General features: G+C 40.1%; 1 protein-coding gene and 1 long non-coding RNA gene across 2 annotated transcripts; both read left to right on the top strand.

Moving 5' to 3' along the window:
* Positions 1 to 258: 258 nt before the first annotated feature.
* LOC134201009 (uncharacterized) lies at positions 259 to 2165 on the top strand. Its single transcript, XR_009976159.1, has 2 exons — positions 259 to 300; positions 2041 to 2165. It is a non-coding gene; the product is annotated as an uncharacterized LOC134201009 (long non-coding RNA).
* An 11889-nt stretch (positions 2166 to 14054) lies between these two features.
* Positions 14055 to 85517, top strand: NGR-A30 (neuropeptide receptor A30). The gene is given in 11 exon segments (NM_001134274.2): positions 14055 to 14314; positions 48040 to 48180; positions 52171 to 52306; positions 52965 to 53068; positions 60812 to 60905; positions 62866 to 62961; positions 64917 to 65099; positions 71629 to 71724; positions 79064 to 79244; positions 84211 to 84343; positions 85225 to 85517. Coding segments are annotated over 10 exon segments (1287 nt in total). The 5' UTR covers positions 14055 to 14314; positions 48040 to 48069; the 3' UTR covers positions 85378 to 85517.
* The last annotated feature ends 36379 nt before the right edge of the window (positions 85518 to 121896 follow it).

Genomic DNA, 121896 nt, shown 5'->3' with positions numbered 1-121896 from the left:
AAAAGTTGTACTTATTACAGCTTTCATTGTCTCAGAATTTGACACTACAATATTCTAAGTCTAATTGTAACTAGAGGTCCCGCAGTAGTCGAAATTCGACTATAATTAATTGGAATTGTAAGTTTGTACACTATTATGATTGTATTTTATACTTCTATAATCACAAATTTCGTCAAACTAGTCTATAAAAAAATATTAATAAAGACAATCAATATTTAATCTATTCTCAATTTGACCACAGACGTCAAGAACAAAAGTTTGACAATAAAAGTATGCATGCGTGTGTTCTTCAAATAAATGGTATGTAGTGTGTGTAATGTTTTCTTTATTGATTTAATGTATCTTTTATGCATTATTTAAAAAAAATATTAGCATTGTGCACTTCTTCTCTATATTCTCTATAAGTGTGGAAAATTTCATACTCCTCCGTCGGCGCAATTTTCGTAAAAAGGGATACAAAGTTTTTGCTTAACATATAGATAATAGTTTCTAAACGTTTTTAACTTTTTCGTGATTAAGTAAGACACCAAAATCCACCTCAATTCTTTGTGGGCGTTGATGAGTTTGTAACTTTTATATGAGATTCGAACATGTTTTACAACCGACAAGATTCGCCGACTACCAACTAATAGACAGTAAACAGCCAAGTTTTAAGACTCATAAAACTGGGGATGTCGCCGAAAAACTGAAGCTTATAGCGACCGATGCCAACAAGTGCGTTGACTGTAAATGTGATGTTTGACGTGTTTTGTGTTAGCCAAGGTATTTTGAATCATAAGGCTTGAATTTTTTTTTGTTGAACAAGTTTTTTTTAGAAAACACGATCAATTGGATCAGCCCGATCTGATTTGTCCTGATCTTCAGTTGTTACTATTGCCCACCCTGATTAAGTTAGGTAATTTACTTGAAGGCAGAAAGAGGTACAATGGTAGTATTACTTATCCTAATCAAGCTAGAAAGGCTTTCGAATAAACCGTTAGTCTCCAAAAATGGTGTTTTTAATCCCAGTGGCCTCAGAATGTGTGTGGAATAGACAATAGGAAAATAGCCTGCAGATAATACTGCTAAGGATATCACAGAAGTAGTACCATCTTGGATTTGTGATTCATAGTTACACAAACGGTTTTGGGTTTAATCAACCAAAAAATTTCAAATTAAAAAGGACCCATTTTTTTATTGCTTATATGAGTGGACGAGCTCACAGCCCACCTGGTGTTAAGTGGTTACTGGAGCCCATAGACATCTACAACGTAAATGCGCCACCCACCTTGAGATATAAGTTCTAAGGTCTCAATTATAGTTACAACGGCTGCCCCACCCTTCAAACCGAAACGCATTACTGCTTCACGGCAGAAATAGGCAGGGTGGTGGTACCTACCCGTGCGGACTCACAAGAGGTCCTACCACCAGTAATTACGCAAATTATAATTTTGCGGGTTTCATTTTTATTACACGATATTATTCCTTCACCGTGGAAATCAATCGTGAACATTTGTTGAGTAGGTATTTCATTAGAAAAATTGGTACCCGCCTGCGGGATTCGTACACCGGTGCATCGCTCAACACGAATGCACCGGACGTCTTATCCGTTAGGCCACGACGACTTCAAAACCTACTGGAGGAATCAATAAAGCGCAGTTTCAAATCAAGTGGTATCAAAAATATAAGGAGGAAGCTTCTCACGTTATTACTGAACCATTGAACATATAATAATATATTATGTGAACATGCTGCAGTTATATTTAGGTGATAATAAAATTCAACCGTGATAACTGCAAAGTTAAGATTTAAATTCGCTGTTATTTTATGTTTGATTTTCAAAACAAAAATGGACACAGGAAAGTCCGTTAATGCTTTACGACTTTTTTATTGCATTACGTAGACAAACTTGGAGTGCTGGTGTTTTGTGGTGATATCTCATAGACCTTGAGTCATGAGGTCGAAGTGCCAACTTTATTGTATAACATCTAGCCCACCCTTCGAACCGGAATCAATGATTTCCTCGTAGTCTGTGGACTAATTCGGTTTGTTTACTTTCAGAATCGGACCCGACGACAGAGTGACGTTTGTGAAGATAGATGAAGGTGCCCCCGTTATACATTTATCGGTAACCCACTTATCGTGTTTTTGGTGAAATATAATACAGTTTTTCGGTTTTCATGTAAGCTTGATTGCCTTGACTAGATAAAACGACTATGAGGTAATTATTAATGTAGACCTTAACAGACCTTTCCCATTGCTATTTACTGCAGATTTGGAATGTTTTTTGATCACTAAGGTTAATTTCGATTTGGATTGGTCACACTTTGAGAAAGCCCGATACCCACCTATCAAAGAGAGCACTGACCTGGAAAGTGTCTGGCAAAAGGAAGAGAGGCCGCCCCAGAACAACTTGGCGTCGCTCGGTGGAGCAGGAGCTAGGGGTCTTGGGCATGACGTGGGAGGAGCTAGAACAGACTGCCCAAGACCGATATAAATGGAAAAATTTGATTCGAGCCCTACACCCCAGCAGAGGGTAATAGGAGAGAATAATAATAAAAAAAGGTTAATTTCTGTTTAACATGTAACTGATTAGACATACAAGATTAGGGTCTGCATTATTGACACGAGATGACTGAGCAGTAAAGTTTTTCTTTTAAATGAACCCGTGACCACACTCTTCCTTTATGTACACTATAAAAAACACCCTTTTGTTAAATCTACTTTGACGTCACTTATCATTTCTTGATTGTACTATGTTTAAAAAATTGATCGGTACTACAAGTAATCGTGGTCTAAAGACGCGGTGTACTCAAATTGTAGAAGGACGTACGCATACGTCACTGGTGGTAGGACCTCTTGGGAGTTCACACGGGTAGGTACCACCACCCCGCCTATTTTCGCCGTGAAGCAGTAATGCGTTTCGGTTGAAGGGTGGGTTAGCCGTTGTAACTATACTGAGGCCTTAGAACTTATATCTCGAGGTGGGTGGCGCATTTACGTTGTAGATGTTTATGGGCTCCAGTAACCACTTAACATCAGGTGGGCTGCGAGCTCGTCCATTCATCTAAGCAATAATAAAAAAAAGCGTTGTAAACGCACTTTGGATGAACGCAGTTGCTCCAGGTAGTATGGATACACTCTACTCTGGTGGCGAGGGGGTGCGATGGTAAAAATGAGATGATGGAATCATCTTAAACAACTCCTCAGAGCACTCCCCATGAAACATACGGTACAAAATACAGAAAGAACTGAAGTCTCTCCGCAAAGTCAGAGGTTCCAAACGATCTACCCAATATCAGTGCCTACCAAAATGCCCTTGAAAGTACGAAAAAGCTTTCGCGAGCACATTTTATTTCTCATTAATTAATTACTGTACATAGCAACTGGCTTTATTAGTAAATAAAATACGCGCTTTATGTCACAAGTACGAACTAATTTACACAAATGCGTGCTCAAACTTAGATGTACTAAACAGATTACATCATATATCGGAAATAGATATTCCATTAAGTAGAGAGTAAGGTTTAAAGGGCGGGGCAGCTATTGTAACTATAATTGAGACCTTAGAACTTATATCTCGAGGTGGGTGGCGCATATACATTGTAGATATCTATGGGCTCCAGTAACTACTTAAGACCAGGTGGGCTATAAGCTCGTTCACCCATCTAAGCAATAAAAAAAAGAGAATGTTGCGGATCCGCACAGGTAGATGTCACCTATAGACCTATATACCTTAAAGCTATATCGCCAAGCAGTCATGCATGGGGATTTGAAAGTTGGAAAATATGCTCGAAGGAATTGCTAGAGATTATACTTTCATCTCCCCTACATATCGCACCGGCCGCCACCAGAGCAGAGCTCATCCATACTATATAGTACTACTGTGTTCATCCGCTGTGCGTTTCTAGAGATCTTTTCCCACGTCCTTACGAATCCATCAGATCAAATAACTCTTGCATTAGACGCCTTCAGCTTTAACACTAGGAGTAGGCTTAGGGACCCCGGCAACCCTACTCGTCGAACTCGGCAAAGAGTTCGAAGTGCAACCTAACCCATGCATCAGCCCGCTGAATTTCTCGCCGGATCTTCTTAGCGGGTCCTGATTCTGATCCGGTAGTAGATTCAATCGTGAAGCAGTAGCTCTTGAGTTGTCACGTCTCTTTTGGAGGCGCTCGGGCAATTGTTGGCAAATCCCACCCCTCTTGACTGAGCCTTTGTTCGCCCACCTGATCTGGTGAAACTAAAAAGACCTCTGGACCACCAGTAATCTCTAATTCATAAAAAAAAGATCTTTTCTGCCACATACTATCTACTTTGGAATGAAAAGTTGTCCGTGGTATTTCCCGAGTGCTAAAAAGCTTTCACTTGACACAGCCTTCTTCGTACTAAGCCTCAGTTGAGGACAGTCCTCAACAGTAGGTACAGTATGGACTGGGCTAGCATTGCTAATGTCTATGAGCGACGGCTGTCGATGACTGGCATTCCACCTGTGAGGTTCCGAAAGCTGAAAGACATCCCAATGGCGTCACCCACCTTGAGGTATGACATTGAAATCTCACTAGTGGGAAATGCGGGTTTCATTTCCTAGAGACCAGAGCACACACGTACGTTGAGCAGTAGAAGCCTTGACATGAGTTCGAATTCTCAATTGCATTTTATAACAGCTATCATGTTTTTTTTTTTTATTGCCTTTCGAGCATACGGCCCACCTGATGGTGAGTGGTTACCGTCGCCCATGGACTTCAGCAATGCCAAGGGCAGAGCCAAGCCGCTGCCTACCGCTTAATACTCAAACCAAAAAGCATGACTGTTTCACGGCGTAAATAGGCAGAGTGGTGCCAACTACACATGCAGGCTTGCAATACGTCAGCCTACACGTCATACATATATCTACTTATATACTAATATAATTATGAATCTACAGTGGTTTTTACGGATGTTCCGTTATCACTACTGAACCATGCATCCGATTGACTTGAAACTTGGTATCCATGTAGAAAAAACATGTACTTCATTAAGCCTATCCATTGATAGGCTAATATTTATATGAGTGGTTTAGAGTTTATTTTTACTGGTGGTAGGACCTCTTGTGAGTCCGCGCGGGTGGGTACCACCACCCTGCCTATTTCTGCCGTGAAGCAGTAATGCGTTTCGGTTTGAAGGGTGGGGCAGCCGTTGTAACTATACTTGAGACCTTAGAACTTGTATCTCAAGGTGGGTGGCGCATTTACGTTGTGGATGTCTATGGGCTCCAGTAACCACCTAACACCAGGTGGGCTGTGAGCTCGTCCACCCAACTAAGCAATTAAAAAAAAAGAAAAAAGAGTAGATTAAGTTAGTTGGACTCCCTAAAAATAATGACAATAAATAATAATGTTAGTTTTAAACATGCAGCGAAGCGGGCGAGTACGGCTAGTACAATATATACCTAGGCATACCATGCTCAGGTATATTTATAACGGTTAATTAAATTTTACTTCAATAAAGATATATATGCTTTAATCTCTATTTTAATCTCCGTCTACTGCGGATAATTTTGTTAATGAAAACGCAAAACTCAAAAGAACTTGTAGGACGTAGGCGTTACTTTTAATATTATGTTAATATTATTTTTCTTATTAAAATGTGGATGTTGGATGATGTTGTTCTTTATTAATTTTATTTTTAATCTATCCATTTTATAAATCTTTATTACCTTCGTATTTGTGGTCATATTTGCACAGCAACCGAACTAATCTGAACTTAATTAGTAGTACTAGCAGTAGTCGGAGTCTGGGCTCGGTGGCTTATATTAGGATAGGGTTTTACCCAGCAAATGACCGCTGAGAACTATAAATGATGATGATGTTAGTATTGCTTACACCCGGATACGCATGGACTACAAATGAAAAGACAAACAACAATATAAAATTATCCTTCTGTGTTAGAGAATGAGAGTTAATAAAATTATCGCTGAAGTTCTTACTGGTGGTAGGACCTCTTGTGAGTCCGCGCGGGTAGGTACCACCACCCTGCCTATTTCTGCCGTGAAGCAGTAATGCGTTTCGGTTTGAAGGGTAGGGTAGCCGTTGTAACTATACTGAGACCTTAGAACTTATATCTCAAGGTGGGTGGCGCGTTTACATTGTAGATGTCTATGGGCTTCAGTAACCACTTAACACCAGGTGGGCTATGAGCTCGTCCACCCATCTGAGCAATAAAAAATAAATAAATAAAAGTAGAAAGAAGTAAGTGTAAAACCATTTAAATCGTTGAATAAAATAAATTACTCCGCAAAGTAGTCTCACATGTTCGCGATAAACTCCGTCGTCAAGTAGTGAAAAGTACAGCCACTCACAGCAACTGAAGTCCACGTCTACGAGAAAAAGCTGAACAAGTTAGTGCGTAAAGAAATGATGTATATACATTCCATACATTAATTATTAACGCACACACTCCACTTAAACCGAACGTCGGAGCGTCAATTCGTGCAGCCAAAAAGGTTAAAAATTTTAATATGAACCTAATGATGACCGAGCTTTGCTCGGTTTTTTTTTTCGATAACGCCATCTTGTTGTGTCTTTAAAGCGGTTAGTTGCCCTCAATTAAGAAAAATAGTATTATTATTCGCCAATAGATGTCAGGAAGAGTGGATTATTGACAACATTTTCTGAAAATAAATCGGAGCTAGATCGATTTATCGCCCCCGAAATCCCCTATATACTAAATTTTATGAAAATCGTTGGAGCCGTTATAAGATAAGATAAGATAACAGAACAATGGGGTTTTGGTGTGCTCGATGCCGATGTGTGAATGAGTTCCCGTTCAGTGTGGTCAATAGATATCACAAAGTGAATGAAAATGAGCACTCCGCTCGCTCTATACTTGGTAGTGATTGATGCTCATGTACATAATATGATGCAATGCTAAGATCTTTGCCAAGCTAACAAACACACTTTCCAAATGTCGTTTCAAGTACTAAATATAGTTCAAAAACAATGCGAGAAGTATTTCATTCTAAAACCTATTGACTTTTAGAAGAAGATATGTGCTTTAAATGCACTGTTAATAAAACAAGAGGTCCTACCACCAGTAATTACGCAAATTATAATTCTGCGGGTTTGACTTTATTACACGATGTTATTCCTTCACCGTGGAAGTCAATCGTGAACATTTGTTAAGTACGTATTTCAATAGAAAAATTGGTACCCGCCGGCGGGATTCGAACACCGTTGCATCGTTACATACGATTGCACCGGACGTCTTATCCTTTAGGCCACGACGACATATATTATGCATGGTATGTAGTGTGTGTAATGTTTTCTTTATTGATTTAAAGTATCTTATTATTTTAAAAAAATATTAGCATTGTACACTCCTTCTCTATATTGTCTATGAGTGTGAGAAAATTTCATACTCCTCCGTCCGCGCAATTTTCGTAAAAAGGGGTACAAAGTTTTTGCTTTACGTATTATTATAATAAAATGATAAGATGATATTATTTATTTATATAAACTTACTAACAGATAAACGTTGCGTTATTACATATTGTTAATAGGCATAAATAAACGCATTGCTCTTAGTTCGTTCATTAAATTGGGTCACGTATAGAATTCGGGTCGGAATCTCGATGTGCCTTTCGACACGACGCAAAATTGAATATTATGTGAAAATTGATTGATACTTGTTTGTAGCAATGTATTCGGACGTTTTTATGCAGAACCGATTCATCAAAATTGTATCTAAGTTATCTATATACATAAAAATGAATTGCTGTTCGTTAGTCTGGCTAAAACTCGAGAACGGTTCGACCGATTTAGCTAATTTTGGTCTTCAATTATTTGTGGAAGTCTAAAGAAGGTTCAAAAGGCAGATAACATGAAAATGCTCGGAATTAAATAAAAATAACAATTTTGTTTTTCTTTTCAGGACGGATTTCTTTTGTTTGTTTAAAGTTTATTTTATGTAAAAGTTTAGGTCTTTTATTTATCGATTCAGCCACTACGAAGTCTGCCGGGTCAGCTAGTTTTAGATAAGATATAAAAAACTTACCGAGACTAATAAGCATAATGTGGTTACTGTTTTTATTAATAAATGCAAAATTTCAACAATAGAGATAGAAAGTCGAATGGTCAAATTATAATAGGTTTTAATGCAGTAAAAAAATTGAGGCAAAATTGTTTTTATTTAATTGTTCCTTCAAAATAAAATTGATCCCTGAATTTTAAAAAAGGATACTTGGAAGCGTCTTGACGGAGCTTCGAAATAAATTTTATGTCATTTAACATCAAGTGGGTCGAGAGCTTGTCTCCTCATCTTTTTCTTACTAATCAGTAACAAACTCAAAACAAGTCGGTACCACTCTGTCAAGTGAAATGTTATGCTAATTAAATTACAGAACTATTTTAAACATCTTATCTCCCCATCTAGTGCTATAAAAATCAAAAAAGATGTGTGGTGTCGTGGGACACCGGATAGGAACGAAGTTCCTCATGATAAAAATATTAATTTTAAGTTCTATTCGAGGTATAAAGAAAATAATTATTCGGGTATACATTTTTTATTATGATTTTTTTATTGATAAAAATACATAAAAACTACTTTACAAAGTTATCAACTTTATTTTATTCACAATGATTTATAAAAAATATATAATAATAATATACAAAGAAACAGCTATTTATAATAAATCATAATAATAACCGTCATCACGTAGACTATAAATTAGACACTGTATAGCCATCATACTAAAACTATACATAAATAATAAAAATCTTACGTTACGGACGTTTTTTCCCGGTTAGGGTACCCCTCCGCATCTTCCCATAAGGAACTTCGTTCTAACAATGAAAATAAAAACTAGTTATGCTAATATGCAGTATATGTAGGTCTAAAGTCTAAATTGAGATCCGTGAGATTGAGTGTACGAACGTAGCTATTACTACAGTCAGAAAATCGAACGTAATCCAACGATTGCATTTCTTTGAAATTTGTGTAAAAATGCGGCTAGATCTGGCACAACGCGATCACATTCTGAATCGAATATCCATGCGCTACCGAGAAAGCCATTAATGCAAAACAGCCAAAATCAAAGACCAGCGAGCTCTGGGCAAAAGTCCAATTCATTCCACTTCAGAATGAACCGATTACCTGAATATCGATGAGTCTGCTGACATTTCTGAATTATATCTCCATTTTGAATATTTTACAATACGATCACATAGAATTATTACGGATATATTTTGAAAATCTTTTGTATTTAATTGAACTGCATAGTCTCCTTAGAGTCGAAATAGTAAGCCAGCCGATTCTACTATTATGCTCCCCGAATCCTGATCACGCAAGAGCCAGTCACCGTCGACGCCCTAGCCATCCAATAACCCTTGCATTAGACGACTTCAGCTAAGCTAAGCTAAGCTAACTCTAGGAGCAAACTTAGGGACCCCGGTAACCGTACTCGTCGAACTCAGCAAAGAGTTCGACGTGCAAACTGACCTAAGCATCAGCCCATAGACTTTCTCGCCGGATTTTCTCAGCGGGTCGCGATTCGGATCCGGTAGTAGATTCATTCGCGAAGCAGTTGTGTTTGAGTGATTAGGCCTACTTTGGAGGCGCTCGGGCAGCTACTAACAAATCCCACCTCTCCAGGTTGAGCTTTTGCTCGCCCACCTATCCTAGTGAAACTGGAGAGGCCACCGGGCCCCCAGTAATCCCTTATTCTTAAAAAAACAATACAATTATGCTGCTATAGTTTTTGCCACAGGTTTTAGTTAAGGGAAGGCTTTAGAGCAACTGCCCACTATATTCGTGCACCAAAGGCTAGACACATTTCTTTGGACTAATCTGTGACATAGATATTTAAACGATTATGCCAGACTAGTCTGTGGCATATGGCTCAAGAATATTAGAATATTTATAGATCCATGCCAACGTTAACAACAATATAATTAATTATCAATCTAAACTGTATATTAATAGTAATTGTTATCTCGTTGCCAAGAGAAATTAATATTGATTGAATGCAGTTTATTGAAAATGTAATTGCTATGCCAAGATAAAGGGTCCTTCATAGTAAGCCCGCAAAATTGTGTCATTTATGGATCAACTCATCACATTCAGAGACTCGCCTGATGAGCAACAGCTCTTTAGCTCCTAATTTTAAGAATATAATTATTTTGAGAATCGTCTTTATCAATGAATATTATTTGTAATGTTAATGTAATGAAACTTACTAGCGGTAGGACCTCTTTTGAGTCCGCACGGGTAGGTACCACCAACCTGCCCATTTATGCCGTGAAGCAGTAATGCGTTTCGGTTTGAAGGGTGGAGTAGCCGTTGTATACTGAGACCTTATAACTTATATCTCAAGGCGGGTGGCGCATTTACGTTGTAGATGTCTATGGGCTCCCGTAATCACTTAACACCGGATGGGCTGTGAGCTCGTCCACCCATTTAAGCAATAAAAAAAAAATAAGAAAAATAACGTCAGATTTTTTTATTTATTAATAAAATAAATACTTTTTGATTGAAATAATTATATCCGATAAATCCGATACTGTTATACTGTAAAGTTCAATCCTAAATAAACCACAGTAATAATGAAGAACCACCAAACATCAAAGGGCCGCTTTAGTTCTCGCGTAACTTTTTCGGTTCCTTAATGAGTCGATTCGTTGACCATCGCTGGAACTGTCAGGTCAGTTTTAATCTATGATTACGGTTCAAAGCCGGCTTGAGGGTTAAGTCCCCACCAGCCTAAAGTTAATTACATTTCGACGGAACCCTTTGCGAAAGCGTACACTCGTGCAATGATTAGAATCGATATGTTGTATATATCTTAAGATCTAATAAGATTGTGAAAGTCGACCTAATATAGTACAATTTCGCTATAGAGTTATTATTTCTGTTAAGAAGTACTTGATAGCGAGTTATTAACGAAAAAATATATTGTAGATCGTTTGTTTGTATTTATGCCTGAGTTACTAACAATAAGATTAATGAAGCGATCAATTAATTGTTCCATTATAACTAATAGGGGATTTTTATTATTTACTTCATAATGGAAAGACGTTTTTTTTTAAAATACAGACCATTATTTAGTATTTTCTAGAATATGTTTGGATTGGTACCATTAAACCTTCCCAGTCCTACCGCGATGCAGTAATGCGTTCCGGCTTAAAAGTTGGGAGAGTCGTTATATTATTATACATTATACTATTGAAACATAGACTACATATAGACATCATATCTCAACGTAGGTGGTACGTGTCTATGATACTCACTTAACACCAGATGGGCACTTACGGCCTGGCCACGGGGATCGGCGGTGCGAACAGCGAAGCGGTGGGCGAGGCGACCATTCGCGCAGCACCGTTTGCAGGCCACGGGTACTCACGTTCGCCGCCGCGACTAGTAAGGAAGTCCGACAGCGAAATGTCTATATCGAAATTATCTCGATATTGCTTACAAATTAATAGTTTTTTGGTTCAGGACCTATTATTTGGAAAAGATTGTGAAGTACATGATTTGAATAAGAATCGGAGTATACCTATAGATGGAGAATTCCACAAGAAGTACGAGAAATACTTTGGGTGGCTAGACTTCCAAATAGCTGGTCTAGCTAGTATTTCAGCTATTTTATTTTTTTATTGCTTAGATGGGTGGACGAGCTCACAGCTCACCTTGTGTTAAGTGGTTACTGGAGCCCATAGACATCCACAACGTAAATGCGCCACCCACCTTGAGATATAAGTTCTAAGGTCTCAAGTATAGTTATAATGGCTGCCTCACCCTTCAAACCGAAACGCATTACTACTTCACGGCAGAAATAGGCAGGGTGGTAGTACCCACCCGTGTAGACTCACAAGAGGTCCTACCACCAGTAATTACGCAAATTATTATTTTGAAGATTTCATTTTTATCACACGATGTTATTCCTTCACCGTGGAAATCAATCGTGAACGTTGAGTGTTGTTGAGTACGTATTTCATTACAAAAATTGGTACCCGCCTGATATTCGAACACCGGTGCATCGCTCAACACGATTGCACCGGACGTCCGTTAGGCCACGACGACTTTAAAAATATAAAATAAAAAATAAATAAAAAATATAAAAATTTCGGCGTTAATTTTTCGCGGCGAAAACAACTAAACTCATTTAATCACTGCACTATTCGCCGCGACTACCGCTCGACTCCGTGGCTCGCGCCGTCCGTATTCATGCATTTGTTTTGCTCGCCCGCCGCATCGCGCGATTCGCTCGGTACATTTCGCCGGTCGCTTCGCCGGTCGCCGGTGCGCGTGGCTTGTTAGGTACATTTCTATGCGCTTGTTTTAGTCGCTAGACGCTTCGCCGTTCGCACCGCGCGAATATTCGCATCGGCGAATGTCCCGTGGCCAGGCTGTTAGGCACTATCATGCGCTTATTATAAAAAAAGGATAGTTGGGAGAGCCGTTATATTATACATTATATTATTGAAACATAGACTTCATATAGACATCATATCTCAACGTAGGTGGTACGTGTCTATGATACTCACTTAACACCAGATGGGCACGTACGGCCTGGCCACGGGGATCGGCGGTGCGAACAGCGAAGCGGTGGGCGAGGCGACCATTCGCGCAGCACCGTTTGCAGGCCACGGGTACTCACGTTCGCCGCCGCGACTAGTAAGGAAGTCCGACAGCGAAATGTCTATATCGAAATTATCTCGATATTGCTTACAAATTAATAGTTTTTTGGTTCAGGACCTATTATTTGGAAAAGATTGTGAAGTACATGATTTGAATAAGAATCGGAGTATACCTATAGATGGAGAATTCCACAAGAAGTACGAGAAATACTTTGGGTGGCTAGACTTCCAAATAGCTGGTCTAGCTAGTATTTCAGCTATTTTATTTTTTTATTGCTTAGATGGGTGGACGAGCTCACAGCCCACCTTGTGTTAAGTGGTTACTGGAGCCCATAGACATCCACAACGTAAATGCGCCACCCACCTTGAGATATAAGTTCTAAGGTCTCAAGTATAGTTATAATGGCTGCCTCACCCTTCAAACCGAAACGCATTACTACTTCACGGCAGAAATAGGCAGGGTGGTAGTACCCACCCGTGTAGACTCACAAGAGGTCCTACCACCAGTAATTACGCAAATTATTATTTTGAAGATTTCATTTTTATCACACGATGTTATTCCTTCACCGTGGAAATCAATCGTGAACGTTGAGTGTTGTTGAGTACGTATTTCATTACAAAAATTGGTACCCGCCTGATATTCGAACACCGGTGCATCGCTCAACACGATTGCACCGGACGTCCGTTAGGCCACGACGACTTTAAAAATATAAAATAAAAAATAAATAAAAAATATAAAAATTTCGGCGTTAATTTTTCGCGGCGAAAACAACTAAACTCATTTAATCACTGCACTATTCGCCGCGACTACCGCTCGACTCCGTGGCTCGCGCCGTCCGTATTCATGCATTTGTTTTGCTCGCCCGCCGCATCGCGCGATTCGCTCGGTACATTTCGCCGGTCGCTTCGCCGGTCGCCGGTGCGCGTGGCTTGTTAGGTACATTTCTATGCGCTTGTTTTAGTCGCTAGACGCTTCGCCGTTCGCACCGCGCGAATATTCGCATCGGCGAATGTCCCGTGGCCAGGCTGTTAGGCACTATCATGCGCTTATTATAAAAAAAGGAAAATATTTGAAATACATTTTTTAATAATAACTACGAGTATACTGTGAGACTAACTATACTGAGTGTTTAGAACTCATTTCTCAAGGTAGGTGGCGGCATTTACGTTGTAGATGTCTATGGGCTCCTGTAACCACTTAACATCAGACGGCCGTGAGCTCGTCCACACACCTCGGCAATTAAAAAAAAAGTTGTTTTCGTTAATTTATTTAATAGCATAATTCGATTATTATTAATCATTATTTCACAAAAACTCCATCATTTTTCTCAAATCACCCTAAATAAATATTTTGTATTCAAAACTGAATTGTCTTGCACGACCAATGCTTGAGAGAGAATTTCATGAAATGTAAGCGTCCGAAGCTTGCGTGATATTTCATTCAGTAGTCAGTTGCCGAGCGATTCAATGCGAGGCTTTCGCGGGCGTCGGACGCTTTCGTCGGGAAAGCTTGTCTCGAAAAAGCTCGTGTTACACGCGTAATCGTGACCACTCAATTTTCGTGCTTAACTAAATATTCAACAATGAGCATTATGCTCCTGCATAAATAAATTAACTTAATAATTAATTGTAGCAATATTAAGTGTTTATTGTGACGGACAATGAGAAAAGTTTTTGGGCGATAAAGAAAACTCGAGAAAAGTCGCAGAGCTGTTAATATTGTAAGTTAGAGCGTTAACTTGATTTTGAAAGTACTTCGCAGGAAAGTCGTAGGCTTTAAAAGCTGTAAAAGCTTTTATAACTTTAAGGATATAAATCATAACTACGGCTTGTTGTTAAAAGGGAATATTTATGTTGTAGTGTTTATTTATCGCCGTCGATGGTAGAACAGCAATTGGCTCACTTGGTGGTAAGCGGTTAACGTGATCCATAGACACTGGCAATCACAGGGACACTACCAGGTTTAATTAATAAAGAACACGCTTTTTACTATCGTAAAATAAAATTAAGACTTAAAAAAATAAACTTAAAATGCTTAAAATAATCTAAACTTATTGTTGTTAAAATGTATATAATATTATTCTCATTCTAAACGCAATACATGATGGTACCTACTTAAAGTTTACTTTTTCATGAAAACTATAAATATTCTAATCTTAAGAAACTAATATTCATAAAACTTTAACGATTTTTTTTTTTTATTGCTTAGATGTGTGGACGAGCTCACAGCCCACCTGGTGTTCAGTGGTTACTGGAGCCCATAGACATCTACAACGTATATGCGCCACACACCTTCAGATATAAGTTCTAAGGTCTCAGGTATAGTCACAACGGCTGCCCCACCCTCCAAACCGAAACGCATTACTGCTTCACGGCAGAAATAGGCAGGGCGGTGGTACCTACCTGTGCGGACTAATAAGAGGTCCTACCACCAGTAATTACGCAAATTATAATTTTGCGGGTTTGATTTTTATTACACGATGTTATTCCTTCACCGTGGAAATCAATCGTGAGCATTTGTTAAGTACGTATTTCATTAGAAAAATTGGTGCCCGCCTGCGGGATTTGAACACCGGTGCATCGCTACATACGAATGCAACGGACGTCTTATCATATAGGCCACGACGACTTCACAAAAAAATATATTTTGAAATTAATTAGTATAACCATATTTTGTTATCTATTTATGTACATGTCTGCAAATTGATATTTGAGTCGTCTATTATCAAAGGCGGCAATCTGTACATTTGGACAAAAAAAATTTATTGATATGTCAATACAGATTTATTTGAATATAATCGTCTCCTTCAAAGAATACGGTTCAAAACCTGCATTAAATAAAGGTTAATAGTTAACCTGTTATTTATCTAAGATGTCGTTCCGAAGAGTTTTGTGACTGCCAATGGAATACAAAGTCAATAATTCGTTTTTCTGATTTACCAATCATTGTCCAAAAGTCAGATTGCCGCCTTTGATAATAGTCGACTCATTTACCATTCATTTATCAAATATCAGATTGGAAGGTTAAAGTAATTCAGAAGATAGTACCGATTCAGTTTTCTATATTTCGGCTACGTAGTATCAATACATGGGTCACTCGATGGTAAATGGTTACGGAGGCCACAGATATCACAACGTTAATACCTACCTACACAGAGGCGTGAGGTCGAATTGTCAATTGTCGCAAATTGACCGGATGATGGTATCCTCACAATAGCTCAGAAAGTAAATGCTTAGAAATGATATCCTTCTATGATATCCACGGGATGAGACGGGGTGGTCCCATATTAAGCCGCACAGCCAAATCTTCTTTCCATTTCACTGGTTTTTAAAACTGTCCCTTAAAATTATTTGCCAGTTTTTTTTTTATTGCTTAGATGAGTGGATGAGCTCACAGCCCACCTGGTGTTAGGTCTTTACTGGAGCCCATAGACATCTACAACGTAAATGTGCCACGCATCTTGAGATATAAGTTCTAAGGTCTTTATATAGTTACAACGGCTGTCCCACGCTCCAAACCGAAACGCATTACTGCTTCACGGCAGAAATAGGCAGGGAGGTGGTACATACCCGTGCGGACTCACAAGAGGTCCTACCACCAGTAGATAAAATAGATTTAATAAAAAAAAATTAAAATCTATAAATCACAATCAGTTTTATTTTAAATATTCGAATATGGGTATAGTAATTAGCATCCTTGTCGTTCGAAAGTTTTCAAGGAGCATCTTTCTTCAAAATTCTACCGTCGCATACACCTATGTATATTTTTTTTCCTCAACCGATTGTATCCGCTGTCTATGAGTGAATAAGACTTTAACTTTATTATATTTGTTAGTAATTGATGTTACAGACGCTAAAAATTTGTTACAGCTTCTTCCTTATTGTATGAACGCTTACAAAATATAGGAGAATAATTTTTAGGTCTGGGAAACTTTACGTATTCAATGCTGCCATCGATATAACAAATTTAGCTGTTTACAGGCAAACGGCGTCGATCGCTCGACAAATCGAATTGGATTATTCCTAAGAAGTAAAATTCATTTATTCTAGGAGTCTACAAAAAATGTCGACCACAACATAAGGTCTTATTAAGAATGAATACACATCCTATTCAAGTCGAACATTTTAATTTCATAAAAAATTATATTAAAACGTCATTCGTGACTTTAATCTATATATTAATACGTGAAGCAAAAACTTTGTATCCCTTTTTACGAAAATTGCGCGGACGGAGGAGTATGAAATTTTCCACACTTATAGAGAATATAGAGAAGAAGTGCACAATGCTAATATTTTTTTAAAATAATGCATAAAAGATACATTAAATCAATAAAGAAAACATTACACACACCACATACCATGTATTTGACGCACACACGCATGCATATTTAATAATTGTCAAACTTTTGTTCTTGACGTCTGTTGTCAAATTGAGATTAAATATTGTTTGTCTTTGTTAATATTTTTTTATAGTGTAGCCTTGGCGAAATTTGTGATAATATTAGTATGTGTACAAACTTACAATTCCAATTAATTATAGTCGAATTTCGACTACTGTGGGACCTCTAGTCAAATTAAATCACTGATTTGGTTTTATACGTTAAACTTTATCGTTATTGATTCTAGATTATATATGTCTTAGTTCTTCTGAAAATAACTTAACGTCAAATTTATTGACTAGTGTTTAAGATTAACATCTCCTAAATGTTGAACAGTAAATATACTAAGGTGTAATCTTTCCCAAAAATAAGGTCTAACATTGAAGATGAAAGAAGATGAAGTCATGAAACTATTGCAATACATATAATACACGATTGTAAATAAATTAAAATGGGTTTTCAGCCATGTCGTAAGAGATCATGATATCCACGTCTTTAACGTCTACGCTAAAAAAAATAACTAAAACAAGTTCCGCGGTAATCAGAATTCTAATATTCGGAACGTAATCTCTGACCGTCAGCGTTCAATGGAAACTGGCTTCAGGCCAATTTTCCATAATTTGGCCATAAAAGATCTACACTGTCACATTAGCATGACTATTTGTGAATTAACTGGACTATTCTCTAGTCCAAATGGCCATTGGCGAACGGCCTTTCATATTGTTATCATAAAAAGATATGAATTTTAAGTGTTTTTTTTTGCGTGTCTTAAGTTAAGCAGGAGTTTACCGTTCGTCTTATTTTGAACGACAAATAATAATGCATTCCAATGAGAAGACTAAATCAATCTAATTGATATTGTGATTTAATTACTTTTTTTTTATTGCTTAAATGGGTGGATGAGCTCGCAGCCCACCTGGTGTTAAGTGGTTACTGGAGCCCATAGATATCTACAACGTAAATACGCCACCCACCTTGAGATATAAGTTCTAAGGTCTCAGTATAGTTACAACGGCTGCCCCGTCCTTCAAACCGAAACGCATTACTGCTTCACGGCAGAAATAGGCAGGGCGGTGGTACCTACCCGCGCGGACTCACAACAGGTCCTACCACCAGTAATTACTCAAGGTTCTTCTAATTATTTTTAATTTTTTTTTATCGTTTTAATAAAACTAATTATTGTATCCATGTGCTCCAGTAGCTAGAACTCCGGAAGCGTCAAAAGTACCAACGAAGTACAAAATAATTTGTAAAGAGTCGCCAGTGAAACTTTTACTAAATAAATATAGCTTCGAAGCCATTATTCGGTTTTATGTTGACAGGAAGGCATGATTTGTTTGATAGCCGTCAACCTTTATCACACAGAGCACTCATGCCCATTGCGTGTAGTATTCGACAATATTTAATAACCATTAACAATTTTTCTATTATCTACAAATTTCTTCCAAATCGTTTAAGTGTTACTAATGTATCGAAAATCGAATTAATCAAATAACGTATTAGGAGCTAAAGTTCACAGTAGAATTACATTATGAATTAAATTAGGGCATTATTAGGCTAATAACACGGTTATTGGTTTTTTAATGTTATGTGGATTTAGGTTGGACTAAAGCTAAATTCAATTAGATTAGGTTTGTAAATGTCAAATGCCATTGAGACTGGGCAACAGGATATTTTGACAGCTTAAAATTTTTTATTGCCCTTGTAGGCAGACGAGCATACGGCCCACCTGATGGGGAGTGGTCGCCCATGGACTTCAGCAATGCCAGGGGCAGAGCCAAGCCGCTGCCTACCGCATTATTTTGACGTACGGTACGCATAGAATAAAATACACCTCAGTTCATATAAACTGGACATTTAAGTTTACTTATGCTGCACGGATTCACATTGCACAATGCAAGGTGTCTCTACTGCTTTATCTATTTTTTTTCTCAAGCAAACTTTCAAGTCATGTTTTAAATTAAACTAGAGGTCCCGCAGTAGTCGAAATTCGACTATAATTAATGGGAATTGTAAGTTTGTACACTATTATGATTGTATTTTATATAATCACAAATTTCGCCAAGACAACGCTATAAAAAGTATTAACAAAGACAAACAATATTTAATCAATTCTCAATTTGACAACAGACGCCAAGAACAAAATAAATAGTATGCATGCGTGTGTGCGTCAAATACGTGGTATGTAGTGTGTGTAATGTTTTCTTTATTGATTTAATGTATCTTTTATGCATTATTTTAAAAAAAACATTAGCATTGTGCACTTCTTCTCTATATTCTCTATAAGTGTGGAAAATTTCATACTCCTCCGTTCGCGCAATTTTCGTAAAAAGGGATACAAAGTTTTTGCTTCACGTATTAATATATAGATATATCATACGGCCACTATATGACACATTATCGCACACGTTATTAACAATTGAATATTCTATACTAATTTAAAACCTGAATGCTTAGTTAGTTTGTACCAGAAATAAGCAATATGATTTCAGCTGTAACTAGGTCAAGTATTAACTCCAGTTTCAAGAACTACGGAATCATACTCATAAAACTGTAATCCTTTTATAATAACATAATAAAGACAGAATCTGTACGAAGATTTGAAAATAAGCCAACCTTCATAATACTAAATTCATAATATAATAATATCATATTCGTTAATGCCGTGTCCGTACTTTTGCAGGATCCCTTTTTGCGCACGCCACTTGTCCCTTCACACGCTTTTGCATGCTTTTCCGATGACAGTGGACTTTTCCGCTAATTTCGTTTGCCCTAAAATGATAAATGAATTCGCCTGACGGAAACCGGTATTTCGAAATCACTTTACGATTTATACGGTTCGGCATCAATAGAAAAATGAATTGCAATAATTTTTGTTTACCAATAAATAGTAGGGATGTGAGGTCCACATGGGCTGTATCCTCCAACCTCAAGTAAGAACCAGAAAAAGTACTAAATGATTATTTTATGCTACGCCTTGTGGGAACAGTATTAGATACTGCTGGTAGTATGTATAGTGCTAACTACTATCCAACCGCAAAATAATTATATCTTTCATTCAGAGACTAAGATTTTTCAAAGATGGTATCTACAGACTCTGGTAACTACTTAAAATCAGGTAGACAGTTAGCTTATCTAAAAATATAAAAAAGCTTGGTCTACCCTTAAACGAATTATTAGGTTTCTAGGTTTTCTGAAATCCTTATCGTAATCTCTTGTGACGTTGATTGAAGAGACTTACCCTTTTAAATGACATCTTACCACGATAAGTAGTTTAGGAGCTTTGTTGAGATTTAAACGACACACGCGTCTAAAATGATAAAACTATCTGACTGTCTGTGTGTCTTAGCTGTTTTAAAGTTACTTATGTGTTCCCTTTCTTTACAAAAAAAACTAAAAATAACTGGCAGTCGAGCATTGCAAAATCAATAGCGTGCCTTGTGAGTTTCATTCAAAATTCCAATTTTGTTATCAGCAATATACCGTTTCCTTCATTGTATTTAGGTAAATTTACTGATATTATAGAAATAAATAACTCGAATTGGATTTATTTGATGATTCATGAATGGGGAACTCGACAAGGTGTAGTATTAAATCAAATAGAGGGAGGGGACCGAAATAAATTCTAACCAATTGCCATGATAATATTATAGGTGGGGCAGATAAAATAATATGGGGCTGTATGAGGTATGAAAACAAATATACTTTTCTTCGCGATTTGTTATTTCTAACAGGTCCCCACCATGATTCAATAAAAGTTAAAGTGTCTAGTTTTTTTTTTATTGACCTTGTAGGCTGACGTGTATACGGCCCACCGGATGGTGAGTGGTTACCGTCGCCCATGGACTTCAGCAATGCCAGGTGCAGAGCCAAGCCGATGCCTACCAACCAAGTTTCACTGGCGACTCTTTAGAAATTATTTTGTACTTCGTTGGTACTTATGACGCTTCCGGAGAACGTTGGAGTGATAACGTCTTTATACGTCGATGAACACCGGCTGCATGTACGAAAAAGTGTCACGTTCCGTCTGAGCCTGAGTATGCAAGCAAGAGCGCGGAACAAGCAATAGAGAGGCATGATCGATACAAGCGTTGGCTTGTGACTTTTATTTCTCTTCTCACGTGATGTCAGAGCTAGCAGTTCGAATGGTTTTCTTACTGACGTTATCACGTAAAACTATCTTCCGTAAGCCGACTTAATAGGCAACAATGCCATGGTTCATATGAAGCCTATAATAGAAGCTTATAATAGAAACAATTAGAACCACATTTCCCATTGTGACATTGTCTTGAGTTACGAATTTAAGGTCACATTTGTATTCCGCTAGTATGGTCGGGTTCAATAGGTGCTGGCTGCGATCAACCTTTTTTTATTGCCTACAATACAAACGTATCAGCCAACATGCAAATTTCATGCATGTGATGTGTTAAAAGTAACGACTAACGCGTTACCATCTCTTCCTGCAGGGTTTCGTAAAAGGCAGATAAAGGATTCACTGAGAAATACGTGCGGCAGGATTTTCTGTGTACTAAACCAGGGTACTGCCGTCGCCAATTGACCTTTAGCGGTGATATTATGTATTGTAAGCCCGCATGCGTAGGTACCACTATTCATGCTATTTTTACCCCGTAATTTTCGTTCTAGTGTGAAGGGAAGGCAATAATTATTCAATACAATATTGACTTCATAACTTTACCAGACATTCATGTTGTCATGTCTATGCGCTTGGATAGCCATGATGTGGACTGTGAACCTGTTTTAGTTGTGCCACGAGCAACGGTACTGTCAGCAATACCATGGTTACAACCAAACTGGTTCATAGCTCTGAATGATCGAAAATAATCGAAAAATCCTTTCAAACTTTGAAGAATTGTTGTACTCTAGCAATGTTGTATACATGTTAAAATTGATCAAATACTCATCTAATTAGAGCCTTTCATCCGTATTATACTCCATGGAGGGGGGGCTGGTTTCAATGGCGTACAATAAATAACTGTTTTCTAAGTCTCAGAAATATATTTTATTGATTGATTCCTACATGGGGAGTGCTCTGACGAATTGTTTGAGATGATCCCCTCATCTCCTTTTTATCATCGCACCTTCCGCTATCGGAGCAGAGTTCATCCATATTATCTGGATCCGCTGCGTTCATCGACAGTGCGTTTCCAGAGGTCTTTCTTGCCACGTACCATCCGGCCATGGAATGAGCTCCCTTCCACGGTGTTTCCCGAGCGCTATGACATGTCCTTCTTCAAATGAAGCTTGTGGAGAGTATGAAGGGGTAGGCAGCGGCTTGGCTCTGCCCCTGATATTGCTGAAGTCCATGGGCGACGGTAACCACTCACCATCAGGTGGCCCGTATGCTCGTCTGCTTACAAGGGCAATAAAAAAACCTTAGGTTAATACAGTTTCTTTGAATTATCCAAAAATATCAAATGGCCTGATTCAATGAAATCTGTCAGCCAGAACATAATTTTCACGAATTACTTACGAAAGCTGCTCCAGGACGACCACGAGGTTGGGTTGACTATAATTTTTTTGCGAGCCAGTCACCCGTTATGGTTTCGGCGCCATATCTGTTTTGTCCACGTCCGCGATCACACGCCCCAGTTTGTTTTCGGAGTGCGAAAGCCTACATTTGTATATGGAAAGTTTACCGAGTCATCCTTTGAAAATATTCAAGGGTGAACTGTTTCATTTTATTAGTAAAATCCGACCGGGTTTTGCTATGACTGTATCATTTATATGAAATTCAGAAATTATTGGATAGTTCTTCTTCTTAGTCGCATACTTCATTGCTGAAAGTCGTGTCCCTGAAAGCTCTTCGTGGCTCTTTGTACCATCAACTTCCATTTTTTCGTTTTCTAGTTACTTGGATCCTATTAGTATCGGTAAAAATTTGATATACACTAGCTGACAGATCATGTAATTGAGCTGACACTAAGATGTAGGATTTACGAATTAATCAGAAATAAAAAATTTCTAGTAAACATTTTTTTTTATTGTTCATTGTACACAGAAAAACATTTATATTGAAGAGTATGAACTGCGAACTTCATTCATTAATGACTTTTCTGCCACCAAGCCAAAGAAAGACATATTTTAAAGATAAGTAAATTATAAGACAATAGATACATAAAATAATGAAATATAGTCGAATACGTTTTATAGCATTAATATTAATAAATACGAAATAAATTATTAATTGACTAAAATGTTATACAGACTTTCCTACAAAAGCTTTCGGTATCACTCTATAGCTATCAGAAGCTTTTAAATAGGCATTTATCTGCTCAGTGACTAGATACAAGACCTAAATAAATAAAATTTGAATACTGAATTCTGGTTGTATTTATCTTGACTGAAAATTCAAAATTAGAACAAGTGAAAAGTTAGGCGCCAAATTCGCTTAGGGTAGCTGGATTGTTGAAACTATTTGAATGTCTGTGGGTACAAGATTACTACTATTCCCAGTTTTCAGTAAAATTCAAACCACACTAACAAGGAAATCTTAATTCAACTGATGACACGTAATTATAAATTGTATACCCTCTAATTAGTAAATTTTGCTGCGATTAACTTCAATAATCGAAAAAAAAAACCAAATTCATTAACTGCCGCATCAGCCATTATCGACTATTATATCAGCCCCAATATATTTAGATATTTGTAGTTTTAGCGGAAATTGTGACTTCATTCGTCAGCAATAAAGGTTAGAAAGCCCATATTTATTTTATAAGCAATATGGACGCGACGTGAAGTGTATTTAGGTGTGTTCACGGTCAAGTCTGTCAGCATTGAATCGACATCATCATTGACATGGGTAATGATGGTACTTAACTTCAATAGCTTTTTCATATGTCAGGTTGAGACTCAAACCTTTATCATTATTCATGTCACGAGATCCGAACTCTTGTTAAGCGAGTACTAACCAATTTCTACATATGATAAAAATAATCAAGTACATACTGATTAGGTGGTTACTCCATTAAAAATCACAAACTAGAATAGAATATAAAATAATACTGTTTTGTGAACACATTATATTAGGTGACGTAATTTTGAAATTTACTTAATTTAGATGGTGAGCTTAAACATTTCATTCTACAAATGGATAAGATGATTCAGCGGTTAATACTTGTTTAGGGTTATATTTTAAAAGGCAAGATACATGGTGATTGTATTTCGCTAGGCTTCGCTCTAGTTACCCATATCTCTTGATCAGATGTAAAGGCAACTATAATTAGACAATAATAATTTAATATTAAAACAATAATAAAACAAGACCACGCTATATTTATAAACATTAACAAAAGCAAAACATTAACTGTCCCCCCTTCACACTCATAAGCTAGACCGTGCGAGAGACAGTTGGGCAGCCTTTTCATGATGCTTATGTAGTGCGACGTCACGCCGCGCGTTTATTCACAAACACTACACAAACGCAACGTGTGAATGTGTTGAATGCGAGCTACATGGTAGGTAGAGTAGGGGGTGTTAGGTTTAATTTTCGTTATGGAATTTCCTGATACGGTCACCGCGCTCAAAGCCCGCACTAAAAGCTATCCAATAGCTTAACAAAAGATCGCAAAGCAAATAATTACGAGTACATCATCACTGATTAAATTAAAACAAAAATTATTTTTGTGAAACGTGTTAATTTCGTTCCAAATAAATTTCAAATTAAACTGTGCTTAGGGCTGTTTAATTAATTGAATATTATGAAGGTATAATAATTAAATTATTAAGTGCTTTCATCGAGCCTTATTAGCTGCGAGGGTAGGACAGCTGTTGTACAATCAATTACATATATTTTTCGTATCTAATCATCGGTAAAGCACTCTTGCTCGGGCTAGTGTTAGCAACGCCTCCAGCTTTGAGCCCCGAGAGCTCACCTACATGTTGTAAACTATAAGCAAGCAAAACTATAAGCTTAGGTAGGAATAGGAAAATCATCTGTAGCCTCGAGGAAATAATCCGGATCGTCTAAACAGGTAGGCAAGCGCACGGAGCCCGGCCTTTGAGAATTAGCTAACATATTAGCTACTGGTGGTGGGACGTCTTGTGAGTCCGCACGAGTAGGTACCACCACCCTGCCTATTTCTGCCGTGAAGCAGTAATGCGTTACGGTTTGAAGGCCGGGGCTGCTGTTGTACTGCTTAATATGAGAGCTTACAATTCATGTCTCAAAGATGGGTGGCGGCATTAACGTTGTAGATGTCTGTGAGCTCCAGTAACCAAGATGGGTTGTGAGCTCGTCCACCCAGCTCAATAATTAAAAAATTAAAAAAAAACATCTGCACTAGCAAGAGTGGTGCTTTGCTGAATCTACCACCGGATCGGAATCGCGACCCACTGAGTAGATCCGGCAAGAAACTCAGTGGGTCGCGAGGCGTTGACAATTATTACAATATATTTGGAGCTCTGGTAGCTACATCACACACAGATGGACCTTGAAACCGTTACACCCTAAACGACCTTTAAAAAAAAACCCTAGTAACCCGAACACAATGAGATAGGGATGAGAAAGAAACCCAATTTCGTAACTTTCCTTCGGCTTAATTATCCTTATACTTTTTTGTGTCGCAAACGAAATATATTCGGATTGAATTTTCATAACTTTCATCGAACTTTTTTTGTGTTTTCGAACAAAAAACTATAGTTGGATTATCTAAGTTTTTCGCATTATATACGTTAACGGTGATAGGTCGTATGGCGAGATCGCACAGGTAATAGTATGTTTTTTTGTTAATATTTTTTATTGCTTAGATGGGAGCTCACAGCCCACCTGGTGTTAAGTGGTTACTGGAGTCCATAAACATCTACAACGTAAATGCGCCACCCACCTTAAGATATAAGTTCTAAGGTCTCAGTATAGTTACAACCGCTGCCCCATCCTTCAAACCGAAACGCATTACTATTTCACGGTAGAAATAGGCAGGGTGGTGGTACCTACCCACGCGAACTCACAAAAGGTCCTACCACCAATAACTACGCAAATTATAATTTTGCGGGTTTGATTTTTATTACACGATGTTGTTCTTTCACCGTGGAAGTCAATCGTGAACATTTGTTGAGTACGTATTTCATAAGAAAAATTGGTACCCGCCTGCGGGATTCGAACACTGGTGCATCGCTCAACACGAATGCACCGGACGTCTTATTAATTAGGCCACGACGACTTCCGTACGTACTGCATACCTACCCATTTCTTCGGCGAAGCTGTCAAAATAGGTAGCGATATTGACGTTGTGATACCTCTGGACTCAGGTACCTGCTTAATACCAGGTGGATCGTGAGCGCATTCACCCAGCTACGGCAAAAAATTTAATAGCATTAAGAAGAAGAAAACCTAATATATAATATGAATCTAAATATTCAGCTATCAGTGAATATAGAGAATTTAGAACATTAGCGTGAACGTTACTATTTATTTATAAGGATAAAGGTCGTATTATTATTATTTTTTTTTTATTGCTTTGATGTTTGGACGAGCTCACAGCCCACCTGGTGTTAAGTGGTTACTGGAGCCCATAGACATCTACAGCGTAAATGCGCCACACACCTTGAGATATAAGTTCTAAGATCTCAGTATAGTTACAACGGCTGCCCCACCCTTCAAACCGAAACGCATTATTGCTTCACGGCAGAAATAGGTGGGGCGGTGGTACCTACCTGTGCGAACTCACAAGAGGTCCTACCACCAGTGAAGGTTTTTATTTTACATACATAATATATCAGTATGTGTAGATCTTGCACAATGCAATGTTTCCGCTGGTCGGCGAAGACAATTCGCTACAATTGAAAAAGACAATTTATCTTTGTTAGAAGCGACATGGCAGAAAATCTTACGAAGCATTCAAGTTAGAATTCCGCTTGAGAAATTTTTCATAAAACTTACGTGAGGATTTAAACTTTTAAATTACGTGAATCAAAATTCGATCACTCACTAAAGCTGCTTTCAGACTACGCTATAATATAGTGTCATATAGTATAGCAACCTATACTTAGCCAATAATATATAGGACAGTACAGTGTGTACGTGTCCATAACAATGTATGGTGCGCGATATTGTTGTGCTATGAGCTATATACTATAAGTATATGCTATTATATTATAGCGTAGTCTGAAAGTGGCTTAAAATGAAAGTCAATCTTCAGATAGTGATATGTGGCAGCTGGTAACGGACCAATAATGCCAAAAAATATTTTTATTTCGATTGAATACATCGCGATAGTCACAGCGAAGTGTGATTTTGTTTTAGTTTAAACAAACCCGTAGCGTGTCTAAATCAAAACTCTATTTTAAAATCATTTAGGTAAAGTGCCGTGTATAGAATGTGGAAGGACGATTCTTAATAAGAAATAAATATACTTTAATTATTAGTTGGTTATCGTATTTGCAATATATTAACAGTATAACTAAATAAGAACAAACATCAGCTTCACTTATTATACCGGTCACCGTCCTCGTCGAACCCGTCGCTTGCGACGAAGGGCTCGACGAGCGAACTAACCCATAGACAAGCCCACTGAGTTTCTCGCCGGATCTTCTCAGTGGGTCGCGTTTCCGATCCGGTGGTAGATTCTGCGAAGCACTGCTCTTGCTAGGGTCAGTGTTAGCAACTCTCCGGTTGAGCCCCGCGAGCTCACCTACAAACGTTAGGGCGAAGCTGAAATAGCCTCTCAAGGCTATAAGCATAGGTAGGAAAAAAAAACTCATTATAAGTCAGAGATAATGCAAAAAACCACTATTATTTTACAGTATTTACTTTACTTACTTTTAAGTAATATAATATGTAATATTATTAAATATGTATAAATATTTACAAATTTACATATTTATTGTTTGTTTAATTATTTCGTTTAACGATATTCAATACTCGTTTTCTTCTACATCTTTAAATAAAATGTATGTTTATTTGTAAGATTCTCTTCTTTTTTCTGAAACATTCACCAGACTGAGTTGAAACTGTGTACTGTTGTTTGCGCTTCGAGGAAAACTTTTTATCATAGTACTACCTATTAACGCACGATATTTTCAACAAATTATTTCATATATTTATTGATAGTTACAGCGGAGCGAGAAACATTTGTACTGGCTAAGCATAAAAAAAGCCTCTTTAAAGATTGTATTGTATTTTTTGGGATTTGCAGGAAAAGCAGACATCTACTTATACTTATTACTATTACTACTTATACTATTACTACATATACTTAAGTATATATTAATACGTGAAGCAAAAACTTTGTACACTTTTTTACCAAAAATTGCGCGGACGGAGGAGTATGACATTTCCCACACTTATAGAGAATATAGAGAAGGAGTGCAGAATGTTAATCTTTTTTAAATTAAGCATAAAAAATACGTGAAATCAATAAAACACATTACACACACTACCATGTATTTGACACACACACGCATGCATACTATTAATTGTTTACTGTCAACCTTTTCTTATTGCTTAGAGAGTCTGTGGTCAAATTGAGAATAAATTAAATATTGTTTGTTTTTATTAATATTGTCTAAAGTGTAATCTTGGCGAAATCTGTGATTAAAGAAGTAATAGTCTTTGACAATAGAATCATAATTATGTACAAACTTATAATCTCAAATAATTATAGTCGAATTTCGACTACCACTAGGTATAACAGACACATCTACGGTTTGATGTCATAATACGCATCTTCATTTTAAACGGCCCTCGCATGTTTTTGACAGCTGTGTCGATCTGTTTAATATTCTATACATAAAACGTAATCGGGCTTTTTGTTTGTGCTTCTGTGCGCGCCAATCTATACAATGGAATCATTATTTTAAATGTTGTATTTATTCTTCGATGTTTGGAGTTAGCTGTACTTTTTTTTTAAGTTCTAAGGTCTCAGTATAGTTACAACGGCTGCCTCGCTCTGCAGACTGAAACGCATTACTGCTTCACGGCAGAAATAGGCAAGGCGGTGGTACCTATCCGCGCGGACTCACAAGAGGTCCTACCACCAGTAAGAAGGTGTCCTGCAAGGATGTTATTTTGAGGATGATGTTTTTACGATAGACAGCGGCCTGGCTCTACTTCTGGCGTTGCTGAAGTCCATAGCCGACGGTCACAGCTCATCATCGGGTGAGCCGTATGCTCGTCTGCCTACAAGGACAACAAAGAAAAGGTCAATTCAATTTTATGCCCACAGTCAATTCGTATAAAAAAATTTTGATTTTGATTTGATTTGTATGCGTTCTTTTTTTTTGTTTTTTTTTTTTTGATAATTCTGTGGCGTGTAGCTATCATACAACCCAAGATTATTGATAGATGCCTGAATATCTACTACTCGGTCTACTGAGCAACATCACCCGCTCGGTGGAAGATCTTCCCTTTGTCGTATACTACAATTTCAATTAGGATATGACCGATTGTTATTTAGTACAAAGTGGAAACCGGTTTTTTACGGACACCCATTTCAATTTTTGTCCTATATGAGTCGACTATTATCAAATTTGGCAATCTGACTTTTGGACAATGATTGGTAAATCAGAAAAACGAATTATTGACTTTGTATTCCTTTGGCAGTCACAAAACTCTTCGGAACGACATCTTAGATAAATAACAGGTTAACTCGTCGTCGAAGTCGTCGTGGCCTAAAGGATAAGACGTCCGGTGCATTCGTGTTGAAGCGATGCAACGGTGTTCGAATCCCGCAGGCGGGTACCAATTTTTCTAATGAAATACGTACTCAACAAATGTTCACGATTGACTTCCACGGTGAAGGAATAACATCGTGCAGTAAAAATCAAACCCGCAAAATTATAATTTGCGTAATTACTGGTGGTAGGACCTCTTGTGAGTCCGCATGGGTAGGTACCACCGCCCCGCCTATTTCTGCCGTGAAGCAGCAATGCGTTTCGGTTTGAAGGGTGGGGCAGCCGTTGTGACTATACTGAGACCTTAGAACTATATCTCAAGGTGTGTGGCGCATTTACGTTGTAGATGTCTATGGGCTCCAGTAACCACTTAACACCAGGTGGGCTGTGAGCTCGTCCACACACATAAGCAATAAAAAAAAATAAAAAAAAAAAAAAAAAAAACTATTAACCTTTATTTAATGCAGGTTTTGAACCGTATTCTTTGAAGGAGACGATTATATTCAAATCAATCTGTATTGACATATCAATAATTTTTTTTTGTCCAAATGCACAGATTGCCACCTTTGATAATAGACGACTCATATATAGCTTGAGGAAGTCGAATCTATGTTTATTCTATACGTAGTTTTCAGCTTGAATTATCGCGTGTCGTAGATAGAAGTAAAACTACTTTTAAATTTTAATATTGTCGTAATATTAATTTCTCTCTTTATTTTCTCCTTTAGCTGTCTTTATAGACAAGAAAAGCGACGTAATTTTTTTTTACGAATAGCACCTGATCCGTCCGTGATTAAAAAACTTTGAGGTATTCGTAACATCAGTAATCATATAATGACAATAATAAACGGAAGATATGAAGCCTATAAAGTTGTTTTAATTATTTCAGCAGTAATCTGTACTCTAGTCGGATTCTTAAAAAAATATGGGAATTCACCAAAAATAAAAACATAAATATTCGACATAGCTCGCTTAGAATTTCACGAGACGTGACTGCCACGTTTCAAATGTCCAATTTCAGTGGTCCCCAGCGGTATGAGACGTTCGAACTCCACAGATTACAGCTGCTGACTTCGTTATCCAATTCGCGTTAGCAAAAATCTGATAGAGAGTGAGGTTTTAATTTATGTGACGTCATCCATGGATTTAAATAATCGAATATAAAAAGAACATTAAAACTTGTCTGTTTGTTCAGGCTCTATACGTCCATGAGGTCGTATGTGCAATCGAGCTTAACGTTAAGCATCTGTTTCTGGTTTTTCAGAGGTCGTTTCTGGTGTGGTCCACGGACAGGATATCAACCAACGACTTTATTTCATGTAGTCGATCTTATGAAAAGCTTCTACTGCTTTTTGAATAGTTTCAACAGCTACAGAACATTTGTAGCACCGACAAATAATTTATTAAAAAAACACTTGTGGCACTCGGGGACTGCCGCGGTAAAGCTATTGCATAGCATTTTTTATCAACTTATACAATTATAATTAGACAATAATAATTTAATATTAAAACAGTAATAAAATAAGACCACGCTATATTTGTAAACATTAACAAAAGCAAAACATTAACTTTCCCCTTCACACTCATAAGCTGGACCGCGCGAGAGATAGATGGGCAAACTTTTCATGATGCGCATGCAGTGTGACGTCACGCCGCGCGTTTATTCACAAACACTACACAAGCGCAACGTGTGAATGTGTTGAACGCGAGCTACATGGTAGGCGGAGTGGGGGTGTTAGGTATTATATTCAATTTTAGGTTTTATTTAAAACAAAAATTCGAGTCGTCGTGCTTGTAATATCGTGTTTGTAATATCGCGATACACTTGACAGCGCTCGCGACGGACAAATGTATCGGTACACGGTGCTTAAGAGCCACTGTACTCCCAAAATTAATCCCGCTAATTGTAAGCAAAAACTCTGCCAACAATTAGCGGGATTAATTTCTCCAATAATTTCCTCAGACGTATTTTTTTTTTATTGCTTAGATGGTTGGACGAGCTCACAGCCCACCTGGTGTTAAGTGGTTACTGGAGCCCATAGACATCTACAACGTAAATACACCACCCACCTTGAGATATAAGTTCTAAGGGTCTCAGTATAGTTACAACGGCTGCGCCACCCTTAAAAACGAAACGCATTACTGCTTCACGGCCGAAATAGGCAGGATGGTGGTACCTACCCACGCGGACTCACAAGAGGTCCTACCACCAGTAAAAAGTATTTCAGTTCACCCTGTATTTGTCGTAAGTATACAATCGAATGTTTTCCGTATAAAACGTAACCCGTATTTAATTTCCCAAACAACGAATCGATAAACACGAGACGTTCACGAGCCGTTTTAATTAAAGTCGATTTAACTTCTCAAGTAAACAACGCCAATATACAAGCTGACTGATTAACTTGAGGAATTCAGACATTCTTCAACTATTCAATTAGTTTGCGAGCTTACATCAAAATACCTTCCTTAAAACTTTGCACATCTCATTTTTCAAAGCGTGTCTGTCTCCTTATAAAATCACTCAACGATTCTTTCTTTGAAAACGGAGAAGGAGCAGATAAATTAAAGTTACATGACACGTTCTATTTTATATTTTTCATGATTAACTCGCTTTATAGGTATTAAGTTTGACTAGAGGTCCCGCAGTAGCCGAAATTCGACTATAATTAATTGGAATTGTAAGTTTGTACACTATTATGATTGTATTTTATACTTCTATAATCACAAATTTCGCCAAAACTACACTATAAAAAATATTAACAAAGACAAACAATATTTAATCTATTCTCAATTTGACAACAGACGTCAAGAACAAAAGTTTGACAATATATAGTATGCATGCGTGTGTGCGTCAAATACATGGTATGTAGTGTGTGTAATGTTTTCTTTATTGATTTAATGTATCTTTTATGCATTATTTAAAAAAAAATATTAGCATTGTGCACTTCTTCTCTATATTCTCTATAAGTGTGAAAAAATTCTTAACCTCCGTCCGCGCAATTTTCGTAAAAAGGGATACAAAGTTTGTGCTTCACGTATTAATATATAGATTACGTCTTTCCCAACAACAAGTCACTCGTAATGGTGATCTAGAACTGAATGAGTGTATACATCTTCTCTTTCTCAATTTTTATCGTTTACAAAAAGGACGAGAGAGATATGAAATTTAAATCTAAGTTGACAAGATACAATTTTAAGACACGTAGAGCCGTAAAGACAGGCTCTTGATGTTTTTTTTTTCTGAATTAAATAAAATTCAAATAGTATTCCTGTCAGTTTCAACAAATAGTCACCGTCTAAGTGAAACGCAGAAAGCATTTTCACGTTAACTTTCAATCTGACTTTGATGCAAATTGAGTTATCGGGACACGGAAATGTAAAGAAACATTTCCCTTAAATATTTAATGTTAACACGTATTTTCGCTTACCCCATTTTAAAAAGAGAACGCAGGTTAAATGCATTTTTTACTATGCTATTATCAATGGGGCGGCTGACTTCTCGAATTTTTATTACTATAATATGTATATATAGAGTATAAAATAGTAATCTTAAATTATTTTTAAGTCACTGCTTGCCCTTTTTCCCCTAATCTATATCTATATAATCTATCTAGTCGCTGGTAGCGTAAGGAGCTATCCCGACTTCGCGTGAACCGGTAGGTGAGCTCACGGGCTCAACCTGAGAGAATTGCTAACACTAGCCCCAGCAAGAGCAGTTCTTCGCTGAATCTACTACCGGATTGGAATCACGTCCCACTGAAAAAATCCGGCGAGAAACTCAGTGGGTTGTGTTTGGCTCGCTTGCCATCGTCAATTTGTCTATAGACAAAATAGTGCTGTTGCTTTTATTTTATTGCTTACATAGGTGGACGAGTTTACAGCCCACCTGGTGTTAAGTGGTTACTGGAGCCCATAGACATCAACAACGTAAATGCGCCACCCACCTTGAGATATAAGTTTTAAGGTCTCAAGTATAGTTACAACGGCTGCCCAACCCTTCAAACCGAAACGCATTAGTGCTTCACAGCGGAAATGGGTGGTGTGGTGGTACCTACCCGTGCGGACTCACAAGCGGTCCTACTACCAGTAACAACGATTATGCTATATATATTATTACAGCTAAATAACGGTAATGTTTTTTAAGAGAATTTCTCATAGATGATGACTATAATGAAAATATTGGACGCTCGAATTCTTCAATTAGCCATGACATATCTCTGGAAAAGGCACGCAAATACTACGCTTGAATTTCGAGAACGTTCTATTCAAAAATACAAGAATTTTAATTGTGAAACGAAAATTCTTAGCAGCTAACAGTAACATTCGGTAACGATATCTTAGATAGTCTGATCTATAACTATAAACAGTGATTTTGAATATTAGTGCTGTGAACATTAAATTTGTTTTTCATTAGCTGATAAAACCCATAACAAAAGTTGCTGGCTGCGGGATATAATATGTATTTTTAACGCGCACGGACCGGCGCCTTAACGCTGGTTCTTTCCGTAGTAAAGCATTTAATTTTGGAGGTCGAACAAAAAATAGCACTATCGCACTGTATGATTACCGGTATACATTGAGCCGCGTTTAGGGACACTTAAATAACTAATCGCATGGCCATGCGAACAAACGAGTCCATTCTAAGGCAGCTAGACATCCGAAAAGGCTCTCTTCCATCTGCCTGGAACGTGTTATAAGCTTCTTCGGACACATCATGCGGTCTCCCAGACATGAATTAGAGAAGCTCAAAATTACGGGTCGAATAGAAGGCAAGCGCGCCGTGAGCAGCCAGATGGTCAGATCTAGCAAGAGAAGCACTCGGTGGTAGTCTGTACCATGCAGTCCATGCCACCCATGATCGAGCACATTGGAAGTACGTCGCATGTGGCCACGATCCTCAGTAGTGAGGGAACGATATAGAAGAGAGAGAAGAGGGAAATAACTTATCTGTTTTGACTCTGTATGTGTTGAGTACATATCTACGTTAGTCAATAAAGAAAGATATGTGGTGTCGTGGGACACCGGATAGGAACGAAGTTCCTTATTATAAAAATATTAATTTTAATTTCTATTCGAGGTATAAAGAAAATAATTATCCGGGTATACATTTTTTATTATGATTTTTTTATTTGATAAAAAAAAAACTACTTTACAAAGTAAAGTTATCAACTTTATTTTATTCACAATGATTTATAAAAAAAATATAATAATAATATACAAAGAAACAGCTATTTATATGAACTTGAGGTCCCGCAGTAGTCGAAATTCGACTATAACTAATTGGAATTGTAAGTTTGTACACTATTATGATTGTATTTTATACTTCTATAATCACAAATTTCGCCAAGACTACACTATAAAAAATATTAACAAAGACAAACAATATTTAATCTAATCTCAATTTGACAACATACGTCAAGAACAAAAGTTTGACAATAAATAGTATGCATGCGTGTGTGCGTCAAATACATGGTATGTAGTGTGTGTAATGTTTTCTTTATTGATTTAATGTATCTTTTATGCATTATTTAAAAAAAATATTAGCATTGCGCACTTCTTCTCTATATTCTCTACAAGTGTGGAAAATTTCATACTCCTCCGTCCGCGCAATTTTCGTAAAAAGGGATACCACATTTTTGCTTCACGTATTAATATATAGATTGTAATAATAACTGTCATCACGTAGACTATACATTAGACACTATATAGCCATCATACTAAGACTATTGTATAAGGACGATTTCGATTTTTTCGTACATTAATATGATTTATTGTGAACTGAACACTTCTTGTTCTTTCGGTAACAAACAGCACGAATTAATTTACATTCTGCCAGAATTCAAACGCTTGTAATCACATCAAGTATACGTAATAAAGTCTTTGAATTAAAACGGGAATGAGGCGGGAAAGTACGTAATACCAACATTCAGGGAAGACCTCATTAAATTTTGCTCAACTCAACAGGGTTTCGAGATACAAAAACTTAATCAAAACCCGCTCGAATTACTTTTGATGTATTGAAGCGTTTTGTATTTAATAATGATGATTGAAAATACATAATCTCAAATTAAAAACATTTAGCGTGATACTGCAGATCCGGGTACAGCTTACGTTATTGGGTAAGTATCACATAACATATTCAAAAATATACTTTTAAGACAATTATGCCTTTGAATTTCATGGGGCTACGTACAATTATACGGTAGGCAGCGGCTTGGCTCTGCCCCTGGCATTGCTGAAGTCCATGAGCGACGGTAACCACTCACCATCAGGTGGGCCGTATGGTCGTCTGCCTACAAGGGCAATAAAAAAAGGCTAGGAACATTTTAGAATATGCAGTACAAACACATTTTAGCCCCCTCAGTTTTTGTGCTGTAAATTCTTCTTCATCGTTCCCTCACTGCTGAGGATTGCGACCACATGTGACTTTCCCCCACAGTGTTCGATCATGAGTGGTATGGACCGCATGGTATAAACGACCACCAATCGCTTTTTTAACCAGATCTGACCATCTAGCTGGTATTCTGCCCACGGCGCGCTTGCCTTCTATAAATAAATAATTCTTCTTGCTGTAAATAGATACAAATTAAACTGTTAAGGACATTTTAGCGCAAAATTCTTCCCTATAAATATCCAGCTACAATTGTAGCGGTAATTCTAGAAGAAAATTCTCACTAATCCCCGTTGGGAACGAGAAACGTTAAGACCGGTAATTTAGTGTAGTTTTCTCAACGTAATCTCTGTGTCCGTTTGTTGAATCGGACTTTGGGTCATTTGAAATTAAGAGCGCGCGGCTAAAAGCTTGATTTAGGTATTGGTGGATAAACCGTATAGTTTAAATGAAATGTTTATTCTGATTAGTTTTTTCTAGTTATATATATCTTGAAGGGTCCGACATGACGACGATTAGTTACTGAGTAGTTACTGAGTAAATACGGCGAAACAGCAACAGCCTTTTTGAGGTTAACTACATTATCTCTTACCGTTGAAGCTGCCTTCTTGCTTCCTTCGCTTTTGTTACTGGTTCTTAATCAGAGCACAGGTACACTCAGAACGCATCCTTACCGATTTTTTCAATTATACTTGCTGATAAGCAATCCCGTGTCGATCTATTTTATTTATGGGTTTCATGTATTTTTAAGCTTGTAACCTAGTAGCCTTTCCAGTTTCGTCAAAATCGATTGGCGAGATGGGGTTTAGCCTTGGTATCTAGTACCGGATTGAAATCGGGACCGATTGAGGAAATCCAGCAAAAAACTAGCAGGTTGATGGTATCGGCTATGAATTACACTGAAATCTTCGACAAGCACGTTGACCTGTGCTATTTCTGGTGCAAGCGTTAGAACTGAAAGCTTCTTATAGCACTGAGGAGTAATTATTTAAAATGCTATTGAGTCTGTTTGTTTTTTACTTTTTATTTGCTAAAAGTCTAGCAAATTGTTTTCTATCTTCAAAATTAATAAAGCAACACTAATAATTAATTGCCAGTTAATTAATCAAGATGCTTGAGAGCTTCGTAACAAAGTTTTGTTGCTCCAACTATAAGTAGCTTCTATAAAGTTACCACATTTTCAAGGCTAAATTAACATGATAAATTTTAGTACAAAATTAATAATTGTTGTGAATGTGTCTCGTTTATTATTAATTCATCTACATTAATAATTGTTACTCAAAATCTTTTTAGCATGATCACAGAAATAAGGAGCGCGATTCTTTAACTTTAAGCCTATTGTATCATTTAAAAAAATTAACAAAATAGTAATTGTTTATCTCTGATTTTCATGGTCATTAACCATGCTATTCTGGCGATACAGCTGGGGCTTGTGATTCCAACATTTATTACGGCTCTGGTTATGAAGCATAGGATTGCGTACAACGCGATAAGAACAAGGCGAATTCAGTAATATTTTTCAGGATTTACTTAAAGATGAAGTCGTCTAGAGGATAAGACGTCCGGTGCATTCGTATGTAGCGAAGCAACGGTGTTCGAATCCCGCAGGCGGGTACCAATTTTTCTAATGAAATACGTACTTAACAATTGTTCACGATTGACTTTCACGGTGAAGGAATAGCATAGTGTAATAAAAATCAAACCCGCAAAATTATAATTTGCGTAATTACTGGTGGTAGGACCTCTGTGAGTCCGCACGGGTAGGTACCACCGCCCCGCCTATTTCTGCCGTGAAGCAGTAATGCGTTTCGGTTTGAAAGGTGGGGCAGCCGTTGTAACTGTACTGAAACCTTAGAACTTATATTTCAAGGTGTGTGGCGTATTTACGTTGTAGATGTCTATGGGTTCCAGTAACCACTTAAAAACAAGTGGGCTGTGAGCTCGTCCACACATCTAGGCAATAAAAAAAATCTTTCTATCGTACAATATCGTATAATCTTGAAATATATTCGCTATTGCCTGCAGTGGTAAAATCCTCAATTTTAAAATCCCATCTAAACTCTCTTCCCCTTATTTTTAATTCTGATCGTATTCACGTTTTGTCTATGTTTCTCCTGCAAAACAAGCATGCATTTTCCTTTCAAGACTACGAACGCTGTATGATATCGAACAATTGACAACATGACTAGTGGACACGCGCAAAACAAACTCTCCCTTAAAATCAGACACAATTTTTCGTCTCAAGTAATTCTCTTCATTCAGATTGCAGACTCTCTCCGACACTTAATTCGATTTGCCTAAGCTTTTTACGTCTTGGTCGAGTGTCCCGGGATTTCGGTGGTCACGGGATGTGGCGGTTTATTTCGCTTTTTTTTTGGCACCGCGATAAGTTGATTAAAGTACCTAGGTCGACTGTACTGAAGCTTTTTTGCAATGTCGAGGCATACGGAGTAATGATCTATAACTAAATACTGTATGCTGGTGAAAAGTTAGTGGCTGGTGTTTTAATCAAAAGCTTACCGTACAATCATTTATTCGTTTTATGATTGTTTCATATTCGTAAAGGAAAATATAAAAAAAAAATACGTTATAAAAATTTACATAATTTTTTTTTTATGTCAATTTCAATTTTTATTTATTTATTTATTTTATTTATTTATTTATGTACACACAGAAAACAAGACATAGTACAGAGTAATAGGAAAATTATGTACAAAGGCACTGCTTATTTCTTTAAGAAATCTCTTCCAGCAGACCTGCGAGAGGATAATGAGAATAATAATAAAAAGTGATGAGTGTGTGTAGAACAAATAACACATAGCTAAAATAACAAATACAACATGAGAATTATAGTAATGCACATACACATAGCAAATATTATAAGTAACACAGTAACACTCGTATATACGAATGTCAATTCAATGTTTAATTTCGTGATTATTATTTAACAGTAAAATAGTAAATCCAGTCGAACCTAATTTAACTTATTTATTATTTTTTTAGTTGGGTGTTCAACCTTCCGATCCGCGCGGTGGTGGTGGTGGTGATTAAGTGGTTACCGAAGGTTGGAGGCCCAGAGGTATTTCCAGTTTTACTATACTAGGACAAGTGGGCGAGCAAAGGGTCAGCCAGGAGGAATGGGGTTTGCTAACAGCTGTCCGGATAATAACAATCATCGAAAAGAAAAAAAATATTATACCTAACAAAATTTATACTTAGCAAATCATCGTCTACCAGATATGATAAAATTATTCGCTCTTTTAGAATTCAGTGTTCATTTAATTTACATGATTATACGTACGCCGGCTAATCAGAACAAGAACTAGTCATTCGCACAGGCTCTTTTGAGTGGGAGCTGTAATTTATCAAAAATATTAGACTGTGAACTGGTGAAACTCGAATATGGTGTCGTTACGAATGTATGGAAACACAGGTGGTGGGATATTATTTTTACTTTTTTATTGCATAATTTGGTGGACGAACTCACAGACCACCTGGTGCTAAATGGTTATGGAGCCCATAGACATTTACAATGTAAATGCTGTCACCCACCTTGAGATATGAGTTCTAAGGTCTCAGTATAGTAACAACGGCTACCCATCCTACAAACCGAAACACATTACTGCTTTACGGCAGAAATAGACAGGGTGGTGGTACCTATTCGTGCGGACTAAAAAGACGTCCTACCGCCAGTTATTACGCAGATTATAATTTTGCGGGTTTGATTTTTAATACACGATGCTATTCCTTCACCGTGGAAGTCAGTCGTAAACATTTGCTAAGTACGTATTTCATTAGAAAAATTGGCACCCGCCTAAGATTCGAACAGTTCCCGTGGGCACTCCCCATGAAACACGACTACAAAACACAGCGAGAGAGAGACGTTCACAAAGTTAATCAACATAATAAATAAAACTGCATCAATATCCACAGCAGGAACTCGTTAAACTCCAACACAATTTTGACGACAGAAATTGACAATTGGACCATACGTAAGAACCGCACCTTGCCAAGAATGATGGCAGAATAACAAGTTTATTCCTACGCGTCCGAACAATACAACTAACTATACGCACTACTTTTTTATTTATTGCTTAGATGGGTGGACGAGCTCCAGCCCATTTGGTGTTAATTGGTTACTGGAGCCCATTGACATCTACAGCGTAGATGCGCCACCCACCTTGAGATATAAGTTCTAAGGTCTCAATTATAGTTACAGCGGCTGCCCCACCCTTCAAACCGAAACGCATCACTACTTCACGGCAGAAATAGGCAGGGTGGTGGTACCTACCCGCGCGGACTCACAAGAGGTCCACCACCAGTAAAAATTCCTATTCCTATTTCTATTGTAATACTTCTAATATTAAACATTATGTAAGGTCGATATGTCATGGGTGTGATGGCTTTAATTAAACATTTAACCGCTGCGCGAATTTACACATTGACATGCCTTGTTAAAAAAATGTGAAATATGGATTTGTAATAAACATAATAATATATTAATATGAAATTTATGTTGTTTGTTGAGTTGTGTTATGTTTAACCCCTACAAATGTTATAAAAAAAATTTTTTTCGGGTCTCCGCTTTCACGGCTCTCAATCTTTTTTTACAATAAAATCATTTTTTCTTACACTATTTTTAATTAAAATTTATAAAAAATTATTTTCTATAAAAGTGCATTTTGTTAGTTTTTTTAAACTATTGTTTTTTAAACCTTAGTTGTGTACTTCGCTTCTAGGTTCCTTTATGTATTGTACAAAAAAAACGCTAATTCCATTTACTAACTTAGATCTTATTTAAAAAATAGGAACTCTTAAAGTCCAAGTTACGAGTTGATTAAGTGTCCAAAAGTTTCATCATTTCAACGACTCGGGTCCCGGGAGCGTAGTTTTCCCAAACGTTTTCATTTAGGCCAAACAAAATTGTATTTTCATTGCGTTAAGTCTCAATTTCAATTATCAAATTGGCACGTAGCTTTTTAGATATTTTTAAAGTGTATTTAATAATTCTGTTCATCAAGTTTTTTTTATTTACGGAGCAGTCAATGTAGACGGATTAAGATCAAAATTTAAGATTTATTTTTTATTTCTTAGGTCGGAGAACGAGCTTAGAGCCCACCTTTTTTTTATTGCTTATACGTGTGGACGTGCTCAAGGCTCGCCTGGTGTTAAGTGGTTACTGGAGCCCATAGACATCTACTACGTAAATGCGCCACCCACCTTGAGATATAAGTTCTAAGGTCTCAGTATTGTCACAACGGCTGCCCCACCCTTCAAACCGAAACGCATTACTGCTTCACGGCAGAAATAAGCGGGGCGGTGGTACCTACCCGTGCGGACTCACAAGAGGTCCTACCACCAGTAATTACGCAAATTATAATTTTGCGGGTTCGATTTTTATTACACGATGTTATTCCTACACCGTGGAAGTCAATCGTAAACATTTGTTAAGTACGTACATTAGAAAAATTGGTACCCGCCTGCGGGATTCGATCACCGGTGCATCGCACGATACGAATGCACCGGACGTCTTATCCTTTAGGCCACGACGACTAAATGTAGATGTAGATGTAAATATACGCAATGTGAAGTTTGTTTTTGAGTTAGCATTTGGTCTTAAACATTAGCAAGTTGTTAGCAATGTATTGTTGCTGTCAGTTCTGACAGCAATGAACAATGCTTGACAATTGCTTATCTGCGATAAATTGGCAATTTAAAATCAAACTATACAAATTGATTGCAATGAACCACTAGATGCTCTAACTGCAATTTGATTGTCAATTTATTTCGAAACTCAACTGTATCTAAAAGCATTACACCTGCTACTTCTAAAATTTCAATTAAATTAAGATTTAATATAATTTGATAAATTGCAGCATCTTAAGCATCCATTGAATCATTGCCGTCCAATTGATTGATTACCTTCAACCGAACTTTGAAGGTCGAAAAGAAAATGAGCCTTCTGTTCGCAAATTTAAAGGTTGTTTTTGCAGCTGTCAAATTCGAGGTGCGAAGTTATTTGATGAATGATTTTCTCTTGAAGGTTCCAAGTTATTTTCGAGAAGTTCACTTAGATGGTTTTGGGTTATTTGGGTTATCTTACTTAACTTTTAAGCGGGTTCTTGTAGCCTGGTTATACTTACAGGACTTACACCACTTATTATGACTGATACTCAGAGCATTCGGTAATTATTACACATACTTTCTGGAATGCATTTAATTGATGTATATAGTTTTACTACATTAATAAAAAGAGTTTTTTCGATCTTTGTTTTTTTGTTTTTGTTTATCATGAACCCTTTTGCCCTAAAATTGGATCTTCGCTTCATTTATCTTCAGGCACTTTCTTCTATTCTCGTAAGTAGCGCTCAAAATTAATTTGGTAATCGATCGCATGACTAACTGATTTTAAGTCTACAAATAACTAAGTAAATGCCACCACCCACCTTGAGACATGAGTTCTAATTTTCAATTTTACAGTACAAAACGCATTCTACTTCACGGCAGAAATCGTAGGGTGATGGTACATATCCTCGTGGGCTCACAATACGCCTTAGCACAGTAATTACACAAATTATAATTTTTGCAGGTTTGATTTTTTTTTAATACTGTTACGCGTTGTGGTTCGGGATAAATAAAATTCTACCGAAGTACAAATTAACAACTTTATTAGCACTTAAAACACTTAAAACACTCAACACTAACAAACACTTTAAAACTCTCAATTCGCTTCTTCCGCTTCGCTTCAGGAGTTCCGTTCGCTGTTTCGCTTCGAGTAGTTCCGATTACTGACTGACTAACTGCGTGCCATCTCTGCAACGCTTTTCTAGCCAATCTAGCCAATACCACATCCCTAGAATTATCGAGAATATTCCACACATTTCGAGTATGTTGTTTCCGCGATCTGACAATAGATTGTGTTGTACTTCTCGAGCGTTCTAGATGCTACTAGACCCTTCGATATTCGTTCGACTATTCGGCGATAGATGGCGTTCGTTACTCTGACCGGCCTACCAATACGTTGTTATTTCTTGACCGTGGAAAATTTGTTAATTACGTATTTCACTGGAGAAATGGGTACCTACGTGTTTCTAACACCGACACTGTCGCAACGCTCGATACGATTGCGGTCTACGGAAATCTTATCCTCTACGCCATGGCCACGACGACTTATTCATTGAAATTTGAATATTTTTCTAATTCAAAAAAATGTCTGTTAATTGTCATTACTTGTCTTTATCGCTCATAGAGAATGTTCACAAACTTAACTTGTTAACTTAAGATGTTAGAGCAACCGATACACAAATTTTCAGTCTGTCAACATGCTCTGGACCCTAAGATTAGACAAAATCGAAACACTGACTTATGAAAACAAGCTAATTCCATCTATGTCACGAGATACCATTGAAATAAGATAGGCTAATTCAACAGAGAAGACAGTTGGCATCACCCTTGGGATTATCGTAGCGTGAAGATGAAACCCCCAAGTCAAACAAACTGCCAAAACTGCCAGACCTTAAGATATTATTAGTTCTTTCTGTGTGCAAAGAAACGTAAATGTCAATAATTGCTTTATAGAAAAATTGGACGCCAGCTCTCCCAATATTTAACCATTAATCGTTCGTGACCACGAAAACTAAATGGATCGAAATATTAAAAATAATAAAATTTAAATAGCCAACGTAACATTAGACTCTATAAGTACTTTTGATGATATCTTAATATTATTTTTTTATTACTACTTCAGCTATTTCATGAGTGCGATATCAGTAACTGTGTATAACATATCTTTTCTTTTTGAATGTCTGACGCAAAAAAAATCAACTAAAGCCGTTTTCTTCTCAAGTCGCGACCTTGCGTTCAAATCGAATCTAAAAGTATCTTTAATATCACAAAACCTACCTTTTCTATTCTATATTAAAAACATACTTACTTTAATATCGACTTAACAGCAAATGGCTCGCTTGTTACATTAAAAATCCTTAAAAATTATTACGAACTAGCTGACCCGGCAGACTTTGTAGTGCCTCAATCAATAAATAAAAGACCTAAACTTCTATAAATAAAATAAACTTAAAACAAACAAAAGGAATCCGTCCGACGGGGACACATCAAAGGAGAAACAAAGTTGTTATTTTTATTTAATTCCATTTCATATTTACCTTTTAAACCATCTCTGGACTTCCACAAATAATTCAAGACCAAAATTAGCCAAATCGGTCCAGCCGTTCTCGAGTTTTAGCGAGACTAAAGAACAGCAATTCATTTTTATATATATAGATAGTAAAGGTTTCTCAGTAACACAAAAGTTAACAAACAAGTTTTTACAAATACCATTTCACAAACATACAAGAAGATAATGAAGAGTAAATGTTTCTCCTGTTTATTGGCAGTCAAATATCAATCTATCTCCTTAATGAAAAAACTTTCAGCTAAGTTTTCTTATGGGAGAAAAACAAAAATGGATTTTTGCGACAACATCTGCGTCTAACCTTTAATAATCCATTTCAAATGCTATTTTAATGACAGTTAGATAATATTTGAATTCTCATACTGCTCCCACGTAATGATTTCCACTGAAATGAGTTTTAATTACTTACCTGTATACTATCTGATAACTTACGTAATTCATAACAAAAGGACACGTCATATTATACAGCATCATAAAGGTACCTGATATTCTATCAGATGTCCATTGCTTTACTGGTGGTAAGACCTCTTGTGAGTCCGCATGGGTAGGTACCACCACCCTGCCTATTTCTGCCGTGAAGCAGTAATGCGTTTCGGTTTGAAGGGTGGGGCAGCCGTTGTAAGTATACTGAGACCTTACAACTTATATCTAAGGTGGGCGGCGCATTTACGTTGTAGATGTCCGTGGGCCCCAGTAACCACTTAGCACCAGGTGGGCTGTGAGCTCGTCCACAGATAAAAGCAATAAAAAAAGACATAGGTCTCCCCCAACTTCGCCACAACGATCGGTCCTGCGCTACCTGCATCCAGCGGATCCCCGCGAACCTCAATAGATTGTTAGTCAATCTTGTGGGAGGCTTGCCTATCCACACTACGTCTTCCGGTACGCGGTCGCCACTCAAGAACTTTCTGGACCCAACGCCCATCCGCTCTATGAGCAATGTGCCCTGCCCACTGCCACTTCAACGTCGGTACTTTTTGGTTAATTAACACTGGCACACTAATTTTATTTTAAAATAAGAAAATATAAATGACAGTCATCAAATTGACATAAAGATGTTACGAATAGTTTTTTTTTTTTCTGAAAAAAGAAAGGTGTTAAATTAAATATCCACTAGATTTCGAAATACCATCCCACATCTTTATATTAAATATTATATTCATCATATAATATAATATTATATTAATACTGATTCTATTTAATATCAATATTACCTGATATTAAATAAGAGTACATACATGTAAACATAATCCACTTTGAATACTGGTATTTATTCAAGGCACAAACACAAGACAAAAGTTTTATAACGAATTCTATTTACTTGGATATTCACTCAGTCTAAACAATGTTTCATTTATTCTCGATACATGATCACTCCTAAAGCCTCTTGGAGTGACAAATTATTCTCAAAACTTTCTCATCTCTTATATCTTATTTTTCTTAATTCTCCATACACATGAATGGAATAAGACGAAAAAGTTACGTACCATATTCTCTGTTTTTCAATCGTTTTTATTTTTTTCTTTGTTGTTTAGTAGTTCTTGACGAACTTTAGTGCTATAATACTTTTATTCGTTTGTTTTTTCAAGATGTCAATGTTAAAACAAAAGAGAAAATGTTATATGTATAATAAATCTAAACCTTAAGGTAAAACCGTCGACGTCGCCCAAAGCACGTCATTACGGATCCTCCTGATCCATTAACGGTGCTTTTAGGCACCACAAGCACCGGTCACCGTCCTCGTCGAACCCGTCGCTTGCGACGAAGGGCTCGACGAGTGAACTAACCCATAGACACAGCCCACTGAGTTTCTCGCCGGATCTTCTCAGTGGGTCGCGTTTCCGATCCGGTGGTAGATTCTGCGAAGCACTGCTCTTGCTAGGGTCAGTGTTAGCAACTCTCCGGTTGAGCCCCGCGAGCTCACCTACAAACGTTAGGGCGAAGCTGAAATAGCCTCCCAAGGCTATCAGCATAGGTAGGGAAAAAAAAAGGATAAAAAAAAACTTAAGGTAACAGTGATTAAGGACTAATTTCGATCATTGGGCGACCAATTAAATCAAACAGTTGAGTCTACATATCCTAACGACAAATCGGTTCTCGGTAATTAGAGGCTGAAACGCCATCCCCAGGTCTCCAAGGGATAATTACTGTGTGATTACTTAAGAGTCGAAACTCAGTTCTTGGGTAGTGGCTTCTTAACAAACATTATATGGGAAGTTCCACACGCAAACTCCAATCTGTTGGTAAATAGCTGTTTGGTTGTGGTTTTCTTGTACATATTTGCATTACGTCGACGCTGGTAGATAATTGGCTTATGTCAAAAGGAACTGTTAATATATCTATACTAATATTATAAAGAGGAAAGATTTGTTTGTTTGTTTGTTTCGAATAGGCTCCGAAACTACTGGACCGATTTGAAAAATTATTTTTCCATTAGAAGCCGACATTGTCCCTGTTGAACATAGGCTACTTTTTTAAAAAAAAAACAATATTTTTTTTTTGGTTTCATGTGTGTTTTAATGTTTCCGAAGCGAAGCGAGGGCGGGTCGCTAGTTCACTGATAAACAGCTAACTAAATAATGTTATAGATTAATAATTCAGGAAATTGGATCGTGTGCTTTTTAATGCCGTTAGGCAAACGAGCATACAGCTCGTCTGATGATAATAATAATAATTTATATATTATAATATAAAAAAGTTTCCTCGCATTTTTTAAGAAAATTCACAACATTTTTTAATATAGTTTATTTACATTTAACTAAAGTATATAGGTACCATTTTGTTGGATAACTTTTTGCCATCTTGTAGGTAGGGACATGATTCCATTGCTATAGAAATGTTGGGGCTTTTTCCGGCAGTTTCCGGATTGAAAACGCTTAAACAAAATTTGTGCTACTCTCACAGACACTGCACTAGGTCCATAAACATCACAAATTTTTTTCGCGGCTTGCGTTGCATTTTTGCCTTTTTATATAATACATACTATAACTTTTTCTCTAATCTATTATAAAACTTCAAGTCATATAACAACAAAACAAGAATAAGAATAGATGATCATCTTATAACTTTTACTTAAACTAATATGGGTAACAATATTATTATATTATAACTAGCTGTACCAGTCCGGTTCGCTGGGCTTTTAAAATTAACATTATTATTTCTCCCCCCCCACAAAAATTCTCATCATTAACGCCCCCGCAACTGGTGTAGGGAGTTCAACACTCATATAAATATTAGCCTATCCATTAACTACATGTATACCATGTACATGGATACCAAGTTTCAAGTCGATCGGATGCATGGTTCAGTAGTTATAACGGAACATCCGTAAAAACCACTGTAGATTTATTTATTAATAAAAAATCAAATGTGCCCTGTGATTTTACTTTAAATTTAAATTTGTGATTCAGAGGGCATGAAATACGAAGGTATTTTCCCTGCTTGTGTCACTTCCGGGTCCATAATCTATTAGTCGATTTATAAATCTGTTGGCACGCACACGAACCAGTGAACACACGGTCGTATTAATTATAGTAGATATCATTATATCCGACGTGGTCCGGATCACGTTATTTATAATGTCAGCATAAGAAGTATTTGATCCAAGTTATAAACTAGCTTTGTTCGACATTTTAACTAAGCCTTTTCAGCATGCTTTTTGTATCGCGTTACAAACTTTTTCATAATAACGAACATTAGCATCTTTTAAAAATGTATATAATTTTTAAAAATCTGAAATATGACTCTGATCAAATCTTAAAATACTTTACATATTAAACTTCAGTAATATGTTATACGTGTTGTTAAAGTTTTGTCAACCCTAGATTTATGTCTTGTCCTGATTGTTCGCAGATATTTACAGACAAAATGTAAAGATTAATCATGGAGGAGCCATGCCTGAACTGCAGCTTCTTCGCAGCCTTCAACGACACACAGAACGAGGGGAACTACACTGGAAATGTCACATTTATAAACAAGTTCTATTTTTATCAAGTACGTATTCTATATTGTGCTGTGAAATATGTAACTTCATCTATGTATATATAAAAATGAATTGCTGTTCGTTAGTCTCGCTAAAACTCGAGAACGGCTGGACTGATTTGGCTAATTTTGGTCTTGAATTATTTGTCGAAGTCCAGAGAAGGTTTAAAAGGTATATAAATATGCAAATGCTCGGAATTAAATAGAAATAACAATTTGGTTTTTCCTTTGATGTGTCCCCCGTCGGACGGATTCCTTTTGTTTGTTTTAAGTTTATTTTATACAAAAGTTTAGGTCTCTTATTTATCGATTGAGGCACTACGAAGTCTGCCGGGTCAGCTAGTTTAGAATTAAAAAAAAATTGAATTGTTTTTTACTTAGAATTATTTTTTGTGATTTTGGTTAAACTACTTTTACTAGTGCGAATACAATTTTTTAGTTTTCTTTATCAGGAATGGCGAATTCTGTATAGTATTCGAAAACTCAAAAATAATTAAAATGACAGTAATAAACGTTAGATTAATCCCGAAAACTAATTTCATTTGGAATGTAGGTTTTAATGACGTGGTACCCGTTATTTGGGTCTCATTGAAATTGACCTCGGAAGCTATTCATCACCTTTCGTCCTTGCCTTACGCATATTTAATATTTTACTAAAAAGTTATAGCGATATGTACCTTCATTTTTAAATAATTTCAATTCACAATTCGACTTAAAAAAAGTCAAGCTTTCATGGTTCTCATCGGAAGCTCTTACGAAGAACGAATAATAATAAAGTGCGAAATAAAACGCACAAAGCGGCGTAATGGGGGTCGCGACATCACATCCGTATATACATTATTATGCAGAATTTAAAATATCTGCGGACCGCTAATGGATTTTTGTCACATGTCAAAAGAGTCAAGCGTTTTTAGTTACTGTATTTTTTTATCTATATATTAATACGTGAAGCAAAAATTTTGTATCCCTTTTTACGAAAATTGCGCGGACGGAGGAGTATGAAATTGTCCACACTTATAGAGAATATAGAGAAGAAGTGCTGATATTTTTTTTACATAATGCATAAAAGATAAATTTAATCAATAAAGAAAACATTACACACACTACATACCATGTATTTGACGCACACACGCATGCATACTATTTATTGTTAAACTTTTGTTCTTGACGTTTGTGGTCAAATTGAGAATAGATTAAATATTGTTTGTCTTTATTAATATATTTTTATTCAATTATAATTATTATATTAAGACTATAATTATATTTATTTAATTATAATTATAGTCGAATTTCGACTACTGCGGGACCTCTAGTTTGTAATAAATAGATCTGTTTGTCGGAGAAGCCACAATCATTAACACCATCGTCAGACATCGTAGGGGCGAATAGAGTGATCGAGCTAAGAGAAATATTGAGTACAACAATCACGTTTGTTGTCTTAGAACAATTGGTGGTATGACCTCTTATGAGTCCGCACGCACCACCCTGCCTATTTTCTGCCGTGAAACAGTAATGCGTTTCGGTTTAAAGGGTGGGGCAGCCTTGTAACTATACTGATACCTTAAAACTTATATCTCTGGGTGGCGCATTTACATTGTAGATGTCTTTGAGCTCTAGTAACCACTTAACACCAGGTGGGCTGTGAGCTCGTCCACCTCTCTAAGCAATAAAAATATATATTTAGAAATCTTCTCTTGACGTTAGCAAACGAAAACGAATGACAGTTCCCAGGACGGAGTCACCGCTCCTCATGAAGGCTGGTTGTGTGATGACGTCTACGCGCCGTAATACAATTATTATTATTTCGACACTTTACATTGCTTACAGCTCTCATGTACTCAGTCAATAGTTAAACAATATAAAGTTTTACACAAGCATTATTACGGACTCTGTATGTAATCAACACTTCGCTTTAAGCTTACAGATTGAACCATACTCAAATTTAGATTAGAATACAGTGTCTAGACCCATTCTTCAGAATTCACTCGCGCAATTAACTCTGACCCTACAGATTCGAACGAAGATAATCATAATGTTTCATTTTTATCACAGACTTAAGGATGGTGTTTGTTATATTAAATACGGGTGTTTGTATTACGTAGGTGCCTTATCAGTTATAATTGTGTGGGGGTAGCCATCATACAATACAAGATATTTGACAGATGGCTGAATCTCGCTTACGACATTTTCAAGATAAGCTTGCATAATATACAAGCTCCGAACAACAACATTCGGACCGTCGGTCTACCGAGCAATATCACCCGCTCGGTGGAAGATCTTCCCTTTGTCATATACCTCCACAATTGGATTGAAGGCTTCTTGTATTTCTTCGAAGACAAATGATTTTAAGGATAGCTGATGATGAATATAAATAACCACGTGGAGTCGTTTAGACCAAGCTATTAAATTCGAAGAAAAAAAATCCTCAACTTCACAACCCTCGTCCAATAAATCCAATTTGCAAATTTTATTAAAACATTGTAATCGAATAATTTTCAAAAATCATATATGTACTTGGAAAATTTAATTTTCAGCATAACATGTGAAGAATAAATTACGTGCTTAAAGCCAACCGTTTCAATTTTCTGCCACTCAATTTTAATTTAATAAAGTACTGAGCGGTTGTTATTAGTTTTAAACATTCGATAACAGTTATATTATATTACAAGTGGCCCGCTCCGGCTCCGACCGGGTTTTTAACAAAAATTTCAACGATATTTGACGTTGTTTTCTTTTTCTAAATAAAAGAACACTTATTACTGCATAACTACAATATGCTGCTGCGATGCTTTTTGTAAATAATAATGTGTTCTACAAAGTCGTAGTACATTATTTTATTCTATCATCAATAGTTTTCGCAGGGCACGTGATGTAAAGAATATTTTAGGTATTTTTTTAAAACCTTGTGTTACATTATTGGAGTTTTAGTAAGGAACATTAATTTTTTTTAAAAAAAAATTATAACCTATGTCACTCAGGAGTAGTGTAGCTTCCAAACAGTGAAAAAATTTTTCAAATCGGTTCAGTAGTTTCGGAGCCTATTCAATACAAACAAACAAACAAATCTTTACTCTTTATAATATTAGTATAGATTTAGTAAGGAATCCTAAATTTTTTTCAAAAAAAATTATAGCCTATGTCTCTCAGGAATAGTGTAGCTTCCAAACAGTGAAAGAATTTTTCAAATCGGTTCAGTAGTTTCGGAGCCTATTCAATAAAAACAAACAAACAAATCTTTCCTCTTTATAATATTAGTATAGAGTATAGATAGAGATATGCGACTTCTTTCGATCACGTATTTAATTTAATCACGACTAAAAAAGCGATATACTGTAGATGCAGTAAGTATAAAGTACTTTATGCAAAAATTGCTTTTAAATTAAAAAATTGCATTCTTGTGTAGTTGTTTGATATTGCTGGGGCTCCAAACCTATAGATTATTTCAATTATCTGAAGAATTCTTATTCTACGAGTAATAATGGTCGCTTAAGATATCCACAAATATTAGTTGGTGCAGCAGCTAGCTAAGGAATTTTCTGGTTGAATAACGCTTTGAGAAGTTTGGGATATTAAAATCCAAATAGCAATTGTTTCAAATTCAACCTTATTATTAATTTAATTCGAATAGTATAAAAATAAATAGTATAAATTTTTGAATTATAATAATAAATAGGAAGGGAATAGGATAATATAGAGGAAGAGGTAGACCTAAGAAGAAATGGATGGATTGTGTGAAGGACGATATGGGTAAGAGAGGAGTGAGCGAAGAAATGGTATATGATAGAAGAGTATGGAAGAAGAAAACATGTTGCGTCGACCCCAGGTGACTGGAAGAAGGGCAGGATAATGATGAATAATAAATATCCGACTTTTCGTCTCTAATGGTGGAAAATATTATCAACGTCACAACTGAATCAACTTATACATTTTAAGACATCGCGATGTCCGCTATGTGGACAATACGAACAGCTATGTTTCACAAAACGTTATTCTTGTTCCCAGTCGGCACAACTGGCGATACTATGGATTCTGCTGGTGACAATAGTGGCAGGCAACGCGACGGTAGTCCTTGCGTTGCTACTCACAAAGTCCAGAAAAAGCAGAATGAACTTCTTTATTATGCAGCTTGCGATTGCTGGTGAGTACTTAGGTATTTGATGTATCATTTTCACTTAGTTTGGTTGGAAACCTTATACCAATGTAGTCCATCCCTGAGGAAGCTATGCGTTAAGGAAACTTTCATGGTGCTTTAAGTGGGAATTATGCTGGTGTTTAACAGGGGACTTTCTAATGGTGAAGGGCACATTGTAAGCCCCCACATGTAGGTAGTACTATTTCTGGTGCGACGCAGTCATACTTCAGGACTCCAAGACTCCAAACCTCTAGGAGAATGGCAAATATGACGTTGTTATGTCTATATACTTCGAAAACGTCCAAACAAATTAACTACTATTGAAATGTAATCTAATTTTACAAAAACAATTTTTTTTTTCTTAGATGGGTGGACGAGCTCACAGCCCACCTTGTGTTAAGTGGTTACTGGAGCCCATAGACATCTACAACGTAAATGCACCACCCACCTTGCGATATAAGTTGTAATATCTCAGTATAGTTACAACGGCTGCCCCAGCCTTCAAACCGAAACACATTACTGCTTCACGGCAGAAATAGGCAGGGTGGTGGTGCCTACCCCGGCAACGACTCACAAGAGGTCTTACCACCACTAATAGACTTACTTGCTACCCGTTTGAAGGACGAACCCAAATATCCACAGAAGCTGCTTCTCCTTGTTACAGATTTATTGGTAGGATTAATCAGTGTTCTCCCAGACCTCATACAACGAGTTACCATAACGTGGCTGGCCGGATCTATAACATGTAAAATGATGAAATATCTGCAGGTGAGTATCATATTGCCACTTTCTGGACAGTTTTTTTGCCATCTTCATTAATACTCAATACCCATCAATACCCATCATCGTTACGCAAGTTTTATAATCTATATTGCCGGTAAAACCCATCAATACCCATCCTCGTTACGTAGGTTTTATAACCTATATTACCGGTGGTAGGGCGTATCGTAACCCGATATAACAAATAGGCATTACCATCCTTCCTTCTTCTGCTGCATAACACGCTCTGCTTTGGTAGATGGTATAACCAGTATAAAATTCTATTGAGGCTGTCATATCACGGTCATTTCTAAAAGTATTTGGTATTAACTTAGCGCCAAATCAGCCTTAAGCTCGTTCATCTATCTAAGCAATTGGAAATGAATAAAGAAAATATATATTTCGAGATCAAGGAATTTGTATGGCGACTTATTTTAAATTTTAGTACATTACGTTGGGATTTCTTCTCCAACTTCTTCACCAGCACATAATATGTCTCCGTTTGCACGAGCAGTTCCCTTATGCGCGTTATATTGTATTCGAACAACTCAAATATATATTAGCATCCGACCTGCTAGCTACCGAATTTACATTACTCCATAATTAACATATTCATCACTCCAAACAAATGTGTTGTACACAGACAACGTATGCCTTTAAGAATAAGGTCTAATTTATGGAATTTCTCATAAAAAAAAGATTTCGAGCACGAAATTAGTAAATTGTTCTCTGACGAGACACACGAGCGGAAATCGAATAAGTTTTTCGAGGCTTTTGAACTTAAACCTCTGTATTTGAGCAAGCGATCACAAAGATCACGATCACAATCATCAATTACAAGAACATGTAAGGCCCTCGGAACTTGTGTCTTTTTTTATTCTACCTATGCCTTGAGAGACTATTTCAGATTTACCCTAACATGTAGGTGAGCTCTCGTGGCTCAAACCGGGAGTGTCGTTAACACTGGCCTTCTACCTATGCTGATAGCCATGAGAGGCTGTTTCATAATTACCTACCCTAACGCGTAGGGGAGCTCTCGGGGCTCAAACCGGAAGTGTAGTTAACACTGACCCTAGCAAGAGCAGTGCTTCGCTGAATCTACCACCGGATCGGAAACACGACCCACTGATAAGATCCGGCGGGAAACTCACTGGGTTGCGTCTATGGGGGAACTTGTGTCGAAAATAGAACCATTCTATATAATTTCAAAATTTTGTTGTGTCTGCATTGTATGCATTTATGCCATAAGCTGTCATGCGTTCTAGTTTAAAACCGAAATTATCAAATAGTGCAGAGTTCGATCTCAAATCTCAAGATAAATCAGTCTATACTTTGTTGCATTTATGGATCCTGGCGACTATGTAACTACAGTAGGGTCCTCCTAACTTCAGCAATAAAATACGGATCACTGCGTAAAGTAATCACATAAGTAATAATGATTTTAGACTAGAAGACTTTTTTAGGAATTGATTTCTAAAGTAATCTTTTTTTTTTTTTTTTTTTTTTTATGATTGAAAGTTTACTGGTGGCCCGAAGGCCTTTCCAGTTTCACCAGGACAGGTGGGCGAGCAAAGGCTCAGCCAAGAGGGGTGGGATTTGCTAACAACTGCCCGAGCGCCTCCGAAGGAGACCTAACAACTCAAGAGCAATTGTTTCGCGAATGAATCTACTACCGGATCGGAATCGCGACCCGCTGAGAAGATCCGGCGAGAAACTCAGCGGGCTGATGCATGGGTTAGGTTGCACGTCGACCTCTTTGTCGAGTTCGACGAGTACGGTTACCGGGGTCCCTAAGCCTGCCCCTAGTATTAGAGCTGAAGGCATCTAATGCAAAGGTTATTGGATCTGATGGATCCGTAAGGACGTGTCTAGGGCGTCGACGGTGACTGGCTCCTGCATGATCAGGATTCGGGGAGTAGTCAGCGGCGGCAACGATAAGGCGATTATCATGACGCATAGCCTTATCGAAGTATCGTTCCGACGCTGACTTCATGTATTTCCGAATTGATTCGAGGCCCAGGTCGTCGTGTAGGTCAACGTTCCTCACGAACCACGGAGCCCCGACAGCTAACCTGCAAAAGCGGGATTGTAGGGATTGGAGGGTGTCTATGTGTTTGCGGGCCGCGTGAGCGAACACCACACTCGCGTAAGTCATGACGGGCCTTATGCAAGTTTTGTAAAGTGTCACCTTGTTCCGAAGGGACATTTTACTCCGCTTACAGATCATGGGGTAGAGTCTACCGAGAATAAACGCGGCACGGTCACGGACTGATTTCATATGCGGGCGGAATGTCATCGATGCATCCAGGGTAACGCCCAGGTACTTGACCTTCCTGGCCCAGGGTATGGTTTGTCTAAAGAGAGTAATCGGGGGTGTGAGATTCCTCCTCCTAATCCGGGAGGAAATCCGTGTGGAGCTTCCCCTCTGAAATAGCACCGCAGTACTTTTCGCTGGGTTGATGTCTATGCGCCATTTTCGGAACCACTGTCCTAGGGCTAGGGCTGCGCTCTGAAGCTTCTTCGCGATTAGGGACTTATTTCTACTAGAATAGTAAACAGTCGTGTCGTCGGCGAATAAAGCTAAATGGGTCGGCGGCGACCGGGGAATATCGTTGACGAATAAGCTAAATAGGAGGGGTGAGAGGACAGAGCCTTGCGGGACTCCAGCTGTGAGAGGTCGTGGGGAGGAGCGGGTTCCCTCGACTCGATATCGAAAAGAGCGGTTCGACAAGAAGTCCCGTATGATGAGCACGAGACTATCCGGCACGCCCATGTTGAATAGTTTGAAAATCAAACCATTGTGCCAGACTTTGTCGAACGCTTTTGCGACGTCGAAGAAGAGAGCTCCCGTGTATAACGGTTTTGGTCGATTAAGCCCCACAAGAATTTGCTCCGTGAGGCGGTGCACCTGTTGAACGCATGAGTGATTTGTACGGAATCCGAATTGTTCATCGATAAGAATGCCCTTGGATGAGACGAATTCTCTGAGGCGTTTGTAGAGCAGACGCTCATACAGTTTGCCTAGAGACATGAGGAGGCTAATCGGGCGGTAGCTCGTCGGATGATTTTTTGGTTTACCGGGTTTATGTATGCCGATAACGTCCGCTTCTTTCCACACCGCGGGAAAGATACAGTTCGCCATAGCGGCATTGAAAATAGATGCCAACATCACGATGAGTTGGACGGGTAGAAGTTTAATAACGCGGTTGGATATACCGTCGGAACCGGGAGCCTTGCGAGGACGTAGGTCTTTGATCAAGTCTTTAACTTCCATCGGGGTGACGGGTGGTAACGCATCAGAGGGTGGCAAGGAGGCTCTGCGTTCTACCTCACTGTCTACTAATTCTACATGAACAGGGTCCACGGATTGAGTGCTGGGCGTGCACTGGGTTTGCAATGTATCGGCCAGCAGCTCTGCTTTTTCGTCATCATCGAACGCCGCGAGTCGGCCTGAGGGGCCTACGAGGGGGGGCATAGTTACTACCGTATCCGATTTGAGAGTACGAGCTAAGCGGTAGTAAGACCTTTGGGAGGGCGCGAGTCCTTCTAAGAAATCAGACCATCTGGCATCTCGGACTTCGGCGATGCGAGACTTTACGTCGCGTTGTAGGGCACGCATTCGAATACGATTTTTCGCGGTAGGATACCTGTCGTAGGCGCGTATCGAGGCGTTCTTAGCTCTAAGGAGTTCCCTAATATCGTCGGACAATTTGAAGCGGTGAAGGAAGTCCTCCGCTACAACTTGTTTCGATGACCTATCTAATGTCGAGGTGATGTGTGACGTTAAGATGTCTATGGCTTCAGCGGTATCCTGAGGAGACGGGATAGAGTCCGGGTTAAACGGGAGCGATGGTGGATCAGATTCAGCCAGGCTGATGCCCAGCGTGTGCCAATCCACCACAGTCCTCGTGACGGGAACGGAATCGGGAGCGCGACCGAGCTTCATAACGACGGGACGGTGGTCTGAATCTAACTCTGAAACTACTTCGATCGAGTGTAAGCGCAGAGTTACGTTTTTTAATAACGCTATGTCGAGTATATCCGGGCGATGCGCGATATTTAGCGGGTAGTGAGTCGGGGTTAGCGGAGCGACGATATCGAAGGCGAGATCATCGACTAACGCGTCAAGCCGCCTGCCATTCGGGGTTGTGGTGTGTGAGTTCCACCTGATGTGTTTACAATTTAGGTCGCCCGCCAGAATGACAGAGCTCCCCATACCGAGCAGCGCCTCGATATCACTGCTTAGAACGATCTTATCCGGTGGAAGATAAACGGACGCGATAACGATCGGCGCGTGTCCCGTCAGTGAGATTCGGCACACTGATGCTTCGATATTAGCGAGCGCGGGAGGATCGAGCGGGACGCAATGCAGGGCTCTTCTATAGTAAATGACGGTACCACCACCACGGGCAGAGAGCCTGTCGTTCCTGACCATGTTATAGTTCGCGATTTTAGGGTCACGGCGCGCGGGCTTAAGTAGGGTCTCCTGCACTAAAAAGATATCAATTTGGTGGTCACGCAAAAAGTCAGAAACCTGATCACGTTGATTTGCGAGACCGTAAGCGTTAAAAAATCCTATCGTTACGGATAGGGGCTTTATTCTACTTATATACGCCATTGATTACCGGCGGAGTGAGGGGAGGACGTACGTATTTAATGACGCGTATACGTCGGCGTATTCCTGCACAACGGCGATAAAGTGTTGTGCAGTGGAGGCAGCGCGAATGGCGTCGCCCAAAGCGTTAACGCGCTCAAAGTTGATCGACTGAAAGAAGTCGATCGCTAAAGCGAGATTGTCGGACGCGGTCGGAGGGCAAGTCGCGGGAGAGGGACGAGTCGCGGGGGCGGGACGAATCGCGGAGGAGGGAGTTGTAGCCGTGTTCGTGTACGGCAGCGGTTTTGCCCAGGCCGAGACACTGGGCACCGCCGCCGGAACGAACGCTGGCTTAGCCTGCGACGCAGAGGGTGCCGAGGCTTTGATGTCTGGGCCGGAAGCTCGGAGGCAGTTTTGGCGGGCGACGCGGCGATTTATTTTAGGGGCTCGGGGGCAACCACGGTAATTCGCGGGGTGACCCTGTGTTCGACACAGGACGCAGCTAGGCGGTTCCGTCGCGGTTTTTTGGTCGCGAGCGCAGAGGGCCGTGGCGTGATCGCCCAAACACTTAACACATCGGGGGCGCGCGTGACAGTTACGGGAAGAGTGCCCGTACAATTGACAGTTATGGCACTGGCTAGGAGTGCCTTTTTTATGGGGGGCTTCGACAGCGATACCAGAGAGCCTACAGACGGTCTGTGTGTTAAAGATTTTCTTACCCTCGGGGGTAGGCTGGAGAGCGACTAGAACCATATTATATGGCTCCCTACCGCGACCGGTGTGCATACGGTGCACAGAATTCACTGGTAGGCCTTGTTCTAACAGGGCGGCTTTTACGAGCTCTACATCTAACTCTTTAGGGATTCCGCGTATTACAACGCGGAGTTCGCGCTCCTCCTGGAGCGTATACGTATGGAAACTTATACGCTCCTTACGGAGGTAAGAAGAGAGGGCCCTATGGTCGTCGGGTGTTTGAACCTTAATTTGAATGCCGTTCGCGAGGTTGCGGGCATTCGTGAAATTTATATTTTTGGCCTTAAGGGCCAGGCAAACTCGATCCCAAGCTGCCTTCTCCTGAAGGATAACCGGGGGAGGGGTCTGGGTTTTATTTTGTGCCACCGGACGCGGCGACGGAGTGGCACGGGCTGGGGGCGCAACGGGAGTCTGAGGGCGGGGGCGCGACGCGTTCACGGCTTTGCTAATTTTAGCGGCCGCGGGAGCTCGAGACTCCGCGGCACGCTTCTTACCCTTCTGTACCAGGGTGAATCCATCCGTCGATGAGGCGGGGGCGAGGTCGACCTCCATGTCCGAGTCAGAGTCGGAGCACGAGGAGGCGGGTGCAGGCGACCTACGAGCAAGTGTAGGTGTTTTAGAGGGCGCGACGGAGGCCGCGGATGATCGCTCAGCTGAAACGATGGTCACGGCGGACGACGCAGCAGCTTTTCTCGCCAGTATAGGCGACACGGGAGCGGCAGGCACGACAGAGGCTGCGGTGCTCAATGCAGAAGCTCTGCACGCAGGTACAGGCAACGCAGGAGCAGCGAGCGCGGCGGAGTCCTCGAGAGGGCTCGCAGTGTGATTGGCCTTGAAGGCCAAAAACTCCGAGGCGAGCTGTGGGTGGCGAAGTCGGAGGAATTCCGCGAATACAGCGTCCATGATCGCTGAGTACCCAGGTGGGGCGGCCCCGGGTCTTGAAAACACTCGCCTTGCGGCGAGGCCCCAACTTCTCGGACCTGAGCGGTTCTATTGAACACAGGTGGCAATGCGGCGCGATTACTACAGGACAAAGAAAAAGCACAACAAAACAGAAATTACGAAAAGAAACAAAACAAATAAATACTTGCAGGAAACCACTTTGTCGGCAGATGTACCACGAACACAGAAACAACAAAAGGAAACAAAACAAATAAAAACTTCCAGAAAGAGCACTTAGTCGGCAGATGTACCACAAACACAGGCCGCGCGAACAATGGCCGGGCTAACAAAAGCCGGGCGAACAAAGACCGGGCGATCGAGTGGACGATGAGCACGTCCGCACGTGACGGGTGCCTCTATCGGAATGTGTCTAAAGTAATCTAATTACATATCACTGCATACCAAATGCTTTCGATGTTCTGGTGTCATTTATTTTTCGATAAATTCAAATCTTTTTATTTACATTTTATTATTGCTTAGATGGGTGGACGAGCTCACAGCCCACCTGGTGTTAAGTGGTTACTGGAGCCCATAGACATCTACAATATAAATGCGCCACCCACCTTGAGATATAAGTTCTAAGGTCTCAGTATAGTTACAACGGCTACCCCACCCTTCAAACCGAAACGCATTGCCGCTTCACGGCAGAAATAGGCAGGGCGGTGGTACCTACCCGCGCGGACTCACAAGAGGTCCTACCACCTTAAAACGCTCCATGGACAATTGAATTATGCTCTGATGAATTTACCTTATTCACAGACAAACCAGTAAGAATTAACTTTATTAGTTCATATAATAATAGCTGAGAATAATAATAATAATAGCCATCCAGACAAAGAGCAAACAAATTTATTTATCACACGAATGTTTTTTCCCAATGTTAGAATCGAATCCACGACCATTAGCGCAACAGCTGGACCCGCTAACTACTGCACTACCGAGTCAATCGTTTTATTTCTCTAACAAATCAACAATTTCATCGCTCACTATTCTGGACATTAGTAATTGCTAAGAGTGCGTTCAAGCTTCTGTCTACTAAGGTTATCTATCATCAATCCGCTTCCGTAAGCCGCTACAACGAAATTCAATTCCATCCAGTTGAGGATACTACTGATTTGCCAACTATAAGTCCTGTAATACAAGATTCCTGATGATATGAACTGAAAAATTTGGTTTTTCGGTGTGATTGACAGTCAATCTGCGTAGCTTAAGTGGTGGTGAAAAGCTGATTGAATCAGTAACGTGAATAGGCTTCAACGGTAGCACAGCGTACAACTCAGCTTTCGATCTCATATCTCAAAGAAATGTGGCGTGTTGGATGGCGGCATTGAAGCAGCAACAGTAGGGTATACAGGCCCTGCAAATTAACACTAATCAACTGATGGACCTTCGGAACTATTTCATTTACCCTTGTTCATGAAAGGGTCTTTTTTTCTCAAGAAATATTATTAAAATTTCAACAGGGCGTGGTCACCTATTCCTCCACATACGTGCTGGTAGCGCTGAGCGTGGACCGATGTGACGCAATCACTCATCCCATGAACTTCACTGGAAGCTGTAAGTATTTTAGTTTTAGTGGTAGAAGACTAATCCCTAAGTCAAGAAATTATCTCCTATTTATTCTAACTAGAAAATCAATTTTATCTATTTTGCTTTTCCTCCAGATTCCCTTCTGCTTTATAGCGTCTATGGCTTGTGTTGCTAACATATATTGAAGTATTATTCATAGGTTGATATGTCACCAGCCAAACTGTGACTAAAAAAGCCGTTTGACTATTCTTCCATTTGGACGAAAGGGAGAATCCCATCCCAACCCATCTTCTTTGTAGCTTTTATAGCTCCTTTGGTTAATATACCTCTATTTTCGTTTTATTCAAATATATTAATAAGGCCTCAATCAAGCCGTGATTATACATTTTTACTTAAAAAATTTTTTATAAAGGATCTTATGAATGTCCTCCATGATGAATAAATAACATTATGTATAAAATTAAACTTGCAAAAATTTATAAGTTAATTTATACATTATTCTGGTAAGGTTTCTTCTACCAGAGGCTTACGACGCCTGCCTAATTCTGCCGCGAAGAATAATGCGTTATTCTTTAAAGAGTGGAACACCCATTATGCTTTAAGGCTTCGTCAAACAGAACGCGTAATGTAAACTGACGACGCGCTATGACGCCGAGCTGTATTGTACTACTATGGTATCATACCGTCAAACAAAGCCCCAGCGCTATAAGTACGCAACGCTCTGTCGCGGCGTTAGGACGCTTTGACGTCAGGCGTTGTAATTTTCTACAAATTTTATGTTAGCATCCGAGGTAATGTGTATTAAAATACTAGATAATGCCCGAAAAATTTATAGAAATTGTTAGAAAATACCCATGCTTATACAAAATGCCACGTCTGAATCACTCGACATCTTAATACTTTTAAATTTTCACACTGCTAGGCGAAAGGCACTATGATTTGACGAATGCGTTGCGTCAAGGAGCAGTGGATTCATCTAGTCAATTTGTGTGACATGAAAAGAGCGCGACGTTAAGTACGCGGCGCTAAGTACGCGTTCTGTTTGACGAAGGCTTTAAGCTTCAAGCTTCATCTGTGTCTAAGTGAGTGGCGGCATTTACTTTTGATATCCATAAGGCCTTGATCGCTGCCCCCGCTGCATTATCTAGAAATGACTCATAAAGAAAAGATAACTAACACATTTGAAGCAAATTACACAGGATTAATTTGTACTATCATCATATGATCTAGCTAAAATTTAATTCGAAAAACAAGTGCTTGTTATGATAGCCAATATAAATCGGTTCGTCAAACCCATTCAAAGTAACAAAGAGCCCTCCGCGCATCGCAGTCAAAATAATAAAACAAATTTACGATTTGTTATTTCCTTTTATTCATCGAATTTTAGCTGACTCCCCATGTTTTCGTGTTGATTTACGCCAATTTTACCGGCGACATGTGAACACCACTAGCCTAACGACGTAATGAATTAAACATATAAATTCTCATTATAACTTACGTCCTAAATGTATATATATATAATATATACTATGTATAATAGCATACAATACTATGCTATGAGCTCTTTGACTTCAACCGCTCTGAAACGTATTAATACAATGAAAAAATATGCAAAAAACATAATTTGTTTAACAACCGTTGGGGTAAACGCGTTCTTGAGTGGAGACCATGAGCTGGAAAACGCAGTGCAGGACGCCCTCAGGCTCGGTGGAGTGATGATCAGTGCAGGGTGGCGAGCAATTGGAGAGGCTTATGTCCAGCAGTGGACTGATATAGGCTGATGATGATGATGAATTTGTTTGATGCATGGTACTCTAAAATACATTATTTGATACAAATACTATGTTCGTAAATAATATATTGTAGTATTTTAGACTGCTTTAGGCTTAAGATAATTTTAAATCAGTGATTTTTGTTAAAAGATAAGCTTATCGAAACACAAGTCAATCATAATATTTTGGTTCCATCATAGTTTGTGTTTGTCCAGGGCGCCGCGCGAGAGCTCTCATACTGTGCGCGTGGCTTCTCAGCTTCTTCTTCTGCATACCGATGTTACTGCTATTCAACGAGGCTGATATAGAAGGTAAAGCTTTTTAAAAGTTCTCAATACCGTCTGTGCTCCATTGAAGCTAGGTACTCATTTACAACCAACGCATCAATCTACAAAAAGCGTACGCAAAGTAGCCAGATAATGCTACCACCCTTTTTTTTTACCACCCTGCCTACTTCTGCCACGAAGCAGTAATGCATTTCGGTTTGAAGGCAGTCGTTGTACTCTAAAAACGGAGACCTCAGAACTCATATCTCAAGGTAGGTGCCGGCATTTACCTACAACGTAAATGTCTGTGGGCTCCGGTAACCACTTTACATCAGGTGGGCCGTAAGCTCGTCTGGCTACAAGGACAATAAAAAGAAAAAGACATTGCATTGTGAATGCCACCTTGGGAATGAAGCCTAAATCACAATCGTTAGTATAACGGTAACGTCACTTTTCAAACCGGAACACATGAGTATTATAAGTATGGTTCAAACTGGTCCAAGATAACATGTACGTCCCAACACCAGTAAATCTTAACCAGATCTCAACGTTAAAGTTTAAGTTCGTTTTATTGTAAACCAATAAAGCGTCCTGTTAAATCTCCGAAGAAGTTATAAAAGGACCGTCTAGCTCGTAAAGAAGAGTTTTAGAAAACATTATAAAACACGAGCCACGACACCCACGCTGCTGTCTGGACTCAAAGAATTAATCTGAAATATGTCGTATGGATTATGTTTGGGAGATAAGGCTTCTAAATCTCGTTAATCTAAACAGGGGTGCTTTGTTAGTGACAGCAGGATGAATGATTCAATTCGCGAGTTGTGTTTTATTTATTTGGTGGGAAAATTTTATATTAATTGTTGGTAGTTTAAGAGGCTATATCAATTAAGCACGTTTTGGTAGATGAGCTTACGTGGCTCAACCTGAAAGGACTTGCCAACGCTAGCAAGAGCATGCTTCGCTGAGTCTACCACCGGATCGGAATCGCGACACACTGAGAAGATCCGGCGAGGAACTTCTTGAGTTGTGTCCATAGGATAGTTTGGACGTCGAACTCTTCGTCGTAATCTACAAATCCGACCAGGTCCTAAACGCATAGAGAGTGGATCAGGGTTTCCGATAGGCTATACACACTAAGCCGACGTTGGCTTTGCGTTGCCCCGTCCTCTGGGTCAGAGATATAATTCAAGGAGGCCATGGCAAGAGGGTTGTAAGTAGGTAATGACAGTTAAAAGACGACTGCTGTTTCGAAACATATTTTATAAAAAAAAAATTTCGTTCTTTTGACCGAACCTCCTACGAGGTATCCGCGTCTAGTGGTCACGCGGGGTATATGGGACAGATGTTTGCAGCAGACCGCGGGCCCAAGGATATTTTATTAATCATAACCTAAATAAGGTCATTAGATATTAATTTTATTGATATCGAATCCTCCTAAACATTGAGTACTTATTTTGTTAACGGCCCGAACACTTTAAGTAGCATTCGTATGATATTGTCACACTTACAATTGAGGCCGTCAGCGCAAAAGTGGCCTAAGCTTATGTGTTATGCGTAGTATGGACAAAAAAACAATACCGCAAAAATAATGTTGAGCTATCTGTTATCTATGGGTGAAACAATGGATAGGCCGGTTTTGCATCAAAATTTATTATATTTTAAATAAATTTCAATATATGTCATACTAGCGACCCGCCCTCGCTTCGCTTCGGAAACTGTAATTGATTATTGATTTCTCCACTATTCAATGGATGTTAACACATAAACCTTTCTCTTTAATCACTCTACCTATTAAAAAAAACCGCATCAAAATCCGTTGCGTAGTTTTAAAGATTTAAGCATACATAGGGACAAACAGATATAGGGACAGAGAAAGCGACTTTGTTTTATACTATGTAGTGATAAGCTTAAATATAAAAATATGTAGATTAGGCCACTTTTGCGCTGATGACTTCAATTGTCATGTTCAATGAGGAATCTAACTCTAAATTTCACAATAGGCATTCTCCAATGTTGGTCGAGTATTAGCAAGATTCAGTGGCGGATCTGGATGACGAGCGTCTTCGTCTCGTTGTTCGTGGCGCCAGCTTTGATCATATCAGCTTGCTACGGCGTCATCGTGGTGACTATACGACAGAAAAGTCACAGGGTGCTCGGCAGGCGAGCCACAACCACAAGACAGTGTAAGTACAGATGCCTTAGTCTCGTTTATAAGTTTTTAAGTCGTCATGGCCTAAAGGATAAGACGTCCGGTGCATTCGTCTTGGGCGATGCACCAGTGTTCGAATCCCAACGGGTACCAATTTTTCTAATGAAATACGTACTCAAAAAATGTTCACGATTGACTTCCACGGTGAAGGAATAATGTCGTGTAATAAAAATCAAACCCGCAAAATTATAATTTGCGTAATTACTGGTGGTTGGTCTTCTTGTAAGTCGCTTTAACGACCTTTTTAAGATAATTTCGCATAAATACAAGTCCCTGACAACAACATTCCGACCGGTCGGTTTGATTTGCCAAAAATACATGCTCGATGAAATATCTTGTTTTCTCTTATCCCCATTTTCAACTACTATATGTATAATATTTTTTTTATTACTTAGATGGGTGGACGAGCTCACAGCCCACCTGGTGTTAAGTGGTTACTGGAGCTCATAGACATCTATAACGTAAATGCGCCACCCACCTTGAGATATGAGTTCTAAGGTCTCAGTATAGTTACAACGGCTGCCTCGCCCTTCAGACCGAAACGCATTACTGCTTCACGGCTGAAATAGGCAGGGCGGTGGTACCTACCCGCGCGTACTCACAAGAGTTCTTACCACCAGTAGTTACGCAAATTATAATTTTGCGTGTTTCATTTTTATTACACGATAGCTCTAACTCTTTTTGCCTTTTTATATAGTTTAATTTGTTATTTTCAATTTATTTTGGACGAAAAATATTTATAGGAGGAATTCTAGTATAGTTTTAGCTAGTTTTATAAAGGTAGATCTACAGTATCCTATATATTATTTACTAACGCGTCTTAATCTAGCTAGATAAGAAAATTCAGTTTGACTTATGACATCCTTACACCGCGATCGCAACTCTAGTCACGTGTAACGTAATTTTTTCAGACTCTTAATAATTTCGGTTACCGCTGAATGATGTCCAAATTTTATTTGGTTCTAAAATGGGTTCTACGTTTGCTATTTTTTTTTTCTGCTAAAAAAAATGCTATGCAATAGCTTTACCGCGGCAGTTCCCGAGTGCTACACGTGCTTTTTTTCTATTTTTTTCTATTTTATTAGTGATACCCCAATTAACAGTAAATCTATCTCACTTTGTCGTAGTCTGGCAAATTGCCTTGCCACAAAATTACAGCATTACTCCAATTACTTTTTGTCGATACGCCAAAAATAAATGACTTACAAGAATTAGCTTGAAAAATATGTATAATAATGGGCATACGTCTTATCGATCAAAGCGGTTTCTTTCATGGATAACAAATGTACTGATAACAAATTACTTGGAAATTGGGATATTTGACTTCCAATATTGAAGTCAGTTACATAAAATAGCTTGCACTATATTTATCAAGTATAAAATGTATCTACGTACATTTATCAATTACTAGCTATACCCGTCCGCTTCGCTGGGCATTTAAAGTTAATATTATTATTTGTCACCCCCACGAAGATTCTCATCATTAGCGCCCCCGCAATTGGTGTAGGGAGTCCAATACTCATATAAATATTAGCCTATCCATTAAGTGCATGTATTTTCTACGTGGATACCAAGTTTCAAGTCGATCGGTTGCATGGTTCAGTAGTTATAACGGAACATCCGTAAAAACCACTGTAGACTTATATATTAGTATAGATATAGATTATACATACGTAGTATAACTGTACACAATTTAATAATAAAATATCTACAAAAATACGAAATAATTTTACATACATTGTTATGGTAAATATTCGCCAAGATAGATTTTTTTATTGCTTAGATGGGTGTACGAGCTCACAGCCCACCTGGTGTTAATTGGTTACTGGAGCCCATAGACATTTACAACGTAAATACGCCACCCACCTTGAGATATAAGTTCTAAGGTCTCAGTATAGTGACAACGGCTGCCCCACCCTTCAAACAAAAACGCATTACTGCTTCACGGCACCTACCTACCCGTGTAGACTCACAAGACGTCCTACCACCAGTAGTTTCAGTTTAGAAGTGAAAAAATTGGGTAAATGAAATTCTAGTACGGTAGCCCTATGAAATGAAAGGTAGGGTATAACGGTAGGGTTATGAAATATGAAGACGAAAGCATCGTTATGTTGCTAAATAAATTACTCCGAGACCGCTATCAACAGAATAACAATATAAACGTTCCGGGTAAATTGAATTATTATTAGAACTATGCTGGGCCCTGATGAAAGACCCTTGTATGTTATCTGTATATCAATGCGTACTGAAATAGTACGGAATTCAAAAATATCAAACAGAGCTTATTGGAATCCTTTTCGAACAGTATCGGGTCTAATGACCTGTTATCGGTACTCACAACGTCATAATAATAAACTTAGCTTATTAAACACGTACAACTAGCTGTTATCTATCGTCATTTATTATTGTCATACATATTGTCTTAATTACTATCTAATTTTCTACACGAGTGTTTATGGCATTTTAGGTTGGTTATGTGTGTAATTTGTTTCCTAAAGACATTCTTATCCACCTGATGATTGTCTGGAAGAGATCGCTCTTAGTGATAAAATCTCCCTTTATATTTTTTTAAATTAATGTTTTGAATTTTTAGTTCTTTTGTGTACAATAATGCATACTTTCTCTCTCTCTCTTGCTCTAATGTGTGTTATTTTCAGCTCATATTAAGACAGTAGTTTCGTTTTGTTGCAACTTAGAAAATAAGGTCATGGTCTGGATTAATTGTATTTCTTTAAAGTAATTTTGAAATGAGGGTCTAGCTCCACAAAGGCTTACTTCATCGGTGCCCCTGGTATTGGTGATCTCTCATGAGCGGCGAAACTGGGGAGCCTCCGGGCTACCACTAATCCCTCACTCATAAAAATGCGGCGATGACCACTCATCATCAGGAAGGCTAGAAATAATTTCCATTTGCGTTTAAAAATAATGTAATATGTAATGTAGCATGGCAAAACAAAGCCTCTTACTTAACTATGATAGGTAGCCCATGAAGCAAATGGGGTTTGGATGCGAGTTTTATGTAACATGATGTCCAGGTCATGTATCGCTGAAGTCCACTACTCCACCCATTTCGGTTTGAAGGGTGGGGCAGACGTTGTACTTTAAAACCTGAGACCTTAGAACTCGTGTCTCGAGGTGGGCGGCGCCATTTACGTCGTATATGTCTATGGGCCCCGGTTGCCACTTAACACCAAGTGGGCCGTGAGCTCGTTCAACTATCAAAGCCATAAAAAAAAAGATGTGTGGTGTCGTGGGACACCGGATAGGAACGAAGTTCCTTATTATAAAAATATTAATTTTAAGTTCTATTCGAGGTATAAAGAAAATAAAACTGGAGGCTTCGCAACAACCCGCGGTCATTCGGTAACGTGCGAACTTATTGTGGTATACTTCATTCACGGTTGTTTGCATAAGAGTTAGTGTATTGCGCAAACGAACGCTCTGAGATCGTGGTCAATGAATGATAAAAAAAATATGTTCTTTTTTGTACGTTACATATTACAAAGTTAAGTCGTACACTGTGTGCATTACTAATAAAAATCTTACGTTACGGACGTTTTTTCCAGGTTAGGGTACCCCTCCGCATCGTCCCATAAGGAGCTTCATTCCAAAAAATTGTTAATAGACTTGATAAATTCTAGTAAATACGCCTTAATCTTAACTAAAACCTACTAGCATTTACCACTGCATAATCCAAGGGTCGAATAGCAGAGGTTAATACGTATAAAATTACAATATTTCAGTAATGGCAAGCCCAGAAGTCGTTACGCTCTCTCGTTTGAATTAATGAGTGTTGCCCCATTTTAAAGGCATTTCCTAGTCCTTTAATACCCTAACAAATAATTATCTTTTCGTACAGCGTGTAAATTACGTGTTAAGTTATCTTTGCATGTTTTTTGTTAACATTATTTTCGCGAGATCGATTCAGTGGTGAAGATATTCTTAGTTGTCGTTTGATAATATGATGTGGCTTTCGTAGCTCATAAAATATTTTAATATATTATTGTAATATAAAAATTAATCATATAAGATTAAGATATTATTAGACCTAAAAAACAATCTTTCCAGAATAATCTTGCAAATACTTAGGGTTTAATCTTCGCTGGTTTTATATAACACTTCATTAGGATTTTCGAACATTTTATAGTCGCTGTGATCCTCAAAAGTACTACTAAATAAATATAGCTTAAAAACTTCACGTACATATAATAGCAAACAGAAATCTATATATATATATATATATATAAATGAATTGCCGTTCGTTAGTCTCGCTAAAACGCGAGAACGGCTGGACCGGTTTGGCTAATTTTGGTCTTGAATTATTCGTGGAAGTCCAGAAAAGGCTTAAAACAGAAATATGAAAATACTCGAAATTAAATAAAAATAACAATTTTGTTTTTCCTTTAATGGTCGGACGGATTTCTTTTTTTTGTTTTAAGTTTATTTTATACAAAAGTTTAGGTCTTTTATTTGTCGATTGAGGCACTACGAAGTCTGCCGGGTCAGCTAGTAAAAAATAAATTAATCATCTATTTATCTTGTAATCCTGGTCAAGATATTAAATAAAAGACAAATTATTGCATTGTTATAAATTTTTGTTATTCACTATATTGACCGATCAGCAATGATTATGTTAATTGTATTGTTAACGGCTTCTTCGGTCATTTCTTTTCGTGCTGCACTATCATCATTATTAACAGCATGTTGTATTTTTTTAACACGTTAACAGTCCCTATACAAGCGTTCCGAAACACGCCATATGTCCAAGTGTGATTATATATTTTTTGGTCATTATTCGATGTCCACTTATCGACTGATGCGTTAAAAGTAACAAAATATGGTCGTTGACCCCGGATATACCCGTGTACAGAGGGCGGTACACGGACTTATGAATTAAATTACCGTGTACCCTTAACGTGTACCACAGACTCATGAGTGTTGCAGTAGACGTATGTATGGTTCGTTTATTATCATGTCGAGGGTTCACTTCCGCGGCAGACTACTTTTCCGTCAATACATACCCTCGAACACATAAATATAATATGAAGATCTATAAGCTATGGTCTGCAGAAGGTTACACTTGGGGATACCAAATTTACAATGGTCAAAGTGTGCAAGTATTTGGTTTGGATACCTCCGGAAGTATAGTAGTAACATTGGCAGAAGGTTTACTTGATGAAGGTTGCTGCATGATAACTGACAGAATTTATGCTTTCTCGCAAAACAGACCTCTGTGGCACAGTCAATAAAAAGAGAAGAGGTTTACCGAAAAAGAGAAGGAGAGAAAAGCTGAGCATTGTAGGACCACATTATACTATTGTAAAAAACTTACAGCACGAACTTGCACACCAACCCCGTGAAATACGCTTTTTCAGCACGGGAAGAACACCGCAATCATATGCAATTTCATCAAGACCATTATAACCATCAGGATTACCAGGGCCATCATCAGGAAGATCGCTTTCTTTTAGTTCAAGTACGCAGCTGAGAAACACAGATTTTTTGGAGTTTTTTGGGCAAGAAAGAATCTCGATTCGTCCGAAGACGATGCGTGGGATGCTGCCAAAATCTTTTTGATGAAGGTCGACTTGCTCCATATGCACGGGCCAAAGCCAAAAGGGTATCAACGCAATGTAAAATTTGCAAAAAAGCATATTGCGTCATTTGTTTTTCTAAGCTTTTAGTTCACTAATTAAAATTTGTATCTTTTTACTAAGTTTTTTTATGTCGTGTTGCTATAGAGAAATCAAGAATTTAAAAAAAATATGACATGTTTTCGACTTTTTTCATTTATTAGATCCTTGGCCATAAGTCCACAAAGAAAACACTATCTAATTTGACAAGTCCGTGGTTCTAGGGCCTGTAGAGAAACACATCGGCTCGTGTACAAATTGTCAAATTTGTCATTAAAATTAAAATTAAAATTCAATTAATTTTAATCAAATTTCGAGTTAATCTGACGTTTTGAAGGGTGCCAAAATCATGTTCAAAGATTCCGTTACATACTAACATACATATGTCTGAAGCAAATAAAAGCGTATTAAAAAAAGAAACGTGTGGCACTCGGAAGCTGCCGCGGTAAAGCTAATGCATAGCATTTTTTATCAACTTATGCAAGTATAATTAGACAATAATAATTTAATATTAAAACAATAATAAAACAAGACCACGCTATATTAAACATTAATAAAAGCAAAACCTTAACTGTCCCCTTCACACTCATAAGCTAGACCGCGCGAGAGAGAGATGGGCAGACTTTTCATGATGCGCATGCAGTGTGACGTTACGCCACGCGCTTATTCATAAACACTACACAAGCGCAACGTGTGAATGTGTTGAACGCGAGCTACATGGTAGGCGGAGTGAGGGGTGTAAGGTTTTTTTCGTTACGGAATTTCATGATTCCGCCGCGCTCAAGGCCCGCGATAAAAGCTATGCAATAGCTTAAAAGGTTTAGTCGTGTGTTGAATTGAACAAATCTCCGACACGGTTTTTCGTTGCAGATAGCGACGATTTGGACAGCAGGCGAGCGAGTAGCCGCGGCATCATCCCGAAGGCGAAAATCAAAACTGTCAAAATGACATTTGTCATAGTCTTCGGTGAGTACGACGCTTAAGCAAGTTCTTTTTACTACAAACATAAACTAGGATGTGCTCTGGAAAACGAAAGATAAATTCATGTGGTGACGTAACGTTGGCGAAACGTATACTCAAGTATCATCAGCTCTCCGACTCGTTTTTGTTTTTGGTACATAACGATTCCGATAAACCCAATGTAAAGCCTTCGTCAAACAGAACGCGTAATTAGCGCGCGTCAGAGCGCTAAACTGACGCCGCACTATGACGCCGAGATGTGTTGTACTACTATGGTAACATACCGTCAAACAGAGCCCCAGCGCTATAAGTACGCAGCGCTCTGTCGCGGCGTTAGGACGCTTTGACGTCAGGCGTTGTAATTTTTTACAAATTTTATTTTAGCGTCGGAGTGAATGTGTGTTAAAATACTCGATAATGCCCGAAAAATTGATAGAAATAGTTAGAAAATACCTATGCTTATACAATGCCACATCTGAATCACTCGATTTCTTAATACTTTTAAATTTTCACACTGCTATCGAAAGGCACTATGATTTGGCGAATGCGTTGCGTCAAGGAGCGTTAGACTCATCTAGTCAATTGGTGTGACATGAAAAAAGCGCGACGTTAAGTACGCGACGCTAAGTACGCGTTCTGTTTGACGAAGACTTAAATAGCATTAGACTCGCTGGCTTTACGAGTAACATTCCAGATTATTTCACGTATCAATGACTTAAGATTTCCGCATATTGTATACGTATTTAATTACTGGTGGTAGGACATCTTGTGAGTCCGCACGGGTAGGTACCACCATCCCACCCATTTCTGCCGTGAATGAGTAATGCGTTTTAGTTTTAAGGATGGGGTAGCCGTTGTACTGTAAAAACGGAGACCTTAGATATCTCAAGTTGGGTGGCGATATTTACGTTGTAGATGTCTATTGGCTCCGGTAACCAGTTAAAACTAGGTGAGCTGTCAGCTCGTCCACCCAATTAGGAAATAAAATTTTTAAAAAGCATATAAATAGAATAGGTGCTATTACGACTTCATTTCTTACAGCAAATATCTTCTCGTAGTGGTGTTTGTAGAGTCTAATAACCACTTAGCAGAACTGGTAGGGCGCACCACTAGCCATCTTCCGCGGCCGATGGCTCCAATTGGCACTTAACAACAAATAGGTCGTGTAATCTATCCGACTAAGCCCTAAGCGACAAAGCCTTAGGTGAATTCACGAATATTTGCAACTTTAATTTTATTACCCGATGTCATTACTTCATGTTCCAGTAAAATATGCGGCATACCAGAAGTAACCACGAAATTCCTGATACAATTAAAACGGGTACAAATGTGATTACACCACACCAACATCGCTTTTGAACGTGCTATTAATCATGATTTCCCGGATGCCAAATCCGCTTACGTTTTCAGCAATTAAATATAAACATTATGTCGGCTTTACTGACTTATGTTTAATGCTATAATTCGACCAGCACCGAATGTAATCACAGCTATCACTGGATTCAGTAAAAAAAATTGTTGATGTTCAGATCCACGGCATAATAAAGAGCATGTTAGAGACAAGCACAGCCGAAACAGCAAATTAATGCCCACTGAGTTTCTCGCCGGATATTCTCAATGGGTCGCGACACCGATCCGGTAGTAGATTCTACTGCACATGCTAGAAGAACTAGTGTTGGCATATTATCTTATGTTGAGCCCTTGAGCTCACCTACCCGTACGCGAGAAACTGGAATAGCCCCTTAGGCTACCTGTGAATAGATAGGGAAAAAACAATGAATTGAAGTCAATACTGACCAAGCAATTCAGAAATACTCATTGTTTTATTAAAAAAGATGTGAGGTGTCATGGGACACCGGATAGGAACGAAGTTCCTTATTATAGACATATAAATTTTAAGTTCTATTAGAGGTATAAATAAAGTAAAACTGGAGGCTCCGAAACAACCCATGGTCATTCGGTAACGTGCGCAATTATTGTGGTACACTTCATTCACGGTTGTTTGCATAAGAGTTAGTGTATTGCGCAAACGTTCGCTCTGAGATCGTGGGCAATGAATGATAAAAATATTTATGTTATTTTTTGTCCGTTATTACAAAGTTAAGTCGTACATTGTGTACACTACTAATTTGTACGTTATTGTGCATTTACGTGTGCATTACTAATAAAAATCTTACGTTACGGACGTTTTTTCCCGGTCAGGGTACCCCTCCGCATCGTCCCATAAGGAGCTTTTTTCCAAGAACGTTTCTCGTAAGTTCATGTGACTTAGAGACATTTGGCGAAAGCCCCCATTCTCCTGAATCTCAGATTACGTTAATTCCATTATATCAGAAATCAGCTGATTTACTACAATACGAGTAGTTTCGGAATTCTCTCAATTTACATTAGAAGACTTCTCATTGGGAATGTACTTTGTTCACTAATACCCAAAAAATAGAGAGGTGCATTAACTACATCCACTGAAACTAGACATCAAATTAGTCAGCAAACGTCAGGAGCTTATTGCGAGACATTATTCATTCTTTATGGTCGAGAGTTTAATGCGTTAAACAAATTCACGTGGCGACCGCAACGAACATTTCAGTTCTTTGTTTACACTATTCCGTAGTGAAAATGAGGGTGGACGAATTGTTATGGCTGTCGAAATGACACGGAAATAACGACACTATGCTTTGAACAGCAGTTTGAGAACAAAGGTATATGAATATTTTCGTTCTTATAAATTAAGTTCGCAAAGGTACTACATAAAATAAATATTTTTACGACGCCCGTATACAATATGAATTCCGCCTCCAGTTTTAGACTCCAACTTAGAAACAAAAATGCACGGTAAAACGGCAGCTTTCCCTTCAAGTTGTAATGCATGTTGGAACTTTAACAGAAAAAAAAATGGTGCGCCTGCAACTTGGTGCACGTGAAAGAAGTGAAACTTCTTTTGCGATATATAGCGCTGTGGTTTTCTTCAGTTTTCATCCTTAAATAAAATTTGTCTTGTAATAGGCAATGCTGTGTTTAAGAGAAACGACCTAGCTCGATATCTCTTTTCCCTCTATCTAAGGTTAGGGAGACGCTGTGTCTATTTTCTCACTCTCGCACTTCCTAAATTGTATCTTTTCTCTCTAGCCGTAACGAATCTGTCGCGAGTTAAATTTTACTCTAAAGAAGTTTCACTTCAAAAATACAGAGTAGACAATTGTGGGCCCACAACACTGCCTATATTTATGCTCGTGGTAAATAGTCCGACTGGAATGTATTTCCAAAGTTATCCTACGCTAACCAATATCATCATGCCGTTTTTAATCGACACCTGTACACACTAAGTTTTTAGTATCATTAAAATTATATTAAAGAAGAATAGGAAGTAACTTTTTAATTCTAGTTCAATAAAATACTCTTCACCACGACAAAATATGTTATATTTGTTAGTAAATACTAATCGAGCTAACTGGTTTTAATCGGTTATCTTAATGATTAGAATACTCGAGGACAAAGCTTAAATTTTTAACATAAATAAAGGTTTAATATTTAACAGTAAAGTCTTAACCTAAGGACGGACTTAATTGGCACTGCACTTTCTACTCCCATTGAATTGTCAGATTAACCTTCGATGATAACTAAAAGACTAAAAGATTATTAATATTTTTACGCTGTAAGAGTAACGCCATCTATCTCCAAATAGTCGAACGAATATCGAAGGATCTAGTAGCATCTAGAACGCTCGACTTCTCGAGCTTACTTCTACAACGCCATCTATTGTCAGATAACGGAAACACAATACTCTAAATGTGTAGAATATTCTCGATAATTCTAGGGATGTGGTATCGTAACTAGCGTAACTAGCGTAATCGAAACTAATCGAAGCGAAATAGCGAACAGGTCACCTAAATAAAGCAAAGCGGAAGAAGCGAATTGAGAATTTTAAATGTGTAGTGAAGTGTTCTAAGTGTTAAAAACAGTTTTTAATTTGTACTTCGGTAGAATTTTATTTATCCCGAACCCCAGCGCGTAACAATATGTTTTTATTCATTTAATAAGTAACGTCCTCCGACAATAAACATCAGCGCAACCAATATTAACGAGTCTGAATAGAAATTCGAAACCCTTAAGATACAAGAAGAAAACAATGAACAGCTGAAACCGAGACGAAATATAAATCAAAATCTTTTGCTTGTAAACGCTAAAATACGACCAGAATATTTTCTCCATTTTAATACTGGGTCTCACTTCAAAAAGTATCGTCGATGATTTTAAGAGTTAATTTATTTATGGCTTATTTTATAGGCCAAATGTTCGGAGCTATAAGAACAACGATTTAGTCCAGTTAGAGATGACGGAGGGCTCGTAAAGCGAACTTTATCGCTTCAGGAGACTTTTGTGGCCTCTCATACAACGAGGACTCCTTATTCTTATGACTTTCTGAGAGATTTGACCTCGGCTGAGTACGATTTTTATATGACTCGTGTTCCAAGTAAAAAAATTTGATGGTATAGATTGATTTTTAATCAAGAAACAATGCGCTAAATAATTCTGGAAATATCAGCTATTTTTGTGGTCTTATATTCCACATGAGGCAGAAGTCCAATGCGCTGATCGAACCAAATACGCTCTACTCTCAACACCTCAGTCCACGATGCTGCGTAGCCGAGGATAGGCAGGACTGGCGAGGAACAGTCCAGGAGAAAGTTATTGAGGCCACGAGTTTCAGCATTTAGGATTATCGGCGCCAGGAGGAGGAGGGATATTCCACATAAAATGGCGATATCGATTTTGTAAGCGACCAGTCTTGATGCACTCTTGTTCCACAGCTCACTTAAGGTGAGACTTAGGACAACTAATAACAAGGATCATTAATACATTATTTTCGAAGCAAAGAGTGTGAATCGTTTTTTTAAATGACTTCAATGACCACGTGTAATACCGATTCGACGTGCAACCTAACCCATGAATCAGCCGAGTTTCTCGCCGGATCTTCTCAGCCGATCGTGATTCCGATCCGGTAGTAGATTCATTCGCGAAGCAGCTGCTCTTGAGTTGTTAGGTCTCCTTCGGAGGCGCTCGAGCAGCTGTTAGCAAATCCCACCCCTCCTGGCTGAGCCTTTGCTCGCCCACTTGTCCTGGTGAAACTGGAAAGGCCTCCGAGCCACCTCAGACCACTTGATATTGGGCGGTTAGCATGTTACATAGAAACAGGTAGGCAGCGGCTTGGCTCTGCCCCTGGCATTGCTGAAGTCCATGGGCGAAGGTAACCACTCACCATCAGGTGGGCCGTATGCTCGTCTGCCTACAAGGGCAATAAAAAAAAAACATCATTTTTGCTATGACGTGTCCTGAGGCATGAGAATAAAGTTTTTCATTGTTAATTAAACTAACAGTCTCCGTACCGTTCAATGTGTGATTGCGTTGCAATAGAAATAGAACTGAGTGGTAATTATTGCGGTACACTTCAAGAAAAAATGCCAGTTTTGTTTAATTAAATCTTTCTTTTTCTTCCGAGTCCGTCTCTTCATTGCTGAAAGTCGTGTCCAGTTTGAAATGCTGACCACTCGATGCACTGTACTTACATAATATATATTATATAATTGAATATTAACCACGAATATAGCCATATAATCCTTTTAAATTATATATAAGCTAACGTTCTAAATCGAAATTGGTAATATTTGTATAAGTTATAGCACCTTCAAAATGTACAAAAGTGTATTTACTGACAGCACATGTAGATAAATATTTATTTTCAAATGAAAACCGTCAAAGGGAAAATGATAAATTTAATTCAATACTAGCTTTCGTCTTCACTTAACAAGCCCGAGGTTATTAATGTTCATTTGAACCCCTCACGTATGAGTTGTCATGTTTTCGATTTGGCTTCCACCAAACTGTAAATTCGCGGTTGAAAATGTAATGAATACACCAGACCTTTGACAGATATAACTATAATAACTAGAGGTCCGCAGTAGTCGAAATTCGACTATAATTAATTGGAATTGAAAGTTTGTACACTATTATGATTGTATTTTATACTTCTATAATCACAAATTTCGCCAAGACTACACTTTAAAAAATATTAACAAAGGCAAACAATATTTAATCTATTCTCAATTTGACAACAGACGCCAAGAACAAAAGTTTAACAATAAATAGTATGCATGCGTGTGTGCGTCAAATACATGGTACGTAGTGTGTGTAATGTTTTCTTTATTGATTTAATGTATATTTTATGGATTATTTAAAAAAAATATTAGCATTGTGCACTTCTTCTCTATATTCTGTATAAGTGTGGAAAATTTCATACTCCTCCGTCCGCGCAATTTTCGTAAAAAGGGATACAAAGTTTTTGCTTCACGTATTAATATATAGATATAGAGTACTCTGATGCAAAATTCAATTACAAATATAATAACTATAAAGCAACATTTCTGGGAAGTTAATAGCGTTTTAATAAAGAAATAAATAAGAAGGAATGCAGACGGATGAAGGAATTCACGTTGCGCAATTTACTTCGCTGGCGATAAGTGGTCATCAGAGTTTAAGCACATTACATTGGTGGTAAGACCACTTGCGAGTCCGCGCGGGTAGGTACCACCACCCTGCCTATTTCTACCGTGAAGCAGTAATGCGTTTCGGTTTGAAGGGTGGGGTAGCCGTTGTAACTATACTGAGACCTTAGAACTTATATCTCAAGGTGGGTGGCGCATTTACGTGGTAGATGTCTATGGGCTCCAGTAACCACTTAATACCAGGTGGCTGTGAGCTCGTCCCATTACCACCTAAAAAAGCATGTATGTCGCCATCCACCTTGAAAAGTGAGGTCTAAATCTGTATCGGTATAGTGTGACGAGTTTACCACCTTTCAAACTGCAACGCATTACTGCTTCGCGGCAGAAATTGCAAGAGTGGTTGCAAGTTCACAAGATGATCTTCTTTCTTTTCTATTGCCGTATAAGCACACGAGTATACGGCCTACCTGATGGCGAGTGGTTACCGTCGCCCATGGACTTCAGCAATGCCAGGGGCAGAGCCAAGCCGCTGCCTACCGCTTAATAATCTTCACAAGCCCCATTTGAAGAAGAACATGTCATAGCGCGCGGGTAACACCGTGGAGGGGGAGTTCATTCCAAAGCCGGATGGTACGTGGCAAAAAAGATCTCTGGAAACGCACTGTGGATGAACGCAGTGGCTCCAGGTAGTATCTTTTAATACAGTATTCTAATTTTATATTAAAATTATACGAATCATAAGTACGGGAGAACATTTCACCCAATTACATTTTTCAAATAGCCGATGCTTAATAGCTGTCGTTCTATTTTGTATTTGAGATATCTAATTGTTATATTATTTGCAGTATTCGTCCTCTGCTGGTCTCCCTACATGATCTTCGATCTACTTCAAGTATATGGCTACGTTCCGGACACACAAGTGAACGTGGCCATAGCGTCTCTCATACAAAGTCTCGCCCCGCTCAACTCGGCAGCGAATCCGGTCATCTACTTTATATTCTCGAACCGGATCTTCGTGAGTCTCAAGTAAGTGTATTTTCAGATACTTCTTACTGGTGGTAGGACATCTTGTGAGTCCACACGGGTAGGTACCACCACCCCACCTATTTCCGCCGTGAAACAATAATGCGTTTCGGTTTTAAGGGTTGGGCAGCCGTTATAACTATACTGAGACCTTAGAACTTATATCTCAAGGTAGGTTTACGTTGTAGATGTCTATGGGCTCCGGTAGCCATTTAACACCAGTTAGGCCGTGAGCTCGTCTATCCACTTAAGCAAAATAATAATTAATAATTATATTAGGGTTACTCGATATGTCTAGGAGAAACGATGGCTGGATAGTATGAAAGACCAGCATAAATGAAGATGAAATTATTTCAGACTGAGCCCCGTGATTTCGAACCAATCAAAGTGAAACCAGAATAGCCCCTCAAGGCTACTAGCAGATGGGTTGGCAAAACCAAAACTATTGTGGTCTATAGTTTCAGAACAGAGAAAAAATTAATATAGAATACACAATTCGTCTCCATATCGATGAAATTAAAACAACATATATAAATTAAAAAGGAACCTTGTAAAGTTTGGATCTAACCTTTATCTCGAAACTACAAATTGGAAAAACCGTTCAAACCACTGAAAGCTTTTTAGACCGTAACTTCTAAACAAACATTCCAACTGTCCACAGCACGGACGAATTATGGATCCGGTCGGTGTAAGGTACTTATATTACAAGATGCGAACTTCTTTGATATTGATTTTTTTGTTGTCACTTCCAAAGTTTAGGATCAAAAAAAATTGAATTTTTGCATCGTCGTATAGATTTTTCTATAGCAATACTAAACTAAATTATAAATTTAAATCATGGTATATAAATAAAATATGTTAATATATTGCACTAGCTGTACCCGCCCGCTTCGCTAGGTATTTAAAATTAACATTATTATTTCTCACCCCCACAAAGATTCTCATCATTAACACCCCCGCAACTGGTGTAAGGAGTCCAATACTCATACAAATATAAGCCTATCCATTAAGTACGTGTATGTTCTACATGGATACCAAGTTTCAAGTCAATCGGATGCACGGTTCAGTAGTTATAACGGAACATCCGTAAAAACCACTGTAGCTTTATATATTAGTATAGATGTACGAGTCAAATTAAAACAATTATTGTACAAACACAAAAACTGTTTGTCAAAACAGTCAAAATAAAATAGAAATTCTAAGAAAAGCGAACTATTTCCAAAAAAAAATTTCGATACCGTAATTCATCTTTTATTCCACTGTCATCATTAAGTACAGGTGAACTCACTTTCGACTTTCGAACTTGTAACTTCAGGGTTCCTTGACAAAAAAACGTGTCTAAGAAATACGAGACGCGGTTTCTAAGAGGAATGTTTCAGAAGGATCCAACACACACGTAACGAGGTTAAATTCTAAGGACAGTCCGGTCCCTGGAGCACTCGCTTTTGTTATTATATTACGAATTACTAGAATCTAGTTAAGCCAAGAAACTAGATTCCGTTTCTCTGTTTTATTTGTTGAGTAGACTTTCTTTAGTGGTGTCGCTCACAATTTTATGATCTTGGAGATTTGTGTTATTTTCGTCGTGGTTAAGCTAAAGATAAGTTCAAGTTATGTTCATGTTGATGGTTTTTGGAACGATGTTCCTTATGTGACGATGCGGAGGGGTACCCTAACCGGGAAAAAACGTCCGTAACGTAAGATTTTTATTAGTAATGCACACAGTGTACGACTTAACTTTGTAATAACGAACAAAAAAAATTTTTTTTTTCATTCGTTGACCACGATCTCAGAGCGTTCTTTTGTGCTATACATTAACTCTTATGCAAACAACCGTGAATAAAGTGTACCACGATAAGTTCGCACGTTGTCCCACGACACCACACAACTGTTTTTATTAGTCGTAGGGCATCCTGTGAGCCCTCACGGCATGCTACCGACACCCTGTGTGTTTCTGCCGCGAAACAGCTATGCGTTCCGATTTGAAAGGCGGGGCAGGCGCTGTGATAGAAAACTGAGACTTAGAACTTATGTATCAACGAAGAAAATCAGGCAAGTCGTGTGCTAGTCCACCCGTCCAAGCAATAAAAAAAGCTGAAATCACTCACTACCCCTCTTTGATTTTGTATTGAATCAAAATCTCGGAAGCCCGTCCGCTTCGAAGAGAAGTCTCCGCATAAATATTTAACTATAAGCCGGGCCATTAGCAGCGTAAGTGGATCGATGTAAACGTTAAACGACCTCACACGTCAATAAACTGTAGTGGGTTTTTATAAGCTTTTAGTAACGTTGTAAAAACAATGGTTGCCACTTAAAGTACTTGCTCCTAGATACATAATCACAACTACCGCACAATGTACGGACAGGGTTCAATGCTACAAGTTCACATCACAACTCTTTTATGGCTCTAGTTGAAGGTCACGGTCTACCAAGTGTCGACTGGTTTCAGGAGTCTATAGATTACGATGTAAGCAAGCCTATCCTCTAAATCGGCCTTTCCCAAAGTTGTCAATAACGCCCTCGTATGGGCGCTGCAGGCCTAAAAGAGGGCGGTAAGCGACTCAGAAAAAAAATGGGGGCGTTGTGTAAGAGGCTTGGGAGGCGATTTGTAATTTCATCTAGGAGGACTCCTAGACACCGACTGAGCTCTTGCTATAGTGGTTTTTAAGTAGGTGAAAAAATGGGGGCGCTAACAAATTATTTATTCTCAAAGTAGACAAAATAAGTTTGGGAACCCCCTGCTCTAAATCGAAATCTAACGTATAGCGGCTGCTTCATCCTTCAAAACCGATAGCTACTTAACAGTAGATTTGTTTACTGTCTTTGTAGACATTCGAGGATACGGCCCACCTGATTGTGAGTGGATACCGTCGCTCAAGGACATCAGTAATGCCAGGGGCATAGCCAAGCTGCTGCCTACAACTTAGTACTCTCTGCAAGCTTCGTAATCTATGATAATAGTAATAATAATAACTCCAACCCAAATAATAAGCATCCAGTGCATGCAGCTCAAGCCAACGAATTTAAATGTATCGAAGTATAGTTTGAAACTCCTCCTTGCGTCAGTAATACTCAATACTGGTCGTGGCCTGATGAAGTTTTCTTGGGAAAATATATATGGTGGGTCTCGCGTGTTTTTTTTATTGTTTAGATAGTTAGACGAGCTCATAGCTCACCTGGTGTTGAGTGGTTACCGGAGCCCATAGATATCTACAACGTAAATGCGCCACCCACCTTAAGATATAAGTTATAAGGTCTCAAGTATAGTTACAACGGCTGCCCACCCTTCAAACCGAAACGCATTACTGCTTCACGGCAAAAATAAGCGGGGCGGTGGTACCTACCCGTGCGGGCTAACAAGACGTCCTACCACCAGTAATTACGCAAATTATAATATTGCGGGTTTGATTTTTATTACACGATGTTATTCCTTCACTGTGGAAGTCACTCGTGAGCATTGGTTAAGTACGTATTTAATTAGAACTGAGGGAGTTCTTATAGAGTCCCTTCTTTATTTCGCCGTAAAGTCGTGTTTTATGTAATTAACACCACAGTTGAAACAATATAAATTTTATTGTTGTAGCGGTATAAACAATTCTAAGTTATTAAATTATATTAGTTTAAATTTAAATTTAAGTAAATTTTCGGCGGTAAAAAGGTCCCGTGTCACAGACTATATTCTTTTTTCCACCTCTCGTGCGTTCCGGCTTACGCATCATAAAAAGGTGCGTTCTTAAACGCCACAGAACAATTGGTACACGCTTGCGGGTTTCGAACACCGTTGCATCGCTAAATACGAATTCACCGGATGTCTTATCGAAGAAAAAGAAAATATAGGTTGTAAGAACGTATTTTAAGTAAAAAGCCACCAACAATTAATGTAACATTGAACGATGTCACGTTTTTGCGGTAAACTAAAGCAGACGTGGAACGATCCAGTGATTAATTCTATAGCTAAAATGACCCTTTTCATTTTGGAAGATTGTTAATTTCATCCCGCTCGGCTGCTCGTTATCGGTCGATTCGTTGTCTGGCTCGTGTGGCTTACATTACCGAAACCGTATTATTGAAAGCCTTTGAGGGCGATATTTGTTTTCGTCGGCTTTTTAGAACCCGCTGTGATTTTCTTCGTTGGTTTATTTTGTGTTCCGATTGGTTGATTTTTAATAATGTAAAATTTGTTTTCTTTTCTTTTTTTTATTGCTTAGATGGGTAGACGAGCTCACAGCCCGCCTAGTGTTAAGTGGTTACTGGAGCCCATAGACATCTACAACATAAATGCGACACCCACCTTGAGATATAAGTTCTAAGGTCTTAGTATAGTTGCAACGGCTGCCCCACCCTTCAAACCGAAACGCATTACTGCTTCACGGTAGAAACAGGCAGGGCGGTGGTACCTACCCGTGCGGACTCACAAGAGGTCCTATCACCAGTAAGGATATGTGAAGATATGTGAAGTTGAGGTGGGTGCGGCATTTAAGCTGTAGATTTCTATGGGCTCCGGTAATCACTTAACAACAGGTCGGCTGGAAGCTCGTCTAACTACATATGCAATTAAAAATTAAAATAATATATCAGATACTCTTGAAGACACGAACCGTTTCGATTGAGTTATTATTTCAATAGAATTTAATTTAAGACTATATTATAGTTGATCTCCTACATTACTATACTATTTAGTAAGATGAGATCAGAGCACAATCAGCAACTTTATATATTTCAAAATATTTACACGAAAATAATTGGATTGATTTTGATACATGGCATTGCTGATGTCTATAAGTGATCACTCATCACCAGAAAAGCCGTATACTTCTCTACTTTTATAAGTAGTATTTATAAAAAAAATATTTTTAATAAAAATCATCTAAATTAGGTTTGACGTATTTTATAATAACAGCTTTTGGCTCTATTTTTAAACCTAAAACATCAAGTTTGTTCTCAATCAAATTATCGGTTTTGCTAACAGGAACATCCCTCCATACAAGTGGCTGACTTGTCTGATGAAGGGTAATGATAGTCCGGCTGGCAATGAATCCAGGGCCCATACGGAGCTCCTCACGTCCTCACATCGAAGAACCAGGCGCGATCTTACCATAAGGGTATGTATTGCAACAAGATGCTAAATTATAAACCTAAACTGAATTAGACTCTCAGGTGTGATGATATGGATACGCTAAGCAACATTGTTCTTGTTTGAGCGTGTAGCCATACGAGATCCAGTATTAGTGTAAGGATCGACAAAACTATACAAAATGGCCTTCCTAATATTAATATCAAACTCAAGCTATGACTTCATGATGAAAGATGAGCCACTGACGGAGAACTGGGAATAATTGTACAAGACCACGGTCACACGGTGTACGCTTTAGCTTCAGACGTATGTTAGTATGTAACGGAATCTTTGAACATGATTTTGACCCTCTTCAAAACGTCGGATCAACTCGAAATTTGGTATAGGTACTTATTAAGGATCGATGAAAATTCAATGCACAAAAAATAATTGAAAATATTGAAATTCAACTAAAAAATGAAAAATAAATAATAGTTTAAAAAAACGAACAAAATACAATTTTATAGAAAATCCAACTAAAAAATAGAAAATAAATTTTTATTAATTTGAATTAACAATAGTGTTAGAAAAACTGATTTCATTGTAAAAAAAACCGTGGGGTGCATGGTATCAGTAGATATAAATATTTTATGAACAGATATGAGTAGAAAGAAGGGTTATTTTGATAATATCCTGAAAAGTACCCCACGCTTTTTTTACAATAAAATCAGTTTTTCTTACACTATTTTTAATTCAAATTTATTTTCTATTTTTTAGTTGGATTTTCTATAAAAGCGTAGTTTGTTAGTTTTTTTAAACTACTATTTATTTTTTGTGTAAAGGCTAATCAGACGGATTAATGTCGTAATCTGGTTCATAAGCCAATATAAAAGTCGAAAACAATATTCCCTTCAACACATTTGAATTTAGGTGAAAGACGACAGCGTCAAGTTTCCGAAGCCGAGGGTTCAGCACAGAAGCAGCACTAACTCCCGCAAGGTTCGCCTCCACCTACCCGATGGGCAGCACCAGGTGAACAACAACTGTCATACAGTCCGAAGAAGAGATGATACTTTTCTTTAAACTTCCAGATGGTGTAACTTACAACGGAAAAAGTATTGTTAATTTTTGCAACGAAGTTCCTTATGGAACAATGCGGAGGGATACCCTAACCGGGAAAAAACGTCCGTAACGTAAGATTTTTATTAGTAATGCACACAGTGTACGATTTAACTTTGTAATAACGTAAAAAAATTACATATTTTTTATTATTCATTGACCACGATCTCAGAGCGTTCGTTTGCGCAATACACTAACTCTTATGCAAACAACCCTGAATGAAGTGTACTACAATAAGTTCGCACGTTACCGAGTGACCGTGGGTTGTTGCGAAACCTCCAGTTTTATTTTCTTTATACCTCGAATAGAACTTAAAATTGATATTTTTATAATAAGGAACTTCGTTCCTATCCGGTGTCCCACGACACCACACTTTTTTTTTGTCATGCACCTTTTTGAAGAGACATCCAATCCAATCAATATGTATTTTTTTGTGTGTGTATTTTTTTAAATATTTTTTACGAATAATCACAAAGGCATGCACGATTTCAACAAAAGACAACAAAAAAAACCATGGATCCGCATAATAAAGTATGCTTCTTTTGGAAACGGATTCTGAAAGTAAAATTCAGAATAAGTAAAATTCACTAAGCGATGTTGTATAATGTATCAATTTCTTAACAAGTCTTAGGAATAATAGAATAAAATTTTAGATATTAAACATAATATAATGTCTTTGTCATGAAAGATAAAAAGTATTTGAAACGTTGATAGTCAGTATATTTTTTGAAGAAGAAAACAGTTTTCATGTAATTTAATTTGCGTATAAATAACTTTGTATAATCACCATACATTAAGGTTTGTAAAATATATGTAAGATTCTTACGAATTTTCACGAAATTTTAATGAATATTTGAGTAGAATTTACATGCGAATAATTCAGGTTGTAGTTTTCTTAAATGCTAATATATATTTACTTGTATTTAATGTGTATTTAAAACAAGATTGAATTGTGAAATCTAATATAGAATAATAGCTTTGTTTTATATTTACTGTTAAAGGTTATTGTAACCAAATTTTTGTTCATGTAAATCAGACTATTAACAAGAAGATAGTGCGAGAGTCGGTCTTCGAGTTAATCTAACCGTTTATATTTTCGCTAAATGGGTGAATAGGCTCACTACACACTAATGCCTAAATTGCCTAATGGATAATACGTCCGGTGAATTCGTATCTCGATGCATCAGTGTTCGAATTCTGCAGGCGGGTCCCAATTTCTCTAATGAAATACGCACTTAACAAATTTTCACGATTGACTTCCACGGTGAAGGAATAACATCGTGTAATAAAAATCAAACCCGCAAAATTATAATTTGCGTAATTACTGGTGGTCGGAGCTCTTGCGAGTCCGCATAGTTAGGTAGGTACCAACATCCTGCCTATTTCTGCCGTGAACCATTAATGTGTTTCGGTTTGAAGAGTGGGGCAGCCGTTGTAACTATACTGGGACCTTAGGACTTGTATCTCAAGATGGGCGGCCGCATTTACGTTGTAGATGTCTATGGGCTCCAGTAGACACTTAGCACCAAGACGTCCACCCATCTATGAAAAAAAAAGTGGTTACAGCAGTCTAGAGATATGTGAATGTACCCACCCACCTGAAGATCATCGCGCTCGCGAGTCACCAGACGTCTATAATGTAGGCTCCGAAAACTACACATTACGTCATGATCCTATTACATATTATGTAACTCCCCGAGTTCCTATTTTAAGTACCAGATGTTCTAGAGCATGTTAGGGGCTTGCAAAGGTACCACGGCTCTATCTATTTCTGCCGCGTAATTACTAACCAGTCCCGTTAGAAGAGTAGGACAGCCATTTCACTGATTGAGATGGGCAGCACCGTTTTCAGTGTTGTGTCCATGGGCCTAACCTCTTTCTTCTCAGTCGGACACTCTTGTCACAGTGGTCGTGGTTGCACTGACGCTGTATGTGTAGAAGCACCTGCTAGTCGCCTATGCTCCCGAGGACCGCCCTCCAGGCAATGCCCTTCGAGGTCTGGAAACTGGTCCACTTCAACCTAACCGCATATTATTTCTCAGTCTGTTGTTTGGTTTTTTTTATTGACTAACTCGATGGTACAGTAACTAGCGCTCCAGAAAGCTGGGACTAGATCCGTTTGTTCAATTCCCATGTCGGCAAATATTCGTGTGGTGAAGGTAGGTATGATTTTTATGACTGCGTGTTTAATATCTATATGTGTTTATTTAAATGTATATCAGCCACTGGTTTCTATTATAGTAAAGGATTTTTTTCTATTAATAATAATAATAATAATAATTTCTTTATTTACTACATAAACTCTTAAATCATGACCTAGAATACTATTTACATATTTAACAAACTGAGAGATTACGCAGATGGCATCAACAATATAAAATTAACCAATGATCCTCACACTAGGCATAGCCTGTATCGTGAGGACCAAAATGCGATTTACTATATATATAATTGACCTCAAAACAACATCACTATTATTAATAATTATTACGCTCAGAAACATGCGTTACAAGATTTAACATATAAGATAATAAAAAATTATATTATAGTATAGGGAATTCTAGTAATCCTAAGCCTATTCAAATTTCAAATGAAACTATTATTTATATTACTTTGATAATAAAATGATAGGGTAATAGCCGAAAAACAACAAAACGTTTGGTAATATACATATTTTAATTAGGTTGACGAAATACATTGCTTCCGAAGCAACCATAAAGTCGGATTTTAGTTTTGCATAATTTGCACTGTACTGTATTTTTGGTATTATATATTTCTCTGTAAAATACCGTCCTAAAAATGATAGCATTTTTATTTATAAATACATTAGAACAGATTTCAATTTTCAATTTTGGATTTCTAATACATATTATTAAAAACCTTGGCTCTGGCATGAGCCTATAACGTCTCGATTTGTTCTTTCATTTTCATCTCATTTTGAAACCTTTCTGTTTATTTTATTCGTTGAAAATTTAACATATTCTTTATTAAAATAAACTCTTCTAAGATAAAGGCTATTTTGAATACTGATATAAGATAAGACAAAGACTATTTTGAATACAATATCTAGATATCGAAACCTAATCAAAATCTAATTCGGCGGCATACGAATCTACGTTCTAAGCTGTAATCCCCGCGCTTTACGACAAGGAGTATTCACTAATATATATATTAATAAGTGAAGCAAAAACTTTGTATCCCTTTTTACGAAAATTGAGCGGACGGAGGAGTATGAAATTTTCCACACTTACAGAGAATATAGAGAAGAAGTGCACAATGCTAATATTTTTTTTAAATAATGCATAAAAGATACATTAAATCGATAAAGAAAACATTACACACACTACATACCATGTATTTGACGCACACACGCATGCATACTATTTATTGTCAAACTTTTATTCTTGACGTCTGTTGTCAAATTGAGAATAGATTAAATATTGTTTGTCTTTGTTAATATTTTTTATAGTGCAATCTTGGCGAAATTTGTGATTATAGAAGTATAAAATACAATCATAATAGTGTACAAACTTACAATTCCAATTAATTACAGTCGAATTTCGACTACTGCGGGACCTCTAGTGTAAATAGTTCCGTCACGACGTTGGTCGCTTTGTTAATCTTCAACTAGATGATGACCGAGATTTTCTTTTATAACGCCATCTTGTTGTGTCTTTAAAGCGGTTAGTTGCCCTCAATTAAGAAAAATTGTATTATTATTCGCCAATAGATGTCGAGCAGAGTTGATTATTGAAAACACGAATAAAACAACATTTTCTGAAAATAAATCGTAGCTAGATCAATTTATCGCCCCCAAAATCCCCTGTATACTAAATTTTATGAAAATCATTGAAGCCGTTTCCGAGATTCAGATTATATATTATTATAATACAAGAATTGCTCGTTTAAAGGTATAAGATAGGCAGTAGGACGAGTTCAGATTGGATTCCCGATAACGGTCAGTTCCGTATCCCCTTAAAAGGATCCGGCAAACCCTTCTATTATTTAATTTAACACATTTTAAAGTTGCGGTTGCCTTGCTCGTTCTTGTCTCGTATGTGATGATATGTTTATCACAGGAGAGTATTTTAAGGCTATTACGTTTTTTAAATCTATAGATGTGTATATCGCCGACTCGATTCTAAGGGATGACTCAACTCCAAAATTACGTAAATGCTATTACACACCTTAGGGCTGTCGCTACACATCTTTTTGGATGTGAGCTGGAATTCTTTATTGGTGTCAGTGTACACTCTTGTTCCAAGTGGCAAGAAACAAGACGTGGTACCTTCTAGTCTTAAGCGAGCTGCACATAACATGCTCTAGCACTATATCTACATAGTGTTAAGTGAACTTTATTAATTAACTTAATAAGATCTTAACTTAACTTAATAAGAACTTAATAAGGTACGTCTTGATAAGAAACTCATCAAAAGAGTTTTAAAAATAAATTCGTGTAAAATTAATTAAACTATAAGTAGTTAACAGATTACAGGGACTACTTAGAAAAAAAAGTACATTTTTTAAATCAAATTTAATGAAAATAACATTCAATTTTTTAAGTAAATGATAATTTACCACGTTTTTGGTGCGACAAATAGACAAGAGAATTTAAAAATGTCCAGTCCTGTTAAATAACAAAACACGATTATGTGAATTAGTCATTATTTTTTTAATTTTCTTATATTTTTGTAAAAAGATTTAAATTTTCTACTATTAATTAATATTCATAGAATAAGAGTAAATTTTATATTAACAACTAGAGAATAGATTTGATATTTCAACCAAACAAAATTATTAAGGTATACTTATCTTAACTACTTATCGTAATAGGATTAAGCTAGAAAATAAGAAACAAAAACGAACCTAATTCTCTAATTTTCTTTGTAAGCCAAAGGGAAACAAAATAATTTGCGTAAATTTCTCGTAAAATGATAACATACAATGTTTTACGGAACAATATTGGTACAATTTACACAAAAGCATACTATCGACAATGCTTATGAGCCTGTAAACATTTCTTACTCTACTCATATTGAATCCTTTTAGCTTACAAAAAGGTTCTTGGTGCCAAATAGAGTGAAACTCTAAGCATTCTGAATAATTTGATACACAACAAACGACCAATTGTTCATTTGTCATCGAATATTAACATGTCCATAAATTGGAATTAACGCAAATGCTTATAATAAATTCAGAAACTTCTTTCATTCATTTCATTAACTACATATTTTAGGCGCTTTATTTTTCACTAGCTCTTGCCCGCGACTTTGTCCGCGTCACAAATAATGCTTTATTTTAGAATAAATTTAATTAGCATAAAAAATGTTATAGTGAGCCAACTTTAACATATAGACATATGCTGTTGTGGATTTTTTTTTAGATCTTTTAAAGGGTAACAATTCTGTCATACATTATTTTAGTGAAACTTTAACCGTTTCTGCAGCGCACGCAGCGGAAGCTCTCAAAAGGTAAAAATAACTCCGATTTTGAAACATTATTTATTGGTGCTCCGCTTTTATTGGTTTTCGCGTGATGTTATATAACCTATAGCCTTCCTCGATAAATGGGCTATCTAACACTGAAAGAATTTTTCAAATCGGACCTGTAGTTCCTGAGATTAGCGCGTTCAAACAAACAAACTCTTCAGCTTTATAATATATAATTATTATTATTGTTAAAATTTAAGCACTCGATAAGGAGAAGCAATCTTGATGTTCGTATTTTATTTGTAAAGTCGAATTTTTATCGCCACATGGTGTATTGGTTATGTATGTGAATTAAGTTTATTCAAGTGACTCTGATGGGAAATATGTATTAAATTGGTTCTTGTTGCTTGACTGTATCTAATCCACTTGGTCAAGTTTTAATGGCTTATAAAATAAAATAAACTCATAAATTGTACTATGTTACAATGTAATATTAAGTTAAAATTGTAATCATCGGAAAAATTTATTGACAGATATATACCTACTTTTTGTTGCATGGATTAAAAGCTATTTTATAATAGAAAACCGAACGCTTAGTAATATTGATTACAACTGCATAATAATCAGATAATTGTGTAGTAAATCTTGTACTTAATTCCGTGACTATGTCTTTTTTTTAAAAACACTATAAGGACTTAAAATTTATACGATGTTCGTAGCATAAGTCTTAAATAAATAAGTAAAAGAAACCTGTTTTGTTATTTCAATCCTTGAATATATTTGAATATCGAACTCACGACTTGGTGCTTGTAAGGTGCCAATCAGAATTAATTATTAATTAATTATTTATAACTTGAATGCTTCCAGCCGTGGTTGTCTCACCCACAAGCCGAAACGAATGACTGATTCGCGGCAGAAATAGGTAAGGTTATTCTACCCATAGAATACAGGCTCAAAATACTCTCCTCACCACCACTTAACTCCAGTTGGCAATCGCAATAAGCTGGTATAATACTCAGATAATACAGTCGCCCATTCCCCTGTGATTCTCTTGTTACCTACCCTACCACAACACCGACGAAAAGAGATTGAGCGGTGCAACTCTGGTGCGATAACAAATCTCCCGTCCGGGTGTAGCTGCAATTACTTCCTTAGACTACCAGCAAATAGGCAGAAAAGAAATAATTACACACAAAATTTTACATAGGCCAAATCATGGTGATATGACAGCAATATATTAAGGATTAGCAGAATAATTCCCAAAACAAAAATTACAAGTGAAAAAGATTCAAAGTTTTCAATATGATGTAATGATAAATCTCCTCCCGTTTGCTTATGAGACAGTATCCAAGATTCATCTATAGGTATTCTCATTCGGAGGAATAATCTAAAATATACTCCCAATCACATTTTCGGTAAATAAAATGCTATTTTAGTTATTTTCAGTTATTAAAATTACAATCGAGGATAATATCTCGGATATCTTTATAATTATAGACATTCGATTATTAGACACACCATATAGACATAATTTAAGAATAAGTTTTGCGTAATCTAGCGTCATGAACAAATTTTAGCACATAGAAAAAAATTATGAATCTATCACAATGAAAAACTCTTCAAACAACTCGAAGATCGGCAAGGTCACAAAAGAACAAAACGATACTTCATTTTGCCCTTTGCCTTAAGCAGTGTGATTGGTCAATTCAGCAGATTGATTGGGGACATCTAGTTTTATGTCAGGGATCAGAATAACTTGGATTTCTTTGCTCTCCTAATGCTTGTAATACTGGGGTCGAATGACTTCATTAAAGTTACAGATGTTGGCTGTTTTTTTTTTCCATTTCAGTAACGCGAAACGTATTTATCAAATTATGCTTCGTTTATTTGAAAGTAACTAGAGTGTGAAGTGTTTGTTTGGCCGAGACGAGGTAACTTTGAGAGGTCATTGTTTTTTTTTTATTGCTTAGATGTGTGGACGAGCTCACAGCCCACCTGGTGTTAAGTGGTTACTGGAGCCCATAGACATCTACAACGTAAATGCGCCACACACCTTGAGATACAGTTCTCAGTATAGTCACAACGGCTGCCCCACCCTTCAAACCGAAACGCATTACTGCTTCACGGCAGAAATAGGCGGGGCGATGGTACCTACCCGTGCGGACTCACAAGAGGTCCTACCACCACTGTGCGAAGCTATCACACTATGAGATGTAAAGTAGCCATTCTGAGAATTTTAATTAAAGGCTGTGTCTTCAAGGTACAAGGCGCGACGTTTTACACCAGCTCTCTAATTCCGATATAGGTTCGAGAAAATCGAAGGAAGCTACGGAGACAAATTCCACCGAATTAATCTACCAAGTGCCGCCAATCGCGCTAACGAAATTAACCACAAAGTTCTTAGTCAACAAGTTCCCGAGAAGACGACATCTGTGTAGAGGGAGGTCCCTACTGTAATATGAGACTCGACAAATACTTTCGCTATGGGACCAGCGATACGGAATATTTTTCCAATAAACCAGTGATCGGGACTTGGAATATTCCCCTGGCTAACATAAATATTTATCTTAGTTGCATCTTACTTGTTTTTTTATTAGTTTCTACAATTCAACCGCGAATCTAGTGTTTGTTGTAAATATATTATATTTACTGGTGGTAGGACCTCTTGTGAATCCGAACGGGTAAGTACCATCACCCCGCCTATTTCTGCCGTGAAGCAGTAATGCGTTTCGGCTTGAAGGGCGGGGCAGCCGTTGTAACTATACTGAGACCTTAGAACTTATATCTCAAGGTGGGTGGCGCATTTGCGTTGTGGATGTCTATGGGCGCCAGTAACCACTTAACACCAGGTGGGCTGTGAGCTCGTCCACACATCTACGCAATAAAGAAAAAATCATATTATATATTCCTACAATCAGAACATTAATTGGTACTAATGGTCACCTGGTAGTCGAAATTCGACTATAATTAATTGAAATTATAAGTTTGTGAGCTATTATGATTCCATTTTCAAAGACTATTAGGTATACTTCTTTAATCACAAATTTCGCCAAGACTACACTGTAGAAAAATATTAATAAAGACAAACAATATTTAATCTATTCTCAATTTGACCACAGACGTCAAGAACAAAAGTTTGACAATAAATAAATAGTATGCATGCGTGTGTGCGTCAAATACATGGTAGTATGTGTAATGTTTTCTTTATTGATTTAATGTATCTTTTATGCATTATTTAAAAAAAATATTAGCGTTGTGCACTTCTTCTCTATAAGTGTGGAAAATTTCATAGTCCTCCGATCGCGCAATTTTCGTAAAAAGGGATACAAAGTTTTTGCTTCACGTAGATAGATATACAGATTATAAACGTAATTTCGACAAAATGTTGAGTTACTATTGTTTACCCCTGAAGTACAGAATTTTGCTCTTTGCTAAAAATACCCTAAAACCGATAAAACTTTAAATCAGCTAACTCGAACCTATATATTTATCACTAAGCCATGCGATTTACAAACTTTACTAATATTCAGAACTATGTTGAATCTATGGAAATTTATATTATTTAATAGCCTCGTACAGTGAAGTTCTTGACAAAAAGGTTCTATTTCTGACACATTAAAGTATAAAAATGTGCTTTATATACCTGTTCTTAAAGGCCATTCTCATTTTTAATATCTTTGAAACATTAGACGCTGTTCTTTAATAAAAGCATCTTAAGCAAACCAGAACAACACGCAATAATTCCAGCCGATGAAGCACGAGTTTGTCAAACTGTTGATTTATCACCTAATATGCTCCTGACTTGCGTTCAAAATTGCTAGGAGAAGCTAATAGATTATATTCTTGCTACGGCTACAAGCTTTCCGGCTCTTTTGATTAGTGCCCTATAAGATTACCTTTAGTAAATAATTATTTTTTCTTTCTTTTTTTTGCTGGACGAGCTCACAGCCCACCTGGTCTTAAGTGGTTACCGAAGCCCATAGACCACTACGACGTAAATGCGCCACCTTGAGATATAAGTTCTAACGTCTCAGTATGGTTACAACGGCTGCCCCACCCCTCAAACCGAAACGCATTACTGCTTCACGGCAGAAATAGGCGGGATAGTGGTACCTACCCGTGCGTACTCACAAGAGGTCCTACCACCAGTAAGGTATACCAGATTAGATAACGAATGCTCTATTAACGTGGTAAATAAAACAAATGCTTCAGAAACAGCAGTTAACATTTTGGAAGCATACCTTAGAGATTGATTCTTCATTTCATTTATTTTAGTTTCAAGTACCCTCTGTATTTACTCCGATTTCTTTTTTGATCGTTATCTAGAATAGGGGTCGGCAAACTAATAGTCCGTGACTTAATAGGCTAGAGACCCGGTGTTTCGTATCGAGTGACGTAGCTTTCAGTGCTATTTTTCCAACTGAATAAATATGTAATAACAAAACAAATGTCTGTCGCGGTCTGTGGGATCCGGTCACCGTTTTTTATGCTACACTAATCTTTGTTCACATTCTTCACTTAAATACGTTGTTAGGTCGAGCTCTCAATTCAGTTGAATACTCTTCAAGCTGGAAGGCATGACTAATTTGCACCAGAAATCTCACGTCCTTACGGATCCATCAGATCCAATAACCTTTGCATTAGACGCCCTCAGCTCTAACACTAGGAGCAGGCTTAGGGACCCCGGTAACCGTACCCGTCGAACTCGACAAACAGTTCGCCGTGCAACCTAACCCATGAATCAGCTCGCTGAGTTTCTCGCCGGATCTTCTCAGCGGGTCGCGATTCCGATCCGGTAGTAGTTTCATTCGCGAAGCACCTGCTCTTGAGTTGTTAGGTCTCCTTCGGAGGCGCTCGAGTAGCTGTTAGCAAATCCCACCCCTTCTGGCTGAGCCTTTGCTCGCCCACCTGTCCTGGTGAAACTGGAAAGGCCTCCGCGCCACCAGTAATCATTCAATCATAAAAAAAAATAAAAAAAAAAGAACAGAAATCTCAGAACGATGGTGCCTGTATAGATTTGCAATTCGTCCTACTTCGAGTACGAGTAATCCCACAAATATATTGATTTTGTGAGTACAATTATATTAATAATACAATCAAGAATAATATATAGAGAAGATGTTATTATTAGATAATTGAGCTTGAATTTGGAAGGATTGTTTCTTACAACGCCACATTGTCGACTTCCGCCGCAAAATAATTAGAGCTTTCCGATACGTTTCAGTTTAATTTCACAGCATTATCCCTAACAATAACAGTGTCAATATCACTAATGGCCGGAATTGACTTCCTGTTTTCGCAAACGTCGTTCCTCTATTGCATTCCATTAACTTTGTAGTTGGATAATAATTTATTGTAACGCTCGAAGCTTATGATGATGAAGTTTTTTTAAGGCCTTTGTAGGCAAATAGGTTATCTGGTGGTGAGTGGCTACGATCAATCATACTCATCAACAATGCCAAGGACTCAACCAATCTATTCCTTTAAGCAAACAGTGAAATAATGTGATTGACTAATCGACTTAAATTTTCTGTTAACTCTAAATATCTTGAAAAAATCTTCGACAATTAACTGTTTGGTTTAAATTGTCAATTGAAAAACCTTCCATCCTTTTATGTTAGTATCACCGTCGATGCTGTGACCTTGAAACTTTGGAATTATATAGAAACTAGCTTTTGCCAGCGACTTCGTCCGCGTGGAATAGCTCACAAATAATGCTTTATTTTAGAACAAATTTGGTTAGCATTAAAAACGTTATATATACGAATATTATAGAAAACTACAGGCCTATAAGCCTTATGTCGAATATTTATAAAGTGTTCTCCAAATTGTTATTGAACAGAATAACAGGAATAATGGACGAACAACAACCTATAGAACAAGCTGGTTTTAGAGCGGGGTTTTCAACTACTGATCACATGCATGTCATCAAACAGCTAATAGAAAAATGTCAAGAATACGGTAAAGCCTTGTACATCGCATTTGTGGACTATAGTAAAGCATTTGATTCTATAGAACACGATTCGCTTTGGAGAGCTCTAATCCAGCAGGGAGTGCCAATAAAATACATACGTATAGTTAAAAATATATATGCAAATAGCACAGCGCAAATAAAACTGGAATCAACCGGTGAAGAGTTCCCAATAGCTAGAGGTGTGAGGCAAGGAGATCCTCTATCGCCAAAACTTTTTTCGGCAGTCTTGGAAAGCATATTCAGAGATCTTGAGTGGGACAATTTTGGCATTAATATCAACGGTAGACAACTTAACCACTTAAGATTCGCTGATGACTTAGTCCTAATAACTGACAACGCGAAGACCCTTCAACAGATGCTACAACAGCTAGCTGAGGCAAGCAGAGTAGTTGGCCTTACTATAAATCGATCAAAAACAAAAGTAATGACAAACAGAGAAGAAATACTCATAAAAGTAGACAATGAAGATATTGAATATGTTAAAAACTATACATACTTAGGACAATTACTGTCTTTTAGAGACCGGACAGACATAGAAATCGAAAGCAGAGTGGCCTGTGCTTGGAAACGATACTGGTCCCTTAAAGAGATATTTAAAAGCAAACACTTTCCTATGACAGCCAAGAAAAAAGTGTTTAATTCTTGCATCTTGCCATGCCTCACGTATGGGTGCCAAACATGGGCATTGACTCAAAAAAATCTTTTAAAACTAAGATCGTGTCAAAGGAGTATGGAAAGGAGTATGTTAGGCGTGACGCTAAAAGACCGCAAAAGAGCAGCAGACATTAGATGTACAACAAAGGTGGAAGATGTACTAAAGAAGATAAGACAGTTAAAATGGCGATGGACTGGACATATGACAAGGGAAAGCAGAATGAAATGGACTAAAATTATAACAGAATGGCAGCCACGTGATGGCAAAAGAAAAAGAGGTAGGCAAGCTAGAAGATGGACAGATGATATAAAGATGATTGGAGGGACAATTTGGTCCAGAAAAGCTAGCAATAGAGAGGAATGGAAGCAGCTGGAAGAGGCCTATGTGTCACAGGACACGCTGATCACTGAACCGGGAAACCCGATGTATTAGATTAGATTTAAGTTAAAACAATTTGCTACTATGTGTAAATATCGTTGTTTAGTATCAGCAATAAAGGCTTACAATAAAAACGTTATAGTGAGCCAACCTTAACATATAAACATATGCTGTTGTGGATTTTTTTTTTAAATCTTTTAAAGGGGAACAATACTGTCATACATTATTTTAGCAAAACTTTAACCGTTTCTGCAGCGCACGCAGCGGAAGCTCTCAAAAGGTAAAAATAACTACGATTTTGAAACATTCTTTATTGGTGCTCCTTTTTTTTTTTTTTTTTTTTTTTTCGGGTAGAGGGCCGAACCTCCTACGAGGTCCCCGCGCAAAAGGGGCGCGCGGGGTATGTGAGACTCAACGATCTGCATGGTGTTGTGAGCAGACCGCGGGCCCAAGGATTTTAGGACCCACCCACTAAACGACTCCCCTGCACTCTTACACCCGACGTCCGATCCCCTCCGAAGTCAGAACCCGGATGGGGTAGGGGGGTTACCGCAGTCAACACTACAACCAGACGGCGCGGCTCACCTCAAGGACGCCCAGCCGACGGAGCCTTCGAGGCGAATCGAAGGCTCTGAAACGTCGGCCGTCTCGGTACGGCAGCCCGTCGGGCCGCCCAGACGTTGCCGCTGGTGTCCCGGAATACCCCGCTGGACCAGAACCAGCCTGCCGGGTCGGGACGCGATACACCGTCGACCGGTCGCTCTATTCACTCCACGGCAGCGCGCTAGAGTGCTGGTAGCGCGCCGCGCGGCCTCACCCCCTCAGGTCGCCCCTTGACCTTCACCGGGGGGAGGCCGCCACCTACAGGGGCCGGGACGTACGGGCGTATTCCCGCCTCCGGCCCCCGGCTCGACGGCGACGGATCGGTGCGGAAAGGGAAGAGCTCTCCCTCTCTCGCTCCGCCGCCTCCTTCTGCGATATGGTGGACTCGCAGAAGTCGAGCATCGCCTTCCAGGACGCGTCGCTGCCGAGCATCGTAGGCACGACGCGCAGCAGCGAGAGGTCCTCACCTATGACCGCGACGAGGGCGGCGCGTTGCTCGTCGAATCCAGAGCAACGCGCCAATGTATGTTCCGCTGTGTCTTCCTCGTCGCGGTCCGCGCAGTGGTGGCACTGCGCCGTCGGTTCCCTTCCGGCTATCTTGTGCAAGTACCGGCCGAAACAACCATGGCCGGTAAGCATCTGCGTTAGCCGGAAGGTGAGGCATCCGCGGTCGCGGCCCACCCAGTCCGCGAGAACCGGGCGGACCGCCTCGACGGTTCGGAGGCCGGCCGACGGGTCCGCCAAGCGGCGAGACCACGCCTCCAGCACGGACCGCCGAGAGTGGAGCCTCCGCGCTCGAACTACACTTTCGCTGGGGCGCCCTTCCCCCCTAGAGCGGAGGTCGCTACGCCACCGGTAATCGGCAGCGAGCGCCTCCGCCTCCAGGTCCCAGGGTGGCGCCCCGGCGAGCAAGCACGCCGCCTCGAAGGAGACGGTGCGGTATCCTCGGATCGCCCTGACCGCGATCGCGCGCTGCGGACGTCGCAGCGCCGCGACGTTCTCGCGGATCAGGGCGTGGCACCATACGGGAGCGCCGTATAATGCCATCGACCGCACCACCCCCATGTAGAGGCGGCGCGCCACATGATCGGGACCCCCGACGTTTGGAAGAAGCCGGCTCAGAGAGCCGGCCGTCGCCATCAGTCGAGGGCCCAACTTCTCAAAGTGAGCGCGGAAGTTCCACCGACCGTCCAGTTCGAGGCCGAGGTACCGAAGACCGGTCACCCCGACCCCGACGCGGACGCCTCCGATCACGAGGTGGGCGCCCACAGGCGGCGCTCGTCCCGGCCCGTGAAACATCAGGGCCTGGGTTTTGTCGAGTGCCACCTCGAGCCCCAACCGTCGGATCCTGGTGACGACGTGTGCCACGCCTGCGCACGCCAGACGGGCAGACTCCCGGTAGTCCCTCCCCGGAGCTACGACCAACGTGTCGTCAGCGTAACAAATTACGCTGAGCCCGGGGAGGGGTCCCCGAATGACGCCCCGCAGGACCCAGTCGTAGCCGATGTTCCACAGCAGGGGGCCCAGGACGGACCCCTGCGGAACACCGCGCTCGACGGGGAAGCGGTACATCGCCCCACCGTGTCCGATGCACTTTTTTTTTTTTTTTTTTTTTTTCGGGTAGAGGGCCGAACCTCCTACGAGGTCCCCGCGCAAAAGGGGCGCGCGGGGTATGTGAGACTCAACGATCTGCATGGTGTTGTGAGCAGACCGCGGGCCCAAGGATTTTAGAGCCCACCCACTAAACGACTCCCCTGCACTCTTACACCCGACGTCCGATCCCCTCCGAGGTCAGAACCCCGATGAGGTAGGGGGGCTACCGCGGTCAACACTACAACCAGACGGCGCGGCTCACCCCAAGGACGCCCAGCCGACGGAGCCTTCGAGGCGAATCGAAGGCTCTGAAACGTCGGCCGTCTCGGTACGGCAGCCCGTCGGGCCGCCCAGACGGTGCCGCTGGTGTCCCGGAATACCCCGCTGGACCAGAACCAGCCTGCCGGGTCGGGACGCGATACACCGTCGACCGGTCGCTCTATTCACTCCACGGCAGCGCGCTAGAGTGCTGGTAGCGCGCCGCGCGGCCTCACCCCCTCAGGTCGCCCCTTGACCTTCACCGGGGGGAGGCCGCCACCTACAGGGGCCGGGACGTACGGGCGTATTCCCGCCTCCGGCCCCCGGCTCGACGGCGACGGATCGGTGCGGAAAGGGAAGAGCTCTCCCTCTCTCGCTCCGCCGCCTCCTTCTGCGAGATGGTGGACTCGCAGAAGTCGAGCATCGCCTTCCAGGACGCGTCGCTGCCGAGCATCGTAGCCACGACGCGCGGCAGCGAGAGGTCCTCTCCTATGACCGCGACGAGGGCGGCGCGTTGCTCGTCGAATCCAGAGCAACGCGCCAGCGTGTGTTCCGCTGTGTCTTCCTCGTCGCGGTCCGCGCAGTGGTGGCACTGCGCCGTCGGTTCCCTTCCGGCTATCTTGTGCAAGTACCGGCCGAAACAACCATGGCCGGTAAGCATCTGCGTTAGCCGGAAGGTGAGGCATCCGCGGTCGCGGCCCACCCAGTCCGCGAGAACCGGGCGGACCGCCTCGACGGTTCGGAGGCCGGCCGACGGGTCCGCCAAGCGGCGAGACCACGCCTCCAGCACGGACCGCCGAGAGTGGAGCCTCCGCGCTCGAACTACACCTTCGCCGGGGCGCCCTTCCCCCCTAGAGCGGAGGTCGCTACGCCACCTGTAATCGGCAGCGAGCGCCTCCGCCTCCAGGTCCCAGGGTGGCGCCCCGGCGAGCAAGCACGCCGCCTCGAAGGAGACGGTGCGGTATCCTCGGATCGCCCTGACCGCGATCGCACGCTGCGGACGTCGCAGAGCCGCGACGTTCTTGCGGGTCAGGGCGCGGCACCATACGGGAGCCCCGTATAGTGCCATCGACCGCACCACCCCCATGTAGAGGCGGCGCGCCACCTGATCGGGACCCCCGACGTTTGGAAGCAGCCGGCTCAGAGAGCCGGCCGTCGCCATCAGTCGAGGGCCCAACTTCTCAAAGTGAGCGCGGAAGTTCCACCGACTATCCAGTTCGAGGCCGAGGTACCGAAGACCGGTCACCCCAACCCCGACGCGGACGCCTCCGATCACGAGGTGGGCACCCACAGGCGGCGCTCGTCCCGGCCCGTGAAAAAGCAGGGCCTGGGTTTTATCGAGCGCCACCTCGAGCCCCAACCGTCGGATCCTAGTGACGACCCCTGCGGAACACCGCGCTCGACGGGGAAGCGGTACATCGTCCCACCGTGTCCGATGCACTGGATCGACCTGCCCTCGAGGTAGGAGCCGATCAGTCGGCGGAGGTATGCGGGGACGCCGTGATACTCCAGCGCCCCCGCAATCACCGACCAGGGCAGGGTGTTGAAGGCGTTCCTTACATCTAAGGATAACGCCATCGCCACCCCGCCCCGGGATACGGCTTCATCGGAGAGGGCCCGCACGCGCAGAATTGCGTCGATAGTCGAGCGGCCCTCTCTGAAGCCGTACTGCTCCGCCGAAAGATCGGGACCCGTCTCGGTCAGGTGCCGGACGATGCGGGCCGCGACGATCCTCTCGAGCATCTTGCCCGCTTCGTCCAGCAACACGATGGGGCGATAGCCCGCGGGTGAGTCCGCGGGGCGCCCGTCCTTCCGCAGAAGGACCAGTCGTCTTCCATTTCGACGGGAACCGTCCCGACTCGAGGCACGCTTCGAAAAGCCCCCCGAGCCGGTCCCCTAGGGCCTCGAAGGCCAAGCTCCAGACCCGGCCGTGAACGCCGTCAGGGCCGGGGGCCGCGTCCTTCGCTCTCATTCTGGACACGGCCGCATGGATCTCCGCCCCCGTGATAGGGGGAGGGGGCTCCTCGACAGCGGGAACGCTGGGGCGACGCGGAGGCGTGCCCCACGTGGCGTCCATCTGGGGGGGCTCAAAGTCCCCCCCCGCTGCCGGCGGGAAGAGTGCCGTAACAATTTCCCGCAGCTGCCGAGGCTGGAGCCGCTCGGTCACCGGGAGCGCCCGCGGCTGCAGTTTCCTGCGAACCATCTTGTATGGGCGCCCCCAGGGATCTTCGTCGAGCGACTCCAGGAGAGTCTTCATGCTCTGCTTCTTGGCCTCGCCGATGGCCAGCTGCAGCGCCGTCTGCTTTTGACGACAGTCAGCGTGCAGCTGGGCCGCCGTCTCCGCGAACGCAGCGTCGCGACGACGGCGGCGGCGGTGGCGTGCGCTCCGGCGGCGCGCCCTCACGCACTCCTCGCGGAGTCTTGCGATCTCGGGCGACCACCAGAACGCACCCCCACGTGGTGCTCGGGGGCCGACCCGGGGCATGGCGGCATCACAAATGTTTGCCATGGTGCCCCGGAACCAGTCGACCTCCGCATCCACGTCCGCGAGCCGCGCGGGTTTTGGCGCCCACGCAGCAACAGCGGCCGCCTCCATCAGCAACTCCTTGTTCATCCGTTTCAAGGCCCACCTGGGGAACGAACGGGGCGCACCTTGCGGGAGCTCCTCCTCGCCGCGGGCGCCCGCGGCTGACGACGACGACAAGGAGGAGGCGGAGAGCTCGAATCGGACGTATCTGTGGTCCGAGAGCGTCTCCGCCCCCTCGAGTACGCGTCAGCCGCGGGTGCGGCGCACGGCGGACGGGGACGCGAACGTCACGTCCACGTGAGATTGCCCGTTCCACCGCACGCAAGTCGCGACCGTGCCTCTGTTTAGGAGACAGAGGCCGGTCGCGATCGCCCACTCCGAAAGGGCCTCGCCTCGCGCATCCGTGCGGGGGGAACCCCAAGCCGTGCACTTGGCATTGAAGTCCCCCGCGACGATGACAGGGCGGGACCCGAGGCGGTGTAAAAGCGCCTCGAGCCCGCCCAGAAACCGCTCGAACTCGGCGAGGCTCCTGTTCGGAGAAAAGTACGCCCCGATCACGACGGTCCCGTCGATCCTAGCCGCGACGTACCCGGGTCCCCTGGCCACCATTTCCAAGGGGGGTAACGCCGCGGACTGTCTCAACACAATGGCCACGGAGCCGTCGACGTCCCCCATCCAGCAGTCCTGGTCGGTGGGGACGAAGTACGGCTCCGCAGCGACAGCGACGTCGATTGACCACTCCGCCATGGTGTGGACGAGGAGATCCTGTGCCCTGGCGGAGTGGTTCAAATTACTTTGAAGGAAGCGATGGACACAACCCATTACGGGGCTACGTCCATCGCTCCCTCGTCTGTCCCGCCCTGCGGCTCGACAACAGCCGCGGCGGGAACTGACTCGCCGGCTGCCCTTGTTGCAGCCGGCTTCTTTTTCTTTCCGCCCCTCCTCGTTTTTGTAGAGGAGGGGGCGGACTTGCACGCTGGGCCCCCGGCCCGGTGGTCGGCCTTCCTTTTAGCCGCGTCGCACAAGACGCAGTGCGGCGCGGCTGCGGTGCAGGAGGCTGCCTTGTGCCCCGGTTGGCCGCAGCGGAAGCACAGGTTGCTGCGGTCCACTGTCGAGGGGCACTTGGCGAGGCCGTGGCCGGTGCCGAAGCACCGAAGACAGCGCCACGGCCTGCTCTCCTGCAGTTGCACGTGGGCCACAACCCAGCCCACGCGCAGCCATCCTGGGCTATCTGAAGGCCGACCCTGTGGAGGGGTGGCCAGGAGGTTCGCCGTTGCGATGGGGCAACGCGCCCACGCCGTCCGGGTACCAGAGTAGGTTGCCCGGAGCTCCCCAACTTTGACGTCGGCGAGGGCGCAGTTGCCCTGCGACGCGATGGCCGCGGCGACCTCCTCCTTCGTGGCGCACTCGTCGAGGCCCGTAATCTTCACCTCCGCCATTTTTACGGGCCGCGCGATGCGCACCACCTCGGGGTCCGGCAGGATCTCCCTCAGCCGGGCCGCCAATTTTTCGGCCGCGGCATTGGTGTTCGGGCCGGGGCACTCTACCAGGCGGGCCCCGTTGGCCGTCTGCCGGACCTTCAGGCCACCCTCCACGCCGAGGGCGTCCACATTCACGCCACCGCGCGCCCGGGTCATCACCTCGTGATAGGTGATGCCCTTTTCTTTTGCGGCCGGCAGCAGCTCTACGACCACTGCAGCCGACCGCGGGGCACGCGGCCTTCTTCGTCCAGTTCGACCCCTCGGCTCCGCTCGACCCTGTTGGCGGGGAGCGGTGGCCGCAGGGGCGTGCTTGGGGAGCGGCGCGGCAGGCGCCGCTACCTTTTTGGGCCCTCGCCGCACCACCGTCGTCCAGGCCTCATCCATGTTGGCCGGGGCGGGGGGCAGTGGGCGGGGCTGGGGGGTCAGTGCCGGTTTGGCGGCGTTGACGCCCCCTTCTTCTTTGTCCGGCTCCTGCCGGGCCCTGCCTTCACAGGCTGGGGCGGAGCAGGAGCGGACGCCGGTTTTCTTGCAGGGGCCGTGGGTGCCGGCACCCCCGCAGCCGCGGGTATAGGTGCAGCCGCAGTGGGAGCTCGCGCGAGTGTCGCTTTCTTCCCGCTGTATGTCTTTACAGTGGGCTGCACGCTCCTGCGGGGCGCCGGCACAGGCGCACTGCCTTTCGCCTCATGGGCGAGGGGCGGCCGCGCACGCTCCACCTTCGAGCTGCACGCCTCCTGTATAAGGAGCTGCCGCCTCAACTCTTCGACCTCGCTGAGGCCTTCCACTTCGGGCGGAGGAGGGACAGGGGCCGAGCTGCGTTGCCGCTCGATGAGGTCGGCAACCATCGTTCGCAACTCGGCCATGTCCACTTTAAGTTGCCCATTCTCCGACTGAAGATGCGCATTCTCAGTCGACACTTGCTCAAGGCGGGCGTGCAGTAGGGCCACTTCCTGCCGCAAGCCCGCCGTCTCGGCGTTTGTGGTGCGGTCCACGACGTCCTGCAACCTTTCCTCTAGGGTGGCGGCCGCCGATTTCATTGCCGACACTTCGGAGCCCTTGAGGCCTGCAGTTGATTTGGCCGCTATGGTCGTAACTATTTCTCCGACTATTTGACAAGATCGGAGGGGGTCAGAGGGACCCACCAACGTCAGGGACCGCTGAAGGCGCTCGATTTCTCCGATTTTGTTTTTTTTATTTTTTGTCTCACGGCAGGCGGCCCTGGACTGCGCCGAGGAGGCAGCGTCCAGTCCGCAAGACGACGGCTTGTCAAAATCAAATCCTGTGGCGGGCGACGCCGCAGCAGTCGCCGGCCCTTCCGCCAACGCCATATATTTGGCACTGGCAGGCTCGCCCTCCGAGGAATCGGACGGAGCGGAGGACGCCGGCTGTCGAGCCGACTTCCGCTTCCGCCGAGTCCGCTGCCGAACACAATCGGCAAACAGCGCCGGTGTCTCCCTCCCACTGGACACGTCGCCCCTCACGGAGCTTCGCGCCGAGTGTAGTGAGATGAGGCTGTCGCACCTCTCCAGCAGCACGGTGGGGACTCTGTCCCTTACGCGACCCGTGTTGTCGCCCCCTTCGTCGTGGCAGTGTTTGCCCCCCCCAGAAACGGTGGGGCAGCGTGCGGCCGATCGCTCGACCGCACGGAGGGATTCTCCCCCCGCGGAGCGGGAGGTACCCTCCTGGGGTAATAAATTTTTAACAGGTGCCATTTTTTTTATGTTTCCTTTTTGATTAACCAGGGGTCGGTCCCCTGGGGTCTGGTTGGTACCCTCGGGACTGGACTCCCTCCAGCCATTCATCCCATCGCCGGGCACCAGAGCTTAGGATTGGGGCATTTTTTAAAGAGGTTTACGTCCTCGCGGCCCCGTGCCTCGCGGCAGCGACCCCCGTCCCCCACGCGGTGAGGATTACGGGTTGGCCGGCGGCCCGCCAAGTGCAACGAGCAACACGACAGACCACCGCCCGACGCTCAAAAGAGCAACAACCACGAAGCCACGCCGGTATACCGGTACCCCCCTCTGGAGGGCGTGCCCCTGTAGCCGAAGCCGGGGACATGGCGACCAGCGGCCGGAAGATGCATAAGCAACGCCGGCTCACTACTCCATCAAAAGGCAGGCCAAAAGTGGCCCACCATCTCCCAGGGGTTACGTCCGAAACGGGTCGGACGTGACCCGAAGAAAAACAAAAAAGGGGAAGAAAGGGGAAAAGAGAGGGAGCCCGAGCGTCTCCAGGAGGAACACCCTTCAGCGAGTGAAGGGCGTGGAGAGCCCGCAACTCCCCCTGCTGGTTTTGGTCCGCGTCATCCGATCTCTTTCGTTGCAAAGCCTAACTAGGCTATCCTACACCTACACCTAACCTACCTCCCTAACACCTAAGAATCCTTGCAACGAAAAAGATCGGACGATACCCCTGGGAGTGGGACTGTTCCCAGAGGATCCCGTTATCCGCCACCTACGGACGCGCCCGGTGGAAGTCCAGCAAAACTCCCCCACAGACGGAGCCCCCGGCCACGCAGAGTGCGCGCCGGGGGGCCCGCCCAGGTCCCTCGGGTTATTGGTGCTCCTCCGCTTTTTTTTTTTTTTTTTTTTTTTTTTTTTTTTTTTTTTTTTTTTTATACTCGTTTTTTCCCCTGACATTGTCAGAGCTCTTATTTAGGTTTTTGTAGATTTGTTACCATATTTATTAAGTTTACTTAGTTTTTTTTTATTTTAAAATTTTTCTTCCAAAATTACATACTTTCCAAATAGAACGAAATTTATTACTCCGCTTTTATTGGTTTTAGCGTGATGTTATAAAACATATAGCCTTCCTCGATAAATGGGCTATCTAACACTGAAATCACTATTCAAATCGGACCAGTAGTTCCTAAGATTAGCGCGTTCAAACAAACAAACCCTTCAGCTTTATAATATTAGTATAGATTGGAAGAAAACATGAAGCGTTACAGAAACTCGATTTTGTGAATTTAAATTGGTTTTCTGTAAGCACGTGCAATATCTTCATTATCTATTGTAAACGTTCCTGCAAACGAAGACATTAGCACTTGTGATTGGTGACACGATAATATGAAGAGTGCAATACACGCATTGTAATTCAATTAAAAATCAGCTGAGACGCTTGTTTACCGCATCTCCAAACTGTCTTTCAAGAGAGAAGCTTTTGGCTAAACTTCTACCACATTAGATGAAGAAATTTTATACCATGATGAAATGTCTCTGGATCCATCAACGGATTTGGATTCAAGCCGGATCTACCCAGCAGGTCGTAATTGTCTGCCCTTAAGCTGTTAGGTTTCCTCCAGGGGCGTTTGGATAGCTGTTAGCTAATCAGATAGATGTTAGCTTCCGGACCAAAGGCAGTCCCTACATACCACAAAAAAAAAAGGTCATCACACTTTTAGAACGAAGAGACACCAGCTGCTTAAGTTTCTTATGTTTTAGTAGGGACATGTACTATGGTTTACATAACACATCTCACCAAACGATAAGCATTTGCGTTTTAATTAATGATCCTTGTTTTTCCTTTGTATTTCCTGGTTTCATTACAGACATAATTTATGTCCAATTATCAAAAACCCCTTTAACAAACTGTTCCTAAAGAACAAAGTAAGCGATACTTCAGTTTCGGATAGCTTAGATTTATCAAAATATGTCGTCATAAACTATAGTTTAAATTGGACTTTGAGTCTCTGAGGAAAATACTAATTTGTAACTGTAGTTTATTGGATGGAATTAGGTGGAATTACAACTGGGTTTTGTTTATTGGAGGACACATCTATACTAATATTATAAAGAGGAAAGATTTGTTTGTTTGTTTGTATTGAATAGGCTCCGAAACTACTGAACCGATTTGAAAAATTATTTCACTGTTTGGAAGCTACACTTTTTCCGAGTAATATAGGCTATAATCTTTTTTGAAAAAAATTAGGGATCCTTACTAAAACTCCAATAATGTAACCCAAGGGGTAAAAAAATTACCTAAAATATTCTTTACATCGCGTGCCCTGCGAAAACTATTGATGATAGAATAAAATAATGTACCACGACTTTGTAGAACACATTATTATTTACAAAAAGTGTCGCAACAACATATGTTTAACTATTATAGTTATGCCGCAATAAGTGTTATTTTATTTAAAAAAATAAAACAACTTCAAGTATCGTTGAAAATTTTGTTAGAGACCCAAGCGGAGCCGGAGCGGGCCGCTAGTTATTACTAATTGCTATTATCTTCGATGGCAGAAAAACGTACTGTCCCAATAATGGTGCGTCACCATTTCAGATCAGTTTTATTTGATAGGACTTCGTGCAAACAAGTAAAGTGTATGTCCATCCAAGACCGTCATACAATTGAGACTTTAATCTCATGTCTCAAAATCTATAGCGGCATCCACGTTCAGATATTTTTGGGCACCAGCAACGTTTTAACATCAGGTGGCTACTGTGACGTTTCGAACGAAATAAACACGAAAAGACGCTTCATCATTTCTTCATCATCGTGAATCTTTTCGCGTTGATTTAATCTTATCATCACCATCTCTTTTTATTGTGTATCGTAGCTGCCAAGGATCCATAGCGTTGAGAATGAGTGACAAATATCTATCAATATTTTCCAACATCATTTCGGTCACAGAATCAAAAACCCTAATTTAATGTGATAAATAATAAAAATAAAAAAATTGGCGCAATCAAGAGATTCCTTAACACAATTAATAGATTTTTACTGGTGGTAGGACCACTTGTGGATCCGCGCGGATAGGTCCCACCGCCCTGCCTATTTCTACCGTGAAGCAGTAATGCGTTTCGGTTTGAAGGGTGGGGCAGCCGTTGTAACTATACTGAGACTTGAGAGCTTGATTCTCAGGGTGGGTGGTGCATCTACGTTGTAGATGTCTATGGACTCCAGTAACCACTTAACACCAAGTGGGCTATGATCTCGTCCACCCATCTAAGCGATAAAAAAAAGAGATACTGTTCAAATACAGTTTCCATTTTAACGTAAAATAAATACCCTTGAAATTCTTAAATAAATCTTTCCCAAAAAATTAACGTGTGAGCCTGAAAAGGCTGGCCGTATTGTGTAGGTCACGTATCGTTGTGGAGTGCAAAATGATGTACCGGCCCAGTAGAAGTCTCGTGACACTTCGATGTATTGTCCCAGCTTGTACGAGGACAGTGTGTGTGTGATGACAAGCGTTTTTATTTAAAAATATATTATAATAAAAAAGGCAATTAGGCTATGAGATTTTTTAATTAAAAATACAAAATATTTGCGTGCTCTTTTCTCTTGATATTTTTAAGTGATCGTAGGTTCGAATGATTTTTGAAAATTCTAATCACGTACGATCGACAGCAGCTTCGTTCAAAACGTTCCAGTTTTTTTTTTTATTGTCCTTATAGGCAGACGAAGCATACGGCCCACCTGATGGTGAGTGGTTACCGTCACCCATAAACTTCAACAACGTCAGGGGCAGAGCCAAGCCGCTGCCTATCGCTTTTCATACGTTACAGTCAAAATTAGTTAGGTTTTATTAAATTAACGAGCTTCATTTCACATAACAAGTATGTTATAACAGAGACATTTCAGAATAAAGTGTTCAGAATTTTATTATATCACTAAGCGTTTAAAACGAACTGTAAGATGCCCGTGAGAAAAAAACATGAAGACATCGTTACATTTATTCTCTCTCTCTCTCTCTCTCTTCGATCGGTCCCTCACTGCTGAGGATCGTGACTCCGTCCGATTTCGTCAACCAACTGTCTCCATCGATCCCGCCCTGCAGCCCGGTGGAGTGCGTCGGTGATAGGTATCCCCAGTTCCTCCGTTATTTGGTCCGAGCATCGTTTGGGACCTCTACCCCTATTATTATCTATTATTATTATCTACTTATTCTAAAACTTAAATAAGTATATACCTGAAAGGCATGATTACTTATAATTGTTTTTTAACCCAAATGAAAACAAAAATGAATTTAAGGAGGCGTTCGTAAATCCGCTATCCAAAAGACAGCATAAATAAAAATACGTTTCAATGGTTAAATGTACCTGTATGTGAATCGGGTCAAAGTCAACAATGTACTTATATTAAGTAGCCATTCATTTACGCGAATGTGAGACTGACCATTTTTAGAAATCAATATAAAGATATTGTTACGCCGGTAAGCGTATCGTCGAATAGCAGAAATGAATATCAAATTAACGCGTCCAGCCCCAGTGTGGTCAGAGCGCGGAGGGCCCAATCTCGGCGGTCCGTGCTGGAGTCATGGTCCAGGCGGCTGGCCGATCCTTCGGCTGGTCGTAGGACCGTCGAGGCGATTCGCCTGATTCTTGTGGATTGGGTGAATCGTGACAGAGGACGCCTCACTTTCCGGCTCAAGCAGGTGCTCACTGGGCATGGTTGCTTCGGTGAGTTCCTGCACCGGATCGGAGTCGAGCCGACGGCAGAGTGCTACCATTGTGGTTGCGACTTGGACACGGCGGAGCACACGCTCGTTGCCTGCCCTGCATGGAAGGGGTGGCGCCGTGTCCTCGTCGCAAAAATAGGAAACGACTTCTCGTTGCCGAGTGTTGTGGCATCGATGCTCGGCGACGACGAGTCGTGGAAGGCGATGCTCGACTTCTGCGAGTGAACCATCTCGCAGAAGGAGGTAGCGGGGCGCGTGAGAGACGCATAAGCCCGCCGCCGTCAAGCGGGGGCCAGGGAGGCGGATCTCGCCCAAGCCCTGGCCTTCTAAGTGTTTCGGGTCCCCCTCATATGTCGGTCTGGGGCCCGGCGAAGGGGGCCTAAGAAGACGACGTGCAAGCTGCTCTGCACGCGTTTTATGCAAGAGCATCCGGGTGATGGAAGGCCGGCTATCCTCGACCCACGCTGGTTCTGGTCCAGCGGGGTATTCCGTAGGATAGCTCACTCTAACCGGCGCCATCTAGGCGGGCTTCGGACAGCCTGCCGACCGAGAGGGCTGGTGGTCGTGGCACCGACGACTGCCGATCCGGCGTCCCGAGGGGGAGGGGGATGGGAGGAGATGTGCTCCGCACTAAGCGCTTCATTCTCCCCCCCTTGCTTTTCATGAGTTCTGTCTCATGCGAGGCTCGGACGTGGGTTGTTGAGCGACAGGAGGTTTTAGTCGGTTCGACTCCGACATACCCCGACAACTCACTGTTATTATCAATTTTTAATAACTCTGTGCAGATAAAGAATCGTGCCTCATCTGCTTGCTTTTAGCTTGCTGAGCTTGCTCTCGGATGCTCGAGAAAACAACTTGAATGTCGCCAACCACCTTTATACATGAGATCAAGTTCACAATTGTAATTCGATTCTTCTACCCTTCGTGATTGATATTATCACCAGAAAAAAGAACAGAATTAACTGTTACCATCCATGATCGCCTGGTCTAGAAGATGCTCGACACTAAACAAAATAACGACATAACTATCGCGGCAATGTCATGGATACCCTAGCTACGAATTATCCTGTCTTATATTTAGATCCTCATAGATTTAATGAAAATTAATGATTCGCTGTTTGTTTATTTAGATTTACAGAAACATTTCGGAACCATTTGTGGTTTTTAATTAGAGAATGCAAATGATAGGATGAGTATTTATAAATATTTAGGTTTTTTTATCGTTTACGTACTAAAGTAGCCGACGGCCGCTTCGAATCAACAAAGCCCTCTGTTATACTGGATAAACAAGAAACCCTTAAAGAGTCTATGTACCTTGGCTTTCTTATTAACAACAAGGATAATTAAAGAGATGAGTGGATGAAGAGGATATGATACAATTTGTTAATTTTGAAAAAACGGGCTACAAACTTTTGTAACTTGTACTTTTTCTTCGTACAGCTCCTCCATCACATGCAATTTCTAAAAATAGCCTTTATATCCGGAGTTTTACGGTCTAATATTGTTTATAGGCACTTAACACCTTCAATCAATCTAAAAACTCAAAAATCTTAAAAATGGTAATTAACCCCTTCATCCACTCATGTCTTCAATTGTGAACCCAAAATTCGTCGACGCAAAACAACCAAGATATTGAATAAAGTGTGGAAAGACGTGAAAAGAAAAAGCATGAGGTTTTTTTTTTTATTTATTGCTTAAATACCAGCTTCTTCCATTTGACTCCATACAGAGGAGGGCCGTTCGGATTGTCGATAATCCCATTCTCTCGGATCGTTTGGAGTCTCTGGGTCTGCGGAGGGACTTCGGTTCCCTCTGTATTTTATACCGTATGTTCCATGGGGAGTGCTCTGAGGAATTGTTCGAGATGATACCAGCATCTCGTTTTTACCATCGCACCGCCCGCCACCGGAGTATAGTTCATCCATACTACCTGGAGCCGCTGCGGTCATCCACAGTTTCCAGAGATCTTTTTTGCCACGTACCATCCGGCTATGGAATGAGCTCCCCTCCACGGTGTTTCCCGAGCGCTATGACATGTCCTTCTTCAAACGAGGCTTGTGGAGAGTATTAAGCGGTAGGCAGCGGCTTGGCTCTGCCCCTGGCATTGCTGAAGTCCATGGGCGACGGTAACCACTCACCATCAGGTGGGCCGTATGCCCGTCTGCCTACAAAGGCAATAAAAAAAAAATAAAAAAAAATATATGGGTGGACGAGCTCACAGCCCATTTGGTGTTAAGTGGTTACTGGAGCCCATAGACATCCACAACGTAAATGCGCCACCCACCTTGAGATATAAGTTCTAAGGTCTCAAGTATAGTTACAACGGCTGCCCCACCCTTCAAACCGAAATGCATTACTGCTTCACGGCAGAAATAGGCAGGGTGGTGGTACCCACCCGCGCGGAGTCACAAGAGGTCCTACCACCAGTAAAAAGGTGGTGCATGGTGTCAGTAGTTATAAATATTTTATGAACAGATATGAGTAGAAGGGTTATTTTGATAATATCCTGAAAAGCAACCCACGCTTTTTTTACAATAAAATCATTTTTTCTTACACTATTTTTAATTCAAATTTGTTAAAATTTATTTTCTATGTTTTAGTTGGATTTTCTATAAAAGCGTATTTTGCTAGTTTTTTTTAAATATTATTAATTTTGATTTGAAACCGACTTAGCTGACAAAAATTATTCTTAGTATTCTGACACCGTAGCCCGCAAATTTGAATGTACAACAAAACCTGTAAAAAAGTACATTCAATAAAATGTAAATTTTTCGTATATAAAGGTATGAATAAAGATTCAAAAGTCACCGACAGGGTCGGCTTGAATTATTCAAAAACGGCGTTTATCAAAAGCAACTTTCCGTTTTATTGCCCGAGAGCTGTAGGCTTTTATGAACCTCACTCTCTCAAATATTATTCAATTTATTGACTGCGGTAATTCTTACTCTGCATTGATACGACTTTATGTCCAATACAGGATACAAGATAATCTTGCTTTTTACACTCAATCATATCTATCGCAATGAGCTGTTATCTCTCGACCACTTAGAGAGTAGAACCACGACTCTGTCTCCCCAATTTCTTGTAGGTTGGCGTCCCTTCAAATCTTTTCCTAATCGGCTATTGGGTTTTAAGATATGAGCCCTGCACATTACCACTTCAGCTTTATTGACAACGACTTCAATCTGTCTCATGTTCTTATTTCTATATATAGGTAAATCCATGACCCGAACATCTTAGCTGCAGCAGGCATTTATATATTTTTATATTTTTCGACCAGGTATCCGTAAATAAGGTCCCCAGCGTTAAAAAAAAGGTATTTTCCAAAGCACCCGTGCATCGTCAGCAGTCACACCAGCCGAATCGCCTAGACCGCTCGCAGGCCGACCAAGGTTAGGTCAGGACCGTCCAGTTGTCGAAACCATGCCTCCAGTACGGACTTAGTGGGGTAGTAATTTGGGAATTTTCGTGTCCAAAATATCTAACATGATAAATGTTCTCTGAATTCATTCTTTACACTCTGCATTCTGAAGACATTATTTACGATGTAAAAGCATAAAATGATTTATGTTATTAAAAAAAAAACGTTGCATTTCTCGATATTGTAACTTATTTGCTGACTATTTTCGACTGCGGACTCTTGGAAGATTCATGAGTCTTTCAAATTTCCTTTACAAACTGACAAAGTAAGCAATACATACTTGTGAGTTCTAATACTAAGAAGAAAGTGCATTTTTAATATGTTTTCGTTTCAAATATTTTTAAATTTATTTTTTTGAACAGATAGTGTTGGCAGCGGCTTGGCAGCGGCTTGGCTCTTCTCCTGGCATTGCTGAAGCCCATGGGCGACGGTAACCACTTACCATCAGGTGGGCCGTATGCTCGTCTGCCTACAAAGGCAATAAAAAAAAAGATAAGTCCAACGCCCATTCCAGCTCATGTTGAATAGCTACCGGAGACGATACATGATAATACAGGGTGGCCCATAAGTCCTTTGAAAAGTAAAATTTGAATAAAACGAACAGGGCGCGCGTGAGCGGTGCAGGGGAAGCGGGGGGAGTAACTTCGGTTTCTGGGAATTTAGTCGCGATGGAGCGTTTTACCGGAGCGGACCGTGCGTTTTGTGTGCGCGAGTTTTATAAAAACGACAATTCGGCAACCGTTGCGCGGCGTAAATTTCGAGAACACAAAGGTTTACACAACTTTGATGACACTCCAACTCTTCAAACGATTAAGAACTGGGTTGCTAAGTTCGAGGAGACCGGTTCGACGATAGATAAACCGCGGTTGGGTCGCCCAAGGACGTCACGTACGGAACAAAACATAGACACAGTGACACAGTCTATTCGCGAAAATCCGACACAGTCAACTCGTAAGCGCGCCAGAGCATTAAACGTATCCAGGACATCGTTACAACGGATTTTGAAGAAACATTTACATATGCACCCTTACAAAATTCAGTTGGTTCAAGAATTAAAGGAAACTGACGGTATTCAAAGACAAAATTATGCGAATGAAATGTTGAATCGGTTTACTTCCTTCAATAACATAATGTTCTCTGACGAGGCTCATTTCCATCTTAACGGGCATGTTAGTAAACAAAATTGCCGCTATTGGAGCCCCATCAATCCAAAACTTAAGCATCAGAAGCCCTTACATAGTCCGAAAGTGACTGTTTGGGCCGCTATGTCAGCCCATGGTATCCTAGGGCCTTACTTCTTTGAGGATGGCAGAGGGCGCGCAGTTACTGTTACGTCGGAGCGATATGTGGCTATGATCGAAGAGTTTTTCATACCAGAATTGCAAAACTTTTCAGGCTTTAATGCCAGGACGTGGTTTCAACAGGATGGGGCCACTTCTCACACCTCTAACACTGCTATGCCCGTTATCCGTCAACTTTTTCCTGGCAAAGTTATCTCTAAGAGAGGAGACATTTCCTGGCCTCCACGTAGTCCAGATCTGACCCCGATGGATTTTTTTTTGTGGGGCTACCTTAAGGCTAAAGTATACGACACAAACCCGCGGTCAATTGAGGCCCTAAAAGAAAACATCCGCAGAGAAATGACAAGCATTTCAGCAGTGACGTGCCGCGCAGTCATCGACAATTTTAGACGTCGTTTGCAAGAGTGCCGTGATCGCAACGGATTACATTTAGGAGATGTTATTTTCAAAAAATAATTCCCGTTTTTTAAGCTTTTTATGTAAATAAAAATTTAATTCATAATGTAATTAGTTTTATTTTAATAAATTTTTTTTCATATCAAAGGACTTATGGGCCACCCGTATTATACAAAATGTTTGCAGTCTCTCTCCTTGAACCATAAGATTGAATTCTCACTGCTATAGCTTAATGAAAGTCCCACAATTCAAACCGGCTATATCGCTACCATAAACCATGCAACTAGATAGCAATAATTATAAGAGAAAGTACGTAGTTAATACGTGTTTACGATCAACTTCCACTTTAAAAGAAAATTCTTTAGTAAAAATCACCATCGCTAAATTTATAAATTTTCATAGGCTTACTTACTGGCAGTAGGGTTTTTTTAAGCCTGTATGGATACCAATTCTGTCTATTTCTGCCACGAAGCAGTAAAGCTTTCCGTTTTGAAGTGTGGGACAGGAATAGTTCAACTCAATTGGGACTTTGACCTTCAAAGTTCACGGCAATGTGGCCGCCCGTAAGCCACTTTATAGCAGCTCGACCCTGAAGTAACCTAGAACTAGTCTACCTGCCCAAAATTTTAAAATTTTTGAATTTTTCTAATGAAATACGTACTCAACAAAATGTTCACGATTGACTTCCACGGTGAAGGAATAACATCGTGTAATAAAAATGAAACCCGCAAAATTATAATTTGCGTAATTACTGGTGGTAGGACCTTTTGTGAGTCCGCGCGGGTGGGTACCACCACCCTGCCTATTTCTGCCGTGAAGCAGTAATGCGTTTCGGTTTGAAGGGTGGGGCAGCCGTTGTAACTATACTTGAGACCTTAGAACTTGTATCTCAAGGTGGGTGGCGCATTTACGTTGTGGATGTATATGGGCTCCAGCAACCACTTAACACCAGATGGGCTGTGAGTTCGTCCACCCATCTAAGCAATAAAAAAAAAACCACAGCCAATCATCATTAAATTTTGGATGTATGTTTTCAGGGTATAAGAAAAGGACAAAGGAAGGTGTGTTACAAAAAAACTACTACTCGTATTACCAAAGAAGACCTACCTAGACAGTAGGCCGGGTGTATCCTACTTGTGTATCTACTTCTAAAAATTAAATAAATACGCAGAATATAAAAAAAAGCATACGTACCACGTTCTACGTCTTTTGAATATTAAAGTAAATTTTTGTAATTCTCTGAACAAGGCAAATGAAAAACAACTTAATTACAATATCAGAAACGTCGAAAATAACTATCCAAACTCAGACAAACATCGCAAATAAGTATGAAACAAGCAACAACAACTAGTTGGAAGCAATTATATCATTTCGACACGAAATTCCAGACTGTTAAATTATCTAATAATTTAATAAAGTAATTAATGAACTTAAAAATACACATCGAATGATCGTATGGAAGTCTTTCACTTCTTCAGTGGAGATATATTATATAGATAGGACAATAAAAATAAATAAATAATACGAGCATTTCACATTTCCTTTCACAGCACCTTATTATTAGTACTCAAACTTTTACGAAAACATACCAAGCATTTTTTTTCCTTTTTAGAAAAAATCATACACAAAACCTTACAGAAAACTGTAACAATTTCAGGATTCAACTATTCAACCTTCATGGAAGTGGGTATTACATTACTTTCTCAATACTTCAGATACGCTAACCTAATCCAGAACCTAAGCCTAAACGTAGGCTTTGATCAGCTACTTTTTCGATTACAATTTCAACAATTCAGCCTCGACGATAGCTTAAAACCTAACTCAATATCCACCACCCATCCTTTAATATCTGTGAAATTGGTTTTAACGTAAATTGGAAGGGAGAATTCGGAGAGCATCGAAATTGATCACGTCAAATTCCATTTGTGACGTAAAGTGATTATATGAGATCATTTTTCGGCTAAATATATTTTTTAATAAAATTTATTTTATTATTATTAATGGAATTGGTAATTTTCATTATTTTAATAAGCAAATAACTATTATTTAAAAAAAATCGCATACCTAAATTAACGAAGCTCGTCTGATTGTAACTTTACTAGGAATTACGTCATTTGGGGCTAAAATAATGAAGCAGCATTAAATTTCACTATGCATCGTAATTGCTACTTGACACGAGTGTGTGAAAACCATTAGATTGAATTAAAATTTTAAATCCTTATTATTTCACCAAAGCAGTGATTGAAAAACCATTTTTGGTTTCATTTTTATTTCGTTCTTGAGAGTTTGGAAATGATACAGTCCAGTTTCAGAACAAATTCTTTGTCTAAACTTTTAAGTTTCAGTCGAACCAGTTAATGTTTTGTGCCTAGTTATTGGGATTACATTTTTCTGTGCCATTTTTATTCTCGTATGCGGCCGAAGGTAAGTACGTTTTGTTAACGATGTCAAGAAAATTATTTTTCATTACGACAGCCTAATGCCAACAATAGTTATTAGGCCGACAAATTTAAGTATTCAAGCTTCGACTGGATAACAAAAGTAATGGTTTTGGACATGTCTTTAACAACATATACTGTATATCTGTCACAAAACACTCTAACTCGGAACCATAGAAGTTTGAAGGGAGAAGCAGTCACAGTATGTTTGGGCTTGGTTCTTTTTTATTTATATTTTTGAGCGCAATCGATATGATACTTGGTAGTAGGTAATATTTTTAGGAACTCACCGAAAGTCTGTGTCTTTGTAGTGATAATATTTGTAGCACTATCTTCATGGAGTGGCCACTCCTGTCTTCTTTCTTTGTATCTTGATGAAAAGCTTTTAGTTTTTTAAGTACTTACTTAGCTGCACTCAATATTCACCACTTTTTCGCGATCGCACAATTTTGATGCGCACGATTCAAATTCAATTTAAAAGTGTCATTGATATAGGAGGGGAAAGGGGCGGGACTACATCGATGCGCTCTCAGTTACGTTCAAAAACATCAATGCTAATTATTCATTGCAGATAGCGTAAACATGCCCCCCAGTTTGAGAGAGTAAAGCTCTTTCAAAGTTAAACACTATAATAATATATGAAACCTACATTATAAATTATCTTATTATCTTAGACTTATTACTTTTATTATTCAATTAGACTATTAAATTACTACTTAATTATATTTAATTAGATTTTGTGGACTGTATGTATGTAGAATTATATCGAACCACTACTGTGTTGGTAAAGGATAAACCTTAACAACAGGTCTACGATAAGTACCAGTTTTCGTTCTAACGTTAACCACCCTTACAACTCCATCACGACCCGGAAAAGTTTCCTCTATTATACCCAATGGCCAATTAAGAGGAGCACTATTTTCAGATTGAAGCAGTACAACTGTGCCAGTTTTAATAGGAGTGCTATCTTTTTTCCATTTATTACGAACTTGTAATGTATTAAGATATTCAAGTTTCCATCTTTTCCAAAAAGACTGGACCAAACTGTCTACAATACGTTTCCTTTGGATGAGATTAGAATGTTCCGTTATCGTTTCTGAAGGTAGTGATTTTAATGGTGTTAAGTTTATAAAATGTGCAGGAGTAAGAGCTTGAGGGTCACATGGATCTGAACTCAAAACTGATAGAGGTCGCGAATTTAATAATGCTTCAATTTGAGCAAGTGTAGTCAACATTTCTTCAAAAGTGAGAAGCTGATTACCAACTATTTTATTAAGATGAGTTTTAACGCTCCGAATATTACCCTCCCATATACCGCCAAAATGAGGGGCTGATGGTGGGTTGAATTTCCAATCTATATTATTATCACGCAATTCATTTGCAAATTTATCTGCATACTGCTCAGAGGAAATCAATTTATACATTTCCTTGAGATATGAGTGAGTTCCCAAAAAGTTTGTTCCACAGTCGGTATAGACTACTTTGATTGGACCACGCCGCGCAATGAAGCGTTTGAATGCATTCAGGAAAGCTGCTGTGCTCAAGTCCGTTGAGAGTTCTAGGTGAACTGCCTTGGTAACTAGACAAATGAACAGACAAATATACGCCTTTTGACTACGAACACCACGTCGCCTGTAGGGAATAATACGTAATGGGCCAGCGTAATCTATACCAGTGTGATAAAAGGCCTTTGTTTCTTGAACTCTACAAGCAGGTAAATCAGCCATCAATGGACATTGGTTTCGGGGATTTGCTCTATAACATATATTACACTGCTGTACTCGCTTTCTTATTATATTCCGAGCAGAGAGAATCCAGTAGTTTTGGCGTATCAGAGACATTAAGAGCTGCGGTCCGGTGTGCAAATACTTTTTGTGATAATAGTCTATCAAAAGGTTCACTACATGGTCACGAGCGGGAAGTAAAATAGGGTGCTGACTATCAAATTCCAAGTGAGCATTCTCCAATCGCCCGCCAACACGAAAGATACCTTCGTGAACAAAGGCTCTGAGCCGTTGAAATGCAGGCGGTAATATTTTGCCAGACTTCACATTCTTAAGTTCTTTATCAAAGTGAACTCGCTGTACAGCCTTGATGATATTCGTTTCGGCCACCTTTAAATGGGAAATATCAAATTTACTCGGTACCAATTTAATAAACCGGAGAACATAAAGTACAATACGGACCAGCTTGGGCCATGATGAAATACGACATGCAAGCGTGTATAATATATTGTCATTCCGTGCATCATCAGTTGTGAATAGCATGATAGCTGGTTTCATTTCTGGAATATCAGTCATCGATGTGGCATCAAAATTCTTAACTGGCCAATCTGAAATGGGTAGATGAGCAAATCGGGGTCCACTGAACCAAAGAGGATGCTCCATCAATTGTGATGGTGTTAAGCCGCGTGAAAGACAGTCTGCTGGATTCTCTTTACCCGATACAAAATAAAAGTTTCTGGGGTGTATTTCATCCTGTATCTTTGTTACTCGGTTGGCTACAAACGTATGCCATCTAGCCGGTGATGAGTGAATCCATGCCAAAGCCACGGTGCTATCCGTAAAGGCAAATACATTACTTATTTTACAGCGATGAGAATAGCTGTCAATAATTGCTCTCATCAACTTTGCGAGAATCAAGTTACCGCATAATTCTAGTCTTGCCAATGACACGCATCGTAACGGCGCTACTCTGGATTTGGCACAAACAAGCGTAATAGTGAACTTATTTGTTTGTGGAAAATAAACATGTAAATAAACGACACCTCCATAGGCCTTTTCAGATGCATCAGCAAATCCCAATAAGCTAACTATGCACTCCATAACAATGCCAGTATGTCGTGGTATTCTAACATTTTCCAATATTGGCAACTCAGACACGAATCGATGCCAAGCTGCTACAATTTCAGGGCGAGGAGTTTCATCCCAATCTATATTATTAGCCCATAGTGACTTAATGATGAGCTTGGCCCATAGTGTAACAGGAGCTACGAATCCCATTAAGTCCCAAATTCTTGCTATAACTGATAAAATATTTCTTTTAGTACATTCGCGGTTCCGTAAATTTACTGTGAATGTGAATACGTCTTCGACTGGAAGCCAGTTTAGTCCCAGTATTTTTAAATAGCTATCTGGACTAAATTCTATAACTTCGAATTCTCTATGTGAAGAGGGTATCTTAGAAAGAACCTCTGGTGAGTTACTTGAAAACTTTACCAAATCAAAACCACCAGCATGAAACATTTTAATAAGTTGATTAGAAAGTTCGACCGCTGTTTCTTCATTCGCACAGGAAGTAGCCAAATCGTCAGTGAAAACGTCACTGTCAGCTACTGGAGCCGCGAGAGGAAATTGTGATCCCTCGTCCGTCACTAACTGGCGCACAGTCCTGATCGCAAGGAACGGACTACAACACAAACCGAATGGCACACGTGTGAATTCGTAAAGTTTTATCTCCTCGCTTGGATCAAAGCGATACAACATTCTCAGGAATTTCCTATCTTCGTCCTTTACTAAAATCCTTAAGTACATTTGCCTAATGTCGGCACTAATCGCTACATTAAAAAGTCTGAAATTTAAAATTATTCTAAAAAGGTCGTTTTGCAAATTCGGTCCGACTTGTAA

This window comes from Bombyx mori, chromosome 22, assembly GCF_030269925.1.
Source record: "Bombyx mori chromosome 22, ASM3026992v2".
Taxonomy (NCBI): Eukaryota; Metazoa; Arthropoda; class Insecta; order Lepidoptera; family Bombycidae; genus Bombyx; species Bombyx mori.
This window is presented reverse-complemented; position numbering and strand designations above follow the sequence as displayed.